General features: G+C 41.6%; 6 protein-coding genes across 10 annotated transcripts; 2 read left to right on the top strand and 4 right to left on the bottom strand.

Annotated features, from left to right (window-relative positions):
• Window positions 1-59708: 59708 nt before the first annotated feature.
• On the bottom strand, window positions 59709-61072 carry LOC146977601 (growth arrest and DNA damage-inducible protein GADD45 gamma-like). Of its 2 annotated transcripts, XR_015037292.1 has the most exons (4): window positions 60890-61072; window positions 60564-60771; window positions 59846-60450; window positions 59709-59770 (listed from the first exon to the last, which is right to left on the bottom strand). XR_015037292.1 is itself a non-coding variant. In XM_085793945.1 (3 exons), the coding sequence occupies exons 1-3, from the start codon at window positions 60988-60990 to the stop codon at window positions 60337-60339; spliced, it is 423 nt and encodes a 140-aa protein (XP_085650071.1). In that variant the 5' UTR covers window positions 60991-61072; the 3' UTR covers window positions 59792-60336. The 2 variants fall into 2 exon arrangements, 1 of the variants encoding a protein (XP_085650071.1); XM_085793945.1 differs by lacking the exon at window positions 59709-59770 and having other exon boundaries at window positions 59792-60450.
• Window positions 61073-65172: 4100 nt separating this feature from the next.
• On the top strand, window positions 65173-66680 carry LOC146977600 (growth arrest and DNA damage-inducible protein GADD45 gamma-like). The gene is made up of 3 exons (XM_085793944.1): window positions 65173-65409; window positions 65528-65735; window positions 65849-66680. Exons 1-3 carry the CDS (start codon window positions 65267-65269, stop codon window positions 65960-65962), a joined length of 465 nt encoding a protein of 154 aa, XP_085650070.1. The 5' UTR covers window positions 65173-65266; the 3' UTR covers window positions 65963-66680.
• Window positions 66681-67978: 1298 nt separating this feature from the next.
• Window positions 67979-74469, bottom strand: nim1kb (NIM1 serine/threonine protein kinase). Its single transcript, XM_085793943.1, has 4 exons — window positions 74217-74469; window positions 73416-73691; window positions 70755-71023; window positions 67979-68938 (listed from the first exon to the last, which is right to left on the bottom strand). Exons 2-4 carry the CDS (start codon window positions 73687-73689, stop codon window positions 68180-68182), a joined length of 1302 nt encoding a protein of 433 aa, XP_085650069.1. The 5' UTR covers window positions 73690-73691; window positions 74217-74469; the 3' UTR covers window positions 67979-68179.
• A 3081-nt stretch (window positions 74470-77550) lies between these two features.
• Window positions 77551-85005, bottom strand: ccdc152 (coiled-coil domain containing 152). Its single transcript, XM_085792445.1, has 8 exons — window positions 84840-85005; window positions 84415-84520; window positions 83865-83933; window positions 83463-83527; window positions 79824-79959; window positions 79444-79571; window positions 78884-78991; window positions 77551-78135 (listed from the first exon to the last, which is right to left on the bottom strand). Exons 1-8 carry the CDS (start codon window positions 84900-84902, stop codon window positions 78007-78009), a joined length of 804 nt encoding a protein of 267 aa, XP_085648571.1. The 5' UTR covers window positions 84903-85005; the 3' UTR covers window positions 77551-78006.
• A 447-nt stretch (window positions 85006-85452) lies between these two features.
• Window positions 85453-106615, bottom strand: ghrb (growth hormone receptor b). 3 transcript variants are annotated; one of them, XR_015037291.1, is made up of 9 exons: window positions 101490-101610; window positions 91773-91908; window positions 90588-90766; window positions 89469-89644; window positions 89180-89324; window positions 88561-88651; window positions 88336-88405; window positions 86537-88005; window positions 85453-86442 (listed from the first exon to the last, which is right to left on the bottom strand). XR_015037291.1 is itself a non-coding variant. In XM_085793942.1 (9 exons), exons 2-9 carry the CDS (start codon window positions 101569-101571, stop codon window positions 87142-87144), a joined length of 1743 nt encoding a protein of 580 aa, XP_085650068.1. In that variant the 5' UTR covers window positions 101572-101580; window positions 106300-106615; the 3' UTR covers window positions 85453-87141. The 3 variants fall into 3 exon arrangements, 2 of the variants coding, with proteins under 2 accessions (XP_085650068.1, XP_085650067.1); XM_085793942.1 differs by adding an exon at window positions 106300-106615 and having other exon boundaries at window positions 85453-88005; window positions 101490-101580; XM_085793941.1 differs by having other exon boundaries at window positions 85453-88005.
• Window positions 106616-132444: 25829 nt separating this feature from the next.
• LOC146977596 (complement component C7-like) lies at window positions 132445-142841 on the top strand. Of its 2 annotated transcripts, none has more exons than XM_085793940.1 (18): window positions 132445-132636; window positions 132724-132785; window positions 132912-132987; window positions 133570-133711; window positions 133804-133948; window positions 134075-134213; window positions 134847-134975; window positions 135099-135349; window positions 135516-135625; window positions 136086-136252; window positions 136947-137175; window positions 139338-139509; window positions 139728-139815; window positions 139928-140060; window positions 140180-140371; window positions 141968-142064; window positions 142172-142353; window positions 142460-142829. In XM_085793940.1, the coding sequence occupies exons 1-18, from the start codon at window positions 132493-132495 to the stop codon at window positions 142636-142638; spliced, it is 2637 nt and encodes an 878-aa protein (XP_085650066.1). In that variant the 5' UTR covers window positions 132445-132492; the 3' UTR covers window positions 142639-142829. The 2 variants fall into 2 exon arrangements, with proteins under 2 accessions (XP_085650066.1, XP_085650065.1); XM_085793939.1 differs by having other exon boundaries at window positions 132446-132636; window positions 135099-135342; window positions 135509-135625; window positions 142460-142841.
• The last annotated feature ends 1338 nt before the right edge of the window (window positions 142842-144179 follow it).

The raw sequence follows: 144179 nt of genomic DNA, 5'->3' as shown, positions 1-144179 counted from the left end.
AGAGAAGTCGATGACCTGCGAAGTCGTTCAAGGGTAAATTGTTGGGAGAGACTCGATCTGTTGGAGGAAGTGGAGCTGTAACGAGGGGAGATGTTAGAAATCACATTTTCAGTCAGGATACACACACGCACAAAAAAAAACATGGCCAGTCACTGTATCTGTGTTATATTTTATAATTCAGTCTCATTCATAAAGCCAGAATCAGTTTGATGTGTGGGGATGAAGATTATCATGTAATTGTCATTTTGAATTTTTCCTCAACTCCTGAAAAGCCAGACGTGACTGCTCCTGTCTCTGCTCTGTGTTCTTCTGTCTTCACTAATAAGAAGCTGAAATGTCAGTTTCCAAAATATTCTGACACAATTTTATTATTTTTCATTCTGGTCCAGCTTGTGTTCACACTGATTTCTTACAAACAAGCCTGCTGGGAAACAGTGGCCGTGGTGATGTCAGTCTGTGTTGCTGAGGAGGAAATTCAACAAACTGTTTCAACTTCTTTTTCACTTGTCGTCACTCCACTCAGTTTACACTGATATATCATTCACATGCAGCAGTCGTGAAATTACATCAGCTATTGAATACTTCTGTGAACTGTAAAAAATGCAATGTTAATACAGTATATAAATTCCGCGCATGTATGATATCAAACTACTAGATCAATCTCTGAGACGAACCATTTTGATGTTAATAGCTTGATTTATGTATTTGAATCCAACATTGTTCTGATTCTACTGGACATGCAGTATTTAGGTAGGTAGCTGATTAGCACAGTAGTTGTCATTGTTTTGACACTTTTATTCAATCATTTGCCAGTGAAGAAATGTGTCTACGAATTTATGTCGAGACAGAATCCCACGTATCCCATTTGGTTTGGGCCTGTTTATTCTGATTGATCTGTTTAAATGGAGCGTTTTCATTCGGTTTGGACATCTAAACCAATTCTAATTGGGAGTATTTGGCTCCATGTAATCCCACCTCGTTTCTGTGGATTCAGTGGATCCTTCCAGGAAGTAGGTTCTTGGTTTGACCCATGTTCTCCCTGTGCCAGTGTGGGTTCCCAGCAGGTTCTCCAGCTTTTTCTCACAGTTCAAACACAAACACTCTTAATTGGTCATTCCCACCATAGTTGTGAACGTGACTCCTTGTTTGTCCCTACATGTCCGCCCGACGACGTGTCGTGAGAGTTGTTGTCTTATATTGTGAAGCACTTAGTGGAGGCGACTCTCCAAAGGCGCTGTGTAAACAAACTCACCCACTTAGTTACTCACATGTTTAGTCTGCAGCAAGGGTTTGATTGACAGCTTTCACTCCAGGCTAAACAAACTGAACCGAAGGAGCGAAGGGAGCCGGGTTAATTACACCGAAGCTGATAAGTTAGGTGTGAAAGCCGCCCAAGTGACCTCTGAAGGCTCAGGAGTAATCATGTTTCCGTCCAACGGGTCTGAGTCACCACGGCGTTATATTTCTCCCAGAAAATAACTGCTGATGTAGAACAGTTTCACATGAATGGAATTCGCAGGAGATGCTGCTGGTATTTTCACCGCTGCTTGTTGGTTTGGATCACAGAGCATGCTTTCAGCTTTCAGACAGATCACTGATATTTTCAGTGAGGTAGGCAGGACTTCCAGCCAACAGCATCAGAGACTCGCTGCCAGATTTGGTGTCAGTCTCAGGTTGCTTTTATCCGGCCACACAGAACAGAGGCAGCGTGTATGAAAACAGGTCTCCCCGGCAGTATCAAAGATGCTGCTGGCTCTTTGTCAAGACAAAGACGTAATGAGATCTTAGCTGCTCTGAGTCGGCCCCTGAGAGTTTCCCGAGCCAAACGTCCGGGGCCAGCCGCGGGTCAAGCCTTTCCTTGTGATTTATGTTCTTCTTTATCAGACATAATGAGTGTTCTCACAATTAGCTGGAGACACGCTATCAGAGTCCAACTCGGTGTCAGCGCTGACCCTCGCACACACAGCTGCCTCATAACGACGGCCGGGGCGAAACCCAGGGTTTCTGTTTTAATGGGCGGAAATCGCAGCTTCGCCCGCTGCAGACGTGTCTCGTTACGCGGGGCCTCGTAAGAGCAGCTCTCACCTCGTCGCCGCGGAGCATCGGCTCGGTTTTTCCATCTCCATCCTGCTGCGACCTTTGAGGTTTTTAAGTGGGCAACATAAATCGTCTTTCTTAGTACCCGGTCGCCGCTCAAAGGTGTCAACAATGGTGATTTGAAAAAGTGGGAGACATATTAGAGGCATCCTGTGCGTATATATTTTCTTTTGAAAGCATTTTTAGCACATATACGAGCATGTATGTGAAAAGTTCAAAGCACATACAGTTACCATGAAACACAGGGGAAACAAAAGCACTTGTAACGTCAGACAGAACCTGACAAGCTCTATCCACAGTTGCACAAATCAGAGTTTTGCCCATCCATTATATATCATAAGGTCTTGAACTCGAGTATAACCGGCTCTAGTGCATGGGTGTGAGGCAAGGAACAGAAATGACCATAGATCTTAATGTTATCAAGTTATCTATAGAGCCCTGTCTCATCTTTGTTGAGAATGTTGATGAGAGCATGAAATGTTCCTCTATTATGCTGCACAAAACATGTGTCCACATGCAACTACATTAGATGAAACTCAAGAATCCCAGCATGGCATGTTGGGCTGCACAATGGAAAACATCATTACACAAGACAATGATCTCTCACTAAACAATAACCATTAATTATTCAGCCAAGCCACAGTATAAACAGCATTTTATACGTGAAGATGGTTCACATGGTTCACGGCTCAGGTGGGAGGATCCTTTGGCAGCATCAGGGCCACGGGGAGACGAGGACCGTCTCTCGCTGGAGATACATGGTCCAGTGATGTATTTCATTATTTGAAGGACAGGTTCACATTTCTTCTCTTAATCATGCCAAGTGCAAAAAAACACACCTTCTTAAAGCAAGTTCAGTACAAGTGATGGCAGACACACTCCAGAGATCTGTGTAAAACATATTTGAGTCCAAGCTGAAGCTAATGTGAGCGTACAGCGGTCTGAGCCAGAAAAATCAAATGAGTGTCTTTCAAACATACGGCCCTTTATTCTCTGCTCCCTGTCTCTGTTTCCAGTCTGTCCTTACCGAGGAAGGATAGCGGATTGCGAAAAAGAAGGAATTTTATGTACTTAGAAAAACTTTAACTTTGAAAGATACCTGCTTAGTTTTGTCTAGCTCAGGCTAATGAAGTCTGACATTTGCCTTGGCTGAACATTCAGTGGATTGGGCTGTGGATTTTGTCTCTGCTCTGTTACAGTGAACAGGCTTTAAGGAGGGATCTGTTTGAGGCCAGTATAGACAGAAGAAACATACCCACTAGGGCTGACCTCCAAAAGTCGACTATTTGACGATTCGATTCGGAGGGGTCTGATTCGACTATGAACCTCGTAGTCGAATCTACTGTAACCAAGACCGTACCATTCTGACTATATGGGGGTGCCCACGGCTGCTGAGCATAAATTGTTACATAGAATGTCTTTTTTCGTTATAAAAAGACTATTTTGATACAAAATCTGCCTACTTTCTGTTAATAAAGAGTTCAAAATTATGTGTGCGTTTAAACGGTAGTCTCAGCTTCTTACTACGTATTAATAAATCACCCACTGCAGTTGCACAATCAAATGAGCGGAGGTTTTGTTTTTTTTTTCAAATGAGCGGAGGTGAGCAGTAGGACCGTCAAAGTCACGGTACTCAGAAGTCACTGCAGAACACTCACAGAGTGGCAAAAAGACGAGAGGCAGAGCCGCCAAAGTTTAAAATCAAGGAAGTCTGACAGTCTAACTTTGTCAGCATTTATCATGCATGATGACCTAACAGCAAAACATTGTGAGGTTACATCTGACTTTGACCGAGTTACATTCAAGAACCTGCTTTCAATCACGGAAAATAAATTAACTCCAGCGGTGATTTTTTTTTTTCAATGGATCAGCTGTGTTTACCGTTTCAAGTGTCAATAGTTGTGATGGTTAGACAGATGAATTAGTCCCTAACACATCCTAAAGTTTGACATGTCAGAGTTTCTCAGAAGAGGAACTTGTTTTTTTTCCGACTTCCGAGTTGTAATGAACGCACCATCAGTGTCGGGAGTCACAGCTGTAATCTCGTCCCTCTGCAGCCTGTCTGTCTCTCTGCCGGTGCCGCGGTCACACTGTGTGTGTTACAGGATTGATTAACGTAATGTACGGATTGTCGAGTCCTTCTGACCTCCGTTTGTTTTGATACTACATGTTTTACCCGGTTTCTCTGTGTCCACGACCACCGCTATCCTTCATCACGTTGAGGGATGAGGGATGACTCACAGTCCGAGCAAAAGGAGCGTTGTCCAGGGCAACGTAACATAAACGCATACCCTGGCTCACAATGGCTACTAAAAATCATCCAAAGTGTGGAAAATAAATAAAAGTATTTGTTTTACACCTACCATATTTTTGGGGTGTTTTAGCTCTTTTGTTTGAAACGGGGAAAAAGTCGCAAATTTGCTGCTATCTAAAAAAAAAAAAAAAAAAGGTTCGACGATCAGTCGACTACGGCAAAATCTGACGAATCAGATTCGACTATGAAAATCCTTAGTCGAAAACAGCCCCTACCCACAGAGCTTTCAATGTAAAAAAAAAATATGTTTGAATGTGTTCTTTTCAGACATAATATAAATGTATTCTTTAATTTAGAAGATGTATGTTAAAATTGAGGCAGGTTTAGTGGTAATAGATGCAGACAGATGTTACCATTGGTGATACAGTAGGCTACTGATCCACAGTTGCTATATGTAATGGTTCCTCTGCTAAAACTTTCTTTTTTCTAAGCTTTTCATTTGAATTTAAAGAGACAACCTTTTCTTTTTGATTAGTTTGCTTACATTTGTATGGCCAACTAGCTGTATATACAAGTTATTGACATACTGTAAGTAATCTGACCCACAGTTTTCATGGCGCCCCAATAGTTAGGTCATTTCCTTGAAAGTTGAAACTTGAAAGTCCTCTGTCAGTCTGTGTGGTATACTGATGCATCACAGGAGGGAGAGGACATGACCTACAGAATAAATGTGACTTAAAAGTTGTTGTATTTGTGTTTGTTTGTTTGTTTGTTTGTTTGTTTGTTTTATTGAATGGCCATGCATCCATCTTGTCCCTTCTGCTCTCTGCTCTGAGGCAGCTGTGGCTCAGGAATCAGAGCAGGTCACCCACTAATGGGAAGCCTGATGGATCAATTGCTGGCCTGGTCCCTTTTGGGGAAAATATTGAACCCCTGTTTACCACCCATGTGGAGTGTATGTGCAGTAGAAAAGCACTTTAAATGCAGAAAAGCAGTTTGAATGCAAATACAAATACAAAGTCAATGTACAGACACGAATGGGCGCAAATTTGTGCCGGCAGCGCGAATGACGCGAATGACGCGAATGGCGCGTCGCGAATGAAGCAAACACACAAAATTCACCTGTTCACATGAGTTCAAAATATTGAACTAACGCGAAATATTTGCGCGAATGCCTCGAGTAAAAACAAATATACCAGTGGGCAAACTCGAGCAAGTAGAGCGAGGCAAATATTTTACTCGCGCCTCTTGTGAATGCACTGTAAGTCTAGAAAAGTCCTACAGGAAGTGCAGTCAATTTGCATACCTACACAAAGCAAATAGCAAATGTGCTTGGACATGTCCAAACAGTCCATGTCAAAACCCACCTCTGCTTCTCATTCTTGTGCGGTTGAAATTCCCTTTCTCTTGTTTCTAAACCCAATGTATTTTCATGTAAGTGGTGCAAAATCTAAAATCTAAAAACAACACCCTTTTCTTAATTGCAATGCTATTGTTTTGACAGTTTATAGAAAAAAGCCTGTTTTGGCTGTAAACTGAACGTCTGAGCTGAGGTTTCAGGAACTATAGGAAAAGGAACAATTACATATTTTCTCTCCACCCCAAAGAAACAAAAAACAGATGGAAGAGTTGTCTTTCATTTAAAAAAACAGAAAAAAAACATACTCTTATTAGGGCCCGAGCGGCGACTGCAAGTCACCAGCGAAAGCCCTATTGAAATCGTTCTGTTTTATTCTTGCCCGCTTTCATGCCCCAATTTTGCCCCTTTCCCAAATTGGAAAAGTTGTCTAACTTTGCACGTTCCTCCGGCCTGATCCAAAATTCGATATTTTTGGGTGGTCGTACATGGTCGATGCAAAATGGCGAAATAGCGCCCCCTACAAGCTTTCAAAATCCCCATAGGGAATTTGGGTGACTTTGGATATCATACCCAGATATGTAAAAAAGCCTCTTGACATCATGACCTCAACCCAACAGGAAGTGGGCCTTTTTTGATTTTAATATTATAATTTGATAACATGTTTCTTGCCGTCACCACAACCACTTGAGAAGATATGCTTCAATCACTCTTGTGTCTGATCTCATCATAAAGCATTATTTATTAAAAATCAAACTCTTTCACTGGTAATTCAGTATGATAATAATGTTCCCATTTTAAACCAAATCCCTGACAGCAGAATTGAAATATTAATGTTACAAAGTGAGGTTAAAAAACTCTAAATACCACAGCAGATGAAACATGATGTGTTTGATTTCACTGCATAAAAGAATTTCAATTAATGTTCACCGCCTGATGGGAAACTAGATGTTGAATGGCACCACCCACTCTGTGATATGTGAGAAAACAATTTAGAAACCTATAATGAAGGCTTGTACTTAGTTTGACAATACATTGCAAGCAAGCCACTTTGTTTGATTAGGATTCTCTGGACAGAGCAGTGATTCCTGCTTTATCATCCCTCATGCATTTCTTGTTAGAAATGCAGCTTTTACTGTGCTCTGAAAATAACAGAAGCATATTATTCATTACAATAGATGAAAATGCTGCTGTTTAAATCATGGTATGTTTGTGAGATATTTCATTTAGCTGGAATGAAAATGGTCCCATTTTAATGTTGCTATTGTGCTCTATTCCCTGTTAGCCAGTCATCTATTGTTTCCTCTGAGCTAATTAATATCTCCCTGCCTCAGGCTCCCAGCATGCATCACTGCATGATGCCCACAGAACCAGACTTCCTGGTAAATTGGGACTGCGCAGGGACAGACGTATTCACAGACAAAAGCTCTCTCTCTCTCTCTCTCTCTCTCTCTCTCTCTCTCTCTCTCTCTCTCTCTCTCTCTCTCTCTCTCTCTCTCTCTCACACACACACACACACACACACACACAGAGTTATTGAAGGCAGACATTTCCCTGTGTGTCCTCTGCAGGTCTGCCAAGAGCTCCGGACTTCAAACAGTGAGAGGAGGTTTTAATATTTCACATTTATGTCAGAAGTTCAGATGCACCGTTCAGATGTAATCAAACCCTGTTCCTTGCACCTCCCTGCTTTGCTTCTATAAAAGAAATAAACTTTCTTGGAAAAAACAACAACATTATAAACCATTTTTGACCTGTGATACCGTAGATATCCTCCTCCTATCCCCAGAGGACAGCTCCAAATGTTTTCAGTGGCTTTCTGGCTTTGAGATCTGCCTCATGTTTACTCTAGAAACCTTCTCTCAACTCAGTCCTGCTCCCCAAAGGATGAACTATTGTCCACTCTGAATACTCAAGGAGCAAAATGTCAAATCCTGTTCATCACCACTCTCAGGACAAACTTTTAACAGTAGCTCAGGCTCAGTATTTGCAAATACTACAACTGCAACTGAAGAGAAATCATGCAAGTAGACAAAACAAGTGACTCACCTGGTAAAGCATGATGATGATGGTGTCCTCCTACGCTGAACATGCATGTCATCCCCTGTCACCATCGGAAAAAAGGCAAAAATACTGACTGAACTGTGTTGAACGTGGGTGGGTACACTTGTTGTTCAGTACTGTCACCTTCAAAAGTCACAAAAGACTGAACAGCAGGTGCCTCTCAGTCACATTCATCACATTTTTGTGTTGTTAAATTGGTGAAAATGTTCTCTGTATTTGTTTTTGTGTTCTTGTCTATTTTCATGTGTTTTTCTTAAAGGGATAGTATAACATTTTGAGAATTTGCCTATTGCCATATTCCCTATAGTTTTAGGAGTAGGTTTGTTAACTTTAATTGTCGGTGCAAGCTATTTACAGTATTAGAACGGCGGAGCAGTGCCGCAAGCTGCTCAGAGCTACGCTACGGAGGCTAATAGGATTTCTTGGTTTCCCTCATCAAACTCATCAAATACACAATCCGACAACTCCAAAACGCTCTCGTGGACAAGTTGTGACCTGCACATACACCATGCTATGAGATAATAACAGAACGTTATGAGACAGAGTTGTTTTCGAGGCAAATGCAGAGACTGCTTGCCGAAAAACTGCCCTCGACGGGAACGCGCATCAGCGGTTTTGCATGAATTTACCCTGAAAACAACTCTGCCTTGTAACGTTCTGTTATTATCTCATAATGTGGTGAATGTGCAGGTCACAACTTGTCCACGAGAGCGTTTCGGAGTTGTTGGATTGTGTATTTGATGAGAAATACTTGGAGCATAACGAGGTTGTGTGGGCTGTTTCTTTTTTCTTTTGAAGCTTCTCCCTTAGCCCAGCACCCCAAGCAAGGGATGTGCCTATACTCTTACATGAGTCTCTTATGAGTTTGATGAGGGAAACCAAGAAATCCCATTAGCCTGCATACTGTAGTGTAGCTCTGAGCAACTCTGCTCCGCCGATCTAAAAACAGCTTGCACCGACAATTAAAGGTAACAAACCTACTGCTAAGAAGACTATAGGGATTATGGCAATGGGCCAATTTGCCAAAATGTTGAATTATTCCTTTAAGCTGCAGTGCTTTAAGCTCTCAGGGCCACTGTACAGTAGTTTTGCCTCTTGAATGTTTCATGTGAGCAGGAATGCTGGGTTGCATACATAGCTACACAGTCATGTGATGCAATTTTGTATCAGAACACAGTGACTGTTCCTGGGGAAACAACATGCTGACCAACATGCTGATCAAAAATTGGGTCTTTGACAATAACAGCCTGTGACACTGCCAAGACGTCTGTTGACTATGTAATGAGCCTGTAAAAAAAGGAGACGTTCAGGTCGACCGTAAAAAAGAAAAGAAAAAAAGAACCTATAATGAGAACTACCTCTCAGTTTGGGTCTTATTAATCTCATTATACGTGGTGCGTTCACATGAGTAACATCACATTACATGGAGCTCAGTAGTGTCTGTTCTGGCTCTCCTGTGGGGAACTTTGTGTGTCCTCCCGTGACTCACTGCCTCCTCTATCTCATATTTCCTCAGTTTCCAGGCCTGCATTAACCACAGCGCAGAAACTGCTCTTTATGGATCGACCCAAGCTTAACCAGAGCCATCAATTACAGGACAGTCAGACATGGCCGATATTTGGTCATAAGTCACTGAAGCAGCCACGCAGGCAGCAAACTCCTCCTGCAGCATTTAGCCGGCTAATAATGATTTAATGGACGGCCTTTCGACAAAGATAAACAGTAACCTCATTCCTGACAAGGGAAGCTACTAATTACATCACAGAGTCGGGGCAGAGAGGCAGGCTGCGTCTACATGAGCAAATAACCGGGTGCATATGTCTTCCATATGGAGGGCCGAGCCCTCGGGCTGCTGCAGGTCTGCCCCTGGAAACAAGATGACGGAGAAACCGCGAATATACGAACACTTCCCCCCGGAGACGCATTTGAGCTGACTTTGATCATTATGAGCAAGAAAAGAAAAAAAAGAAACTGGGTGATGATCAACAAACTCATCATAATGAGCTCTGATTTCATTTATGATCATCAAAGGCAGCTCATCACAGCACGCCCACATGACAATAAACTCAATGTCGCTGCAAAGGAGCAACAGACAAAACATGCCAAGTGTCATTATTTGGAATGTCTTCGTCATGTTTTTATTTAATTTTTTATTATTATTATTATTTATTTATTTATTTTTTTTTTTGTAATGAAGCATTTCAGATTCATAGCAGGGGCAAATGCCTTGGTGTTAAAAGAGATGTGGATATTTGGAATAATTTCCCTCTTGAAATGTAATGATTATACTTCTGGGATGATGGCTGTATTATACAGTTGATATCTACTGGTTAGCTTATCTATTCCATCTCCCGGTGCCCTTGGAGAAACTGTTTTAATTTGCCCAGATGATGATGGCGCAGTTAGTAAAGTGAAGTTTGAATATTGATCGGACAGCCCATAGTTTTGTGCTTCCCTCAAGTTTTTCTCTGAGTCATTGGTTCTTGGCGTGGAGCCCTCCAATAGGTCACATGTTAAATGGATTGGTTGCCAGATAATTATAAATAAATAGAAAAGAGGACGAAGAAACTTTTTTTCTTTTCTTTTTACGATTTTTTTATTATGAAAAAAAAAAGAGAAACGATTTGGAGCCAGTTCTCTAAGTGGAAAGAAGGGAATCTAATAAAAAAGTTGCTGCAGTGCTGCCATTATCGTAGGTCTAAACCCATTGTGTTAATGTGGTTAAATCAATAGAGAAAATTAGACCAACCACCCAGAATTGTCTCTGTGGATATAATATGATGCTTCTTAAGAAAATAAAACTGCACAAATGTTACAGGGGCTGATCCTTTTTATTTAATGACTCTGGTCAGAGATCAGCGCTGAGCAGGCCTGAAGCCCGTGAAAACATGGACCTCAGCGCTGTGGTCTGGAGCTCCAATGGGTCGTTTTCTCTTCATATTTGTCTGGTCTGTAATGTTTTTCACATTCATACCACCCATACTGAGCACTTCTCTGAATATACTCTGGATCTAGTATATTATGAACCTTTGTTTCTGTTGTTTTTGTTACTTTGTTATGTGATTTTTTTTTTCTGTTTTCATTCGGTGAAACTTTGTTCTCCGTGGAGCCCAGCAGGTGTCTGTTTCTTAAATGCTCAATTGTGCTTTCAAATTGTTATCAGTTTCTTCCAATTAATTAATGTGGAGAAATGAGTTTTTCTCTTTGTGTTTTCAAGTTCTGTATTTATGTGTTAACCTGTCAAGCTCTTTAATTTGTTTTCTTTTAACTTCAGTTCAAAGAAACTGTTTTTAGTTTTGGAAACTGTAGCCCCTGAATTTTGAATTTTATACTTCACATTGTTTTGTTTATTTTGTGATGATATATATTTATAGTATGTTTGACTTTGATAACAGTTCTCATATTCATTTCAGAAAAGCTGTTTATCCACCTTCTGGTCTGTTTTGTTTCGCCTTGCACCTTAAGGCTTCCATATTTTTCTGAATGAATCAATCTAAGATTAATTTCACTTCGAAACACTGATTAAATTAGCAGCACTGAAGGCAGCTGCACACTAGATTTTTTACCCAAAATGCATCACTCTGTCCATATTGCCCCATGGAGAGCCATTTATTACATGTGACGTTTGCATTCATCTATGTGGTCAGTGTGGTCAAGGCATAGACCGATCTTACTCATAATTAGTCATTTTTACAGAACATACAGTGAGTGGAGTGAGGAGGCGCCAGCTGCTCTGCCTTCACTCACATTCCTGGTTAATCCTGTCATGTTGCAGTGTTTGCCTAACTAATACGATTTAGCCCGTGTGCACTGGGCCAGAGCCTTCACTCTGCGCTGCAGGAGCCTGAGTGGCATATTAAGTTATAAACAGACCAACACATGGAATTTGCCATTTTCCATTTTTGCCCTTGTGCTTCCCTGGAAATCGTCCCAGACTGTTATGTCTTTCAGCAGGATTACTGAGGACTAAAAACTCCCCGAAACAAGAGAGGAGGCCTGTGCAGGTGAATCAGACTCGCTCCAATATAAGATGGAAAAGGTATTTATTACATCTTTAAGCGGCCTGCAGTGGGGAAAAAGACGAACCAGGGATGTAGGGGATAACACTTTTTGAAATATTACTCTAAGTGGAATTAATTCCTGCCTGCTGAGTGCCTGGACATCCCAGGTGTTACTGTGAAAATACCATCTGGCTCATTAATTGGGAGTTATTCCAGACGATTACTGATACCCCCGAGGACCGCAGTCCACTCTCTGTGCACGCATATTGAATTTCATAAATAAGACACCACCACGCCTCGCCCTGGGGAGTGACTCAACCGGGTTTTTATGGGTGAACATTGATTATCAACAGTTCAAGGTAGTTTACACACATTGAGCAGAATTCACAGGTGGAGGAGAAAATGAAACCTCCAAGTGAAAAATACGAAAGAGAAACAATTTTTTGGAGTCTCCAGACAGTGTATAACCATTATTTTAATTAAGTTCACATTTCACAAAGGTTTCTCCTCTCTGTCTGGAAATGAGTTTTCATGGGCCATCAAACTAGGCAACAAAAAATGAAGTTATTTTTAGGACATGAAATGATCATTAAGAGCCAGATAATTGAAAAGCTTATAGCTACACCAATAGGTACACTCAGAATTTTTGCATTGGGTTTCTTTATATAGCCCAAAAGTTTTCAACAGTCTCTACAACTTATGTTGGACAGACACTGAGTTCAGATATCCACATATCCGATACCCATTTCCTCTTTGATACAGTATAGGTCTATGTTCTGTATTACGTAATACAGTGAAAGTATCAAAACCTCAGTCCAGAGAAATGTACAACCTGTATCCAGAGACTGAGCCTTGGAACAAGCCATCAGTGCCTCCATAACTTTCTGATGTCACAACAAAGCAGTCACTGCTCTGAGCTGTGTCTCAAGTCCCGCCCACTTCAACCCACCATCCAACCATGTAGGATTTAGTTTCTGTAGTGAAAATAAAATAATGATAATAATAATCACATAGTAAACAAACACATTTTGAGTTAAATTACAATAAAGAGAAATTAGGTTGTTTTGGTAGTATATTAGAGCTATTGATAATAATGCAATGAAAAGTTTTAATGAAGATTATTTTCTCCTCTTATTCATAACAGGTTTATTGTTGTTAATCTGACCTGTTGTGTTAAAGGTATTACAAGTTTTTTTTCTTTCTTTTCTAATCAAATTAACTTCAAACATAAACAGCTGAAAACCATGAAATAAACTCCACATGGGGTTAGAGATCATTAGTGTCACTTTTATTCTAAACTCAGTGGATCTAATGAGTCGGTGGTCGTCATGCCCATCGCGAGTCTTTGAAAGCTTGTGTCCATTGATTAGAGCGTCCTGCCCTCGGCCTCTGAAACTCGGGGCAGGGCATCAGTTCTCTGCACCTCTAACCCCATCACTTAACTGTGACCTCTCCAAGGCCAAGGGACAGGCTCAGACTGTGGTGTTTATGCCGAGTTCACAAAATAGATCCATGCCCATCTTCTACTGACAAAGGATGCTATGAAGAGTTTTGGGCATTAGATCATAACTCACTCTGTTCACTTTGTCCCATGAACTTCTCTTGTAACTTTAGCTCAGACTTAGAGATTTGAAAAACTAAATTCAAAAGAGTCCTCACCTGCTTCACTGTTGTTTCTTCCACATGTCTTTTCTCCTTATAGTGCTGGATGGATGGATGGATGCATGGACGGATGGATGAATGGGATTCTCCAAATGAGACTCACTTCAGCATTATATTCAGAGAACAATTATTTCATAATAATTAACTGGTGTTTTGTATGAGAAACAAATGAACCCTGATGACTGCAGCTTTTCTTGTGGTGTCAGTGCTTCACTGAATGTGACTGATGTGACTAATGAGAAAAGATGCACTTGGAATGGGAAGAAAAGAGAGAAAGAAAAGAGAGCCCTTTTGTTAATGATATTTTTTAGAATTATTTCTCAATTAAGGTGATACACAAAACTCTAATTTTAATCTATGATTAACAGAATCATCACTGATGCTGTTATTCCTCTGCCCCCATGGTATTTACCCTGCTGTAAAATCACCATCGCCATTAAAACATGTGGTCCACCTGTGGTTCCTCTGGAGGCCTCCTCTCTCTTCACATTCCTTGTTTTTCCACAGAAAAAGTAAGATCCCTTGGCTCCAATGAAAATTAAGTTATTAACCTTGTTAACATGTCTATGTATTCCTATGATACAAGACATCATGAACAGACTGAGCACTCAACAGTGTGACAAAGCCGTTTTATCAACAGGCAGGTCAGGGGATGAACAAAGAAAACTTAAAACTTTGCCAGTGCGAAGACTGAGAGTTCACATTAAAGGGATAGTTCACCCAAAATTCAAATTTCACTCAAAACAAGTTTAAAACATATACTTATTTAATTTTTTTTCAGAACAATTTCTCATGTTGGGGCTTCAATACAAGAGGGACATTACAGACAAGCACTATTTGGATGGTTTTTGGTGTGTCTTTTTGGACAACACGTTCTCACTCCCAGTGCGTCAACCCCCTGACGAACGGTCACTGTCCCTCCTCGTCACATGCCTGACTCATTAGGTACCCGTTTTTCGTCATGAGGTGACGAGCGGGGATTTCAATTCATTCCAATGCAACCCCCTTCGCGGCGATTCTCGTCATGAGGTGACGAGCGGGGATTTCAATTAATTCCAATGCAACCCCCTTCGCGGCGATATGTGACGCTCAGAGTAAAGTGATCCAGCCGACCGGACGCGGCGCTGAACGACGCACTGAGCTGGAAAACTTTTTTTCCCCTTTGAAGCTTTATTGAACCTGGTGTGTCTGACATAGCTTTCATCCAAGCCGTCATTTTGGTTATTATTTATTTACTGATCTTGGCGTTGGTGCAGAATAATAAATAAACAAACAAACAAACAAATAAATAAATTACATCCTTGTCGGAAGACCAGACGGGGTGGGGGTGTGTAATAAATAAATAAAGAAATAAATATTTTTGTCCCGTGCGTAATTGTCAAGATCCGCATTTCGATTAAACTCGCCTTTCTTCTTTTGTACGAGTTGTTGGACGACTGCATTTTCATTTTATTTACTTATTTCCCTGTCCTAAGTCATGTTTATGGATACACAGTTGAACATATTGTCATTTTACCCTCGGCATTTTCCCCTCACTTTGCTGAATATCTGTTGATTCATGTCATAAACACGTTTTGTTCATTAAAAATATGTGGTGTTTATTAAAAATATGTTGTTCATTCAAATCGGTTGTTGTTCATTGCAGAACAATAGAATATTAATACGGTGATTTATATACAGATATTGATCGCGCAGTGTGACCACAATCACTACGCACGGAGGCGTGAGGGACATTTGAAACAGCTGTATCAATCGTCCCTGCAGCGACTACTGACACTTCAACCTGTTTTGGCTCTAAACTTCAAAACTATGACATTGCATAGTTTAGGACCTGTTTATGTACGAATTCATCTGTTGTTAGGTCATATTATTATTGCATGAAACACACAATACAACTTTTGATCACAAAAAAACTACCGCACGTAACATTTTACTTTCCGTAGTAAAAAAAACAGGTTCGCGCTAATAACTTTTGAATGGCGTGACGTAATTTCACAAGCTTTCCCAGGATTGGTCGGTGTTGAGTGCTGAACTAGAGGATGTGACGTCATTGCAACGGCGCCACCGGTCGCGACCATAGACTGCGACACTGCCATCTACGGCGTCTGGACGGAACTACAACACCTTAACAGTGTGTTTGTGATCATGAGGAGTGGAAATTAAGCCATGTTGATTTAATTCAACAGCATGTGAATAAACAGTGAGGAATCAGAACAGTTAGACAGCTCTTTTTCAACAAAGTCCAAATAATTCAAGTAACTCAAGTCATATAGGCCTTTTTTTTTTTTAATTGCAGAAAACAACATTTCTCCCCCCTTCTCCCTCCTCCCGCCCAGGAACCTTAGTTTATAATATAGTGTAGAATGAACCCGTCCACTGTAGTAATGTTTATGCACAACTGCACCACTTTAGCCAGCTCCTTTATTTCTGGTTTTACATTGGACAAACTGATTAAGGCTCCATTTTCAGGAGACACAGCTATTCTTTAATAACTTCCACATTCGTTGGGTTACGTTCAGAGGTTTATCAGGGCAGGGCCTAGGGTCATCCAGTGTTAGCAATTACAGACCCATCTGACCTTCACAGGGGTCACAGGTCAACTTTTCATGTGAAATTTGACGATTTTTGCTATCAATTCAGGCATAAAACACCAATACTTGGAGCTGGGAAGCTGAAATCTTTAGATTCTAGTCCAGACCTTGGAGCAGATTGACGGTGCCAAATATCAGAGCTCTGCTCCACTCGGAAGTGTCCAAAATGGCCAAAAAGCAGTGTTCATTTCTAATCCCCCATTGTGTACAAGACTAAATTCAACAGATAGTCTTTAATAACTTCCACATGCTTTGAGCTGGAAGTCTGAAAGTTTCAGGGTTTTGTCAGGGGCCTAGGGCCACCCATTATCTGCAATTTCAGACCAATCCCACATTCAGAAGGGGTCAAAGGTCAAGGTTTAGTGTGAAATTTGACGATTTTTGCTATCAATTCAGGCATAAAACACCAATACTTTGAGCTGGGAAGCTGAAATCTTTAGATTCTAGTCCAGACCTTGGAGCAGATTGAAGATCAGAGCTGTGCTCCACTCAGAAGTGTCCAAAATGGCCATGGTAAGTGTCAAAGGTCACAGGGGTCAAACATCAAAGTTAATCCTAACAAAACACACACGCTTTAAGTAATCATCATGAAATTTAGATGAGTTGTATATCAGAGAGTCCTCTATCATTATATTGTATTCCCATTGCTCTGGGGGCCACGGGGGGCCCCTGGGGGCCACTTCGCTTTCCCATGCTCTCACAGATTTGGGTGTCGGGTCAGTGGATAAGGGCCTCACAATGAGTCCACAGGCCAAGTTTCAAGTGATTCGGTTGGTTTCTATGGAAACAGCGGCCTCCTGGAGACAGAGGAATGCGGCTGTTTGAAGCCCCGCCTCTCGAAAAGTAATGGCTCAATCAGGACCGAACGCACACGCACATGCTTTTCAGATTCAGAGCCTCTCAGACTTAATGCCTGAGAGACCTTCTGAGTCAGAAAAGCTGAAATGGATGAAATATATTTCTAAAAGTCGTACAGTTCTGAATTTGATATCAGTGGTTCCGGGGGCCCAAGACGAACGCATTGATGTGCGTTCGGTCCTGATTGAGCCATTACTTTTCGAGAGGCGGGGCTTCAAACAGCCGCATTCCTCTGTCTCCAGGAGGCCACTGTTTCCATAGAAACCAACCGAATCACTTGAAACTTGGCCTGTGGACTCATTGTGAGGCCCTTATCCACTGACCCGACACCCAAATCTGTGAGAGCATGGGAAAGCGAAGTGGCCCCCAGGGGCCCCCCGTGGCCCCCAGAGCAATGGGAATACAATATAATGATAGAGGACTCTCTGATATACAACTCATCTAAATTTCATGATGATTACTTAAAGCGTGTGTGTTTTGTTAGGATTAACTTTGATGTTTGACCCCTGTGACCTTTGACACTTACCATGGCCATTTTGGACACTTCTGAGTGGAGCACAGCTCTGATCTTCAATCTGCTCCAAGGTCTGGACTAGAATCTAAAGATTTCAGCTTCCCAGCTCAAAGTATTGGTGTTTTATGCCTGAATTGATAGCAAAAATCGTCAAATTTCACACTAAACCTTGACCTTTGACCCCTTCTGAATGTGGGATTGGTCTGAAATTGCAGATAATGGGTGGCCCTAGGCCCCTGACAAAACCCTGAAACTTTCAGACTTCCAGCTCAAAGCATGTGGAAGTTATTAAAGACTATCTGTTGAATTTAGTCTTGTACACAATGGGGGATTAGAAATGAACACTGCTTTTTGGCCATTTTGGACACTTCCGAGTGGAGCAGAGCTCTGATATTTGGCACCGTCAATCTGCTCCAAGGTCTGGACTAGAATCTAAAGATTTCAGCTTCCCAGCTCCAAGTATTGGTGTTTTATGCCTGAATTGATAGCAAAAATCGTCAAATTTCACATGAAAAGTTGACCTGTGACCCCTGTGAAGGTCAGATGGGTCTGTAATTGCTAACACTGGATGACCCTAGGCCCTGCCCTGATAAACCTCTGAACGTAACCCAACGAATGTGGAAGTTATTAAAGAATAGCTGTGTCTCCTGAAAATGGAGCCTTAATCAGTTTGTCCAATGTAAAACCAGAAATAAAGGAGCTGGCTAAAGTGGTGCAGTTGTGCATAAACATTACTACAGTGGACGGGTTCATTCTACACTATATTATAAACTAAGGTTCCTGGGCGGGAGGAGGGAGAAGGGGGGAGAAATGTTGTTTTCTGCAATTAAAAAAAAAAAAGGCCTATATGACTTGAGTTACTTGAATTATTTGGACTTTGTTGAAAAAGAGCTGTCTAACTGTTCTGATTCCTCACTGTTTATTCACATGCTGTTGAATTAAATCAACATGGCTTAATTTCCACTCCTCATGATCACAAACACACTGTTAAGGTGTTGTAGTTCCGTCCAGACGCCGTAGATGGCAGTGTCGCAGTCTATGGTCGCGACCGGTGGCGCCGTTGCAATGACGTCACATCCTCTAGTTCAGCACTCAACACCGACCAATCCTGGGAAAGCTTGTGAAATTACGTCACGCCATTCAAAAGTTATTAGCGCGAACCTGTTTTTTTTACTACGGAAAGTAAAATGTTACGTGCGGTAGTTTTTTTGTGATCAAAAGTTGTATTGTGTGTTTCATGCAATAATAATATGACCTAACAACAGATGAATTCGTACATAAACAGGTCCTAAACTATGCAATGTCATAGTTTTGAAGTTTAGAGCCAAAACAGGTTGAAGTGTCAGTAGTCGCTGCAGGGACGATTGATACAGCTGTTTCAAATGTCCCTCACGCCTCCGTGCGTAGTGATTGTGGTCACACTGCGCGATCAATATCTGTATATAAATCACCGTATTAATATTCTATTGTTCTGCAATGAACAACAACCGATTTGAATGAACAACATATTTTTAATAAACACCACATATTTTTAATGAACAAAACGTGTTTATGACATGAATCAACAGATATTCAGCAAAGTGAGGGGAAAATGCCGAGGGTAAAATGACAATATGTTCAACTGTGTATCCATAAACATGACTTAGGACAGGGAAATAAGTAAATAAAATGAAAATGCAGTCGTCCAACAACTCGTACAAAAGAAGAAAGGCGAGTTTAATCGAAATGCGGATCTTGACAATTACGCACGGGACAAAAATATTTATTTCTTTATTTATTTATTACACACCCCCACCCCGTCTGGTCTTCCGACAAGGATGTAATTTATTTATTTGTTTGTTTGTTTGTTTATTTATTATTCTGCACCAACGCCAAGATCAGTAAATAAATAATAACCAAAATGACGGCTTGGATGAAAGCTATGTCAGACAAACCAGGTTCAATAAAGCTTCAAAGGGGAAAAAAAGTTTTCCAGCTCAGTGCGTCGTTCAGCGCCGCGTCCGGTCGGCTGGATCACTTTACTCTGAGCGTCACATATCGCCGCGAAGGGGGTTGCATTGGAATTAATTGAAATCCCCGCTCGTCACCTCATGACGAGAATCGCCGCGAAGGGGGTTGCATTGGAATGAATTGAAATCCCCGCTCGTCACCTCATGACGAAAAACGGGTACCTAATGAGTCAGGCATGTGACGAGGAGGGACAGTGACCGTTCGTCAGGGGGTTGACGCACTGGGAGTGAGAACGTGTTGTTTTGGACGAAGAAAAGTGAGCTCCGTTCGCAACCGTCATATGGACATGCAGTGCTGCACGGAGCCCTGCTGTAACTCAGAGAAGGCACGGAGGACTCTGAAACTTCTCCCAGCCCTTAGTCGACATGAGGGTGAGTAGATAATGAGTGAAATTTGAATTTTGGGTGAACTATCCCTTTAACACAGCTACTGTGTCAGTTACTGTCAGTTACAAGCTACAAACAACGGACTCCTCCTCTGAATCTGGTTCTGAGGATAAGTAAGAAATGTGTGTCCAGTCCCTTTTCAAATATATATAATATAAAAAATCTCCTTTTTTTTGTGGGACAAACAAATACAGTCTTTATGTCTGCCAGGGAACGATTGGAACTGCACCAATGATGGTCAACCTTGATTGATTTCCACATCACAGGCTCGAAGTGGAAGGAGCAAGAATAATAGAAATTATCTCGATGGAAAATAATCATGTCTCAAGCACCTCTTTTCATCTGTGCAGGTGGCCCAAACAAAACCTGTGGTTGCTGGTGCAGCAGCAAGGCAGGACCTAATCCCTCACTGGCTTCCCATCCTTCAAACACCGTCTGTTGCTTTTGTTGGAATACGTGACTATTAGCCCTGTATTTTTTATTGATGGGGCTGCAGAAGCATCACTCCAGCAAGAAGCCATCAGTTCAAGTTTCATTATGATATCTTTTTTCGTACCCAAGGCAAACCACCCCATTTACATCTGGGGAAATTGCTATGTTTTTTGATTGGTTGATCTGTGTGGTTTCCCAAAAATATGCTGTTTTTCAAATCCCACACGAAACTTGAAGACAAATATCTGGGCTCTACATTTAGCATCAAAACTGTCAGGAGTCAGGTCAGAGATAAAATCTCACTTCCCCTCCACAGTTTAAATGTTGCTTTCTGGAGCCTCATTTGGAAGTGACTGATAGAACCTGTTGGATGGAGCGTTTCAGTAATCAATATCATCAGCCCGCAAACAACTGATCAATCGCCCAGATCCCCACATCATCCGCTCCATCCACCACCATGAGTGATGGCGACACCTGTAATTGGATTCACTCTGAGAAACAACGGAACAGGGGGAACGCCCGGGAAAAATGAGACAATTATACACAACAGTAATGCACTGTGCGGCGGATTTAGACAAACTCATATTTATTCTGAGAGGGCGAAGTGAAGCAGAAGGTGCGGTGGGCGCTCTTCAGAGGTGTTTTATTGAATTTGTCAGGCTGTTTCCCTTTCTGTGCCCCAATCCTTTCCTCTGTCTGTTCTATCCATCTATCCACACACACACACACACACACACACACACACAAACGCACACACATACACACAAACAAACAAACTCAAAATGATGGGTTTCTCCCTGCACCCCAGGGCTCGCTCGACCCCTGCACCAGATTAAATCTGACACTCATGACCGAGTCTGACAGGGGGAGAAAATACCGCGGGTGAGGATGGGGGAGGGGGTAGGGGGGGACCTGGGAGAGGGAGCTGAAGTGGGCAGATGAGGTGAAGGGGGAGCGGGGTTGGACGGTGAGTTTGGAGTGACAGACTAATTAGGGTTTTCCTGCGTGAAGCTTTATTTTCATATTTACTCCAGAGGACCAGAAGGCCAAACAGCACTCTGATCGGACCAGGTTGGATTACACTGTACACACACACACACACACACACAGGCTACCTACACACACATACCTTCATACACACACCTACAGTACACACACATACTTCAGCAGCAGAAAAACTGACAGAAGCTGGCAGAGAGAAGATTGACACTTGTGTGTAAACCCACAGAGGGAACTCGATATCATCAAACCAGTAAATAATGTCTCCCTCTGCTGGTGGAGATGGAATAAAAACATCAACACTGTACAGTAACTTCCCTCAAACAAAAGTACCGTGTCCCTAAAAGGGAATAAAAATAAAATGAATATGAGAACTGGAATCATTCAGTATATTCCTGGACATACTAAGTTGGTACATTTCTTACTTTATTGTACATTTCTCATGTGTGCATATGGGGATTACTGTAGGATTTTCTCAGGAGCTTTACGTCAGAGCCTATAGTGATCTGCCCAACACTATTGATTTAAAAAAAATTCAAGGGAAAACCCGGTTAACCAAATATTGGTCTGTGGTTGCTGCTATACTGTACACAGCTTATGCAATTGTGAATCACAACAATCGCAAATCATAAAATCATAGACTACGTTCATCAAAAATATATCATTGAAAAAATTGGCACCATATAAACGTGACTTGATACAATATAGACCACTTTTCAATATTTAAGATATAAAATGAGGTAAACTTGAATTAAATTTAGGAAAGAATAAAACAAATAAGTAAAGTTGTTATTTTTAACAGTGTGCAGTTGCATCATATTTGATGTGTCATTGCACCCCCTGGGGCAGCTGTGACAGGCTCTGGAATCAATCGACTGCAGTCTCCTCAACCTTCTTTTTTCTTTTTATTTCCAGCATCTTCTGAGTGAGAACACACAGACATAGTGAGAATATTTGATTGTACATGCTGAAGCACATGGACTAAAATAATAACACACTGCGCAAAGGAACAACATGTATCCTGCAACACGGTATGTCTCTGCAAACCATGTTTATGTGCTTCATGCAGTGTAGCTGCAGCTGTAGAGGAAACAGTGGTGAGTGCCCAACAGTGCGTGGTCCAAGAAGTGGAATGAGATGAGGTCATTTGAATAGCATATCACTTGAAAAAAAATTTGTATCCCCTTGAGAAGGTATACATATGGGCACAGGCAGATGAAGGTGGTATCACTGTGCAACGTGTAAGATTGAATGTACAACATGTTACTTTACCATGAATCATGATACATCCATTTCCTGTATAGTAGTTTGTGACTGATCTCTCCCTGAGGATAATTACAGCCTCTACAGTTTAGCTTTTCTCCAGTGATTTCCTGCCCCATGAAATTAGGCCTAGCTGAGTCCATTTATCATCCCATTACCACAGCCTTGTTCTCTATATATAGATCCAGGTCTGGAAGAAGTGGAGAATGAGAGCCAATGGTGCCAAAGACAACAACACCAGCAATCACACAACTGGTCACCGCCCCCTGATTAGAGCACGGTGGATATTTGAAAACAAGCTGCATCGACCTTTGTCGTAACTGTTGTTTGACTCACTGCTGTCTTGAAACGGTACAACTAATCATCCTACAAGACCAATTCATCCAGTCTTGTGTCCAAGACTCTGTTAGTTATCAATGAGTTCATTGATGTCTCGTAAATACGTGCCATCTCTCTCAGTTTTCTTGTATGAATAGAGATCTGATTACTGAACATGAAAGCAAGAATAAAATACCAAAAAATGAACAAACAAACCAAAAACACGGTACATTAATGAAGAGGGCAGTAAAATGTTAGTAAGTTAGTTTTACAATACACATAGTAGAAGTAGTTTGGTTTCTCCACAGTGTGGTGCTGGACGAAAGTCCATAGGGTCATTGAAATCTTATTAAAAAGGTTCATCCCATCTACTCAGGAGCAGGAAAATGGAAAGTTCTGAAAATATGTCTTTTACTTGTACAAATATGTGGAATTAGAGGATGGTAGAAGAAGAACAGTGGATGTAAGAAGATCACCACAATCACAATTTCATATCAATTTGGTAGTTGCTACTCTTGACAGCTTCTTTGAAATGATGATATCTCCATGATATACCATGTTATTAAAGCAAGGCAAACAGTTGTCAAATCAAATCAAATCTGGCTCAGTGTTGGCCAAACAGTATCAAAGTGATGTGCCTTAATGTCCACACTCTGAGATCTTTGAGCTATTTGATTTGATTTGATTTGAAAATCTTTGACCAAACACTCTATGTAAGTGATTGCTGTCAGAAGATACAACTATTTAAGACTTATATTAACACAAACATTCCGCTTACTTCTGCTTTAAAATAGACTCAATAAAAGATGAGTAAAAAAGTTTAGTTAACTGTCAGCTCGCTAACATCCTCACAGTGAAAATGCTAACATCTACAGCTGAGGTATGATGGTAATGTCGTTAGTTTTTCACGTATTTCACCATTGACCAGAGGAATAAAAAATTCTTGCCAATGATGGCAAGAGAAAAAAAGTCAAGATCAACAAAGTTACATCCTGTGGAGAACATGAAGAACTCTACAAAATGAGCATCCTTAAAAGTCAGAGGATTATCTAAGTCTCTAGCATTTATCCTCTGGGCAACATGGACGTACTTGTCAAATGATTCTACTAATTGATCCAGTAGTTATTGAGATGTTTTAGTTCAGATTGATCACTGCTGCTGTGTCAGACCAAACATCACCATCTACTGTAGAGCCATGCTGAAAACTGTGTGGAGGGGGATGTATGTTCTAAGTCAACACTGCAGCCATGATATTATGCATGTAAAGAATAAGAACACTTATGATAACATCTACCACCTTTATTTATATCTTTCAACATGACAACACTGTTATGAATAATTCAAAAGGGCAATAAATATTGTCGGGGGTGGAGGGAGTTCTCAGAGTTGGGGTGATAAACCCTGTGGAGAAAGCACATTACTCATAGACGTATGATGGCCTTAAATGCGTATCTGGGGAAATGTTATGTGCATCTCTTGAGCTTTTCTCTCTCTCTTTGCTTTATGGTAAAAGATGAAAATTCCTCGGGCATTTAAATTATACATTGCTTCATTTAAACAAAAGCTCTTATTCAGCCTTTTCTTTCAGGAAATATGTTTCATGAGCAGGTTTCAAAATTCAGCTCCATATATACGACAAACTCTCCAGAGAGCTGCGCGCCGGTAGCATAAAACGTGGTCACGGCGTGTTTGATTTTTGTAGGGAAACAATGGAACAAGTGCGAACACTTAGCATGATGTTTATTTGACAAGGTTGTCACTCCAAAAGGAACCTCTGGACTAACCCATAAACATACTTCACCTTGCACTTTAAACATGTGGACGCTTTAACACTTCATTTTTATCTGAGAACAAGCTTTCCCTTATTCTCATTGTTTCACAAAAAAAAAAAACAGCAGGGAGTTTATTTTGAAAAGGACAAGTAGGAAAACGCTGGTGAAATGACTTTGACCTATGGCTTTCTGTTAACTTTAGATTAAATAAGGTGGCAGCGGTCGTATCAGAACGGCCTCTGAGATCTCTCCTCTGAGATCAGGAGTGCGTCATTATGTCGGTGGGAAAATGTGGAGTGGGAAGTGAGAAGTGATGAGGGTCACAGGGGGGTCGTGACATGAGGAGTGGGGCCGATTGAGTGAGAGGGCCCCGGAGGCTTCTGCTCATGCATGAACCTCCTCAACCAAACAAAATATTTCATCCGAGCACCTTCAGACTCCTGTTCCAAAACACATACATATATCCAATATGTGGACATCCAAACAAGTCAAATCACTCAGCGCGCTGGAAACGTTCAATGCTGCTCTGTGAAAGGCGTTTTCATCTTAAAAGCCAGATGTCTGCGATTCGCCTGAAAACTGAGAGAAATCCATTTTTCAGTCACAACAGCTGTTTAAAGGGACGCACAGCTCTGAACCAAAATATTGGAGTCAGAGCACAGTCAGAGTGGTGAAGCCGGATAAAACCATGAAACTTTACACCGACATCCGTGATCACCAGATGATATCTCCTTATGACTTTGGTGATGCCCTCACTTTGACTCTGGTGCTACCATGAAGTTCACATGTCTAGTTTTTGTGTGAGATACATTGAAATCTACTGAATGCACATTTACATTTACATTTACATCCCATCAGCATGTTTTATATACACTGTTTCCCATTTTGTTTTCAGACACATTCCTTTTTTTAATTCCTATTTATACACATCATCAGTAATCACCTTTGGCCAGGTGCAATGATTACATAATGAGTCCCAGTTACCCAGGTGAAACCAAATCATGCTTGTGGACAGAATGCCACGACGTCTTAATGCATTGATCCATGTCATGGGTATCCATACTCAAGATTAATTAATGAGGGACATTTGAAAGAGCATTGGAAAGTAGGCTACTACAGTATAGCTATAGGCTACTCTTTATCAAGAATAAACCACACTGTCGCAATCATTTCATGAGAACAGGGGAAAAATATTCCAACTTTATGGGCTTCAGTGTATTTAGGGCCAATTAGCAAATGTCAACATATTATGGTGAACATGATAAATATATGGATACATGCTCAGCATCAGTATGTCAGCATTATCACTGTGGCCATGTACTGTAAGCACAATTACATTAACATTTACCTCAACATGGCTGCAGACTCCTGATGCTATTTCACTTGTGACCCTTGAATAATTTTCCAACTAACTACAAAGGTATTATGAAATAAAATAAAGGAATACAATTAGCCAGACAGGCTTTTGGATCCAAAAAAAAAAGAGAAAAAAAAGTTGACTTTAAAAAATTTGTGTGAAAATTACGGTAACACTTTCTATGAGGCCCCTCCTTATAATGCATTATGATGCGATCATAATGCGGTTATAATGAGGTTATAATGATTTATAATAACTGTTATAATGACTTATACATGTTCATGATGTGTTATAATAACAATTATAAGCAGATTATAATGCTTTCTTATAATGTTTTATAAGGGTTCAAGCATCATAATGTATCATAAAGTATTATAACTAATCTCTCATGAACGCATTATAATCACAGTTATAAAACATCATAACATGATTATAATTTATTATAAGTGTTATGTCTGTATGAGATGGTATAATGCTTAAACAGTGATTATAAACCATTATAAGTTGTCACTAGATGCTTTAAGTAAAGTGAGGACACTGATGATACATTATAAGTTGTTTATAAGCAGTCATTGGATGCTCTAAGTAAAGTGAGGACACTCTGGTGGGTTATAGAATGTCATGATACATTATAAGTTGTTTATAAGCAGTCGTTGGATGCTCTAAGTAAAGTGAGGACACTCTGGTGTGTTATAGAAAGTCATGATACATTATTAGCTAGTTAAAAAAAATCAATACAAGTGAAGTGGTCATACTTTGTCTATGGTCCATGTCCCTCTGGCATGCTCTAGAGGGCACTTCTATAGCCACTGTGCAGAAAAACAGACAACCCATTGTTTAAAATGAAATATTTTTATTTTTCACAACTTGGTCAAAAATAGACTAAATTGTCAGGCATATGTTAAAGTGGTGAGATGTTCAAAGAAAACCATAGACCCTGCCCTGCCCTTAAACCAGAGCTCTTCAAGATTCATAAAGGGTCAACAAGTAAACAGAACTATCAAGTGCCCTGGTCAGCAGAAAGTGGGAATATAACATCTGTTGAATTTAAAAAGAATAGTTCACCCCAGAATGATATTTCACTCATCATCTACTCACCCTCATGTCGACTAACGGCTGGGAGGAGTTTCAGAGTCCTCTGTGGCTTCTCTGAGTTACAGGGAGTCTTGGCGTAGCAGTGCATGTCTATATATAATAATAATAAACACACCAGAAAACATCTAAATACCTCCATGCTGCTTGTATGTAATGTCTGTCTTGTATTGAAGCCCTGAAATGCGAAGTTGTCCCGAAAATAATTAAATGAATCCATATTTCAAGCTTCTTTGCAGCGGAAGCTCCTCTTCCTGGTCTGCCTAAGGCTCGCGAGATTTGGACGATCAGGAAGATGATCTTCTGCTGCAAACAAGCTTGAAATATAGACTTATTTAATTTTTTTCTAGGCTTCAATACAAGAGGGATATTATAGACAAGCAACCATTATATGGACATGCACTGCTACCCCCGAGACCCCCTGTAACTCAGAGAAGCCACGGAGGACTCTGAAACTTCTTCCTGTCCTTAGTCGACATGAGGGTGAGTAGATGATGAGTGAAATATCATTCTGGGGTGAACTATTCTTTTTAAATTCAACAGATGTTATATTCCCACTTTCTGCTGACCAGGCACTTGATAGTTCTGTTTACTTGTTGACCCTTTATGAATCTTGAAGAGCTCTGGTTTAAGGGCAGGGCAGGGTCTATGGTTTTCTTTGAACATCTCACCACTTTAACATATGCCTGACAATTTAGTCTATTTTTGACCAAGTTGTGAAAAATAAAAATATTTCATTTTAAACAATGGGTTGTCTGTTTTTCTGCACAGTGGCTATAGAAGTGCCCTCTAGAGCATGCCAGAGGGACATGGACCATAGACAAAGTATGACCACTTCACTTGTATTGATTTTTTTTTAACTAGCTAATAATGTATCATGACTTTCTATAACACACCAGAGTGTCCTCACTTTACTTAGAGCATCCAATGACTGCTTATAAACAACTTATAATGTATCATGACATTCTATAACCCACCAGAGTGTCCTCACTTTACTTAGAGCATCCAATGACTGCTTATAAACAACTTATAATGTATCATCAGTGTCCTCACTTTACTTAAAGCATCTAGTGACAACTTATAATGGTTTATAATCACTGTTTAAGCATTATACCATCTCATACAGACATAACACTTATAATAAATTATAATCATGTTATGATGTTTTATAACTGTGATTATAATGCGTTCATGAGAGATTAGTTATAATACTTTATGATACATTATGATGCTTGAACCCTTATAAAACATTATAAGAAAGCATTATAATCTGCTTATAATTGTTATTATAACACATCATGAACATGTATAAGTCATTATAACAGTGATTATAAATCATTATAACCTCATTATAACCGCATTATGATCGCATCATAATGCATTATAAGGAGGGGCCTCATAGAAAGTGTTACCAAAATTACACATCTAAACTCTCATCAAACACCTCAGGTCATTTCAAGAGACAGAACAACATCATGTGGGCAGAGGCTAAAACTGAATTGTCAAAGTGTCATATTTGGATTAAACAGGCAAGAGAGGCCTAACATCAAAACAGAACAAATATCAGACTATAAAGCAAATTGTGAAGAAACTGTTAGAAGCAGAAAATACAGCTGAAAATAGCTCTGCTCTGCTTGTCTGTCAAGCACAATATCTCTTAGAAACAGATCTACTGTATAACCACGACTTCAAGTTGTTGTTGAACTGCAAAGATGGTCTGGCCTGAGTTGAATAAACTTTTCAACAAGAGAAAACATTTCCTTAAATTATCCACTGGCTTTCAGTCAGGAGAGATTGAAATCTAGAAGCAGGAATGATATTGTGGTGACTTGTGGGCTGAATGTCCTGTGTGGAGCAGTAGCCTATACCGTGAAGGTCTGTAAGTCATCCGTCATCTGACCACTTCCTGCACAGTTATTGTCCACTTGAACGGATCCTGGTGCTCTCAGTTTGGTTCCTCTTCAAACACACACTCTTCCCTTTTGTCTTGACGTGAGCGAGGGCTCCACAGAACCTGCCTCGATGTTCTCCTCCCCCGTAAATGTTATTCCTGCTCTCATCATGTTTCCCCCGGCAGTATCTGTGTCGCCTCTTCCTGCCGTGAACTAACTCAAAACATGTTCGCCTGTGATCTGGCACATCGGGCTGAATCGTTATTTGTTCATTAAATAGAGCATTCGTTTTGGCTGGAAGAAGATCTCGGAGGTTCCTGGACGGGATCAGGTATCGGTCATCCCGGGAGTATGAAGGAGACTCTCCGGGTCGCCGGGAGGGAAGAATTCCTGAGAGGAAAATAATGTATCCATGTGAATGCCAGTCATGTCAGTTGATGAGAAAGCATGTTTTCTGTTAAGTCCAGGCATAATAAACAATGATTAAAGGCGAATATAAACAGTCCGTTAAAAAAAGAAATGAGAAAATATTAAAGCAGAAGTAAGTGGTCCGGTCGTTTTCGCTAATGCTGCGTTCCAGGCAGGCTTTTGAAATCGTAAATTACAGCTTCAAGTCACAACTTACGACTTTGTAGCGTTCCAGGCAACCCACTCGTGTTTTTCCGACCTGTTTTACCGGTGAAAGTCACTATAACGGCCACTCGTAACTTCCGACCGGTGAACTCGTACCAGATCGAACTGGTACCACTTCACGGTCGGAAAAATACGAGTTTCCTTGAATGCACCATAACAGTCCTCGTCCCTACGTCGCCACATTCACGGCGTCCCTTGGCTGCACACACAGCCCTGCATGCCGTTCTCTCTCCTCATTGGATAAAAACTGTAGGATACGATAAATGTTTTCTCTTCGGCTCAGAGCAGAGCAGAGGGACTGAGAGACCCGTGTTTCAGTCCAAACACTCTATGTAAGTGATTGCTGTCGGAAGATATAACTATTTAAGACTTATATTAACACAAATATATCACTTACTTCTGCTTTAAATACTTCACAAACTTTATTGAAACATAGTTGGGACATGAAATACAGGACAAGAAACTTTCAGTCTCCATAAATACACAGACCGACCCTGAAGTAAAACCATGGCAACAAATTACAGCTTCTTCATTAATCAAAGATATTAGTTCAAATGACTTCTCCAGCTGCTTCTTAGTACAAGAAGAGACAGTGTTCACATTATAAACCTCCCACCAAGAGCTGGAAAAACAGAGTTTTAAATGAAATAAATTAGAAGGAAGAACCCATTTCTAACACTTTTTAATGAGCTCTAAATTATATATACTGCATACAGTATAATGTGTGTCTACTGTAGTCTACCATTATGTAACCAAAGAATGACAAAGTTGAACTTGAAACAAAAGAAAGCAAGAAGAATTTTTTGCACTTTTTGAACGCTTTGCTGTGTCACAATAATAAATCAACTGTGATGGAGTCAAATAAAGACCGGCCCAGTGTTTATACAGGACCACAGGCACATGTTTGGGTAAGGACAGTAGGGACATTGTCCTGACCAATGTCAAGATGTTACTGAATTGTCCCCAGTAATATTTTTCAAACAGTCCAGTCCACAAATTGTAACTGATAAGACCTCTGCACAGACGCCAGCTGGTTTGATCTGTTCTCTGCAAAATGTTGGCTAGTACGACAAAGAGTGGCACTGAGATGTAGTAACTCAACTGTGATCTCTCAAACAGTTTAAATTGTGTTACTATATGCACTGTTGAAGAACTCCAGCCTGGCAGTAGCAGTCATGTAGCTGTATAGTTTAAAGGTTTCACATGTTATGAAATTGTAGGAGTTCATTAAGAGGCTCATTAAGATGTGAATATAAGATTAATTCCAGCCACTTTATTTTTTTGTTAACATCAGGCACTATTTTATTTTGAAAATCCTGTCAGCAGCAGCCTGAGTATCACAGCCTATGGAGACAGGCGAGGTGAGGTGAGCCCTGATGTCACAGGTACAGAGGAGAGCTGCAGGCAGCAGGTGAGCTCTGATGTCCTGGTGAAAGATGCTGCCATTATGTCAGGATCTGTATGAAAATAATACAGGAGTTTTTTTTTTTGTTTGTTTGTTTTTTTGACATGACTCAGAGATGGTTGGAGCTTCTGGCTCTCTGATGAAACTCATGAGTCGTGTTGCTTAAATCAACAAGAGAACAGGACAGAGCTACATAATCTACAGAAACAGCATCTTATTGCTACAAGACTTTTAGCCTCGTAAACCAGCCTCTCGCGGAAGTACATTTCATTTCATTCCGAGGGAGAGTCTGGCCTCATCCCCATTCTAAGCGTTTGGACTGAAACCCTCAGAAGGCCGAGCCAATCAGCGTCGCCCGCTGTGTTTGACACAGCACGTTGGCCAATCAGGGACCGACTGGTGCAACGCCCCGTCACTACACCAACTTGCTGATTGGCTGAATGGGGTTGTCTGTCAACGCTACTACCAAAGATATTAAACCGTCTTTGCTACTACTCCCGCCCAGCTCCCACCCACCCCAAACGCTTGCAGGGGGGATGAGGCCAGACTCTCCCGAGAAATGAAATTAAATGCATTTCCGCGAGAGGCTGGTTTACGAGGCTACAAGACTTTATACATACTACACATATATACTGTATAATGTTAATCTAAAATCTTAATCTCTGATCTATATTCATATATTTAAAATCAGTGAAAATCCAAATTCCAGTCTTGTTTCAAGTAGAATAAATAAATAATAATAATAAAAACTGTGTGCATATAAATAAGATAACAGACAAAAAACAAACTGTAAAATGATATTAAAGGTGTACAGAAAAGAAAACTGAATTTGAGCCTACTCTGGATCATAAAATTAATGTGATAACTCATCTTTCAGACGATGTAGGCCAAACTTTGTGCAAAATTCTATTTTTGAGTAAATCCGGGATGAAAGTGTGTATTTTTTTTTCCGCATTGGATAATGCAGGCGCACGGATTATACGTCAGCCTGTACACGATTCATCAGCCACTGATATTGGATCCGTAATCCGTCATTCAAACGTCTGAGACACGCACACACACACGGAGCTTGGTCTCGCCCCAAACTTTGAATATCCCGCCCGCTCGATAACGACCAATCAAATTCGTTTTCCTTACTCGGGTAAACTCATGTTGCAGCTCGTGACAACTCGGCGCGACAAACAGGACAAACGGCCATTTCTGTACACCTTTAAGCTTGTCATCAAACAAACAAAAGTTCAGTATTAGTTTCAGTTTTATCATTTTTATTGACACCTCTCACTTGAGTTGGATGAGTAAAAGTCTCTGGGTGACAGCTGCCTTAGGGTGAGTGTCCAGTTTCATCTTCAATTTTAACACTTCACAGTGTAACATCACCTTGTACTATCGTCTTGTCTATGACTGTCACAGGACCACAGGCCTCTTTGCTTTAGTTTGAGCATCAAACCAATGGCAAGACCAATCCCTCCTCATGTTTGTGCCTGTTGTCTCCTTTCTGTTAAGTATAAATAAAATAAAGAATGAGAGATTTGGTAGATGTATTTTCAGAACACATATACTCATTGTAGCATTACCTTCTCTCACTGCACCTCAAATTGTCTGCAATCATCTGTTTATCAACAGTACAGTAGATCACACAGTCCAACAAAAGCGTCTTGTTTCAGAGAACATTTCACCCCTAATGGAACTACTACTAACACCCACATGTCCTATTAGCTTCACTCACTTAGTCATGACAGTGTCTTGATGCATGTTGACATCTTCCTGCCATCTCACCACTGTCCACATCACTAACCCTTACTCCAAATTAAGAAAAGAGGATAGACATGGTTAATGTACAGTAACTGCAGCTGGAGCGTCCAGTTACATTTTATTGATCTATTGCTTCTCTCCCGGAAAGCAAAGAAACCTTTGTGGGTCCCTTAAAAATCACTTCAGAAAAATAATTCAGAATTAGGCCTACTGTAGGCTATATATACACAAATAAATATGTATAGTGTATATATGACCACTTAATCCTACATTTCCCATAATGACATAATGCAATATGTAATCAATCTTTATTTCCTTCCTCAAAGTTCTTTCAAAGGCTCCACCTTTAGTTTAAAACACATTCTTCCTGTTATTGATTTTGCAAATTGAGCCTAAACTGAGATGACCCCTATGGCATCACGATGACATCACAACCTGCTTCAGCCACAGAGGACCTCATACAAGTGTTTCCAGGGATCGAGTAGCTTCTAATGACAGGTTAGCTGGTTGCTCCTGGTAATCTGATGCATGAATATATCAGCAACAAGTCAAACACTCTGCATCTGTTCTGAAGTGATGACATGAGGACAAAAACACTATTCACTGAGCACAACCAGTAAGTGGATTACAGTGAACATGTGCATGTCGCTGAACACTGACTCCTCACAACTTCATCCTGATAAAGATACAAACATAACGAAGCTCACTGTGAGATTATCAGTTTAAAATCAGATCAGGTGTGGACGCTGATAACTATGATCATAATTTAGGTGATGATCATAATGGCATTGTCACTGATGACTCAGCAGTAATGACCACTATTACTGTAGTGATGAGGACAGCAGAACTGAGAGGCTATATTATCAGTGACGGATGGAGTTGCACAGCAGAGGAATGGGGAAAGGGAAAGTACTTTGCATTTACATATTTAACAGGACTTAATCATCTTTCATGGGAAACACTGCGTGCCGTACTGTCTCCCTGCTGACATCAACCAAGCTGTAGATCAATGAGAAGCCAACGAGAATGAACTTATTAACACTCATTTCAAATTTGACCTGACACAATTGTATATGATCAATAGTAATAAATCCCAGACACACTGTGGCTGCACAGTTTAGCTCATTAAATAGAATAAAAAACACCCACATTGGCCACCCATGCATTCTTCTTTCAAAGGTATTGATGGTAAAATAAATGGTAACATGCAAAATCAAGCTGTTAAGTATTATTTTGTGCATTTACACACAGTCCATCAGCATCATTACTCAGATGTTACTTGAAAGTAAACCACTGTGTTGGTTGAAATTGGAACAGCAGCAGAAGTTTAATTGATAATACAGAGTTCCCACCAAAAACAAAAAAAGGAGCACAGGTCATGGAGACAGGTTGGTCGCCTCATCAGTGTCTGTGTTCAAGGTAAATTGGGAGTAATTGGTGAGACATCCTCCCTGAGTCATTCATTCACTGACATAATTGAAAAACAGTAATGATTTTAATTTAGACCTGTTGGGTTTGTCCAATCACTTACTTACCACAACACTGACTTCTGCAGAACTGGTGAGACATACTGTACATGTTCAGGTCAGGAGGATGACATTAGTGTCGAAGGAGGGATCAAGAATAAGATCACCCTATGCTAATGGAAGCTCATGAAAAGCAATTCACTCAAAAATGTACTCTGCACTCCATTTTACCAAATCCTCAACAACAATATTAGTGATTGTCAGAAAGAAGACACTTGACTAAAACAAGGAGATATGAAGGCTTTGCTGTGTTGGGGAAGCTAGTTGGCTAAAGACGTTGTTATTCTGGAGTGCAACATGTGACTATGGATGAAGATAACAGAACCCTGTGTATTCTGTTATCTTCATCCAGTAGCTTTCAAGTGAGATGGATCTGTGAGGGTCACATGAGTTGCAGGGTGCTGTCTGCATGGCAGTCATGGACATGGGAGTGACAGCTATAAACATCCTTGTGTTGAAGCGGAAACAAAGTGGGCCCAGACCGGTGCCTTGTGGAACTCCTGTTTACAGGCAGCATGGTTCAGTGACTCTCCTGTCCCTGTTAAGTGGTAGACATGATCACTATGACATCCTTTAAGAGTGTGCGGGCAACCCTCTCTCTTTTTCTAAGTGGTAGACATGACCCATCAGGTGGGATCCAAATAGAGCAAGTGCAGATACCTTTAAAGGTGGAGGTACAAAACAGACAGGCAGACAGAGTGCAGAGCCCCTGTCACTCTGAAGAGGGTCATCTCAGTTGAGTGACCTGCCCTGGGTCCACACAGATGAGGTTTGGAGATTCCTCTATTAGAGATGGAAAAAGAGTTGAAGACAAAGTGTTGTTCAGTCTTATTCCAGCCTGTGTTTGTCCTGGATGTCTAATCCTCATTAACAGAATGACAAGCAGCTTCCACAAATCCAATATAGACCTAGACTAAATGACCACATGTGGAGTTGTTTATCCAACTCAAAGATCACTATGAATGCAGCATCTGGAGATTTGTGTTACATTCTGTATGTTTAATCTGTCCCACAGTCTGACACGCTTCAGGAAATCTTATATCCTCCTTATATGCTCCACATACCATGCAGTGTCCTCTGTCCCATGACATCTCCCTACTCGTTGCTGCTGTCTGAATGAATAAATAAACTTTCTCCCAGACTCTTAACTCCTCATAAATATTGCAGAAATACTTGCTATTATCTGAGCTCTGTGGCTGTGACCCTGCAGTCTGGCTCTAGTTTAATCATTGAAGCTTTTTCTTGGAGTCATTGTACTGTAGAGTAAGTCTTCAGAGACTCAGACATCAAGTTAGATTTTTGGCTCTGGTGACGAGTTGTTTTCATAAGTGTGCGTGGCTCATAAAAAGCATAACCACTGTGGAAACTGAAAACAACAACCTTAACCACTTCAGTTCACTGCAAGTTAAAGCCATGGTGTGTGACTTTCTAATATATTTCTGTTGAAATATTCTCCAAAATCATCTTATTGTGGAGAGGTGCTGCCAAGCTCTTGTGTGACTCAAAGTCATTGAACCTCCTAATAGAAGTTCAGAAGTTTCCTCTCTGAAGTTCCTAATTCCTGCATTAGATGAGGCAGTGAACATGTCAAGGATCTAGGTGAGGGGCTGGGCGGAGATGCGTGGAAATGGAAAGGTGGGTGGGGCAGAGGGGTTTGCCTTCAAGTCTCATTCTAGTGCTTGCTTGATTTCCAGAGCTTGCATATTGTAGCATGTACTTACTCTGTCTTTGCAGAGCTGAAGTAGATGCTTGGTGTTTGCGTACAGAATTCATCTTTTCAAAATGCAATGTGTAAACAGTGCTGTGACAGTGAGAGAAAAGAGAGAACCTGAGCCCAACTAAGAAAATACACTTTATTCAGTTTATTTAGAAAGTCAAAACAAGTCATCATACAAAGAAAATGTATTTAGAATAATAAAAACAGTGAAAATGTAACTGAAAATTAAATAGATATTGAAAGATTACTCTTAAAAGTCATGTCACAATCTGGGTAAAAGGTTGTCTTCCCCTTCTTGTAGGGATGGTCGATATGTCACCAGGTGATGATAAACTATTACAAGACCAAAATAAGCGTCTAAATCTGAACGCTAAAAGGCACAGAGAGCCGATGTTAAGATTTTGTTTGTCCTTGTGTTTATTTCCGTGGTAGATGTTCATTAAAGTAATTGTAGTTGACACCAGAGCCTAAATGAGATTCTAGTGTGTCATCAAAGGAGAGCATGCCATGAACCCTGCAGATGTTATGAAGGTGATGAAGAGTTGATTTGTAGACATAATATGTATAAACTATGAGGATGCACTGATTTGGTTCCTAAGGGATCAACAAAACTCAAATGAATGCAAAATGTTGTAAATCACGCTGCAACAGAAATAGATTTACAACAACACAAACCATCTCTCCAAACCTGTGGCAGGCATCTTTACATTTACATTTATATGTTCTCATTTGGCAGAAACTCTTATCCAAAGTGACTTACAAATGAGGGACATAGGCTGAATGACTGGGGTCAAGTAGATAAAGTGGCTGGTGTAGGTCGATGAGTGGTGGAGTGACATGTGGCTTTTGGATAGACAGAAGATCAGATTGGTTGAATTTAAGGTCTCACTGTATGTAAAGGGAGAAACACTGAAACAGCAGTTGTTGACATTTGCATGGTGAGACTTGGACCAAGAGCTGAAGCGTTCTGCAGTAAATCCTGATTTTTCTCATGTTGTGGTGCAGAGCGGCACAATAGTAGACATGCACCATTGATACCTGTCATCAAACACATCAGTGGAGTGTACACACCCTTTCTTTTGTTTTTTTATAGGTAATATCTTTATAACATTTTCATTTGAGACAAAAAGACATATAAAACAACAACAACAACAAAGGGCACCCTAAATGACACAAATGTGTATACATGTGTACATGTATAAAAACATGGCACTATACAGTCCACATATCAAGGGAAGAAGAAAATGGGCAGCACAAAAACATGTTTCCTTTAGTTAAAGACCCAATTTTTGTCACATTACATCTTAATGATTTCTGATGATGTGGATACTGGTGCTTTAGTAAAAGCACATTGGGTTTATGTAGTTTTGAAACTATACAACAGGATTTACAGGATTACCGTAAATATTGTTATATAGGTTATATTGATGTTAAGTATGGAAAGTAGAAACTCCTCAGCTATATTCACCAGTTTTTACCCGCCAGCAACATTTCAGCAAACATGAAGCCAACATGCGGAATATCTTCCAGCCTTCCTTCCTTGTGGCTCTGGAAGTGCCGGTGCCTTGGGGCCGCCACTTGCACTCGCAGAGCCTGATTGATTCTCTAATAAGGAATGAGCAGCAGCGCCTGGTACTTTGGGTAATTGTCATATTTGTCACCCTCAGAAGCGAGCTGAGGCGGTGAGTGTGAGCAGCTTCTGTCATCTAATTGGACAGAGTTATCAGAGGCTGAACAGTGGCAGTGGAGCAGCGTGCGGCGGTGATCCATATCCTGCTCACAGCGAGAATGAGGAGTCGTTAAGAGGGACAGAGAGACATTAAGAGCATCGCGCACATGCATCAATACACACATCCCTGTAAACACACATTCACACACACCAACACATACATATACAGTATGTTGTGGAAAGTGACTTTTCATAGATTTGCATTACTTTCCTAGAGACTTACATTCAACATAACCACAACCTTCTAACCCTGACCAAGCCACTGACCCACAGGACATGGTTGCTGTCCCCAGCCATCGCTAATTAACTGGTCATAACAAACACAGACACAGCGCATCATGTTGGGTTTAGCATCATTATGCTGTATAGCCAAAAGCGGTTTACAGGCCTACACAGAGAGGTTCATCATCTCCTCACACTGAACTCACAGCAGGAGCAACATGTCATTGTAATGAGCACAACAAAGTCAAGTGAAGTAATGAAAAAAAAAAACACAAAAGCAGCTTTTTCAGCACTTTGAGACATTTTCCACAATCAATCCTACCAGAATTTGTAGATTGTTAAATGTAATTATTCTAACTGACGCACATCATAATCCACCGTTGACAAATTCTGATTAAACAGAAGATATGATTTTTCTGTATTAAGATGAAAAAAAAAACCCACTAGAATTGATCATTGCAGGGGGGAAAAAATCAATACCTCGTGTCTGAGTGAGGTGTTGACACACCACACATCAGTAGGACGAACACTGGTCCTTGACATTGATCACATCTGAGCACCATTAGGTGTGGACTGTTGACCACAATCTGAGTCTATTTACTGACATGTATCTCATAGATCTAAATGTGGATTCTTACTGTTTCCTTTGAAAACAATGAATGTGTATAAAATTGATACATGACAGCTTTCTAGAGTTGAGGTTTAAAAACATTTTGATTAACTCCCTTAGATGGTCTCAGTGTGTCACGACACCTGTTCTCTCCACATGAGCGTGTAGAACATGGACATGATTTTTTTTAATTTCAAAGACAGTTTCTGTCATTTAAGGTGTTTTTTCTATCACATTGATCATCACATTGATTAAATCATTGATCAGTAAGTCTCTATGATTCTTTTATTATTCTTGAAAAGAAGCAGAATCAAACTTTCATACATGACTCAGAGCATGACTGGATGTTAATTGATCAGTTTCACCATGCAGTGCAACCACATGAAAGCATCTGCATTTGTTATCTTCACCCATTTGTTCAGGATAATTTGTCACCCGGCTGTAATTAGCACTGTCAGATGATTTACTGTACACTCACTTATGAATCTGAGTTTAACAATATCTCATGAAAATGTTCCTTGTAGAAAAAAAAATGCGAAGACATTACAAAATATGTATAAATGTTTCAATATCATCTGTTCTTATGTGCTTCAATATCACTTGAAGGAAAAGTGATATTGAGTGAGTGTTCATTTAACCTTGTTGATGATATGTCTGTCTGGCAGGAAAGTGTTGTGAGAATCCATCCAGTTTTAGTTTGCAAAGTGGCCTTGAAGATAATGGAGGTATGCAGACGGCTCTGAGAGAGAAAGATTTAAAAACATCTTCCTTGCAACATAAGACATAACACTGACGTTAGCAATATGATGTGTCTTAGGCGTACTGTGATGAATTTCTCCTCTCTCACGACTCTGTTGTGGGAGATTCTGTGCACAACTTGAATAAAGAGACAACTTCAAGATCCTGAGCGTGGTGACTCTTTTTCACCCACACCGTACCAAACATCACATTACAGTGCAGGAATACTCTTCCCTACTGCACATCCATCATGTCTGTAAAACAGTAGAAACACAAGGCAGAGCCTCTTCTGAAGCTGGACAGGTTCTCAGAAGTCCAGGTCATGGGAATGTAAACCAAAGCACACAGGGCTATTGTACTCCAACCTCTTATACAAGACGTATTGTAGCCCTAAAATAAGAGTGCAACAATGAGCCATTATTCACATGGCCACAAGAAAAACTATCACCGTTCCTACTAATGGAGACACACACACATAACCATTCAGGTACAGTGGGTATGAATGAGCCAATGTAAACAGGAAGCAGATTGTCTGCACTGCAGTTAGTTGCTGAAAATGCAGTGAAAGAAGAACAGTAATGACTGTTACTATGAAAAAATACAGAATTTGACTCATTCACACATCAGCGGCTACCAGGGAGACACTGTGGGTGTCTACTGTACGTCCATGTTTCCAAAGGTGTCCATTCATGTCCATCCAGACTATGATAAAACCCCAGTTATCACACAAAAATGGGCCGAGCAGTGTTTCCAAAAGTCCTAGAACCTCTAAAACAAAGCAATAGTGATACGCTTTAAAAGTAAAATATAGTGTGGATTCAGCCTCAGTAAATAACCTGTATTCTGGATGCCTGATGGATGATTAATGGCTGTGAACTGCTCTCAAGTGAAGAAGTACACTGAAAGTGTATTGAATCTACACAAGCAGAACCTTAGACAAAGAGCAAAGCAGAACGTGAGAGAGATCCTCCCCAACAACATGCAGGGGAGGAGGAGGCTACCTTGTTTGAGAACTTGTGATGAAAGACTTGAACTAATGCACGCATGTCCTCGGCAATAATTTATGACCCCCTGCAGCTGTGCAAATACCAGTGTCAAGCAACATTCCTCACTGCAAATGACGGCCCATGAGTTTCAGTATTATAATGACAGATCAGTGCTGGATAATTCATCTGAGGGCCCTAAAATATGCAATTACTCCGCAGTTGCTCCAGATCCATCTATCACGGCGCCCGTTCGCCTGCAAAAAGGCAGCACTTTTATCAACACAACAGCTGAGGAGTAAAACATGATTGTTGTTTCTGTTGTTTGTTAGCTCTCGCCGACTGAGACGTAGATCTGATGCACAACAGGAAAACAACACGGAGGATAAAAACCCATCAGAGGTTAGGATATTTTCCCACAGTGAAGAGCCAAGTGTTCTGTTCCGACCTCTGACCTCGACGATGAGGAATCAGGGAGGGAACGAACAATTTCCAAAACACAATCAATCCATCTGGAAACAAAAACAAAGAAAAAAATCATTCCCCTGAGGAATCTAATGTCCAGGTTTCTTAATGTCTCATTATTCTGTCAACACAGACTCTGGGCTCCTGCCGTCCTCTGACAAACTACCATGATTTGATTTGATTTTTTACTACTATCTGTCATGAGGCCAGCAGCAGGTTTAAGATGCCAAACATCTCAATTTGGAGCAAAATTCAAAGGCTTTGATAAAAAAAGAAAGAGCGGAGATGATTGAAAAAAGATCCTAGCGATGACTCCTGCTGTAATAAGAGGAGATATTAATCAACATGTTTGCCAGAAGAAATGTCTCTTCCTCTCCTCTTCTCCTAGAATTAAGGGTTGGGACGACTTTATGTCTCAGTGGGACCTTCAAAATGTGAAAGATGGAGGAAACTGATTAAACCTAGTCTTGTTAACCAGCTTTCGCGCCAGGATTTCATGGTTTTTAGACACACAATGGAGAAAAGAAAACAAACAGAATGACAAGACACTGTAAGCTTCATCACAGTTTTATCTTTTCTCCCTGACCTGTTCGACTTTATGGAAAGAATCAGTTCAGTTCTGTTAGATCGCATGCAAAGCACATCAAGAGACACGTATCAGGGGATTAATCTCACAGAGAACTTGTCGCAACACCTGTAGCACCTGAGGAAATGTAGACTCTGCTGCTGCTGCTGGAAGCATCCGGGCAGAGAGAAACACCTGGTTTCACAGCGGCAGCACCAAACGGCTGTGGTTGGCTGTAGCAGACCACATTATGGAAGCTCTCCTATCAGCCCTCAAGTGATTCTGTCTGGCAAGCAGGTCTGCTGCCTCAAACCACCACATTAAGACTCAGGTGCAACTTTCAGAGCTGAAGCCTTTAGGATTATGAACTCTTAACTTGCCTCGATGCCAGACAGAGGCTCACACCCGCCCCGGCTCTGCTTCTTCCTCCACTACACAGTCAATCTGTGGTCCAAACTTCAGTGTAAGTCATTACCACAATTACTCCAAAACCTACAGATGCTATGTAACAATGGATGTAACCTCTGTGACGTCACCCACGTGATTCTGAAGGTCAGCGAGCTGCTCCTCCACCTAACTCTCTGCTAATCCAAAAATGAGTAAAGAGGTGTAGCTGTGTGCGTAGCCAAGACTTCTCAGTGCCAAACATATGGTCACCCACCTGTCAGTGGAAACAGTCACGCTCTGGAGTATACATAACTTTAAGTCTTAATAGGATTTTATAAAGGCACTTATATAAAAACTCTTTCCTGATTGTTATACACATAAATTCTTTATTTAATCAAGAAGTCACACTGAGATCAAGATTTCATTAATTGAGACATGGCTGCATAGAAATAAAATAGATTAAAAAAAGAAATTATGATTGCAGTTTACCTTGACAGTATATCAGAGGTGCGTTCATGCAAACAGCTGGACATGTGTTTATAGAAACAATCAGCAATCAGATTGTGCTTTTAAATAGGCATGAAGAGATACAACCAGGTGATGGCTGAAATGCTCATAACTGCAGGTTAGAAAAGAGAGTGAGTAAAACAATCATGTGAAATAATTACACCCCAGGTCAGTGAGAGTTTTTGCATTGTCCTGTTGTTTTCAGTGCGTCGAGGTTCAGTCTGTTCTGTGAGTTCTTCCACACAATTCACCATGTTGTCTGTCCTCCCAAGATTGGTATTCACATCTGGAACACATCAGGTCAGTCAGTGCTGAGAGGGTGGATGTATTGTCATGATGGAGGAAATTATCTGTGGAGACAAACATCACAACTGTAAACAGGTTTATTTCTGCTGGACTGTGGGACATTTAACATGGGAGTCTATGGGGATTGACTCACTCACTCACTAGATTTAAAGCCAGGTTCAGGTGGTCTTTAAAGGAACTGCAGTTTCACTCACCTCCATGTTGAGTTCAAGTTCTACTTGCCCAGAGCTCTGTGTGTGTTCCCTCTAGTGGCCATATAGTATGACAGGAGGAAAGGAAGAAGGGAGGATTATGGGGTTGAGACTAGTGGCATCCGATTGATCCCTAATGTTAAACTCAAGATTAGTGTGACCAGTGTAACCATGACAACAAGAGCCAATTTTTTTTTTTTTTTTTTGGGGGGGGGGGGGGGCATTTATGCCTTTATGGATAGTACAGTTGAGACAGACAGGAAACAGGGAGGCAGAGAGAGGGGGAATGACATGCAGTAAATGGCGCCTGACACGGGACTCGAACCAGGGGGCGCCCGCTCTAACCACTACGCCACGCAACGCCCCGACAAGAGCCAAATTTAACCAAATAAATGGAGGAATTGTAAAGCAGTGTGCTACATCAAATCAGATCTGTGACTATGCTGCTATATATCTGCATATTGTAATACCGTAGTAATATTTTATTCTTCCTACAGGCCATGGATGGAAATTAGTGGCATGTTAACATTATTTTTTTATACTGTCATCCATTAACATGCATTGCTCCTATCAAATAAACAAAGAAAAAAATAGTAAATCATGATCTTTTGCCTTCAACCTTACATGTTTTCGGTTCAACCTAATCAACCATAATCATAATGGTGTCATATCATAAAGCTAACTATTATTTTTCATCAGTGATGTGAAACATCTTTTGAAGAAGAAGAAAATGCCTCTATGTTCAGGAGGTTGTGGACAAAGTGTTTTTTTGTCCTTTATTTGGTTAAAGCAGATAACAGCGGCACGGCCGTTTCGGCTAATGCTGTGTTCAAGGCAGGCTTTTGAAACCGTAAGTTACAGCTTCCAGTCACAACTACGACTTGGTAGCGTTCCAGGTAACCCGTAGCTCGTGTTTTTACCGTCCTGTTGTCTGTGAAAGTTCCCTATAACGGCCACTCGTAACTTCCGACCCGTGAACTCGTACCAGATCGAACTGGTATGACTTCACAGGAAGGAAAAACACAAAGTACGAGTTTCCTTGAACGCACCATGAGTTAGCAGCCCCCGCCCTTGTCAGGCATCAATTGGTCCTCGTGCTACGTCACCACATTCACGCGCATCCCTTGGCTGCACACACAGCCCTTCATGCCGTTCTCTCCCCTCATTGGATAACACTTGTATCCCACAAGGAAAATTTTCTCCTCGGGTTACAGCAGAGCAGAGTGACGGAGAGACTCGTGTTTAGGCTGAAATACTTCATGTAAGTGATTGCTGACGGAAAATAGGACTATTTAGGACTTATATTAACAAAAACATTCCACTGATATCTGCTTTAAGTATGGGAGATTCAACACATGACTGTCAACAAATAGAAGAAGACTCACCTCAGGCTAATATTTCTGGTGTCTTCTTTCCAATTCTCTATATTAAAATAAAGTTTTAGAACAGGGATGGGTTACACAGCTGAGATAATAAGGTAAAGACGGCAGCGTAACTGGGCACAGGAGTGAAATCAGCTCAGGCCTCTAAAGACTGCTGTGTCTCTTTCATCCATCAGTGTGTTTGTTGCTCTGACCTCTGTGGATTCAGAGCAGCGCTGTAGGACAAAAACAGCTCATCAGCAAACACATCAGAGTTTATTTACTCCTGCTAACCCACTCAGCGGCGTCTTTATATGGCAGATGAAGCCTGCTCCTTTGATATCCATTACCGTATTATTTGCCGGTAATATCTCTGCCGGCATTATGACTGTAATTATGACTGTCATTCAAGCCAGGCTTTTAACATAATTGAGTCATAAGAAATTAGCATAAAGGCTAATTTGTTTGATTATGCGTGAATTTGGGGAATTATCGGGCTAAATGATGACGGCTGGGTGGCAGGTTAAAAATGAGCTGTGGGGGAAAATTGTTTAAGGAGCTCCACAGAAGTGCAGCGATGCAGCCGGTGTTCATAATGTGTCCGTCATGCCTGCAGATCACCGCTGTCCTGCCGGAACCTCGTAAATCCAACCTTTGACTTTCATGGTTTAATATCAGCTGAAGGATCACACGCTCCCCCACTGTCTAACTCCAGCTGCCGGCCACATGAACGCCTCTCAAAGGTCAATGGCTGATGTTGTGTGGAAGAACACACATGTTAACAACACCTGAGTGACAAAACAATATGGTCATCTCCCTTGAGTCTGTGCCATCTGCTGTTGAAGGGATAGTTCAACATTTTGGCAAATTGGCCCCTTGCCGTAATCGCTATAGTTTTAGGAGTAGGTTTGTTACCTTTAATTGTTGGTGCAAGCTATTTTTAGAACGGTGGAGCAGAGCCGTGAGCTGAGATAATAACTAATAACTCTGTCTTGTAACGTTCCGTTATTATCTCATAGCGTGGTGAATGTGCAGGTCACAACTTGTCCACGAGAGCGTTTTGGAGTTGTTGGGTTGTGTATTTGATGAGTTTGATGAGGGAAACCAAAAAATCCCATTAGCCTCCGTTTTTGCTCTGTATTCCTACAGTGAGAGGTTTGTGTGCATCCAAAAAGGTTTGCACATCGAAATCAGAGTGCCCTTTTAATTGGGTTTTATTTTTATTTTGTTTGTCATGTCCAGCCGTGGAATTTGACATCAGTTTTATGCCTCTTGATTCTGTTTTGAGTTTAGTGCTTAGTTTTTTCCCTCTACCTTTTTCATCCCCCCAATTTGTCTGACCAAAGACACAACTGGGAATAAGTTTTTTCACTGAGGTTCAGTGAGTCTTGTTGTTACTGAAGACTTTTTACCATTTTTTACTGAGAACTCTGTTGGCACTGGAGTTTAGATCAGTGAACCACTGCTGACACTGCGTTTTGCTTTAGCAAAACATTTATATTCACACTGAGATCAAAGTTCAGCTCCTAAGGATTCTAACTTTAAATTAAATTACTTAAGTAAGAGAGTTTGAAGTTTAACCACTTATCATAATGCTTAGATTAAGCTGACAACATTTTATACGATGGAGAATATTGTACAAAATCATGTATATTGGCTCATACTGTGTCACACAATCAATGCATGGAAGCACTGATCTAGAAAACAGCACGTTGAGCAGTAAAATCAATGTACGCTCTCACAAAAAGTTAGGGAAGTTCGACCTTCAGGTGAAATTTATGGAAAATATAAAAAGTTCATGCTGCAGTGATATTATACCATGGAATCAGGGCATTTAAGTAGAAGTATGGACCGGTCATTTATTCATCTCAAACAATGTAATGAAACAAAAGCTAACAACAGTGGTGGGTGTACCACAACAGAAAATGTCAATGTGTCAATAAGTTGTCATGTGGCCAAAGGGCGTCCACTTTGTCTCTCTGTGACTCTTCCAGTCTCTCTGTGTCTCTGCTCAACCTGCTGATGACACTCTGTGACACAACTTCCCTCTGACAACATCCCGTCTGAAGCCTCGACATGGCCAGGTAGGCTACTGTTGATGAACTGTTAGGCGTCGTCTTGGTGTCATGATGTCAGAATGTGAACAGCATAATGAAGAAGACTGTTTTAATACAAAATATAATTGAACCAAAACATTTAGTGTTGGATTCATGGATCAGACACTGAATGAATCACCCTGAACAGCAGGATATGTTAGAAGTACTGAAACACTGAACAGTTGGACATTCACAAGTTTATAAAAGGTCAAATTAAGTTCATCTGTAAAGGTTATAGTGCATTTTAGGTCCAAAAGCTGAATATCCCTAACATTTTGTGAATATATATATATATTAACACACCATTCAAGAAGACTGAATAAAGCTAAGTGTTAACTTTACTGATACAGTCAATACAAAGTGCAACATTAACAGTAGTTTTCAGAAACTTCTTGACCTCCACCTCATCCACATCTTCTATTATTGCTGTGCTGTGTATCTGTGTCAAACAAACTTAATTAAAGCAGAAGTAAGTGATATATTTGTGTTAATATAAGTCTTAAATAGTTATATCTTCCGACAGCAATCACTTCTATAGAGTGTTTGGACTGAAACACGGGTCTGTCAGTCACTCTGCTCTGCTCTGAGCTGAAGAGAAAACATTTATCGTATCCTACAGTTTTTATCCAATGAGGAGAGAGAACGGCATGCAGGGCTGTGTGTGCAGCCAAGGAACGCCGTGAATGTGGCGACGTAGGGACGAGGACTGTTATGGTGCGTTCAAGGAAACTCGTATTTTTCCGACTGTGAAGTGGTACCAGTTCGATCTGGTACGAGTTCACCGGTCGGAAGTTACGAGTGGCCGTTATAGTGACTTTCACCGGTAAAACAGGTCGGAAAAACACGAGTGGGTTGCCTGAAACGCTACAAAGTCGTAAGTTGTGACTTGAAGCTGTAATTTATGATTTCAAAAGCCTGCCTGGAACGCAGCATTAGCGAAAACGACCGGACCACTTACTTCTGCTTTAAGACTTGTCCTGCGGGGCAACAAAGTAGCTCATGAAACATATTACACCACCACAGCAACATGAGGTGGGAAATGAGGACTGATTCTGGTTTAGATGTAACAAGGTTTTTTTTTGTTTTTGTTTGTTTTGTTTTTTGCCTCAAGGGAGAATTTATAAAAGTTTGTTTAACTCAGCTGAATTGGTAGTTAGAGTTGTCCATTATCCACGTGTCCACGTGCAGCCAGATCTCACAGGAAGTTTGTTAGTCTCGCTCTATTATTCCTATTGGAGGGAACAATTTTTTTGATATATGTGTCCATTGATTGAATTTAGTAGGCTAATAAAAGCACAAAACACAATATTCTATTTAATTATTGTTATTGGTCTGTAACAGCAGCACTGTAACTGTGAATGTTTCTTACTGACTGACCGAGTGATCATATTCATTCTACCACTGTTCGGCCAATGTCATGTGGTTGAGCTCTAGTTTCCCTATTGGCTGTTGTTCTCAAAAAATGAATCAGCACAAACAGTTTCTATTGGAGGAGTGTTTTCAGTAACAGTTGGAGAGGCCCTATTTTAATATGATAATGCCCCAGTTTGCTGTTGAAGAACTAAAGTAATTTACACAAGGTGGAAGATTAAATGTTACACAAGGTGGAAGATTAAATATGATCCGAGTTCAAATATATTTGTTGATACTTGTTAGTCTGAGGAGATGAAGCTGACTATGTGCGATTTACTCAACCGTGTAACAACACAGCTCTGCATGTGAGCTCCTGTACAAACACACCAACACATTTCAGTAGCAATAAATTAATGAGAATAAACAGAGGCAGAGTGCTTCATACATGGTATTTATTTAAATATCAGGATATGAATACATTTTAGTCCTCTGTTTGATTAGATGTGAGTTTTAGATGCATTAGCCACAGTAGAGTCAAGTACAGGTGAGTTGAAGTGGAACCTGAGCTGAGCTGCTGTTCCAGTTGTCAATGATCCTCTGGTCTCTGGTCCGGCTCACATTTGTTTTATAAAACTTGTGGTCGTAGTTGTAGTTGGAATGTTGCGAGACAGAGTTGTTTTCAAGGTAAATGCAGAGACTGCTTCCCAAAAAACTGCACCCGATGGGAACGCTCATCAGCGGTTTTGCATGAATTTACCTCTAAAACAACTCTGTCTCCTAACGTTCCGTTATTATCTCATAGCGTAGTGAATGTGCAGGTCACAACTTGTCCACCAGAGCATTTTGGAGTTGTTGGATTGTGTATTTTTTGAGTTTGATGAGGGAAACCAAGAAATCCCATTAGCCTCCATTGTAGCTCTGAGCAGCTCGCGGCTCTGCTCCACCATTCTATAAATAGCTTGCACCGACAATTAAAGGCATTAAACAAACCTACTTCTATGACTATAGGGATTATGGCAATGGGCCAATTTGCCAAAATGTTGAACTATCCCTTTAAGATGTTTACAGTTAATGAACTATCCTTTTACAAAACATATTATGAACAACCTGAAATTTCTTGATAAAAATATGTGAAATCCATAGACTGTAAAAAGAATGGACGTAGCGTCCGTGACGTCACCCATTGGTTTTGGGGAGTCGTTTTTGTGACTCAAATATGGCGGCCTGAACAGCGCCATGTTGGATTGGCCGGCCGAGAACCCACCCACTGGCCTCAAAGCAGCTGTCCACGGAGCTGCTCGGACCTGTCACTCAACGTTTCCGCGCCCTAATTGGCCAGAGTTTTAACCTAATAACAGTAAAACGGTAGAGTTAAAAAAAAATTCACCCCCCTCAGAGTGTGTGCGGGGGTAGAAACTATCGATTGAGACGAAAAAACGTTCTGACACCAGGCTTTTAACATGTTTAGTGAGGATGTAAAGTCGGCGATTTTAACATGGGGGTCTATGGAGAATGCTCCCTTCTGACACCAGCCCCCAGAGGAATCCGAGGGGATTGCAGCTTTTTGAATGCGGAAGTGAGCTTCACTTCTCAGACCGACAACTGCCCCCTTGGTGAAATCTCAACAATATTATGCCTCTTCTGTCTTCTATGTAATTTTCACACATGGCAGAGTCATCCTGAGGGCCGGATTGAACCCTTTGCCGCGGGCCACACATTTGATACCCCCATAAGCGGCTCTTGGAACCAGTTTTCCCAACTTGGGGCCAGGAGAAAAAAATACTGGTTCCAACTTAGGCTCTGAACCAGCCCAAGAACTGCCTTGGTGGAAAATGGGTAACAGAGTCCTGAGCTCAGTCCATCCGGCACATTTGGAACATGAACTGTGAACCAGACCTTATCACCAAGATTCACTGTTGAAAGATGGAAGAATAAGATGTTTGACAATCATACACTGTACAGGCGCAACGTTCAGGCATCCACATACTTTTGTAAGTTCATATACAACAACAGGTAACAGTCTCAACGTGCACTGTCTCAGTCTGAGAGGCTGCAGCATCTCCCCCTGACTCTGGCTTGCTGCAGGAGACTTTGTGTCCTGCAACACACTGATACTCAGAGGCAGTGAAGCGCACGAATCCAATTTGCTGTGTGGGAGCATTAGAGTATTAGACTCCTGTGTTAATTTCTTTCTGAAATGACTTCCAGTCTGTTCTGTGTGCTCCCCGGGAAGCAGCAGAGGGAGAGAGAGAGGTTAAAAGAGGGTGATGAAGGGAAAAACAGACAGAATCAGAGAAAACCAGATAATATCAGAGGAGTGGATGGGCACAACTCCAGCTGTTTACTTAAGTAGCATTACATAAGTATCAATTCTAGTGCCAATACAGATTAGCACAAAATCGGCTTTAATAAAAAAAGATGTATGTTTAATTTCAAAAGTCAAGCTGCTATAATGAGGAGTGTTCATCAACCAAAGCAAAGACATAACATAAAATCTACCAAATAAAACACATGACACCAAATTATAGATTTGTTGTCAAGTAAAGCATTACAAATAATCTGTAAACTGCTGCATTATAATCTCATTTAGTTTTATTAATTATGGTGTTTGTATTATGTATATAAAGTGTTTGCAGTCTGGCCACAGCCTCACAGCTGAAGAGGGCTCACAAAGTGCTCGCTGCTGCTAATAAAGCTTTCTAATGTGAGCACAGTAACAAGTGAAGGTGATTTAGATGAACATATTAAACTTTTTTATCAGTTCAGAGCTTCTGTCATCTGGATTTCAGCAGCTGGGCAATAACTGTGTCTCCATCAACCTGATTTTATGAACATATTCAGTTTGCACATAAAAAAAACAAACTTAAATGGAACTTTGATGAACTGAAACAGTGAAACACTGAGGAAAAGTTTTCGGTTGAGGGATAAAAGTTGGTGTGTCGTTAAAAACAAAATGCAAACAGAAAAAGTGCAATGGAAAACAGACTTTGTGAATATAATACTGGTCACATGATGATTTGGAAGTGGATCATGCTTTCAGACAGAAACATCTGTGTGCAGGCAGCAGTGAGAGGGAAATCACAGAGGAATACATGACACAAACAGCAATGATCATCCACAGTGAACGCACACAAGCGGACATTTACAGTTTGTCTTAATATTCTCATAACAATAAAAATGAACATTAGTAATTGATGTTTGCTTTGGCTGAAATTGAATATATCAGGACTGTAGAAATGTATCACTTTGATCAGTTTGAAGTGGAGGCTGCAGGAGAACAAGGCTGTAAGTCTGACTGGGTCAGTTGTACTTGCAGGTTATTGGACATGGTGGAGATCCGTCCTGAGGTCCTTAGCTACTTGGTTTCACATCAGTGAGTAGGTCAGTTCCACATCCCATCTTATCAAATGACCCATGTTCATATAGGTTCTCCAGTTTGTCACTTACTTTACTGCTGGGTTTCATTTTTTTTTAAATGTTTATCAGGACTAGCTAAGCTAACAGGTATTGCATCAGCATCAAGCTGTTTTTTGTTAAGTGCGCGTCTGGTTTCCTGCTGCTGGGATTGTGTTTCTTCAGTGGAGTGAGACGTGGCTGGAAGTCTCGCTGCTTTCAACCCTCATCTGTCTGTCCTCAGTTTAATGGAGTGTGTGTGTGAACGTCAGAGCTGAAACATGTTAATGCCTGGTTTGTTGCCATACTCCACGCAGAGCTGCAGAGCTGTCAGGGGGGAAACATGGATGAATATCTAACGCACCGCTCCGACCACACACACAGATCCTCTCCTGACTGAGTCAACAGCTCACTGTGAGCTGAAACCATGAACAGCCTGTTGAGATGTATGTTTGATCGCCTCTTGTGAAATATGTGCTGATGCCGCGGCTTCTTTTTTTTTTTTCTTGATTCAAAGCACAATTTTATTGCTTTCTCATTGAAACTTGGCTCAGACAACTGAGGACTCACAAAGAGGACACACACACACCCAACACACAAATACAAAATTTCATTGTTGGTGCTCTGGTCAGTGCATGTCCACATGGAAACTGTTTCACTTTTATATCATTTTCTTTTTGTGTCTTTGTCTTCATCCTCATCAGTGGAAATTGAAAGGACAGTTAGTGAAAAATAAGTGTTTCTGTTAGTGTGCTTGTTTGCAGCTGGAAAACATCTGGAGATCATGTGTGAGTGAGGAGATGGAGGTGCATATATGTTATAGATGAGGAGGGAAAAAAGATGAAGTAGGTAATGTATTCAACACAGACAAAAGGAAACCGGGTCTACAGGGACTCATTTATCATGTTACTCATCATGCTAATGAAAACAGAAGCACTACGTCTTCAGTGGCTGTGACAGACGTGTCATTGCTGTCATTATGATGTCATCATGGTTATCTTAATTTGGGATTGGAAACTACAACTTTTGACTGAAATAAAGTTTTTTTTTTTAAAGATTCTCTAAAAAAGTAAATGTGTTTTTTCTTCTTCCCAGTTCAATTTAAAAACAGAAATGAAAAATTAAGAACAGATTTTAAATATGTAATTCAAATGCATTTTTATTGTCAAATAAGCAAATAAAAAACCATTATGAATCACAAGAGGAAAATAAAATAAAGACAACTTCAGTGCTGTAACTTAAATATAATAAATAAAATGGCTTTAGAAAAAGAAGTATCCCAGGCCATAATTCATGGTTTTTGTATGTGTTTGAAATAATTTATTGGGGAAAAACTTGATTCTTCATCTGAATTTGATTTACATGGCTGTTGTGATTCTAATCAGAAGCAGACTATTATCAGCTGAGAAGCTGTAGTGCAGCAGCGACTCTTCACCACTAGGTAGAGCTGTTGTGCTGTTTTCATCAGGCTCAGCGCTGCAGCGTGCTGATGGGTGAGGACTGGCCTTTATGACCTGTAGTGACACTGTTACACCACCAGACAGCACGACAACATAAAGTTCATACACTAACCGTGGGACTTATCCCCTCTCAAACGGGTGGGCACTCTGTACAAGATAAATGTGAGGCGACAGTAGCTGATCCATGGTTCCTGTCAAATAAATCTAAAAATCTAATGGAGTTTCACCTCTTAAGGTAACTTGTGCCTTTCACAATAACTTTTTCTAAAGGTTTGTTTAAGTCACACAGCTATCCATCACACTGAATGAAAACATGCTGAACCAACTGGTTCTCTTTGTCTTGCTTAGAACTCTGTAATAGCAGAGCAGTTATTGGCCTTAAAAAAAAAAAAAGGAAATAAACACAGTGCAGATTTAAGAGCAGCATCATGTTCTTGCAAAGAGTGTCCTGCTAAGTCATCATATTTTACAATAAAAAAACAGATTAACTCAGAGAAAACGTCATTTTAAACTATAAAAAAGTCAAAAATGAAGGGGGTCATGTGCTCAAAGTGGATATAATAAAAATAGAAATAATAAATAAATACTAATGGCTGGTTAGACAAGAAAATTCAGTGTTCAATGATAAATTCTTCCAATTAGGGTTAGGGTTAGGGGAGAGAGAACATATTGTGCAGTTTCCTTCATGTGGGTGTAGGGGGCGCTGTACCACTCCATCCTATCAGAGGATCACTCTCCTGCTGTCACTGATACAGTATTTGTGCTTCACTAAATGTTTATCTTTGTCTCATTATATCACAGAATCACTCCGCTGTGTGATTTATACTTTTTTTCCCATTAGATCAGATGCATATTGAGAACATTCATAACTATAAATTAAGGTTTAAGGTGTAATGTTTGTTATCTGTCTATTTATCTATTTCTATGCATTATCTATCACGTTAGAATGACAATAAACTGAACTGTACTGTAGTGACGGTGAGTGCAGGGTGAGATTGAATGAAAATTATTTTTGCAAACCGGCTGCATGCTTTTAATTTGAAAGGAAGAGACTGAACATTTGTTATTAATCTTGGAATTTATGTGGGCATTAATTTTGCAAAAATTATTTTATTCATCATTCCATTGTATCAATTATTAATTCTTTTCAGTGGATGCTAAAAGTGATATCATCTGAGCAGAATGTCCTGTATTGATTGAGAAAAAAAAAGATGAATGTCTTCAAAACAAACTTTTAATTTCAGTGATGCAAAAATGATTCTTGGAAAGTCACACGATTTTCAGGAAACTTGTAGATGACATATTGGAGAATGACAGAAACAAGTTGCAGAGAGAGGAAATATTTAACACAAATCCTTAATTTTCCTCTTTTTTCATCAGCACTAATCAATCAGACACACACTGATCATCCTGAAGAGCCCTCCTATGTGTCTGGCTAATTGAGACACTGTGCTAATGACACCTCAGCAGCCAATCGGAGAGCAGCGCTGTGTTGTCTCTAGGTAGAGCAGAGCCTCATCCTGCACTGCTGTTGGCTGGATTTCCCTTAGTGGTTCCTGAGCAGATGAAGTGCCTGCTCCATATGGCAGACCTCTGGGACTCCTTTGTGCTGTGACTGATGTGACTTACGTCAACTTTAAAGGCTTCCTCCTTCACTCTAACCCCCCCAACACCACCACCACTCCTCCCTCTGCTGCTGCTGCTGCTGCTGATCTGCAGGATGAATGGGGAGTCAGCCCCACGTTGATCTGGCAAAGTGTGCCTTTCGTTTTGTATACAACCCCCCCCACACACCTCTCCTCACCCCTGCAGCCCTGCAGCCTGCACCACTCACAGCTCCAGACTTTGTTTTTGGTGAAAGGGACCGTCTCAAATGTCCCGTGCAGCCAGCAGCAGCTGCTCCTGGACCTCGCCATTCTTCTGCACAAAAGAGGAGAGAGGGCCGGGGTCTCGCTGCACCTTTGTGCGGGGCCCCTCCTGTCGTTTTTCTGCTCTTTGTGCCCATTGATAAGGGTGTAGAAGTGTTGGCTGTAGCTTTTGTCCGACTTTTTGTTTCGGTGAGGGTGTGCAGTGGACAGGGGAGGGGGAGAGGAGGGGGCGCAGTACAAGCACATTAAGCCATCTGATCTGTGTCTACAACACACACACACACACAGAGACATACAAGTGTCATGCAAACTAGTCTCAAGTCTTGTCTGGTCATTTTTACATTTTTAGTTCTTTTGTCATCAGTGTCAGTTCAACCGTTTACTTGAAGGTCTCATCTATAATCCAAAGATAGCAGCATCTATCTGTGACTTCAAGGTGCATTTATCAAGAGCTTCTGTCAAACTACAATTTTCAAGAGTGAATCTTTGTGCTAAAGATTCATAGCTCAGCATATTGGATGATTCAAACACAACACACACACACACACACACACACACAGAGTTGCTGCAGTGTCTGAATAAGGCCCTTGAGGGCTCCTGCACTGAATAGAGAAGCAGAGTGGTGTTGTGGCAACAGCTGTCATCTGTGCATGCGTGTGCGTGCGTGTGTGTGTGTGTGTGTGTGTGTGTGTGTGTGTGTGTGTGTGTGTGTGTGTGTGTGTGTGTGTGTGTGTGTGTGTGTGTGAGTGTGGACTGTCAACTCTGCTTTGTCTTTACAAGCTGCAACACTGAATGTAAACAGATAAAAATAGGTTATCATCACACAGAATCTATTTATTTACAGTGTAGTGACTTTTGAAGATAAAATCTGATGCAAAGAAACAACTTCACATCTGCTTCACTTCTAACATCTAATGAGCTTCTAATAAACACAGGTTTTTATATTGAAGTTCTGAACTCGTGCTCATGGTGACAAAGTGAAATGACTGCATGAATGTTTTGACTTATGTTAATGCTAAGGATGCTAATGTTGTATCCACCAATCAGAGAGCAGCAGCCTGCAGGAGGGCTTCGGGTTTGTTAATGTAATTAGTGATTCAATTTATCATGATGGAGATCAGTCGCAGAAATTAACATTAACAGCTGATGATTAAGGGAATGGTTGTTTGTGTGTGTGTGTGTGTGTGTGTGTGTGTGCGCATATAGGCAACACAGATCTAACTGAATGCACACACACACACGGGGCTACACATTGACCCTGCGCCTGCTCTGACCTGCAGCAGCAGCAGGCTTATGGTAATCATGGAGGACGATATTAGCATAGTTAAAAAATACATTAGCATAGTTATCAGACAGAGCAAGTCAGCTGATGTTGAGACACACTCAAACACTGTGATCCATCTTAACACACTCACACTGTCACTGCCAAAGGTTTTTTCCAAAATATAAATTAGAGCAGAGCAGCCGACATGGAACGAAGTGGTGGATCCACAACTGGACATCTAACACTCATGTGTCATGGTTAGATATAATGAAATAAATAATATAATTATATAAAATATGCCACTTTTACACAATGGCAATAAAGTGTCCATTTAAACTACAAATGAATAAACAAAATATAATCTTGATGTGTGTTTTTAGACTCTATCCAAGGCAACATGCCCAACCAAAACATCAACTTAGAGCACATAAAAACACACGCGCACACACACACACACACACACACACACATGGACACGCATTCAGCCTGCAGCCCGTCATTACCATCTGCTGCGGCTCTCCAGCACACAGAAAAGATTTTGGGAGGAGGAGGAGGAGGAGGAGGCTTTCATATTGAAGGGACACTTGAGAAGCAGCATGTGGCTGCACCAGCAGAGCTCTTTATGACCGGGGTTGAGGCAGAGGGCAGCCAGAGTTACTGAGGGTGACTGAGTTCAGGGAGAGAGAGAGAGCGTTCATGGGTTTTTGAGTTTTCTTATTTGTGTCGACGTAAAACCAACCTCATAGATCATGTATAGTTGTAACTTTAGAGGTTGGATTTCAAACTCTGGGCAGCCATTTGCTTTATGCCAAGTTAGTTAAAGGGATAGTTCAACATTTTGGCAATTTGGCCCATTGCCTTAATCCCTATAGTTTTAGGAGTAGGTTAATTACCTTTAATTGCAAATGCAGAGACTGCTTGCCGAAAAACTGCCCCCGACAGGAACGCGCACCAGCGGTTTTGCATGAATTTACCTCTAAAACAACTCTGTCTCGCAACGTTCCGTGTGGTGTATGTGCAGGTCACAACTTGTCCACGAGAGTGTTTTGGAGTTGTTGGATTGTGTATTTGATGAGTTTGATGAGGGAAACCAAGAAATCCCATTAGCCTCCGTAGCGTAGCGCTGAGCAGCTCACGGCTCTGCTCCACCGTTCTAAAAATAGCTTGCACTGACAATTAAAGGTAACGAACCTACTCCTAAGACTGTAGGGAAAATGGTAATAGGCCAATTTGCCAAAATGTTGAACTATCCCTTTAATTTAAGTGTGTCCTAACTCCAGCTGATGCCATAACATGTTGGCTGATTCCTTTAAAGCCCATTCTTACAGTTTGTCTCATGTTTGTTTCTGTTTGGTGACGTAGCAGTCAGTGATTCAGCTCCGTCCTGCTGCTGTGTTGTGACTGTGTTTCTGCTAACTGCTGGGATGGGGGATGTTGTTGTTAGTCAGGATTTGCCTCTGAATGGATGAATGGCAGCCGGCTTGTGCCAGGCACAGGACTACCTCCTCCTCCTCCTCCTCCTCCTCCACCTCCACCTCTCAATCCACTCCTCCCTCTCTCTCTCTCCCTTTCTCCTCATCATTAAATTGGACAGCAGATGTAGTGAGTGCTGGGATGGTTGCCGTGGAGATTTAAAGGGCTGATTGCGTTTCAGCTGGTACTACTTTTTTTGATAGGGATGGATTGTGTGTATTTGTGTTTGTGCACATGTGAGTGTACAACAAAGTGAAACAGTGCAGACACATGATCAGACTCTCTATATTTAAACTTTGCTCTGTTTGGGTATAAACATAAACGGTGAAAATGTCACAATCTGTGTCTAAGCATCATATAAAGTTGTGATAAGCACTTCAAGAGAGTTTTAAAAAAAGAAAAGAAAAGAAGTGTGTGTATGTGTGTGTGTGTGTGTGTGTGTGTGTCACAGTGGGGCATGGGGGCTGCAGCAGCTGTTGACTTCACAATAGATGGCAGTGACATGCAACATGCAGGTCAGAGCGACTTTAGAGTTCGACTCCACCGACACAAAAGCCTCTTAAAGCTTCTGAATCACAAATGAGAGAAAGAGAAGAAAAAGCAGCGTGTGCCAGGAGCAAGAGATCACCTTCATTAAGCTGCACACTCTCTGTTTCTCAACTTTTCAAGGAGAAGGAGCAGTCCGCTGCAGTCAAACTCGCGCTGCTGTTAGTGACTGTAGTCAAAGTCAGTGTGACATTTTTTTTTTGCTGATGAATCGCTGAATCACTGAGCAGCACGAAGTCAGAGAACGTGACACCAGCTCAGAGTCACTGTGACATTTAAGTCTTGAAAAAGCTTCCTGTGAATCTGTTGAGTGTGAGCAGGAAGCTGACAGACAATACCAGCGTGCAGAACAGAGGGTGAGCAGAGAGGATGAAATATGACCCAAAAGAAAAGACCTATCAGATTTCAAGATGCTGCAGCCGTTTATCGCAAGATTTCATGAGTTTGAACTCTTATTTTGGAGGGAAAGTTTTGCTTTCTGGGGAATGTAGGAGAATTAGCATAATGCTACAGTATGCAGTACTTTGTCCTTGTTGCGTGCATGCAACGTTCAATTTTTTTTTGTGGAAGCAGATTAGCACCTACTGTATATCTCAGTCCCCAAACCCTTTGAACAAGCAGGGGAATACGTGTATTTACTTTCTTGTTACTACCACTGTCATGTGTACATCAAATTAACAGCAAATTGGTAGCTTAGCATATTTGCAGTTTCCCCTTTTCTTTTCTTTTTTTTCAACTCTCTTTACTGATTTTTCTCATTTTAAACATAATGACAGAGTGTAATACAAACATCATACACATTTACACGTACACGTTCACACACTGGGTTAAATTACGTATCTCAAAATAAACATAAACAGGTCACAAGGGGATATGATAACAGAGATTAATTCGAAAGAGAATTAGGTATATATTTCTATATACAAAAAAATACCGAAACAAAGCAAGTTTCTTTACTTCAATTAATAAATGCCTGCCAGATTCTATAGAACTTTCTTTCCTGATTTTTCAGTAAAAATATTATTTTCTCCAGCTCTAAATGTCTCATAACATCTGTCATAAGATTTGAATGAGTTGGGGCTGCTTTTCATTTCCAATCGAGTAAAATCAATCTTCATGTAAGTAGGCTGACAAGCAAAACCATACTATGTTCCATGTTGCTTTTCGTGATACTCGAGTCGATAATTCCTAGAACTGCCACCAATGGATCTACGTTAATAGGACTGTGTAAAATATTTGATAGAGTCTGAAAGATATTGTCCCAGTAATTGGATAGCTTTGGGCAACTCCAGAACATATGACCCAGTGAAGCTGCGGTCCGGGTCCACATCTGTCACACGAAGGATCTACTGAGGGAAATATTTGATGAAGCTTTTGTTTTGACCAATCTAAGTGGTAGTTTCGCATTTTCTTACAGACATGAGAGCAATATTCTAAACTCTTGGCAAGAAAGTGACTTTGTCATCAAGTATCAAGGAAGGCTTCATTCTGAATGACTCAGCAAACGGTTTTCACAACCTCCTCAACCTGTGAGGTGCAGGGTCTGCAGAGATCCTGATGAAGGTCACAGGGTGATGATGTAAAGATGCATGAAGGTCAGACCTGTCAATCACCTCATCTTACAGCCTTGGGATGACATCTGCTTCAATACAAAAGTACCATATTGAGGCTGAGCAGAATGAAAAGTGTCGATCAACACAGGCCCTGCCTCACCACTCACACAGCCAGTGCATTGATCATCTACCAAGAAAATCACACGTGTTTTAATACCAGTGTTGTTTTTTCTCTTCACAAAGTGCTAACATTGTTTTTCAGTATCTCATGTTTGAAAGTAAATAAAGTAGCTAATGTGAATGTGTACACAAACAGATATGTAAAGATATGACATTCAGATTTGAAAGAGACAAACTATTCATGTTCTAAAGAAAGAGCTCAAGAAAGTTTCGAAAATAAAAAGTAGACAGAGAAGGTTTAATTTCTTGTTTCAGAAAACTTTGATCTGAAATGGAAATTGTGAAAAATTAAAAAAGAAAAACAGTCAGAGAGCAAAACTAGATTTCAATATTTTATTTCAAGGTTTCATCCTACACAAACATCAGATGTGCAGTAAACAAGAGATTTCATTTGACAAAAAAAATAGAGCTGAAGTGAAACCTTCAGTAAGTACTTTATCTTCATTTTTAGTTTTTTTTTTTTCAGTTTTCAAATTTCAAACAAAGCTCAGTTTCACACAATTGTATTTTTTTCCTTTAAAGATTTTTGTATTTTTTTTATCTCAAAGTTAAATATCTAAAGTGAAACCTTTAGAATTTCTTCTTCAAATTGTTTTTTCAAGGATATTTTGTTTTTGTCATCGTTAAATTTCTAAAGTGAAACCTTTAGAGAATTAAGACAATTCTGGAAAGTGGGAAACATTTCTGCTGACTGCAACTGATGTGGTGTTGCTCAGCAAAGAGGACACCTTTAAAAAGTCCCTTTTTAACAAGGCCTCTTTCTCAGCACCGCTTCTTCTCCTGCTGCGCGTGCTTCAACGTGCGACATTTGCTCTGTGTGGACCACAGGACGCAGAACGCGCTTCTCCTTCCTCTCCAAACCTCATCCGCACAAAGAATGAGGGTCGACGTGTCACTCTTGTGGCATACCTGACCTCATTCACATAAAGAATGAGAGTCATCTTGGCATGGACGGGACAAGAGGCGACGGTTCACGGGGGCCCTCCTCGGGCCGGCGCCGTGCTGCCTGGACGGGAATCCTCCTCAGGAGTATCCAGGGATGAGCAGAAACAGGGTCATCCTGTTCATCAGGATGAGTATTTCCAGATAAGAAGCTTTACAGCATCTGAGCAGACAGAGGAGCCGAGGCCGGGATCAACGCTCGGGCAGGCTGATCTCAGGAACCCAGTCGTTCAGACGCCGGCTCTCCTCACAGAACAGGTGCAGCTTCTCCAGAGCAGGGTCCTCCCAAGACCCATCAGCTGGGTTCTGTTCAGACAGAAGGAGGAGAGGGGGTTTAGTCACGTGCATCTTTCATAACACCACATGGAAACATCTGAAACATAAAGTCAAAGATCCTGATGTCACTGAGGCCAACGTACCGTGATGAGGACGCAGTGAGCATCTTCAAGCTGCTCCGCTTTGTCACCGACGATCTCAGCCAGACGCTGCATGTCGCTCACTCTGACGATGCTGATGTCGTTGTCGAAGCAGAAGGACTGGATGAGGGTGAAGTGGATCTGCAGAGCGATGTCACACTCAAACTCCTCATCCACGGCCAGGACGCAGAAAGACACGCTGTCCGGGTCACTGTGGACAAGAAAAAGACAGGTCCTGTTAGTTACAGCTCTCAAATACTGATCAAGATGAGTCATCAGAGAATAAAGCAGAGTGATAGTGAAGTCATGTTTTAGTTTAGTGTACTTACTCAGTCATGATTTTAGCACTCTCATACACTCCAACAGTGAGTCGCTCCTCATTCTGAGCACAGAGCAGAGCTTCCTTCAGAGATTTTCCAGGAGACTGCATGGTCACACTTGTATCTCACAGTTCAGCTGATGTGGTTAGAAAGTCCAGAAAGGAGAGTGTTTGTGCTGCTTCCTTGGGTCTGCCAGCATTTATACTGCACACACGGCACACGCTCACTCCCTGATTGGCTGTCGGGGGCACAATGGCTACAACAGGCCTGCAGCCCCCGCCCCACCCTCAGGGGCGCGTGCCTATAGAAAGTCTTAGAAAGTCGGGGGCAGCTTTGGTTGAAAGGATCAGATGTAGAAACTCTCTGACCTTTAAATGATTCTTTGAGCTTACAGGAATAATGAAACCACACAGGAAGAGCAGACTGCTGCCGTCCAAGTCTTTAAAGTTGAAGCAACCAATAACTCCCATTCAAACTATTACAGGATTTGCATGTGAACATCTACAGTATTTTATATCGCAGCTGCAGATCTTGTAAACCACCTCTGTGCAACAGGGTTATGATGTAATTTTGTAGCACTATTACCGGTCATTGACTTCCATTCATCTCCTTGTCCAATTAAAATCTATCACAAACTCTCTGAAAATGTTTCCTTGTATTGAATGCTCCAGTTCATCACGGTGCATTCATTTATGTCAAATCACATTATTGTTACAAGTTGATTCAGTCCAGATTTCAAAAACAAGTCTGTGCTTGAACTATTAGCAATCAGTGATCAATAACTCTTAATTATGATACTTTAACAATCAATGGTTTCTATATGGAAAATTAGATTTTAACTTTAGTGGATTAGTGGTGTTTTGCAGACTGTACAGAAAATGGAAACCAGTGGTGGAAATAAGCAAGTGCAACATGTTCTACTTTGTTATTGTCCCTCTATATTGTTTCATTTCTCATGATTTAGCTAATTTCAAAATGTTTGAAATTGTAAAATTTTAAATCAGACTCTCAAAGTTCGTCTCGAGTCACAGTGGACACCGTATCTGTTGTCATGTCAACATTGAACTGATGATTAGAGAGCTCAGCATCGCTTGACTGAGCTTGCTTGAACACAGAGTTGGAGTGAGTCTGCTGATTTTTGTATTGTGCAGAAATGAATGGAGGTCAACAGCTGAATGCAGCTGAAACTCTGGCCTTGAATCTTGAACATGCAAATAATCCAAAACACAAAATGTAACACTTCTTAGGGTTCACTTCAGCAGGTATTCATGTATTATTCATGCAAAAAAAAAAGAATGATCATGGTCATTGCATTTTCCTGTTTCCTGTAAAATTCAATAGTTTCCAATGACCAAGATTACAGTTAGTCAGACTGAGTCATGTGACATTTTCTTCTCAAACCAGGACACATGACATATAGATTATTATTAACAGACACATTTTAACTTTTAACTAACTGTATGTCTATGTAAGGATGAAAATCATAACATTTAAAACTGCGGAGAATCGACAGGATGTTAGACCTGTGTTTGTAGCATCATCAAATGTCTCTGATGAAGTTACATAGTTTTTGAAGCCTTATCTTCCAGATCCTGCATCAGAAATACTAAAACAAAAAAAGAAGAAGAAAAAAGATCACGTTCTTTATTGATGCAAAGCCGATCAACAGCCTGCACTCTGATTATTCAACTTCTGATATCCTATGGTTTCCTCTGATTTTCTATGGATGTCAGACAGACTTTTATAACTTTTTTTTTTTTTGTACTTTGGGCAGTGGCACGCGCCGCTGCTTTGCATGCGTAAAGCCGGGCCACACTCGAGGCGCGTGGCATCTGGAGATGCCTGCATGCTTTATCTCTCTGTCTGCATCATTCTCCATAGCAACCGAGAGATACCATCTGTCCCGAGGGGAAGGTGAAGGGAGAGTGGACAAAGGAAGTCAGGCAGCACCTGCTGGGCGTGATGGCTGCAGTTTTTATTTTCTCCAGCAAATCTGATATTTTTTAATCTTCTGTTTGAACAAATGGAGAAACGTCTCGCACTTATGTAAAACTTTTTAAACATAGCCTATATATTTTTTATGTATCTATTCCTTTTTTTTTTTTTTTGTTAAACCCAGAATCATCTTTTTGATAGAAAAAAAAAGCCAATGGGGTTAATTGTTGCACCTTCTGCTATACCTACTAAAATATTCACCCATTTTCCTAAAGCCCAGGTTTTATTAGTACACATTGGAAACCAAATATAAACAACTTTGACTTATCCTGCAGCTTTAGACACTTCCATCCTTACAAAGAGGTTTAGGGCTTTGCAGAGTCGCCGCAGGTCACCAGAAGAGAGCTTTGACCACCAACACCTGTCGCGCGCTGCTGGGGAGGCCTCCGTCTGGCAGATGTGCTTCAGCAACAATGGGCTGGTATCGATTTGCACGCGCCTGCCCTGTGGCCACGCAAGCTGATCCTTTCCTAAAATAGTCCACTGTTTGATTCTCTATCAGCTGGATCCAAATCAAACTTAAGGTCCCCAAATGTCTCCGCCAGCTGACGTACTGATGAGTCTGCAGGACACAGAAACAGAAAGTAGAAATAATCAGGATTCTGTTGCTGCAATAATGTGCAGACAAACGATTTGTTGTTTAGCAAAACACACTTTCAGCATTCTTGCGCGTGTTTACAGATCAAACTGAGGGTGATTTTTATCTGCCATACTTTGGAGATAACACAAATCATTGTGAAAGTTTAGACCATAAGCTCTGCGCTCTTTGCCATTCAAATTTAATCAAAACTCAGACAACAGACTGGCGAATGTGGAGACTTGCTGACAAAAGATCGGCGCGCCCTGGGGTCGAGGTTGACCTGGGTTTAGGAGAGAAAAGGGGGGGTGTCCCTCATAGCGACAGTCCTCCATCTGCCGCTCTGCCTTCCGCAGAACAATAGCGCTGAATCAATCACCGCCAACCTGTGTCTGCTCCTGCACCGCCTCTCGACTCCAGCCCCCCTCTTCCAATATTTACGCAGCAGTGACAGCAGGCCTGACCTGATGCAATAAGTGTTTTGAATTATCATGCAGCTTATTAGTAAAAAAGCACGGGCTGTAGGGGAGAAACTGCTCTATCAGTGTGGGAGAGATAAAATACACCCGTGCGTTAACGTTTTGTTGTGCGTAAAAGTGCCAAGGAATAAATAGAAAGTTGTCAAATAACGGTTTGTTCAAGTTTAGAGATAAATGCGTATGATGCATCCACATAAAATGCTGAACAGAATAAAATATTGTGGAGAAATGATTGGACATGATGTGTGCGTAAAAGTTTAGTCGTGCGTAAAAGTGATGGCAGAAAGTTGCCAGAAACTGTTTCAAAAGAAATCACAGATGAAAACACCCAGGCAACAAATACTACACAACACTGCAATAAACTTCAGAGTTTGTCCTATAGAATTCAGTCCGTGTGGCCCCTGAACTCCCCAGAGTAAATAAATAAAAACCAGGCAGGGTTTTCTGGACAGCTGATGGCCACGTGGTCCGCATGGGCCAGCAATGCAGATTGCGCAGCACGCACTGCGTTCTGGCACGCGCTGTTCATTTGCATTTGTATGGGGCACCGTGATAATAGAGGGCTTCTGCGCGCACAATGAGGCCGTTTTATGGCCAGCCTCTAGTCCACAGATGGCATCATCCACCTGCCCTTTCTCTCTGCTGCTCGGGGAGAGAGGACAGCGGGGGGAGGGGCCCTCACACTTTCTCCATGTTGTTACTGAAATACTATCAGCAAAAATCTAATAAGCAAGAAAACTTTATTTTTTTTCTTTCTTTTCTTCCAAAGTTTGTATTTGGGTTGATATACTTTAGGTTTTGTGCATATTGGGTTTAAAATGGTCTGAACTTTGTTTTTGCGTTACCAAAAAGAACAATAAGAAGCTTCTGTGCACTTTTACAGCTCGTATCACTGCAGGTATATTTTGAAATAACTTTTACAGTTCATATAAATGCATGGATGAATGCAGTTGGTGTTCAGCGTGCAACTCTGCAAGGAGAGTCAATCGCTGCGATTTCTTTCATTTGCATCAACAAAGTGTTCAAACTTTGTTTTTAAAGAATCTATTTTTAGTTTCGGGGGCCAGGATGCAGCGCTCAGAGGGGGAGCATGCGTGGCTCGATGACCCCCATCAATCTGCCACGAGCCGGGGTGTGACAATGGCATTATCATACCAATACACCATTCAGCTTGAGCCAATCAGAGCGCAGCGCTTTCACTGCGCCGCACGAGCTGGAGAGTATAAAAAAGGGAGGCTGCAAGTTTGAAAGCACTCTGCTCTCACTGCGGATTTACTCCCTGATCAAACTCTCTTAAACGCTTTTCCTTTTCGGAATACCTTCACCATCATCATCATGACTCTTGAGGAGGTTCTCATCCAGAAACCCACCGAGCGTGCTCAGTGCACCGGCCAAGCCCTGGAGGAGGTCCTGGTGTCCGCTAAAGACAACGACTCCCTCACTGTTGGTGTCTACGAGAGCGCAAAAGTTATGAATCTGTAAGTATGAAACTCAGCTGTAGAGATAAAACTTAACATTTTCAGACATAATCAGATACTTTGGCTTCTGTACTGGATGAAAGCTAACGAACTTTTCTTCTTTATTGTGTTTCTACAGTGACCCGGACAGCGTGTCTTTCTGCGTCCTGGCCGTGGATGAGGAGTTTGAGTGTGACATCGCTCTGCAGATCCACTTTACCCTCATCCAGTCCTTCTGCTTCGACAACGACATCAGCATCGTCAGAGTGAGCGACATGCAGCGTCTGGCTGAGATCGTCGGTGACAAAGCGGAGCAGCTTGAAGATGCTCACTGCGTCCTCATCACGGTACGCTGGCCTCAGTGACATCAGGATCTTTGACTTTATGTTTCAGATGTTTACATGTGGTGTTATGAAAGATGCACGTGACTAAACCCCCTCTCCTCCTTCTGTCTGAACAGAACCCAGCTGATGGGTCTTGGGAGGACCCTGCTCTGGAGAAGCTGCACCTGTTCTGTGAGGAGAGCCGGCGTCTGAACGACTGGGTTCCTGAGATCAGCCTGCCCGAGCGTTGATCCCGGCCTCGGCTCCTCTGTCTGCTCAGATGCTGTAAAGCTTCTTATCTGGAAATACTCATCCTGATGAACAGGATGACCCTGTTTCTGCTCATCCCTGGATACTCCTGAGGAGGATTCCCGTCCAGGCAGCACGGCGCCGGCCCGAGGAGGGCCCCCGTGAACCGTCGCCTCTTGTCCCGTCCATGCCAAGATGACTCTCATTCTTTATGTGAATGAGGTCAGGTATGCCACAAGAGCGACACATCGACCCTCATTCTTTGTGCGGATGAGGTTTGGAGAGGAAGGAGAAGCGCGTTCTGCGTCCTGTGGTCCACACAGAGCAAATGTCGCACGTTGAAGCACGCGCAGCAGGAGAAGAAGCGGTGCTGAGAAAGAGGCCTTGTTAAAAAGGGACTTTTTAAAGGTGTCCTCTTTGCTGAGCAACACCACATCAGTTGCAGTCAGCGGAAATGTTTCCCACTTTCCAGAATTGTCTTAATTCTCTAAAGGTTTCACTTTAGAAATTTAACGATGACAAAAATATTCTTAAACAAAAAAAAAAGTTTATAAAAAAAATAATAATAAAGAAAATGGCTTCTCTCTAAAGGTTTCACTTTAGAAAATGGCTAAATTAAATTAATGTTTAAAAAAATATGAGAAGAAAATGAAATGATCCTAAAGCCAATTATCCTGTTAAACTGTTCACTATGTTATGAAGAGTGAAATGTTAAAGAATGGAGATTGATCCTGTTCGGAACTAACTAATTTATAGCAGTTTCACATTAGAAATTGTAAGTGGAAAATGTTCAATAAAAAACTAAAGATGATATCTCTGGTGTCCCGTTTTCACTTTTTCCTGGCAAACCTGAACTTTATGTTTTGCAAGTGTGTGTGTGTGTGTGTGTGTGTGTGTGTGTGTTTGGGTGTGTTTTGGTGGAGGAGGAGGGGAGGGAGTTGTTGGAACTAACAAAAGTTTATACTCAGCAAAATTTGCATGGAAGGCGCTAAGGCCTGTCATCTGCTCACTGTTGTCCCCGTAGTAAAAAAAAAAAAGGGGGGGAAAAAAGGCTGGTCCCTCCCCCTGCAGACCTCATCTGCATGTGTATGGCGCCTCGCACAATAGCGGAGCTCCGGGCCTGTCAGCTCCAGCGGTCCGCACAGAGCGCCTATTGTCTGTCCTGCAGATGTCTCTGCAGCCACGCCGCGCCATCTGCCGCTTCCTGCAGGTGGGGGTCGAGCAGGGCAGAGCTGGGAGGAGCCAGGGGGGTGGGGAGGGGGGTTAGTCGGTTTCCATTGCCGGAGGGGGCAGTTGGGTTGGGTCTGACTGGTTGGGGCCGGTTTCGGGGGTCCTGAGTATCATCTGGTGACCTGCCAGCTGCTGTCGGGACTATTATTTACTCGCAGGCACTTAATGAAACTTTGGTAAACAGGCCACAAAGACGACAGATCAGCTCTGTCTGGCTGCTGCTGCAGCACCTGCTCTGCATCCCAAACAATGAAACCTGCGTGACACGTCAACTTCTTTAATCACTTTATTTCTCTTTTCATAAACAATACAAGACAGAACTGGTTTAGAGAATGTATCTTTAAAAGACTTACACATTCATTTGTAGATTTCCCCCAAACTTCACTGTGCAATCAAAAGGAAAGGCCAAAATCTTACACAAGAGCATTATTATTCTTATTCTTTATTATTATTATTATTATAAAGTAGTTCTCATCTCATTATAGGGGCTGGTATCCAACACTAACCCTTTAGGATCCTATAGAAAAGGAATAAACGTTCACCTCTTCAGGCCTGAGATGGAAAATCAGTCTTTAGTTCATTTGTTGACAACTCATGTCCACACTCAGCAGCACTGCTTCATTTCAATGGAACACAAGTCAAAAAGGCTTGAAAACACTGGGCCAAATGAGTCAGTCAACCAGATAATCAGAGTGAGCAGACAAACAGCTGCAGAAACTGCATGATACTTGCCTTTCTGCTATTTAACACAATGAATCTAAATGCACTGTTTCTGGAAGCATCAACAGCTATTACTTTTGTTTCTTTAATCAGGCACTTCCACTTATAAGTTATGGCTACGTTGATATGCTGCATTGAAAGAGTAAAATAAATATATCAAAAAGAATTTGTCAAAAACTATACAATGTAAATAAATAAAAAAAAACACAACAGCTGTTAATCTGTGTTGGTATAAAAGTCTGTATAAAAACTGTACTCAAACGTCTGTGTTATGAAAGCACACAGAACTTGGATGTGTGTCTGAGGCCCCTGTAGGCCCGGAGCCCCTCTCTCTTGGGGTCCCTCACCATCCCTCGGACCACAGGCGGGCAGTCGCAGCCCCTCCTCTTCTGAGCTTCGTGCAGCAGGATTCGGTAAACCCCGGTGAGGGGGTTGCGGCTGTCTTTGGGCTGATTGTTGCGTAGGTGCTCCGTGGTAAAGCCAAGCTCCTCCAGCGAGCCCCTGACCTCCTCCACCACCTCCTCCAGATCTCCGTCCTCTGAGTCCAGGAGGCTCTGCAGAGGGCTGACTGGCTCAGGGGGCAAAAAAGACCAGGGGAACTCCACAGCTAAGAGCCAGTCACAGCCCATCATCTGGTCGACGGCGTAGCGTTCGGCGGGGACCGTTTTCAGGATGCCCCTGATGAGCTTCTGGCAGGGCCCGGGCACCCAGGGGGGGATGGCGTAGGCGCCCTCTATGATGGAGCGCCGCAGCTTGCCCATGGTTTCGGCGCGGAACGGCATGGTGCCGGTCACCATGAAGAAAAGCAGGACCCCCATGGCCCACACGTCCACCTGGGGCCCCAGGTAGGACTCGTCCCTGAAGAGCTCCGGGGCGGCGTAGGGCGGGGAGCCGCAGAAGGTGTCGAGGGCGTCGTTGCGGTTTGAGACCTGCGTGCTGAAGCCAAAGTCGGCCACCTTCACACAGCCGCCGCAGGTGAACAGGACGTTCTCGGCCTTCAGGTCGCGGTGGATGATGTTGACGTTGTGCTGCAAAGCAGAGCACATGTTCAGTTTAAAGGTGGTTCATGTTGAAGTCACATTTCAAACTGTAACTGAGCAACATGTGTGTGTTTGCCAGGACTTCACTGTCCTATAATTTTGATGTACTGAAGTGAATAATAATTGCTGATGCAAATTAAATTGATGTCACACATCAGCACTCCTCTGCACTATAACTATAACTGAATAGCCACCCTATGAGAAAAGAACATATTACAGTTAAAGCAGAAGTAAGTGGTCCGGTCGTTTTCGCTAATGCTGCGTTCCAGGCAGGCTTTTGAAATCGTAAATTACAGCTTCAAGTCACAACTTACGACTTTGTAGCGTTCCAGGCAACCCACTCGTGTTTTTCCGACCTGTTTTACCTGTGAAAGTCACTATAACGGCCACTCGTAACTTCCGACCGGTGAACTCGTACCAGATCGACCTGGTACCACTTCACGGTCGGAAAAATACGAGTTTCCTTGAACGCACCATAACAGTCCTCGTCCCTACGTCACCACATTCACGGCGTTCCTTGGCTGCACACACAGCCCTGCATGCCGTTCTCTCTCCTCATTGGATAAAAACTGTAGGATACGATAAATGTTTTCTCCTCGGCTCAGAGCAGAGCAGAGGGACTGAGAGACCTGTGTTTCAGACCAAACACTCTATGTAAGTGATTGCTGTCGGAAGATATAACTATTTAAGACTTATATTAACACAAATATATCACTTACTTCTGCTTTAAGTGATTTTAGATAAATAAAATAATTTTTTTTTTTTTTTTTTTAAATGGGAACAGTACATATTAATGAACACTCGTGTAAATATGTGGGATTGTAGCCAAGTGGCTAATTTCCATCCCCAGTCCCATTGGCAGGTTGATGTTAAACATAAAAACAATGAAGATAAAAGCACAAGAGGCAGGACTACAATACACAATGCATCATGATAACACCTTGATATCTTACACAACATACAGTGTATAACATGAACAACATACGTATATTAATTGGCCAAAAAGTATTAAGGGGACCAAGAGATTACAGAACAGTAATAAAGTGCTACAGTGCTAATTAAAGTGCTATGTGCTAAAGTGCTATTTGCTAAAGTGATGAATGCAAGATTAACTTTAATCTGATTGCACAATGCCCCAATAAAGTGCAGGATTGATTTAAATTGCCCATGGCACACGATTGCACATGCAGATGTGTGTCTAATATTGCACTAAATGTGTATACATAAATGTATTATGTACACTATTGTAAGAAATTGAAATACATACGTATATGTATACAATGTACAGAAAAAAAAGAAATACAAATACAGAGTGGTGCCCCATACAATTAACACTCCTAGACAGGATTATGATCACATATCTGATTTTCCAATAGCCATGTCTTGAGATGTTTAGTGAACTAGGTAAGAGTTGGGAGTTCATGTATAGTGCTAGGTATTTGGTTCCAGGTCTGGGATGCACGGAAAGAGATTACAGCTTGACCAAATGCACTTTTCCTCAGCGGTACAACACAATCGCCTCTGGAGCTCGCTCTGGTTGATCTGTTTGAGTGTTTTTTTTAACAAATTCACCAAGTGGAGGTGGAGCTTGACCATGACATTTTGTAGATCAACACAGCATCAGCATATTTTATTGTGTTGTCCAAATTTAATCGCTCAAGTTTCTTCAGTATCATACAGTGATAGTGCAAGTTGGTGCGGTGGTGATGGTGCGACTTCTGTCGCAGTTTTACATCCATGATTTATACTTTTTTTTTTAACCCTAGTGAAATTTAAAATAACTCCATGATGGAAAATCACTGACCATGTATTTGATGGCAGAGAGGATCTGGGCGAAGATGATCTTGCTGTCGATGTCAGAAAACTTTCCCTCGTTGCAGATCCTGTTGTGCAGGTCTCCTCCTCCTGCGTACTCTAGCACCAGGTAGAGGCGGCTCGGAGTCTCCACCACCTCATACAGGCGGACCACGTTAGTGTGCTGCAGGGACTCCATGCTGCTGATCTCCCTGGAGATCAGACGTTGGGCCTGTATGTCCAGCCTCGTCTTGTCCAGGATCTTCAGGGCAACTTTGTCTACGAGGGGGAGAGATGATTAGTCAACAATGGGTTGTGGTAAAAAAAAACAAAAAAACATCCCAACAGAAGAAGCTGTACACGACCTGTGCACATCAGAAGCTGTGAGTGGAGCAGATACTGAATCACTCAGTACGTTTACATGACACTTGAAAAAACCGAATTATTGCCTTAATCCGACTATAACTGGACAACTGAAGTGCATGTAAACACCTTAGTCCGACTGAAATCGGAGTTGAGAACTCCGATTAAGACACCCAGATAATGCGATTGGAATTCTCCGTCATGTATACACCTTAGTCGGAGTATAACTGGACAATGCATGAGCGCATTCTCCACAACCGTAGAGACGGCACCAAGTGGAGCAGAGAAGCCGCCCGAACCCGGCAAAGTAAAGAAAAAAACCCAACATCAGCGCCGATTCAATGCATTTCACACAGCGCGACCAGCAAGAGTGTTTTATTTATAAAAAAAAAAAAGAGAGAGAGAGAGAGAGAGCATCCTATTCTCAGCGCGCATCCAGCCCAGACTGTCGCGTCTGGTCGGGAACTGCAGTTGAGAATTTATTATTAAGCTTATAAGTTGTTTATATTCAGTTTTTTAGGAGGTGACAGAGAAGTCAACAGGCCAGGGGGCGTATTAACCCGCTGAAACAACGGGTGACGCCGCATGAGGGGGCGGACCCCGTCAGTTATTCGATTTTCTCAGTTGCATGTAAATTGAGACAAGGACAGAAGTCCGACTTGACACCAAAATCGAATTTTGAGCATAGCTCGATTAAGCTCTGCATGTAAACGTACTGAATGACAATCAGCTGGTTCATGTTTCTGAGGTTGAGTACAATGATTTAAAAAAATAATTATTTCAGTTTACTGTCAACTGAACACTACACGTGTTTGACAGTTAAAATAGTATTTAGGACAAATGACTTCCAGCTTCTGTCATTACTTCAGTGTTTAAGTAGCACTATAATTAAAAACACCAATATAAAAACACCAGAAATACACAAATATTTGTTCTTGGACTGAATATCGTTACTGTGAGTCACTGTAGGTTCAAATTACAGGTATTGGCATGATTTTTTGGGAAAGAAATTTCTGGGAAAAAAATGTGGTAACATTTTGAGAAAAAGTTGGGGACCCCCTTGAACCCTTTCAAGGACCCCTGGGGGTCCCCGGACCCCACTTGAGGACCACTGCTCCAGCCCACATTAGAAAGCATCCTTGTAACACTGATGTGTCACTAGTGAGTGCATATGTGAATGTTTCCATTAAAAAGTGCTGAGGTGAGAGGTTGATTGATATGACAAAATCAGAGCCTAAAAAGTGCGTTCCTTTTACCGAATAGATTCTAAAGGTGTGATGGACAGATGGTCAGAGGTGTTTAGCTACTAGATGAGTTTACTTCCCTAGTACAGTCACATACAGTGTTGCCAAGTCCGCTTATTATAAGCGACTTTGGGCTTCTTTTTCTGTGAAGTCGCTTCTAAATATTGGTCGTCACGGGTTGCGGTTTCTTTGGGCTTGTTGTGAAAGTGTAGGTGCTTATTTATGCTTGTTTCCAGCTCCATGAGTTGTCCTGCAGATATTTTCGATATGTTATTTAAACGCAGGATAGTTTGTCCTCTTGTTGGATCTGTCACCCCCGTTCCCTGCGCCCCTCTCTTTCCCCCGTACACACACATTGCCACAGTGATAGCGGAGGTGTTTTTTTCCCCCCACCTATACCCCGAGACTGCTGGCTTTCACCACACTCTCCTCCACTGATCAAGAGAATTAACGTTACCGTAAATTCTCAAATTAAATGAAATTCAATTTCTATTTTATGCAAGTTCTTGTGAACAAAATCTTTCAAAGCCCACAATCACCGTGGTTGTTGAACCTCAGACCCGACGCACGAGCACCATAGCCCAAAAAAAAAAAAAAAAAAAAGGGAAGCCCAGGCCATGGTCCGACCTGACCATAATTTCCACCCAAACACAGCAAGATGAGAACCGACTGACCAAAGGTAAGAGAAGGAGCAGTCTGGTCTGACCCTTGTCTCTAATTAAAACTGGGTCAGTTCGGCAGTTGAAGCAAAGGTGGTTTTATAGAGTAGGCTATCTTTGGTTTAAGTAAATAAAAGCCAGGGGTTCTACATGGAGAATTTACTCTACATTTCCGTTTTCCACATGTTTTTTTTTATTTCTCTTTTGGAACCAAAACAAACAAACCAAAAAAAAAAACATTTGTGGATTTAGGGTGATAGGTATGTGTGCGTTTTTTTTTGTTTTTTTTTGGCGTCCAGGGGGGGGGTTCGCTTGTTTTGGGCTTGTTTTCATAGTTCCAGTTGCTTGTTTCCCTCGCGAGATCTTGCAAAACTGGTCACATAGTGTGAACGTCTACTCATGTACCTTTAGTCAGAGCGTGGAAGGCCAGTTTGACCCTGGAGAAGGTCCCATAACCGATCTCCCCCCGGACCTTGTAGAAGCCCACCCTGCGTCCTATGATCAGGTCCTTGATGGTCTTCTCGTCCTTGCACATGTCGGTGGTGAGCTTCTGCAGAGGGGTGAGGCGCGGTGGGCCCTCAGCCTCCTCATCCTCAGGGCCGGCGTCGGAGCTGTCCGTCAGGCTGTAGAGGCTGTGGCGGAGCCTGATGCTTGTGACCTGATACTGGCCTCCTGGCATTTCTGTCAGCGGGTCAGAAATGAGAGCATCCTCAGGAACATTGACAGTGGCTTTGTTTCAGTACAAGCTTGTGGTGTAAACACAGAGGTGAACCAGCTGTGCAGGAAATACTTTCCAGTAAACACATGAAAACAGAATTTTAAAGTGATTCAGAAAAGTTTGATTGTGGCATCAGATATAGCTCCCAGTTCTTGTCAAAAGCACCTGCAAACACATTATCAGTATCCATTAAATGAGGATGAAAGAGTTCAAGTAAAGCAAAGAGTTTACACGTGACAGATACTCACTACTACCTCAATTATTTGGTGCACAAAAGTTATCATTGCTATCTTTTCAACAGTTATCTATCTATCTATCTATCTATCTATCTATCTATCTATCTATCTATCTATCTATCTATCTATCTATCTATCTATCTATCTATCTATCTATCTATCTATCTATCTATCTATCTATCTATCTAATTCAGAGATGGTTGGATAACTCAGGAGAAATCTAAATAGGAAACAAGATTCTCATCTTCTTACCTAGTTTCCAGATTGGTGTGCTGCATCAACATCCAACCACAGAATCCATTGTAAAAAAAAGAAGAAAAAAGCAGCTTTCTTTGACCCAACAGGAGCCGTTAAAATTAATTTCCTTCACACATGCTGAAGTCTGATTCAGTTTGTGGTGAAACATCATCCCAAGTTCTTAGTCCACTGTGCAGAACACTGCCATCCCTCCCTCTCCTCTGTGGCAGACTACTGTACACTGATGGCCAGAGACACAGGAGGGGAAGGGGCATGTGCGTTTGAGCTATAACTTAAATGAACAGCCAGTCCGGGCTTCCCTGGCCACGCCCCTCACCTCCCACCTCTGTCGGTTTCAATGAAGGACGAAGGATTAAGGTGGTGTCATGAACTCTAATCCTGTTTTGCTTTAGATCTACCCCAATCCCTTCAAATGGTTAACAACAGTTCAGGGAAGCAAAAATGAGGCTACACCATAGCGGACAAATGTGTGCATGCACTGCTGCACTGCAGCAGGCCTACAATATATGTGATAAGGATGCATTAGGTTGCATGTTTACTGCACGCATACCTGTGTGAGAGAAATGACTGTGTTGTGCAGCCAAGGTTGATCTCCTAGCCTTTGTGAAGATGAAATGTTATGCAAGAGCATTACCCAATGTTCCTATAGAGATTAGCTCTCTGTCCCCGCTGGCTGACCAGAACAGATAAAGGGATTACAGAGCATGAGGTCAGTGCTTCAGCAGGCGGAGCGTCTTCATTCAGGTGTGCTGTCCCTGTGAGCAGCAGTGAAGGGAACAGCAGGGAGACAATGTGAGAGATAAACACACCAAGACATTACCACAGCACCACTGGACCTACTGTCTTTTACGTAATGCAGATGCAGTTTGTGTTACAGCCTCACTAATACATCAGTATAATTTATATTTATAGTTTCATTTTATCACAGGTGATTTGAAATGTCTATTTCTGTATAGTCGACCACATGTTTATGTATTCTTTGACAGACTCCAGGAAGAGACTGCACCAAGTCAAAAAATTAGTCTAGTACATAAACCCCTATCAAATCTAATGTTTGTTTTTTATGCATTTCTTTCTTCGTCAAAATTAAATAAGATACAACATTAGAGAATTAATGAGCAGGGGTGCATGTAGTACGTGGATTTACAGTAGCTGACTTTGGCGGGAGTCAGTCTCACTCTTTATGCTAGGCTAAGCTATCAACTGCTGACAACAGCTTCATATTCAGCATGACATCAACCCTCTGCTTAACAATGGAAACAGAGCCAGGAATGGTGATTCCTAATGCCAAATGTGAGCCTTAAAGTGAAATTCCGGCGTAAGTGTAAACCATGGTCAAACACACCATAACACCGAGTTAGACCCCCCCTCGAGAGATCAATTTGCCCGACCGCTACATTCACGAGATCCACCAACTTCAGCAAATACCGCATTATCGCCACACACGGCGCTGTCCGGATCCACTGTCTGACCGCAACCAAAACGCCACCATTTGCCCAAAATAATGCTCAGAACTGCACCAAATGTCATCAATAGTACACACAGGGTCCCAGCACGTAGTACGAGTTGTCAAACATCTGCTAGCTTTGCCTGTTTTCTTTAGCAAGGAGATGCAACTCAACTCACCTACTTCTCCTCCGGGAGCCGCTCGTTGGTGAGGAAGCCCTGACGAGTCGATCACCGAGTGCACCGGAGTTCCGCAGCTCTTAAAAATGCTCATTTGCGCCTATATCGTGGCCAGCACTCGATAATAATAGTTATAAAGTGATATGCAAGATAAAAAAAAAAAAAACTCTGATTGTATTTCCATGAGGTAATTGTTGATTGAGCTGCGGAACTCCGGTGCACTCGGTGATCGACTCGTCAGGGCTTCCTCACCAACGAGCGGCTCCCGGAGGAGAAGTAGGTGAGTTGAGTTGCATCTCCTTGCTAAAGAAAACAGGCAAAGCTAGCAGATGTTTGACAACTCGTACTACGTGCTGGGACCCTGTGTGTACTATTGATGACATTTGGTGCAGTTCTGAGCATTATTTTGGGCAAATGGTGGCGTTTTGGTTGCGGTCAGACAGTGGATCCGGACAGCGCCGTGTGTGGCGATAATGCGGTATTTGCTGAAGTTGGTGGATCTCGTGAATGTAGCGGTCGGGCAAATTGATCTCTCGAGGGGGGGTCTAACTCGGTGTTACGGTGTGTTTGACCATGGTTTACACTTACGCCGGAATTTCACTTTAAAAGGGACTACTTTTATAACCAAAAGCAAACTCCTCTGGGTCTCTTTAAAAGGATAGTTCACCCAAAATTCAAATTTCACTCATTATCTATTCACCCTCATGTCGACTAAAGGCTGGGAGAAGTTTCCGAGTCCTCCGTGCCTTCTCTGAGTTACAGCGGGGCTCCGTGCAGCACTGCATGTCCATATGACGGTTGCGAACGGAGCTCACTTTTCTTTGTCCAAAAAGACACACCAAAAAACATCCAAATACCTCCATAGTGCTCGTCTGTAATGTCCCTCTTGTATTGAAGCCCCAACATGAGAAATTGTTCCGAAAAAAATTAAATAAGTATATGTTTTAAGCTTGTTTGTAGCGGAAGCTCCCAGTGTTGCTCTGCCAGAATCTCGCGCCATTTGCGGAGCCGTGAACTGGGTGTGAATGCAAATCGCGCGAGATTTGGACGGACTGGAAGAGCAGTGCTGGGAGCTTCCGCTACAAACAAGCTTAAAACATACTTAATTTTTTTCGGAACAATTTCTCATGTTGGGGCTTCAATATAAGAGGGACATTACAGACGAGCACTATGGAGGTATTTGGATGTTTTTTGGTGTGTCTTTTTGGACAAAGAAAAGTGAGGCCCATTCGCAACCATCATATGGACATGCAGTGCTGCACGGAGCCTCGCTGTAACTCAGAGAAGGCACGGAGGACTCGGAAACTTCTCCCAGCCCTTAGTCGACATGAGGGTGAACTATCCCTTTAAAAGTTTTAAACTCTCACTCGGGGTTACTTGGGTTCTTGTGCACAAGCCTATATGTCAACATAAACATATGCTGACCTGTCTAAGGTGTGCCCCCACCCTGGCCCTATGTCAGCTGGGACTGCCTCCACCCCCCATGACCCTGTGCTGCAGAAAAGCAGAATAGACAGATGGATGGATGAATAAATGCCAACATCCTAAATAGTGTTGTATTGAGAATAATCATGTTCTATCCAGAATTTACTTTACATTTTTTCATTGAATACACATACAAACAAATTCTTCTTATTACTTACTTACTTACTATTATGTTGTTATCAAAATATCTATGCAACGGAAACAAAAAACATTCAAAACATTAAGATTAATAGAAGAAGTCTGACTAAAGATAACCTGAGGGGTTGGTGAGTCAGACCCGAATGATTTATTTTATCTCTGAATGAAAGGAGATAAACAGGCTTAATTCCTTGAATGAGACCTTCTTCTACGTCGACACCTCCGCCTCCCCACCTCCCCCTCCCTGCAGGCGTCTGATTGGATTAAAGCCTTAGACAGGAATACGGCCTGTGTTTAAATGTACTCTCTGCACACCGGTCACCTGTGTGGTGGGGAGTGAAACTGCTAATCTAGTCTGGCGTGACAGTGCACAAGAGGCAAGTGAGTGAACAGTGACAACTTTTGCTTTGAAATGAGACAGAAATACAGACCTATACATTTTAAAAACCCTATAGATCCGGGTGCTACCTCGGGGTCAGGAGCCTGGTGCGCCTGCAGAGCTGACAGGTCAACAGCTCGTTAGCCTCGACACAAACTAGATCTTCCTCCTCTTCAGGCGGTTGTCACTGAAACCGCCGGCACGCTGGTTCTCTTCCAGCTCTCTGATTCTCTGACGCAGGGCCCCAATCTCCTTGTTCTTTTCCTCCTGGAAGAACTGCAGCTTCTGAGGACACACGCACGCACAAACTTAATTTAGAGGGAGGCGATATAAACAAGGCATGCACTGAATTTCTCAGAACAAAGCATGGTGATGACCTATAAAAACACCACCCTCTGATTTTCAATATGCTATTTCAGTGATTGTTGTGATAGACAGCACGGCCAGTAAATACTTTCCTGTAAGCACAGACTCTTCTAAGGTGATGTGCTTTCTATGTAATAACTGCTATTCAAATTTCCCCTGCAGCTGGAGCTAATTATTTTCATTTTTTTGATTACACAATACAAAATGTAGAAAAACACACACAAGACATATTTTCTCCAAACACAAAGGTGATGTATTGAAACTGGAATTGAATTCACAGATATGACTGATATGTCTGTTTATATCTGAATATTTATTTTGTTCACACTTATCTCTTACAGACAAATGAAAACCCTGAGGCAGGGAGCATGTTAGGAAGTAGCCTGATATTACTCTGAAGAATGGGACTAACAGGATGAAGTCAATCCTAATGGGAGTTTTATCACCTCTCAGATGAATTTTTCATCCAAAACACACATATTTACAAAAGACAAAGCATAATGCAGGATCAAATATCAGACAGTTACACTCAAGATGTTGTCATCACTCCTGCAGAAACTGGCACTGATGCGTTGTTTCTACACAGTAAGACTTAAGAGATTAGTTACCACTTCATTGTGTTTTGTTACTGAGTGAGGACACTGAGGATTGTGTGTGGCCTGCTCACCCTCTTGAAGACGCTCTGGGGAAGAAGGCTGGAGCTCTGCTGTTGTTGCTGTTGCTGCTGCAGACTCCACTGAGCTGTGTTCTCAACTCTGGTTAACTTCGCACCAAACTGCCAAAACATACAGAGCAAAGCACCAATAAACTTTTGTTAAGCCGAAACCGGCCACTCGCAACAAAAGCAGAGCTGGGTTCATGCTGAGAGCATTCCCCTGGAGGACTTCTGCTAATTTCATGGAGCTTTTCTGATAATACTTAAGACTGGTGTGGATTAGTGATGCCTTCCATACATGAAACCTGCAAACAGATTCCGGGCCTCTTTAACCCTGCAGATTATCTAAGTTATTATATTTAATGCATTAGGAAGATGAAAAAACAGTTACACTTCAAACTCTCAGAAACTCTTGTGTTTTCATGAGGAAGTAATTAAATAATTCCTCAACTGAAATGTTTTTGCACAAAAAACAAATATTTAACAGAGTCATTTTAGTATTTTATACATGAAAATGTAACTCGCAGTTACGTAGATTATAATCTTCAAGAGGTAAAATGAGTTTCATTTACCTCCATCTGTAACTTGAGGAGCTCGCTCTGCCTCTCTCTCTCCTGATCCTTCAGCCTCTTCTTCATCTCCTCTACTTCCACATCCTTTCCCTCCAGCAGCTTCTTTACTTCAGCATCTTTGGCTTCCACTGTCAGGAAAAGATAAAACAACAGGCACCAGCTAAATACAAGCTCGTCTTAAACATTTGTTTTACTTTTCTCAACTTGGGCTTATTCTCTGTCCTGCAGCTCTGATGTTGGAAGACTGTGGTTAAATTCACAGTTTAAAAAAAAGACAACAACAACAACAAACAGAGAAGGAAGTTTTGTTTTTAACCACTATCAGACATGTCGTTGACAACATGTCTGAGGTCCGTGAGTGGATGCACCGTGTGTCGTACACTGATTGAAACGCTCCCTCTGAGCCTGCTCCACCTCTCTCCTGCACTGCTGTCTCACAGCCTCTAGCTCCCTCTTGTGTCTCTCCTCCTCTGCTTTCACCTCACGGATCAGCTGCTGCACCTCGGCCTCTCTGTCCTGACAACGACACACAGCACAACACAACTGACTGATGCTGGTGCTGGGAAAACACTGAACAATTATACCTATTTAAATATGAAAGGAAGTCATTAAAGTTGTTTGAAAATATTGGTAATAATGGAAACAGTCGAATGACTTCTTACTGTAAATTTCTTACTGCAGCTGTAGCTGTACATGTAAAACCAGACGAAGCTGCGTACATCTATTACTTTATCCCAGCCTGGCAAAACAAATATGTGAGTGCTGTGTATTTTCATATATCAACCAAGTCAATCATCCTTAAAAAATACTTTTAGTCCTCAAGAAGTAATTGCTGGCAGACTTTTCTTTGTTGCCTCAGCTTTGACAGATTCTAAGTTGTATCAAATTGACTTCTAAAGTATAAAAAGTAATGAATGAAATACTATAATCGTATTTTCTATTTTTTAATTTAAAAAAAATAGTGAAGCATTGTGTAGGAACTGCAGAGCCACCTGTCAGCCCCACCAGCTTCCACCACTCAGAAGGTTGTGGCAGCCTGTCAGCTGAAAATCCCACAGCCATAAGGGTTTCTCATTAAGCTTTATGTTACTGGGTACATGGTAATATAGATGGGGGGGGGGGCACAGCAGCAGCAGCTCTGCTTTAAGGACAGTGAGGAGAGTGAACCTGTCCAGTCCCAGCACCTGCTGCTGTCCTTTCACAGCTGCTTTGTTGAAATAATCCTCTTCTGTAACATCCTGGTGTGGTTCACTAGCTGCACAGCAGACTACAGTCATCACACCTTCACAGGAGATTACTAACACACAGCTACCATCTGTCACTGATATATACAGTGCTACAAACAAAACGCAAGACTCATCTCACCTGGATAACCACCAGTTCACTCTGATATCCTCTGGGAGGCGCTATAGGTCCACTAAGACCTGCACCACTAGACCCCTGAACTACACTGTGCAATATCTTTTTTTTATTTTTTTTTTATACTGTTGTTACCATTTTTTGTTGTATAAACAGTATGAGTTGTCGGGTTAATCATTTTTCTGTATTTTTTTTATCTTGCACTTTTTCACTATTATATACACACTATTTATGCTGCCTGGTTCCGGCCTTCGCTCTCTCTCTCTCCCTCATCCCCAACCAAGGCCTGATGTGTGAACTAGTGTCTTTGCAACCTTTTGTTAACCTTGTATTAAAGTAGCCTGTAGGAATGAGAAGCCCTTTACTTTAAAGGAGTCATCACCCGGAAATCGCATTTTTCCTTGTTAAAACATGTATACTGGTGTTGGACCTCAGTGGAAACTTGCCTGAAAACCTGGGGTTTGAAAGTGGCTGAGTTTTTTTGGTTTGGGCTCTTTGTTTAAGCCAGAGCAGCTCATGAGGCTGCACACCACAAAATTACGAGATTTCGATTCTGCGCCTACGGTGACGTCACCGCGGCGCCTGCTTTCATAAACACACCTCTCTTCCACCACCCCGACTTCTGCCCTTCTGCCGCGCCGCCATTACGGGTTGTTTTATTTCCCACTGTAGCGCTGTTATTTCGTCACTTTATTAAGTTTTAATAATTTTTCATGCGAGAAAGCAAGGGTTTAGATCCCCAATGTGCGGTTAGTTTATCCAAATGACGGCTGTTTAAAGTTTTCTCCGCGTTGGGAGAAGTGAGGTGCAGCCAGCACCAGAGGAGCGGAGGAGTGACTCCTCAACCCGCCTGCAGCGCTCGTTTACCTGGCCGAACGACATCGTCATGCCGCCGAAAGAAACTATCGTTAATTTATTAAGTTTTAATATTTTTTCATGCGAGAAAGTAAGGGTTTAGATCCCCAATGTGCGGTTAGTTTATCCGGATGACGGCTGTTTAGAAGTTAGCTCCGCGTTGGGAGAAGTGAGGTGCAGCCAGCTGCAGTGAGCACCAGAGGAGCGGAGGAGTACTCCTCCTCAACCCGCCTGCAGTGCTCGTTTAGCCGGCCGATAACAACGTCGTCGTGCCGCCGGAGGAAAGGGTCGTTAATTTATTAAGTTTTAATATTTGTTCATGCGAGAAAGTAAGGGTTTAGATCCCCAATGTGCGGTTAGTTTATCCAAATGACGGCTTAGAAGTTTGCTTCGCGTTGGGAGAAGTGAAGCCCCAGCGAGGCAGAGGAGCGGAGAGTGACTCGTCAGCAACCCGCCTGCAGCTGCTCGTTAACCGGTCAAACTACGTTGTCATGCCCACGGAGGAAACGGTCGTTAATTAACTTACCCGCAGGTTTGTAGAGGTTTACCGCCGACTGGTTCAATTCTTTTAAGGAGATAAATGTTTGTCTCATTGATGAAATCTAACAATTGTGGCAGTCGTATTAGTTTGTTTGAATGAAAAGTGAAGCTTCACGCAGAGCAGCAGCAGCTTTGCACCGGGGCTCTGTAGCCTACGTACAGAAATCACCACATTTGCATCAATAAATACATGTTTTACAATGAACCGATACAATTTTGTTTTATTTTATTAAGTTATAACATGGTTACGGTACACGACAGAGCAGCATAGTATGCGGTTTCCAATACAGCCTGCATGTAGACCACAGGGCCAGCCACCATTCCGGCTCTGTCCTCCCTGCGTCCAATCAACGCGCGCCTCATTACATATTAATACAATGAACATCCGGACTAGTCAAAACCTCGCGCCTACTCTCACGAGAGAAAGTTGCCATATGAAAAAGTGTCAGAACAAGCTCTATGTTTGAATTTTTAAAAAAAAAATGTTTCCAATAAGTTTTAAGAACTGATTCAAAGCAATTTAAGGGGGATTGGATACATAAAAAACCAGGTGATGACTCCTTTAACCCTTTTTCTCCTGTTTTGCATCTGAGTTAGGTTAGATACCTGTATTTTGGTTTTATCTGTTTGAGTAGGACAGATTAGGGATAACTGAGATTTTGTTTGTTGTTTTGGGCAGAGTTCTCATGTCTGAGCAAATAAAGGCTACTGTTTAAATTGAAAACCCTGCTTTTGGCCACTTTCCTTGGGGATGGGAGGAGCGAGGGGGCTCAGGTCATGTTGCGCATCCAGTTCCCCTAGGCTGGGACGTAACATGATGATTTCTGTATCGTACAGAGGAGTTGCATTGTACAGCTGTTACAATGACAATAAAGCCACTCTGATTCTGATTAATTCTGATTATATCCTACAATATTGTAGATAAATATGTCAGTACATAATCAACATCTATATCATGTCATACTGACAATATAACCTTGCCCCCAGCTCAAAGGAAATAGCGAACACACAACTTTCCACAAAAAGTCTTGACTTATGAAAACACACAGAAGACCTTTTGACATGTCACAGCTGGAGAAGTAGATGCATAAACAATTACATGAATGACGGTTAAAACCTGTTGATCATATAGAGGAATGCTACTCATGCTGACACACTGCCATTATTTACTGGTACTAGTGAATTAGTCATACGCTTTTACTAGTACAAGTCAAATGTCACTTGTTACGACACATTTCACATATTGTTTCTGTACTGCCACTTACCTCTGCGGCTCTATCTTTCTGTCGTTTCAGATCATCCATATTGTTCTTCAATCTCTTGTTCTCCACTACATGCAACATGAACACAGTTACAATTGTGAAACATGAAAACTCTTTATGTCCTTAACAAAATGTACTTTATGTCAAAATACAAAGATCATCTTCATCATTTTATCTATTAACAATAGATTATTGTGGGCTTAATTCTCTTGTAACTTTTGTAAAAACTCAATTTAGCGTAGCTCTGAGCAGCTCGCGGCTCTGCTCCGCCATTCTAAAAACAGTTTGCACCGACAATTAAAGGTAACAAACCTACACCTAAAAATAATGGTATTATGGCAATGGGCCAATTTGCCAAAATGTTTAACTATCCCTTTAATATAGTGTATGTGTTCAGCCGGTTACCTCTGAGGTTGCACTGCTCCTGTATAGTCTGCTGCAGTCTGTTCACTGTGACAAGAAGGCTGTCTCTCTCTGCAACAGGTTGAATTAGAATAGTGTGTGGGTTATTTTTAGGCACCAACAATTCAGTGAGGGAAAGGGAGTCTATACATCCATTTAAATGTATTTTTTCAATGTAGCCTATTGCTTAATTTGCTATTGTTAAAACCTTCTGTAAGAGTAGCTGAAAATAAAAGTCACCCAATGACAAAAAAGTCTGTTTCTGTGAATACAATTGAACCCTCATCTGCATCATATCTCTGCTGCTGCTATTAAGTTAATCTGTCTTTTCATGCTGACATAAATGATAATGTATGAGAATTTAGATTCCCTGGTGTAATTAGTGAAGTTCTGCTTCAACTCCCTGCTGTGCCGTCCCAGCAGAGGGAGCCAAACAAACACCACATCTGCCCTCAGATGATGGCCTGTGCATCTTGAAAAGCAAACAAACAAACAAAAAAAAGACAAATGTAAACTTTTACTGTAGCTTTTAAACATAAAGACAAAAACTCACCCTCCGTCAGACTTTTCTCCTTGGTCAGATAGAATTTAATGAGTGTGTTGGCATCTTCCAGCATGATCCCCAACGAGTTGTTTATGCCATTAACCTCTGTAATTTTCTGTTGGATATAATAAAAAGAAAAATAAATGAAGGTGAGTGGAAATGCCCCAAGCTTGCTTATCCAAAGCAAACAATGTAAAGAAATCAATACAGAGAAAAAATAAATGACATTATGTTTAATGGTGCCAACACCTTTAAACTTGTCTCATCATGATACTAAACATTCCTCAGGACACCCTGTAATTACCTCACTGTATACTTTACATTTTGTTTGGTTTTCCCTCCTCAGACTATGGACTCCTCCTTCTGCCTCACCTGTCTAGATCACAATTAGCTAGCTGGGAGCTAGCTACCTTAGCTAGGCATCTCAATCTCACCTGCTCCAGTAGAGAAAACTCCGCCATAAACTTCTCAAGATTTACACAGTTAAACTTTTTCATGGTTCAGGTTCGAAAGAGAGGGAAAAAAATCTTGAAGAGAAAAGAAGAGTAAATGAACTGTCGTATTGCTGCTTCTGTTTCTTCCAAAAAAAGCTACAGAAGCATTTAGCTCGATAAACATTAGCTGCGTGCTAGCTACAGTAACAACCGTTCAGATAAGTTTGGCTGCTGCACGAGCGGTCGCGAACCTTCTTTTTTACAGTCTATGGTGCGAACCGGTGCGAACTGTTGCACCTGCGCAGAAACGGACTGATTGAAAAAAAGAGAGAGCAGAGGTTATAAATAGGAGTTTAAGACTTTTTTTTATTTTTTTTACTTAAACTCTCTGATTTCCTGTGTAACTAAAGGATATATTGTTCATATTGTTTATATTGTACATTTTGTTTATATGTAGCATATTATCTTCTAATTTGTTTTTGTTTGTTTTTTTTGTTTTTCACCTTTTAGTGTGAATGTTCTTGTTACACACATCACATTTAGTCCCGTCTGTGGTGTTGTGAAAAATTAATTATAACCAAACTCATATAAATAGCAGGACACAGAAGAGCAAAAATATGAAAAATGTTTTATTTGTAACAAACACATACAAACAGTTAAATTGTGGTAACTGCAAAATGTTACATCAATGACCATGTACCCAAACCTTTCAATACACATCGTGTACTGTTAAGACACCAAATAAAAAAAAAACCTCAACAGCTCACATACTGACTCAACTTAGTGATATGACTTGCAGAACAGGCAATCAAATGCTTTTTGCAGTCAGCTTAGAAAACATTTCACAGTTTAGACAACAGAACACAACAACGGCATTGTAAGGTAAGCAGGTATCTTTTTGCTCCAGTCGATCATTTTATATACAACCAATGCTTTATTATGCTAAGGGTTCCTCTGTTGGTAACAGATGATACTATATGACCCCCAATAAGACAGATTATTTTTTACTATTGGTTAACATTGGTTAACATTTTCATTGAGGCAACAATGAAAGACTGAAAATAAATGAAAGCGAAAAGCAGTATATTTGATTAATGAAAGCAGAATGCATATATTTCACATGTGAATGCACATTACATGATTCCATCACATAAGAAAGTTTTGATATGTACAAAATGTCAGGAATAAGAGAACAAGTAAATATTACACTCTCATTTAAAGATACATTTTTGCATCCAAACATAATTACCGTAATGACTTTTAACGTAGGCTAATATGTGTCTCTGATAGTGATAACACAATGGAAAAAATAACAGCAACTCTGCAGGTGTACAGAGCTTTTTACTCTCCTTCTGTTCATAGTGGCAAATATCAGACAGAGATTACAGAGTAGCTGGTGATGATAATGGAAAATTTAGCAGCTAAAGAGACAGATAGTTTTCAAAGTAAATTGATGATGACCCAACCAGAGCTAAAGATATTGGATTTATATTTATTAGTTGGACAGTTGGCAAGTCCTCATAGATGAAATGGGGGGCGGCAGTGGCTCAGGCAGTAGAGCGGGTCGTCCAATGATCAGAGGGTCGGCGGTTCGAATCCCGCTCTCTCCCAGTCTCTGTCGTAGTGTCCTTGGGCAAGATACCTAACCCACCTTGCCTCGTGGTCGGAGGGGCCGTTTGGCGCACATTGGCAGCCACGCTTCCGTCAGTCTGCCCCAGGGCAGCTGTGGCTACACACGTAGTTTACCACCACCGGTGTGAATGTGGTATGAATGAATAATGGTTGCTGTACGCGCTTTGGGTATTGGGTAACAATAGAAAAGCGCTATATAAATGTAATCCATTATTATTATTATTAAATAATTGATCTTTATCTGCTGGATGTGTAAAACTACTGGGCCTCTTAGTCTGTTTGGAGAATATCCTAAATTGATGATGCAGGCTTACAAATATATTTGTTTAATAAACTGTGTTGTAAACCTGTTTGGGTCTGAGAGTACTGAACCATTTAGGCAATGTCCAGCCCCAGCTTGTGTTGTTTCCCTGCTTTGGTTCCTTTTCCACAACTGCAGTTAAAACACACTCCTGTGCCCTCAACGTTCATACCCATTGTCTTTACAGGGTGGAGCAGAAGGTCAGAAGAGGTAGAGCTGGTAGCAGGACAGGCACAGATGGCCCCCCAACTATTTTAGGCAAGCTCACATTGAAACGCAACCTTGGGAAAATCAATCCCCGGGACTGTGCTGAAGCATATCTCTGCCTTTGATTGAATAGTCTTAATTTTGCACAGCCCCGCTGCTGATCTACGGCGTGACGCTTCCCAAAAGTTCAGGGGTCAGGTAGCCGTCTGGTGTGGGCGCGGCCTTTGGGATTATCAGTTGTGGAGCGGGTGTCGAGTTTGGTGTCAGTAAGAGGCTGTTCTGTCTGTCGACACCCTCGACCATGGTGTAGACAGGAGCAGGGGCTAATGGGGACAAGGTGGTGGTATCTGATTTGTAACAAGGCGTTGGGGACGGTGAAGACGCCAAGCCGCCACCTGCCAGGAAGGGCTCGCTCGAATCCCCTATGGACAATCTTGGGCTTGTTTTCCCTGCGCTGAGTTCTGAGGTGTAACCTCCGAGATCTGCATTCATCATAAAGAGCTGAAATTCCTTCTTCTCTTTCTCTTTTTCCTCCACGTCTTTCTGAGTGGTTTTCTCCACCTCCGTCTGTTCCTCAGGTGACAGCAGCACTGTGCCAGATGCCTTCACCTCGCTCACCTGGGTGTACAAACTTTCCTTGCCTGGAGCTGCAGAAGGAGACTCATCAGCAGCCGGGCTCTGGACCGGGGAGTTTGGCTCTGAGGCTGCGGGGCATGACGGTTCTTTACTGAGGCTTTGGTTTGGGACGAGAGGATGAAAAGGTGAGATTTCTGGATCGATGGGGAGATCTGGGTCGCAGCAGCTGGCGCGGCCTGAGTCGTCGTCTCTGAAGCCGATGGACAGGGGAGAGCAGTTGGAGGACAGGGAGCGCTCCATGAGACAGTCTGTGTCCAGCTCCGTCAGTCTCTCGCTCTGCTCCTCTATGTCCAGCTCGATGAACTCCACCCAGGGGTCGCTGTTGTACAGCTCTGGCCTCAGATCCGGAGGACTACCCAGGATGGAGGTCAACTCTCTCAGCTTCCCTTTCTGTGAGAGAAAGAAAACACGCCCATGACCAACAACATTTAGTCCAGTTACTGGTTTAAATGGGGCCGAACTATGACTAACGCACATTGAAACAGAGAACACCTGTTGCTGTAGTTTGGGGCACTAAATGCATCACATTTACCTTTTTTGAGAAATAAACTACAACCTCTCATTAGAAAGACATCCACATACATAGATCTCAATGTGGAGTAACAATGTGTTTGAAATATGAGAGAACTGATTCTTAATGTTCTATGGGTCTGATAAGGTTAAGTATTTTTTAAAGACCTGGGCAAACCAAACCTTAATGTAGGTAAGCAAGTTGTTTACCTTAAGTAGTTCAGGGTCAATTCCTTTTATCTTAGGTCCAGGTACAGGAGGCAACAGAATAACCATCAACCTTGGGGAAGAAATAAAGGAAAATGTTAATTTGACACACATGAAATAAGAAATACTCCGTGACACCTCTAATGACAGTTTTCCAGGTCAAACAGCCAACACAAGCTTCCTGCACCTCTTCATTTCTATGAGCTTTGACTTTAATGATGTACTCACCTTTGCTGTTGAGATATGATGACCAACATCAGGATGGCCAATAAACACAGGGCACCGAAGATGAGCAAAGCCACCACAGGAAATCTTGACACTGGGGAAGGAAAAACACACCAATCCACATACATATTTAATGTAATCATGTAATGCAATCATACTAAACGTAATTGACATTAAAGGCTATGTTTAAGTGTACACAAGACCTACTGTCACCCCTTTCCAGACATTAAATACTAAATAATTTTATCTAAATCAATTTCAAATGATCGAATATTATAAAATGATCAAATATTAGATCTAAGCTACAGAATTCCCATAAAATGTTGTTCTGCACAAGACAAGTAAAACTTTCAGACACAAGTACAATGACTCATTTCTATGGCTTGTCAATGCCGTATTCTTTATTCTGTTTTCATTATATCATCTGCTCAAGTAGGTCAAACAAATAATTGCAGAGCTGTTCCTTTTTTCTGTATTGAGCTAATGATGCTCAGCCCAGAGAGCTGGGGGGGTGAACTGTCAGCTACAATGTTAAAAGGTTTATTCATATGACAAACATATTTAGCTGCACTTGTAACATTTATGTTCCAGCTGCCTTCTAAACATAGCAGTGAGTGTTTACCTTTAGATGGGAAGTAGACGAATACCGAGTCACTGAATTCTCCAAAGTCTTTCGAACCGAGCATTTTGCACCGCACCCGGACCTCATAGTTGACGTTAGTTTGAAGGCCGAAGAGGGAGCGATGTGTGCTTTTAACAAGGTCGGCCTGTGGTGGAGAAAATGAGGTTCAAACACTAGTCAGAGTCAGGGAGTTGCTGTGCACATGAAAGTATGTAAACGAAACGCTGAAATTCAAATTGACTGAAAATGGGCATTTAGCACAATGGAATAAAACTTAGAGGACACTCACCGCTTCCCAGTGGTCGGACTTTACGTCGCGGTAGTGGACTTCGTATTGCAGTGTCATCCATCCCATCTCCACGTCTGCGGACTGAGGGGGTTTCCAGCTCAGCATGATGTCATAGTAATTGCCTGTCATGCTCACATTCAGCGTCCAGTTCAGGTTCACTGGTGGATCTGGTTGCACTGCAGAAAACAGAACAATTTGGGGGTTCATCCATTAGCAGAAATAAGATATTTACAGTGATCAGAGCTGCAAAGATTCACACGTCTGACTGACAGACTGAGTTGAGTGACCAGAAGTCCACCACTGGTCTGTGGAATACCACATGACTCGGCTGGAGTATCCCACTGGCCGTAGCTATTTCTGAATTGGCGTCAACACATTCTATTGTGGGACCATTTCCAGGCTGCAGTATTTACAAACCTCATGCATTTGTACCTAGAATTTGAGTGGTGTATGAAAATCTTGGATACTTGGAGGAGGTATTTGTAATTGCCTTGCTTCTTTCTTGTGTCAGCACTGTGAGAGACTAAATAACAAAGATAATATGTTGCTCCTAACTTTCGAGTATTAATGTGACAGTAAATATAGTTGAATTCACAGTTTCAGTTTGTGTGTTTTGTGCCTTTGTTAGACCGCACTGTGGTTATGAAACACAATGACATGGTGTTGCATTGATGTGCTGTGTTTCGGTCACTATTTCAAACTGAAACAGATGTCAATGACAACTTTTTTTATTTGGTATATTATATTAAGCAATATTCAAACACTGTACATGTGAGGACAGAGAGGAGGAGATAAGCCAATGGAGAAAATGGCTGAAAGCCACTGACATTAGGTGGAATATGACAGATATAGTGTCAAAAGGTGTTTACAGTGGTTTCACAACAATTCTAAACTATGTCTATGTATCTCAATTGACCATACGTCAGGTTTTGATTCAGATTTTTAATTGTTACTCTACGTTCTGGACTATGATGGCTGAGCAGTAAGGCCGTTAACCATGTATGCTGTGTCTGCTTCATCTGCTTAAATGCTTTCATTTTCCATTCAGGAGCTTTGTACCAAAAGAATTCCCCCTCCTGGGATCAATAAAGTAAATTCTAATCCTGACTCTAAACTCACCAATGTCTTGAACGTAGAAGACGCTCTCATCATAGAGGGTGGCCTCATCCCTCGAGCGGAGTTGGACCCTGTAACAGGTCCAGACCACAGTGTGGTTCTCATTGAAGAAGCACTCGTGTGGCTGATTGGTGCTGTAGTGAGGACACTCCCTCCACTCAATGGAAGAGGCCTGAGTGGGTCTGTGTCGTGGGGGACAAACAACAAGCAGTCAAGAAGGAGGCAACAGGAAGCAGGTCTTTATCCTGATCTATCTAATCTACTCAACAAATCCAAATATTTTGGACACAACAAGAACTCCCTGTGGTATTTTTTTTATAGCTGTAGATATATAACTGGATAAACATTTGAATAACTGCTGGTTTGATGAAGGTTGGTGAAGACACCAAAATGACCAGTGGATTGAGTCTATAATAACCTTTGTGAATCTTATTCATCTGTTCATCTGGATCATAAATTAAGAACTCATGAGTGAGTCACACTGATGTAAGTGACATTTGTTCTTGTCGCAGGATATGTTGAAATAAAAACACTGAATGATTCCAGCGATGGAAACTTTCTTATCAGACTGTGCTGTGCATTTTCAAGAATTTAGTGTTGACCATTCAGAGAATAAAACCTCACTATGACCCAAATTATACACTTGCAGCCGACTTTTGCCTTATCAGCAGTGTGGACAGCTGTGCCAGGAGTGAGCAAAGTCTAAGACACACCAATGTACACAATTAGTTTCTAAAAGCAGTGACCCACTACCACAAGACCTCGAACACCACTTGACAGAGTAAAAATTAAGAGATGTGTGTTTTTTAAAACTATACTGTAATAGTTTTCTTCAAAGTGTGTTTTAACATCTGATGCTTCTTTTTCTTTCCTTGTTATACACATCTCTACGAACAAACTTATATAACAGATATAAGCCACTTTTTTGTGTGGAGACAACTGGAAACTCAAAAAGGGAAAAGATGAAAAGTTGGATCACACTTATTCATTACACATTCCCCACTTTTCATTCTATAAAGTCAGGTTTTTTTTTTGTTTTTGTTTTTTTTTACATTATTACATTTTTCTCTTATTGGAGTTATTATCCTGCACACATTTTTAAAGAAAACCTGCTGGGCCTGATTTCCTTGAAAGTACAGAGAGACCACATATTTCTGAGTGACGACAGTGTTTTCACCCCTCCCTCACTTTTTGTTCATGTAGAATAAGCGCAGGTCTCCGGGCTTGGAAAGGTTTTGGAAAGAGCCCACATTCCATCTGCAGCGGAAAGTGTCCATGTTGGTGGAGACACAGCCGGTGAGGTGTGGGTGTCTCTGGGGGGCGACTGCAGGGAGACACAGAGGGACAATAATTACACATCTAATCCTTGTTTATTGCGTTAAAAAAAAAATTGGCTTTTCTTTCTTCTGTGTTGCAGCTGTTATGAGTCAGGTTGCTATTGAGTGATGACTGAGCTGCGCCCGAGGGCAGAATAATAACTGTGAACTAACTCCAACGAGCAGCTCAGCCACAAGGCAAACATCGGCTTTTTCCTGGAAGTCGTTTTGCTTCATGTGAAAAGCTGCAGCCAACGAGTTCACTGCGGCGGCTGTCGTGGAATAACTGTGCATGGAAAAGACAGCATGGATCCTGTTTTACTGGCTCCATAAACTCAAACAATGTGTGCACACAGCTTCTCTATATAGCTCCCTTCCAGCTGACGTGACTTCAGTTCCTTCAACTTCTGCAAAACTGAACACACTGCAAGCAGTCAGTAAGCAAAATTAAAAATGACTTCATGATCCAATGTGTTGGTGATAGATGGCTTTTCTCTTCTCTGTTCAAATATTGCTTTTATTTGCCAAGGTTTTACAATATCCCTCTGGTAAGACAGAGGTCTTTACAGTTTCTTTTGTGAAGGTCACGGCACTGAAAAATACATCACTCTTGCGAAACACTGTTCTGGTTATTCTGGGTTATTCAGAGAAAACACTGGGGATTATCTCTGTGGGATTTGAGTGTATTTCCAATAAAAAACGGTGGATTAATTGACCAAATCAAATTTACACACTGCATGTTAACTTAAAATCCATCATCTATGGCTATGTTGTACATACATAACATATCCATAGTGTTTTCAGCGTTTATGGTTTCAGTGTCAAATACTTATCTCAAAACCAGGTCAAAACTTAACACAGAAAATAACATTTACTGATAATATTAGTAAAATAACTTTTTTCTGGAGCCCTGAATCACAGACCCGAGGTAGGTTTGTGTGGATTAATGCACTTGGCCCTTTTAACGAGGAGACGGGGAGTTTTTTTTTTCAGCGTTTGCTTAACATTTTGTTAAGTAAACATTGTGTTTGCATGAGGCTCCGTGTTCAGCGGCAGCGGCGCTCTACTGAGGACATCGGCACTTCAGGGAGCAACAACAACACAAGCCCGGGCTGGCTGAGTACCGAGAAGTGTCAGGACAAGATGGCTCCTTCACAGCTGAGAGGCAGCACCGGGAGCGGATGATGAATACCTCTGGCCTGCTTAGGGTGCTTCAGGGAAGGGGGAGTCACAGGTTAAAAATAACCTGTTTACCAGATCCCCGACTCCTCCTCAGAACTGTGCTGAGCTCAGGATTACGAGTAAAATCAATTTGACGCTCAGTTATGCCGAGTATTTTTGCGGCTCACTTTATCATGATGAATGAGGATGCGTGGGTAGTTTTTAAACAGTGTGTGAGTGTAAGACGGAGACAATATGTTAAAAAGGACGAGTCTGTTTGAGTAATGTGAGAGTGTTGGGCTGGATTTCACTTTTTTTTATCAATCAACCTGTGTGAGACATCACTGGTGTTGCAGACCAGTGTGGGCCAAGCAGGGCTGATTTACTGCCATGCTGGATTTACAGGACTGTTGCATCAAAGTAATGAAAACAGCTTGAGGATGGAAATTAATCCCTAACCTTGGAGGGAGCAGCCACTGAAGTGGAATCATTTTACCTCGAGAGTCCGCTACCTCTGAGTTATAAAAATGACTTTATTGGATTAGCCAAATACAGACTTTCACATCTGGGTAATTCAGTTTCTAAAATGAATTTCCAGAAAATTCACTGTATTAGATAATAGAGCAAAAGTAGGACATAAAATCACACATGCTGTTAAAGAAGATTTCATCTATCTACCTTACTGTAGCTTCCACTACAATTATATACAACTGACTATTTGATTACAGATTTAACCCTTTAAACAGCACTGTTAGGCATACACTGGCAAATCAAACAGCGTATAAAAGAGTCATAATTAGTTTCCCACTGCATATTCAATGCAAGATTTTTACTTGTCAGTACTTGTTTAAAAATACTGCTGCTAAACAAATCTCCCAGTGTGGGTGGGTGGAAAAGAACAATTCAAGAATCAAGAAGAGGAAAGTGATGTCCAATTCTCACATACATGTAGTGCCTATTAACATATTCACTGTGTGTTGTGCAAACTGACAGACTTCGTTTTTGTGCTTATACGTCAAAGTGAGTGCGGCTGCGTTTGCTCAGCAGCTGCCAGGCCGGGTTCACGTCTGGTCTAAGTAAACAATGTGAGCAGCGGATGGAGAGTGCTTTCTGAACACAAAGCACACAGACAATATTACCCACATGGTAATATCAATTTACAACATATTCTCATTACAGCGCTCCTCCTTCTGGGCCAAACTATCACAGCTCTGCGGCGTAAACATGTTGACAGTGTGATTTCTGTCTGCGCGCTGCCGACACCGTCTATTTCAGGGCGAAAGAAAAACATCCTCGCTCAATCTGTTTTTATAAGCCCAGATGCGTTTCCTTTTAACCCCCCTCCCCTCCCTTTTTTTTGGTAGAAAAGCAGGAAATAGCAGTTTGTGTTAATTTCCTTTAAAGGATTAACTCACAGCACAGCAGATTGCTTAAACTAGTAGGTACTCAGCGTATTGTTTTGTTTTGTTTATGCAACCTCTTGATGATAATGAATCTGTGTCTTTCCTTTTATAGCATCTATTAACATCTGTACAATGTGTTGGTGGGAAGCTATTGTTGATGTCTTGCGGATGAGCACAGAGGGCAAATGGTTATTTACAGAGTCACATGCTCAGACATCAATCACTGCTCTCTCAGGGGAAAACACCTCATCCTGTGCATTTAGAAAAGCCATTTCCTCCTCTGGCTGAGGGCCACGATGCTCTCATCACTGATTGCAGTTCTTTACTAACCTAACAAGCCTTATTGGCAAAATGTGGTTAGAAAAAAAAAGAAAAGGTTTATCCAGTGTAGAAACCTAATCACATTAAGAACCAATGTCCTGATCCCTGGGGGACATTAACGGTGCTGCTCCAGAGAGCAGGTGGTGTACAGTGGGTTTTTAGAGCATCTTCTCTGAAAACAGCTGCTGCTGAAGTGACGATATGAGAACAGATTTTTGAAGTTGTGGTCTGCACGGATACAAACCTGAGGGATTCAGGTATGAATTCTCTGCCGTTTCATCATGGGATGGGTTGAAGAAAAGATCAAATCTTCATTTGAATCATCCGACTTCATTAATTAAAGCCTGAGGTCGGGCTTATGCTAAGTACAGGTCATCAGGACTGTGATACAACCCATAAGGGCGTCTCCTGAACCAACGCCCCTGCAGCAGCAGGTGAACCTCAGTTGTCATGGTCACAATAACATGGGAATAGAGAGCCTAAGCAGAAGCGGAAGACAAGTTCGCCATGGGACCTCAACTTGGAAAAAAATCTCCATATAATTGAATGGGAGTAAAAATTGTATTTCATAATACGATTGAATCGTGTAATGAGAAGAATATATGACCTTAACCTATTTAAAACATTGCATTTCATGCCAAAAAATCCGCAGTTTGTCATAAAACGACAACGGAATAATTTATTTTGTGTGAAGACCGCTCTGCAGACTACAGTAACAGGCAGTGGAGTAGCTGACACGGGAAAGGGCGGCATGTGGTGTGTGACGTCTAGGGATGTCCCGATCCGATATTGATATCAGATTTATGTCCGATATCAGCCAAAAAAACGAATATCGGATGATACCAATATTTTCTGTTCTGGGAGTAACTTGATCCAACTCGTGGAAACGGTTAACCACGAAATGGCCAAGCTCCATGTGTGGTTTAACATAAACAAACTATCACTAAATTTAGAGAAAACAAAATACATGCTATTTGGGAAAAAAGGCCTCAGCAACAGTATTAACATCCAAGTAAATGGAGTGAATATTGAAAGGGTTAGTGAGAATAAAGTACTGGGTGTGACTATTGATAATATGTTAAGCTGGAAGCCACACATAAGAACTTTAAAAAGCAAGTTGGCCAGAAGTGCATCCATAATATGGAAAGCACAAAAAATAATAAATCAAACAGCCCTCCATATGTTGTACTATGCACTAGTCTCTCCACACCTACAGTACTGTGCAGAGGTGTGGGGTCACACATACAAAGGCTCCACCCATCCATTGTTAATACTCCAAAAAAGAGCACTGAGGATCTTACATTATGCCAATTATAGGGCACATACAAATCAGTTATTTATTAAATCTAATATTCTCAAACTATATGATTTAATAAACTATCGCACCATGCAAATGATGTACAAAGCTGCTAACAACAGCCTCCCCCTCAACCTGCAAAAGCTATTCATGAACAGAGAAGGGAGACACAATCTTAGAGGGGAAAACATCTTTAAGCTGAGGAGGGTACGAACCACACTAAGATCCTTTTCCTTATCGGTCGCAGGCGTCAAACTATGGAATGTGCTAGAGGATGAAGTCAAAAAATTACCAACATTTAACGTCTTCAAGAAAAAGTATGTAAACTCAACGATTGACCGGTACAGAATGATACATGAGAGCTGATAAAGGTCAGAGAGGCTAACGGCAGACACAGTATCGAGACTACAAGGGGAAATAACAAAAAACATTGTGTTCCCAAAACAATTTGATGAACCAGAGAAACTTGTGTGGCCAGAGGCCAATGTCAGTTTGTACGTAGTATGTTATTATAGTACGTAGTATGTTATTATAATGAGTATCAACAGGGTGATGATAAATTGGGGCACAAATGCAACTGTGATTTAATTGTGAGAAATCAGTCAAGTGAAGAACTCAACTAACTGCTAATCGACACACCAACGCCAATCAACTGGTCCACGATGGAGTTGCTGAGCTGGTCACTGAATGCGATTGACAGAGTGTTCTCAACAAGGCGTGCGGCCTCTGGTGAGCCAAGATGCCCGGACAGAACCTTCATGTCCGGCTACATGCTGGATGGATGGGAGAAGTGGAGAGTCCTTTGCCTTGCCCCACTGGATGTGGAGGATGTCGAGGACGTGTACATCTTCACGTTCATGACAATTGGAATGATCGCCCTGGGTTTTGGCGCCTACATGCAGTATCGGAAAATGAGAAAGATCGCCACCGAGCAGACCGACGCGAGGGAGGATAACGCAACAACTCGGAGTGCTGTGGTCGGGATACGGTCCGACATATCCGCAATCCGAGAGTATGTGTCACTGATGCGAGCTGACATAGCCAAAACTCGGGAGGAAATCGAGAGAAATGGCGACGAAAACCGCAGAGAATGAGTAAAAAGAAGAATTGGCACGAAAAGGGCTCCCACACCATCCCACCATCCCAACAAATAATCAGTACACTGGACTTTTGCTCTCTGTCAATTGGACCACACCAGACTTTGCTCTCTGTCAATTGGACCATCTTGTGACTTTGTGACTTTTGTGACATGCCTGGCAATAAGAAGAGACTGTTGTTCGCTCATGACGGAAAAAAAAATTTTTGGACACATGTGCAGACACACACGTAATCCTTATGCTCTATCTAGAGCTGGACTTCAATTTCTTCAACTCTACATACTGCCTAACGCTGCAACACATTATGTCAAAATGTCAAATGTTGAAAAAAGAAAAAAGTGAGAAATGTCATGTTAAAAAAAACAAAACAAAACAAAACAAAAAATGTTATGTCAAATTGTTAAATTTTGAAAATACTGGAAGAATATTATGTCAAAAATGTAACATGCAGAAAAAATGAATATGTGAGTATTGGGGGCGGGACTAGATAAGCTTTTGCTTCTCCCGCTTTCCCTTTCGGTCATGTGTATTGTATTAATTGGATTGAGATGATGTGTGATGATGATGACTAATTGACATGCCCGAAATGAACCAAATAAATAAATAAAAAAATAAAAAAATATCGGACTGCATCTAAAATCTTCGATATAAACGCTCCGATAAAAGCAGTCTATTATTCCGCTCCAGCACTTCTGTCCCATGTGAATAGGTGACTCTCGTTCACACTCCAACACAGTAGGTGGTGGTAATGCACCTTAATGTTGGTGCGCCGCCTGCCAGAGAAGAAGAGCGCCCGGCTCCAGCTAGAGTGCCTAGAGAGAGATAGATAGATCTCTCTATAGGCACTCTAGCTCCAGCATGCAGAGATCACATGATCACAACAACGACAGCGTGTGTGCGACACACACACACAGACACAGGTGCATGGACAGGTCGCGCTTGCCCGCTAATAAACGGTAAATGCGCTATATTGCTCTAAAGGTCGGTGGTCAGATTCTTCTGGAGGAAGACCAGCTGGTCCACATGTTGTGCCGTGTTACGGTCAGGTTACGGTGCGTTCACACCGGGCGCGAGTAACAGTGCTAAAGCCAGCATTAAATTAACGATGCTAATTTCTGTTAGCCTGTCTATGGCGTTTTACATTATACGTTAGCATTAAGTTAGCGGGCTTTATGCTTAGTTGTGACACTGGCTGTGTGTTTTGAACGTTGTTTCAAACTATGTGGGTATGATTAAACATCTTTGATGCTTAAATATTGCTGCTTAGTATATTGCTTTACTCCTCTTTTTATTTTATGTATGCCATTTTTACTGTAAGGCAGGCTATAATCTTCAATTTGGAGTGACAAATAAAACCTTGAAGCAAGAAGAGTTTGCCTTTTGTTTGACATTGATGTACATACAGTAATTCAATAACAGTTGTAAATAAGGTTTATTTTTTAATATTTTACAGTTTAAAAGTAAGCTCACTACTGTCTGTCCCATAGAAGAACATGACAGTGGCAGCCTGTCAGTCAGCAACAGGAGGATCTCCTTGGTATTAGAATTTGAAATATATAAATAATCGTTTTTTTTCACCACCCCTAATATCGGATCAATATCGGTATCGGGCCAATATTGAAGGCTGCAATATCAGTATCGTATCGGAAGTGAAAAAGTGGTATCGGGACATCCCTAGTGACGTCACCTATGCGACCTGTAGTCTTTCTGGTTACGGATTTTCGGAATTTTTTTTGACAATAGTTTTACAACAAACTGCTGATTTCTTGGCATGAAACATGGTGTTTTAAATAGGTAGAGGTCATATATTTTTCTCATGGCACAATTAAATCAGATCACAAAATTTTGACTCCCATTCACTTACACAGAGATTTTTTCCAAATTGAGGTCCATACTTCCTGCTTCCAATTAGGCTCTACCAACAATGGAGGATTTATCTTCATCGCCATAGTAACCGTGATAACAGCTATAGCTTAGTTAGGTTAAAGGGATAGTTAAACATCTTGGCAAATTCGCCTATCACCATAATCCCTATAGTCATAAGGGTAGGTTCATTACCTTTAATTGTCGGTGCATGTTGTTTTGAGATCCGTGGGGCAGAGACGGAACATTACGAGTTGTTTTCGAGGCAAATGCGCAAGTATTTGCTTTGTGTGTCGTAATGTTACATAATTGTACATGATAATTACACACCGTGGTGAATGTGCAGGTCACAACTTGTCCATGAGAGCGTTTTGGAGATGTTGGATTGTGTATTTGATGATATCTGAGGGACAGGGGAACTGTAACGTTCACCTACATTGTGTTCGCTGAGCAGCTCATGTCTCTGCCCTGCCAATCTCAAAACAACATGCACCAATAATTAAAATGGATTATGGCAATAGGCGAATTTGCCAAAATATTTAACTATCCCTTTAAGGCAAGTACTTGGTTAGATTTTTTTTTAAATGTATGTGTAGCCTAGTTGATCTTTGTTGGCATGGCTACAAGAATAAAAACATAGTTAACTTTATTGAGAACACTCTCACTTTTTATAGTATCCCATGTTTGTGTGAAACTTGTGTGTGTGCTCGTTTTTCTGATTTAAAAACTTTTAAGTCATTGAAGAGTGGGACAATGGACTTCTGACATGTGTAAGAGAAGAGCAAGAAGGAGCCGTGCTCACTGGAGTACATTAGCAACACATTAATTATCTGAATTGGTACCTACATAACATAATGTATAACATACATTATACAGTAGTAGCTGCTTTGGGCTCCATTCATGATGCAAACATTAACATTTTCAATAGCCTAAGCAAAATTCGTAATAAACAGCTCTCAAACTGAATCAGTATTGAACTGAATGGCATCGAATCAGGACCTTGTAGATTCAAATAGAATATATTTGGGAAATAGTATCAATACCGAGCTTTGGTTTCATCACTGCAGAAAACCACATTCACAACGTCACTCTTTTTTTCTTTTTCTTTTTTTTTTTTTACAACTATGTACACATTCTTGTCATAAACACAGTACAAGTAAAGCCACTATAAAGATTAGGTAATATAATTACATGTTGTTATTGTGGTGTATCTAGGTAGCACATAATAGCAAAGTTCAGCGGCCTGTCTACTAAAACCTGTTGTTGCACGGTCTGCATAAAGTCGGCCACATCTATTAGAAAACACAGAGATCCTGCACGGGTTTAATTAATATTTGTTTTTCAGTTACATGCAGTTGTTTCTCCAAGCTGCCAATCACCACGGTGACACCAGAGCGATCCGAATCACTCAACAAAATTTGAGATGCAGGCAGCGATTCAGAAATCTGCAGGACATTAAAAGTTGGCGAAGCAGCTGGAGAGATTACACTTCACCGAGGCACGACTGATTTCTAAGAACGCGCTGCTGGCATATTTTGCTCCGGGGAGGAAAACACACCTGCTTTGCTCAATTCCTAATGTCCTAATGACACGAAACAAGAAGGAGAATAAAATTAAGAAGCAGGAGAGCGGGAGCAGAGAGGGAACATGTCCTCTGTCCACTCCCCCGCTAAACTTACTGACAGTGTTATGTAACAGGACAAAGCACAGGATGTCCGTGCGTGACTTAAATGGTGAATGCAGACCCCTGTTTATATCTGTGGATAAAACACGGCTCATGTATGCAAATACATAGGCTTTCCACTGGCACCGGGGCACAGTTGATAGACAAGGAGAGGGGGCTCTGCACATAAACAGCTTCTCATTGTTCTGCTGTGGAGTGCACTCTGCTCTCCTGAATTCCTGGGAAGCCACTTCACTAGAAATCTGCTGGATGTTCCCTGTGGCTCTCAGTGGAGGGCTTCGCTGTTGTGTAGCACATGTTATATTTGTTTGAAGGCCAAAGCTGCACAGTGACTACGCAACTAGACAACTATTAATGTCTTCTTTTATTCCAGGCTGTCATTGTCCTGTGGCCCATTAAAAAGGAGGTTTATGACAAAAATAAATTGTTCCATCTGGTCATTTTTTATTCCAAACCAAACAGATCAACAGGAGTTGAGAATCTGGCCATCAAAAGAAAATTGACCTTTTAAAAGAAAGCATCATTGCTGATACTCTATGACTAATAATTGAAATGGGTGTGCATGTCACATTTGTTGCAGAATGTCAATTAAAAGGTAAATTAAAAAAAAATAAAATAAAATAAAGCATCATTAATGCCAAGGGAAATTATAATCATCACATCACATAATAACTTACCGTATGTCGTATAATGAACATCTCAACTCTCAAAACTGTCTTCAAATGATGCAACAGTGGTTACCTTTAGATATTCTTGAACTTACCTTGCTTTGACGTCGACTCCAGTGCCAAAGCCGTGAAGATTTGGAGGAAGATGAAGAAGGCCATGGTGAGAGCGGCAGGCATGGTGTTGAGCTGTGGGTGAAACATGTGGTGAGTGTTAGTTTCTTGGTGCAGTCCACCCAGTTCAGCTCCACAACCCATAGAGGCCCTGCCCACCACCACAATTAAACAGGGAGACTTTTCCCACTCCTTAACTTTTTTTAGGAGGAGGAGGAGGAGGAGAGCTTGGACACACCCATGATCAAACTGTACAGAGTCAGAGAACTGTGAAGTGCTGTAGATTAAAAAAAAAAAAACAACGTCAACGTCAACGTCTTTACTTTATAAGCACTTCTCAGTGCATAAAGCAGTTTCTGTTTTAAGGGTCTTAATTCTAACCTTGATGAGTGATAATCCCACTACTTGAACTCTGATGGGACGGGAAACTCTTCTAGAAAATGAAAGACCCTTTGACTTCTAAACATTTTGTTTTCTCGATAACACAGATTTTTTGATGTTTTCATTCAAGTGATTTCAGTATATTAAAACTGATGTCTTTGGGTTTAGACTTAAACTGAGATCAACTCATCACTAATTAAAACTCAGCATGTTGACTTAAAAGTGAAACCTTCACTCTTTTCTTTTCTTTTTTAAACTGGAACTACTTTTAGTACCTGTCTTTTATTCTTCAAACTTTAATGAACACAGATTCTTATCATTACTCTACCAGCTCCTGTTGTCTGTCTCCACTCCCTTTCATTACTTAGTCATTTTAACAAACATTTCAACACCTTTCACCACTTTCACTTGAATTAATTTTGTACTTTAGCTTCACACGACGTACATTTAAACTGATACTTCGATTCCTTTTACCACTTCGACTGCGACTGCAATTCAAATTTCTTCCAGGAATCTGGACTCTCAATTTCACTTTCCAGGAACTTCATTTCAGCGAAAAAATAAAACTTCCAATTGCATCCAGCTGTTTTCCTTCATCTCCATCTTTTGATGTGTGGCCTACACTTAAACTGAAACTCAAGCTCCTTTTCCTTCCAGGAATTGACAATAAAGTCGACTCCGACTTGACTTCAGTTCTTCCACATAATAAAAATTCCCTTCCCTTCACCTTCTTCTATCTTCAGATTTCAAATCTTTTCAGCACCTGGACTTCAACTGATACTTATTTTAAGTTCACCCAGTTGTTGCACTTATACCTACAAATTCAGTTTCATCCAGCAAGCACACTTTAAACTTAAACTGACACAACTTCTTTAACTTCTTCTTTACTTTCACTTCAACCGATCCTTCAGCCTTTAGCTCTGAACATTTGAAATGAATTCATTTCTCATGCATTTCAGTGATTGGCACTTGCATTTTAAACCACCACTTTAATCTTTCTCAATAACACTTCAACTTGTTTGAGTGCTTCAATTCAAGATGCTAAGGTATTAAAAGGATTTCAGCTGAAATTTTCAGCACATTTGCTCCAGAAATTTTAGACTTATCTAGTGTTTATATATTTTTCATGTAATCTGACAAGCTGAAGTTATAAATCACGGTGCAGCACATTTATTGGACAGCAGGGAGGAGCAGCAGGTCTAAATCACAGCACCAGCATGTTTTATTCATTAGCTTCTTCGTGGTATTCACACTCTTTATCCTTCCTGGAGAGGCACGTTTTGAAACAGTAAACAGTTTTGTTCTGAACATGACATGCATCTCTTGCCAGCACTGTTGGGTTTCTGTCAACACTTGTGAAATCCATCCCTTCTCAGCTCTGGGCCTCATTTAGACCTTGTTTACTTATCCTTGTATGGAATTTATATTCATTTACCCTCTAATGCAGAATTTTTCAATCCAGACCAGGCCTCATGTGACATCTCTAGGCCTGATAAACTATAATACACAATGTCTTTGTGATATATTTGTAGCTGCTCTGTGAGTAAAATAGCAATGTTGTTTTCCAGATTTCTATGGCAACTTACCAGCTACGCATCCTGAAAATTTCATGAGTTAGAAATTTGCCAAAGTCCAGTAGGAAATGAAAAGGGGCGTGGCCAGATTACCAACATCTGCTAATTGTTGTGATGACTGCATCCACCACAGAAGCAGTTGTAGCATTTAGATCAAAGCTGATGAGAGCACGAAATGACTGAGGGGGAAAGTCCTATCTGGCAATGACCATGTGCCAGGGATTTGGGGGAAATAAAAATCATGCAGTTTTTTTTTCTTACAAAATTACTGTGTTTCTGTGTTTCCATTACTTGTTTTATTAGTTTACAATAGGGGTGGGCGATATGGCGATATTAGATCGTGAAGGATTAGAGTGTGTAGACGATCTGCCAAAGTGCAGAGATCGTAGGATCGTCTGGGGCTCATTCTATAAATTGCAGTTCTATGCTGCAAAGCGCAAACAAAGGACATTTGCAAAGTTTGCTAAAAGAGATAACAACAGTTACTTTGGTTTGTATTTTTATTTGACCCTTTTCAATCAGCTATTTAGTGTTTTGATATACTTAAAATCCTGTTAAAATGACTGTGTTGAATAAAACAAACAGTAATGTCTTCATTAATATTTTACTTTCATGTTTACTGAAAGCTACCTTTTATGTTGCAAGATTCCACTTTATCAGAGTGTTGTTGTTTACCTTTTACTATGTTTACGTTGTTTGCACATGTTGGCAAAACTGCAACTATTTAGATTAAAATCTATTCAGAAAGGTTCTTTGGCCTAAATTGTCTGTTTTTCTTTTTTCGATTTAAGATCGTGATGAAATCGAAATCGTGACTTCATTTTTAAAAAACCGTGATATGATATTTTTGCCATATCGCCCACCCCTAGTTTACAATGTCAAACTGCACAAAACATTGGTTCATGAATCTGTTTTGTTAAAGAGGGAGTATCCCAAAGCATAGAGAAATGATTAGTTCAGATGTGAAATGCATTTGATCCTACCTTATAAACAATTCTCATAAAGCAACAGACAGAATTCTTGAAATCATTAGCAAATAAATTGATTGGAAAGAGAGAGAATTACTAAAAAGTTAATTAATCAATTTTTTGGGTTGCTTAAATGTGAGGATATGTTGTTGCTTTTCTCAATTTTACATGATTGTAAATTAAATGTCTTGGAGGTTTGGAGAAAGACTCCACATTCTGTGGCAAAGACATTTTATGGTCAAAATATTTATCTTTAAAAAGTGGTCAACAAATGAACAAAAATGAAAAGAAGCCAATGCTAAACCCAAGGTCTTATGAGGCTGTTAATGTTCTATAATGAAAACCTCTTGAACTTGATGCACCCAGTCACATTATCTCCTCTTACTCCTTCTGATGCTGACTCATGGTCTGAGGCTTTGTCCTGCTTGTTTAGAATCGTCCCTCTTAGAATCAGATAAGTGTCAGCGCTGAAGGTGGACGACGTGCATCACCACATCTTACATGAGATTTCTTACTCTTGTTTAATTTGGTTTAACCCAGTATTTGTAATTTGTCTCACTGGCATTAACTTGTTCTCCAATGAACAATCTTAAAATAGACTTTAAGAGGAAACATTGATCCTCCATGACGTGTTCCTGTGACCGACATTAATTTCCAAATACTAAGGCAACTTGATGAAAATTATTTATTGGCTGACAATGTGTTCTTTGTGTTCTCACAGCATGATGCATAATGTATTCTGATGTATTTAAGTGGAGACTACAGTAAAAACACTTTGAGTTTGCGGTGATTACGTGTAGGCTATTGTAGAGGGTATGGCTGTGCATGAGATGAGAGTGACTCATGGCTGCTTTATTACTGTCTGTTCACCACTGACAGTCTACAGCACACACAGCTGGAAGCACACACACTTATTCTCATGTCGATAAGACACACTGACAGACTAAACTACCCTCTTAGCTGCAAATAACACATCTCCTAAAGAGAACAGCTGTGGGCTCTGATGCATTTAAGGTCAGGAGAGAAAGTTGGGGAGAGCATTATCTAAGATTTTCCCAACCTCTGAACCGGGAACCCCTTCTACACTTGGCAGGACTCAAATGATTCATCCTGTGATTGTTTGCTTCTATATCCGTGTCTCTGTATTATTACACTATAGGGTCAGTCAGTTATTTTCAACATTAATTTTTCTCACTTATCTGATCAGTTCTTGTCAAAAACATGAGGAGAGAGCCCTGTTTGCTGTCTAAACTCAGAGATATTCATGTTCATGTTGTTCTACAAAAGAAGGGACATATCCTCACCATACTGTACAGAAGCTGATACAGGGGAATATTTCACACTATTGTTTGGAAAATTTAATACAATTGTATAAAATAGCAGCTTAATTGTCTACTTGAATAGTGAAGCTCCAGCAAAGTATCTGAAGGTGTTTCACAACTGAACATCACATGTCACTGGCTGTTTTCCACCTTTTACCACCTCTAGCCTACCACACTGAGCAGACCTTTCTGTCAACATGTTAATCCCAGCTTCATTCTTAACTAACCCCACCGTTCAGAGTTTTCCCTCCTCGCTGAGTGTTGTGTTATGCTTTTCAGGATTATTGTGCAAGAACGGTGGGAGAAAAATGTAAACACCCAACTCTGTTACTGTAGGACATATAACAAGTGCGAGTCAGTGTGTGTGTGTGTGTGTGTGTGTGTGTGTGTGTGTGTGTGTGTGTGTGTGTGTGTGTGTGTGTGTGTGTGTGTGTGTGTGTAAGCGTTGAGTTTAGGTGTTTGAGTTAAACCTGTCGCTCTCGGTAACACATGGTTAGTTTACATGGAACAACGTCAACACGGACTGAACATGACTGAGAAGTAACTCACCGCTGTGGAGCAGTGGACAGCCCGAGCTCCCTCCAACCTGCTCCTCGGTTAATGCAAAGTAACACGGTTGAACCCTCCGCCGGACACAGGTCTTCTAATAACCCGCCAGGAATGCGTACAGCTGAGTGCCGAGCCGAGCCGAGCCGTGCCGAGCTGCTGACGCTGTCGAAGAAACGCTGTCCGACTGGCTGACGGTGTGGGAGCGCGCGCCCCGGGGCAGCGGCGGCACAGCTGCAGCCTCCTCTCTCATCATGGAGCTGCTGCACCGTGTTGTTGTAGTGAGGCTCAGAGGAGGCGCCACCTGCCGGCGGGAACAGCCAGCACAGCTCAAACAACACAGACTGATATATCCCCATATTGTCCAAAGTCTATGGATTTATATGGTCATTCCATGAAATCGGTAACTTTACAACTTTGAAAAGTTAAAATTAAACTATATTTAATTGCTATTTTTTAAGTAGCCAGTAATCAAAGAAAGTTTAAAATGACAAGAAATTATGTTGTGCCATCTCAGGCTGTTGAATTTCATATTTTATTACAGTTTTAAGTTTTCCTAATCTTGTCAACCCTGTTACCGACATAAACTTTACAATATACAATATTTCTAATTAGAGATTATTGAGATTATTTTCTATATATATATGAGGGTGAGGTTTTTGGCCTGTCCCTCACTGTTGTTGTTGTACATCAACAGGACTTTCAATTTGTAAAATGTTGGCAAAATGTTAAAATGTTCACATTTACATAGGCTATTGTTTCAAGTATGGTCTTATTGTAAAACAGTGTATATATGATATATATACACTGTTTTACAATAAGATATATTATGGTCTTATTGTAAAACAGTATATATATACACACACTGTTTTACAATAAGACCATACTTGAAACAATAGCCATGTAAATGTGAACATTTTAACATTTTGCCAACATTTTACAAATTAAAAGTCCTGTTGATGTACAACAACAACAACAACAGTGAGGGACAGGCCAAAAACATCACCCTCATCAGCATAAAAGTCATTTTAATTATATTTAATTGACTTTAATTTCATGTTACAGTAAGGAGAGAAGACATGGTAATGAGCAGATGATGTGTTTACAGTAAATGCATTGTCTGTTGGTTTATTTTGTTACTTTTAGTCGACCTACTGTACATTCAGTATCCCAGTTAACCGCAGACTGCACTTTTAGCTGAATTTGGTGCCATTTCAGAATAAAAACCAAAGATGGGTAAAAACCCTGCCAGGATATGATGATTCATAATGACAGATTAGAAAAATTAAATAGTAGCCTATTATTGGCAGTAATAGAGGGCACCAAAATATAGGGCCCCATGATAAATAATTTAAGTTGTTTTGGAGGAATGGGCTGTTTGGACTCTTTGACTTTAACAAAAATAAGGAAAAGCCCTGCAAAATATAATTATCAACATACTGATGGCAAATTTTCATAAATATAAGTTTACACAGAGAAAGCACTCTTTTGTTTGTTTTCACAATGAGCTCAAGCAATAGACATCGATTCCATTAGATTTTTCTCAAAACCAAAAAGCAATCAAAACTGTTAATATAAAAAATAAGGTATACAAAAAGAAGAAGAAAAAAGACAGACTGACATCATAAGACCTGAGGCACAACCCACAAATAATAAAAAATGTCTTAAATATATTACATATTTGTTTTTGTTTTGGCTATTTTCTCTGGTGTAAAGGTATCTGACCCACTGCCACAGTATGGAAAAAGTAGGCAAATTCAGAATATAAAGATATAATTACAATTTGTAGAAAAATACAATCTATTTATAGAATAATCATCATATGTGAGTTTTTTTTTAATCTTTTTTTTTTAATGTAACCCTCTTCACAAATGAAAGCTCAAACACCACAATATACGTATGTTGTAAAGAAGCATTCAAAAATCCTGACATGAACAAACTGCAATGTGATAATAAATGATCATCTTTACAAGGAAAAGTAAACATTTCACTCAATGAGCAAATATCTCCCAGTGAAATACACTGGAGGACCTAATTTTTTAATTATAAATTGTATTAGGCTGCTGCAGGTCTATTACAGTAAGTGTCAGTAGCAGGTTAACCTTTTTTTTTGGTTTGTTTGTTTTGTTGTTATGCCACAGTGCTGACCTCACAGGGACTGAAAATCATGCTTGAAGTCACAAAAAAAATCAGTTCAGCTTGTGTATTTATTTCCCCAGTTGCGAAACTATATATCATTACTCCACATGTGACCAATGACACTGCTGCTCCACTCTCAGAGCGCTCGGCCTAGTTCCCAGTCTGTGGGCTCACATTTCAGTACGTGTTCAGTCATTGCTACATGTGAGTGTCACCCACTCACATGTCAGCAACAAGTTGTTTTTGGCCACACAGGCTCTGAGGACCACTCACACTTGCCACATACTCTGCATAGTATACACACACACACACACACACACACACACACACACACACACATAGTCATGCCTCAGTGATTTCCTATTACTCTAATCTTAGTCATAAAGGCCACTTGGCTCACTCTAACCCCACCTTTTTAATCTATAGTAACCTATAATCATTCACAACTTGATGAATGTAGCTCCATTCACTTTAGCTCTGTTTTGGTCCCCACCAACACAGTCTCACCCCTTTGCGTCAAACGGTTGACGCTTGGTCAAGGCCCCTTACGTCAATATACTGACGTGGAGGGGGTACCCTCGAGGTCGTTTCTCGACGAATAGGGCCACTCATAGACTTGAATGCAAATCCCTCATCGTCGGATTTTGACGAAGGGGGGCGGGACCGTTTTTCCCTCACTCCCAGTGCGTCAACAGCCTGACGAACGGTCACTGTCCCTCCTCGTCACATGCCTGACTCATTAGGTGCCCGTTTTTCGTCAGGTTTTGACGCGCTCGGCTTTCAGTTGATTCCAATGCAGTTCCCTTCGCGGCGATATGTGACGCTCAGAGCAAGTGATCCAGCCGACCGGCTGCGGCACTGACAGACGCTGTGAGCAGAGGAAAACTTTTTTTTTTTTTTTAACTTTTCCTTAAATCTTTATTGAACCTGATGCTGCTGTGTCTGACGTAACTTTCGGCAAGGACGTCCTTTCGGTTATTTATTTATTTATTTAGTGATCATGGTGTTTGGTGCAGAATAATCAATCAATAAATAAATAAATAAATTACGTCCTTGTCGGAAGCTGCGTCAGACCAGGAGGGGGGGGGGGGGGGTTGTGGATTCTACAGGTGAAGACCACTTCCGCGTTCAAAAAGCTGCTCTGTTTAATCAATATTCTGAAGAAAGATCTGATTATTAGCCATAACGCTGTAACCATCCAAGGAAGACTGTGTAACAATATTATGTGCTTCTGCTGAGTCCAAAAGCCCTTTGTAATATCAACTTTATTTTAAGAAAACACGCTTTGTTTCCAATGTCATATCACGGAGAAGCACTACATTACCCATAATCCTCATATTTATCAGCGACGTGTCTGATTGGTTGAGCTTGCTGTTGCCAGCAAATGAAAAAATAAAACAAATTGAGCTTATATTATTTTCTTAGTAACTAAAAGGTCTTAACATCTTTTTTGTTTTCAACATTGAATAAAAAAAGGGTGCTATATTGTTAAAATTCAACAATAAAGTGCATAAAAGTTGGCTTGACTTCTTTCTTTTTTTCATAATTTTCACCAGCATCTTTCTGGTCCACATCACATCATATTTATTGTAATTTTTAATTCAATGAGTGACATTTTATTTTTTATCTGAAAAACATTATTATGAATTCAAGGGTCAGAGGTCACTGATTAGTGTTAAATTTAACCTTTTTGACCCTGTTTCCTTGAATAAATCACTAAGACTTTGATGCGGGAAGCTGAGATTTTGATTTGATTTTGTTCAGAGCACTAGGGACAAAGTTTCTGTAGAATTTCAGACCTGTCGGACGTCCAGAAGGGTCACAGCTGACTGTCCAGGCTCGTTTCTCGGCCTTCAAAGCCTAGATTTAGAAGCCTTTTGTCTAATAACGTCTACATCCTTGGGGTTATAAGGCTGAAAGTTTCATGTATTTGTCCGGGGGCCTAAGGCCATCCACCATGTGCAATTTCAAACCCGTGCGACCTTCACAAGTGTCAAAGGTCACTGATTTGTGACCTTTTTGACCCTGTTTCCTTGAATAAAACACCCTGAGACTTTGATGCGGGAAGCTGAGATTTTGACAGGTTGTCCAGAATGTCTAGTAGATTGTGTGTGCAAAAGATTCAGAGCTCTGTGACATTCAGAAGGGTCACAAATAGCCAAAAAGCAATGCTCCTTTCTCTGACCTCATATTAAAGGAGAAATGCAATTCTTTAATAGCTTCCAGATGCTTTGGCCTATCAGGCTGAATTTTTAGCTAAAGGAGCTGGTGTACGATCAGGAAGTAGGGGAGCTGTGCATAAAGCCAATTGGTAAGTGTCAAAGGTCACAGGGGTCAAACATCAAAGTGAATCCAGCCATTCCTGCTTTTTCTCAACAAAACATACACGCTTTAAGTTATCATCATGAAATATTAATAGGTTGTATATCAGAGAGTCCTCTATCAGAATATTTTGGTCCCGTTGCTCTAGGGGCCCCGGGGGGCCACTTGGCTTTCCCATGCTCCCACAGAGTTGGGTCTCGGGGTGATGGATAAGGGCCTCACCATGAGTCCACAGGCCAAGTTTCAAGTGATTTGGTCGGTTTCTATGGAAACGGCGGCCTCAAGGATACAGAGGAATGCGACTGTTTGAAGCCCCGCCTCTCGAAAAGTAATGGCTCGATCAGGACCAAACACACATCTACGCGTTCGTCTTGGGCCCCCGAACCATATATTACGAAATCAGAACTGTACGACTTTTGGAAATGTGTTTTGTCTATTTCAGCTTTTCTGACTCAGAGTCTGTCAGACTTAAAGCTTGAGAGACCCTCTTAGTCAGAAAAGCCGAAATAGACAAAACACATTTCCAAAAGTCGTGCAGTTCTGATTTCGTAATATATGGTTCGGGGGCCCAAGACGAACGCGTAGATGTGTGTTTGGTCCTGATCGAGCCATTACTTTTCGAGAGGCGGGGCTTCAAACAGTCGCATTCCTCTGTATCCTTGAGGCCGCCGTTTCCATAGAAACCGACCAAATCACTTGAAACTTGGCCTGTGGACTCATGGTGAGGCCCTTATCCATCACCCCGAGACCCAACTCTGTGGGAGCATGGGAAAGCCAAGTGGCCCCCCGGGGCCCCCTGGGGCCCCTAGAGCAACGGGACCAAAATATTCTGATAGAGGACTCTCTGATATACAACCTATTAATATTTCATGATGATAACTTAAAGCGTGTATGTTTTGTTGAGAAAAAGCAGGAATGGCTGGATTCACTTTGATGTTTGACCCCTGTGACCTTTGACACTTACCAATTGGCTTTATGCACAGCTCCCCTACTTCCTGATCGTACACCAGCTCCTTTAGCTAAAAATTCAGCCTGATAGGCCAAAGCATCTGGAAGCTATTAAAGAATTGCATTTCTCCTTTAATATGAGGCCAGAGAAAGGAGCATTGCTTTTTGGCTATTTGTGACCCTTCTGAATGTCACAGAGCTCTGAATCTTTTGCACACACAATCTACTAGACATTCTGGACAACCTATCAAAATCTCAGCTTCCCGCATCAAAGTCTTGGTGTTTTATTCAAGGAAACAGGGTCAAAAAGGTCACAAATCAGTTACCTTTGACACTTGTGAAGGTCGCACGGGTTTGAAATTGCACATGGTGGATGGCCTTAGGCCCCCGGACAAATACATGAAACTTTCAGCCTTATAACCCCAAGGATGTAGACGTTATTAGACAAAAGGCTTCTAATTCTAGGCTTTGAAGGCCGAGAAACGAGCCTGGACAGTCAGCTGTGACCCTTCTGGACGTCCGACAGGTCTGAAATTCTACAGAAACTTTGTCCCTAGTGCTCTGAACAAAATCAAATCAAAATCTCAGCTTCCCGCATCAAAGTCTTAGTGATTTATTCAAGGAAACAGGGTCAAAAAGGTTAAATTTAACACTAATCAGTGACCTCTGACCCTTGAATTCATAATAATGTTTTTCAGATAAAAAATAAAATGTCACTCATTGAATTAAAAATTACAATAAATATGATGTGATGTGGACCAGAAAGATGCTGGTGAAAATTATGAAAAAAAGAAAGAAGTCAAGCCAACTTTTATGCACTTTATTGTTGAATTTTAACAATATAGCACCCTTTTTTTATTCAATGTTGAAAACAAAAAAGATGTTAAGACCTTTTAGTTACTAAGAAAATAATATAAGCTCAATTTGTTTTATTTTTTCATTTGCTGGCAACAGCAAGCTCAACCAATCAGACACGTTGCTGATAAATATGAGGATTATGGGTAATGTAGTGCTTCTCCGTGATATGACATTGGAAACAAAGCGTGTTTTCTTAAAATAAAGTTGATATTACAAAGGGCTTTTGGACTCAGCAGAAGCACATAATATTGTTACACAGTCTTCCTTGGATGGTTACAGCGTTATGGCTAATAATCAGATCTTTCTTCAGAATATTGATTAAACAGAGCAGCTTTTTGAACGCGGAAGTGGTCTTCACCTGTAGAATCCACAACCCCCCCCCCTCCTGGTCTGACGCAGCTCCCGACAAGGACGTAATTTATTTATTTATTTATTGATTGATTATTCTGCACCAAACACCATGATCACTAAATAAATAAATAAATAACCGAAAGGACGTCCTTGCCGAAAGTTACGTCAGACACAGCAGCATCAGGTTCAATAAAGATTTAAGGAAAAGTTAAAAAAAAAAAAAAAAAAAAAGTTATTCTCTGCTCACAGCGTCCGTCAGTGCCGCAGCCGGGTCGGCTGGATCACTTGCTCTGAGCGTCACATATCGCCGCGAAGGGAACTGCATTGGAATCAACTGAAAGCCGAGCGCGTCAAAACCTGACGAAAAACGGGCACCTACAGTAATGAGTCAGGCATGTGACGAGGAGGGACAGTGACCGTTCGTCAGGCTGTTGACGCACTGGGAGTGAGGGAGAAACGGTCCCGCCCCCCTTCGTCAAAATCCGACGATGAGGGATTTGCATTCAAGTCTATGAGTGGCCCTATTCGTCGAGAAACGACCTCGAGGGTACCCCCTCCACGTCAGTATATTGACGTAAGGGGCCTTGACCAAGCGTCAACCGTTTGACGCAAAGGGGTGAGACTGTGTTGGACCATCAGCGTCTGTAATAAGAAGGCTACATCGATCATCTGGACAGTGTCATTGAGAAAGTTATAGAACTGAAGGGAGGAGCGACTGGCATGTGACCGTAATCGATATCCTGTCCTGGGGATGCTGTTTGTGTGCCTGCTGGTGACTGTAGCCTAATATAAAGCTGCTGTATATTTTAAATAAAGCTAGAGAAAAAAAAACAAACTGGGACGGATCCAGGGGGAAACATGAACTGCCACAAAATGTGAAGAACTTTGTAGTGCAGTCACTGAGAACGGAGTTTCCAGGCATGGACAGAAAGGACTTGAAAGACTGCATAGATAAGATCAACGAGTTCTTGCGAACTCCGAGAAGATCATCTGAGGGTCCTATCCTCACCCTACTGTAGCCTACAGTACAGCACCTCCACCCCGACAGCCCCCCTCCCTCCCCCTGCAGCATTGTCCAAGGTGCTGGAGTCTGTGAAACGTGCGCTGCTCAGAGACTGGGCAGAACGGTCCCACTTGCTTTCTCCGTTGGTGGAGATCTCCCACACAGTAAAAGATTTAGGCAACACATTCTTCCAGCTGGCTGTTTTTCTTCCAGTTACAGAAAGTAGCTGTGCAAAGTACCTTATGAGACACATTAACATCTCTATTCATTTAACGCCCATCGAAACAGCTGATTTACATGTCGGCCGTTAACACATGGCGATTGGCCATTCACGCGGCTTTGTTCTTGGTTTCGGCCAATCAGCTTATAAGCACATGGCTAATTATCAGCTTTCAACCAATCGCACTGTTTTAATGTGTGTGTGAAAGTTATTTTCTTTAGTTCATTTTCGTTTCTTTTGGATTTTTTTTACAACAGTGTATCAATATAATATTGTTTTCGTTTCATTTCGTTATAAAAATCAATCCCTTTTCTTTGAAACAATGAGATTGAGCAGCTAAAAACCAGACCAGTTCAACTGTAGCGATTTTCATAACACTATCGCTCCGGATCAGAGGTACTAAGATGCTGATTATTAACTAAATAAACTCAACCATGGCTTGTCTTATTGTTAATCTGAACGCACATGTATAAAGGGCAGAGTCAAGGCAGCAGATAAATCACAAAACATCAACGCGTCCGTGAGCGCAGCGCACCTCATTTTCTCTTGTGAAGAAGAAGAGAAAAAAAAACCCCATGGTCCGACCTGACCCAGTTATTGAATGTTAAGGTTTATTTAGAAGAAGTCTGATTATGACTGCTGCTCTGGATCAGATTATTTGCTCATAATTCGGGTTATTTTCAAACAGTGGCCAAACAACAGATCAATTAATTATTATAGACTATATTTTCCATTTTTGCTAAGCGGTTTGTTCTGAATTAAATAAAAGCCTGTCCCATACAGCCGCGTGTGTTACGCCGTGTTTTGTTGATGCTATCATCTTTGCCTTGCGCAGATGATCCTTCATAATTAAAAATAAAAAGTCCAGGCCGGCTGCATGGCTGACGGTGTCACCACTCTCATTATCACTGGCTGTTTGTGTTGTCTGTCAAAAAATGGATGAATGAAACGAATGAAATCGACTTTGTATCGGCCGCGTCTTCTATCGAGGGAAAGTTATTTATCCTATGTTTTATCGCCCAGCCCCAAAGTGACACAGACCCGTTCATTCACAAGAAATCATCCAGTTGCACTCTCAAACAAGGTGCGGAGTGAGAAATCTGCGGCACTACTGCACAGTACTGTAGTTGGCTCATTTTAAAAACACATTTTGGAGATGACGAGACAGATGACCGAAAAAAGAGAGTGAGACGTGGGCTATAGTCTACTGTAGCTGCCGTCGTTACATTTTGTCATTGAAAAACTAGGCTACTATATTATTTACTGTCTGCAGCTAGTTCTCCTTTCATCCTCTTGTATTCTGTATCATGAACAGCGCCACTCCTAATCGCGGCTACATTGTGTGACGTGTCATCACTGTCCCCAAAACGTCTGAGCAGTATTTAGTACGGTGCTGCCACCTAGAGGAAAACAGTTGTGGTGAAAAGACACGCGTTCACACGATCCTGCAGTGCAGGAAAAACCGCGCAATTTTGAACCAGTAACATCTGTACAGTTGTCTGCTGGGCACCAACATGTGAGGTAAGTGGAACATAATGGTCACTACTGGGATGGTGCTCAGGTGTTGTAATTTTTGCAGTGGCCCCATACAACAGTGTGCTAATATCTCTGTCAATATTCCTTGTATCAGCTGGAGTGGTTTGAACATTTACACCTGAGTGCGTATGTGCTCCTGTAAACACTGCCTCATCATCAACCGTTTCAACATTAGCGGTAGGCATTGCAATAATTTCATCGATGAAATCTTTCAAACTAAGTAGCTGGGACAATCCCTGGTCCTCTAAGTCCATTAGAGATGTGGAGGACATGTAGGAGCATACGTTATCAAAACATTTTTCTTCATCCTGCATGTCCAACTTATCTGGATCCAGCTGTTGTTGTGGTGGGATGTTCTCTGCCACGTTGATGATCTGCTCAGCAGAAAGGCGGAGTAGTCTTTTTTTTATAGACCAAACTAGGTCTTTTCTCTCGCTCGAAGCCATAGTCCACGCTTGTCCAACGCTGGGAATGCGGCGCTCCCACTCTGGCTACACACAGACGTCCTGGGCCCGCGAAGTCCCTCTGCTCCGACAGCGAAGTCCCTCTGCTCCGACAATGTGGTTTCTGGCGGTCCACCGGTTCAATAATCACTGGATTGATGGCCCCTGTCGCTCCGGTGCCGTCAATCCCAGACGAGCCCCCATAAATTGTTGCAGGTCCCACGCACAGGACCCATCTATTTAAAGAAAAACCAGGACCAGAACATGTCAGGTTGTTGCTCTGTTTATCTCCTGTCGCAGAGTAACACTTTATTAACAACTTTTCCAGTGTTACCTATCATGAAAATATGCAAGTGTACAGAACGCCAGTCTCTTGGTTTCCATTTTACATGAGGGAAGTCACACATACAAACTACAAGGCCCCCAATCTACTATAACGGGACAATTCACCAGGGGTGGAAAGTAACTAGTTACATTTACTCAAGTTACTGTAATTAAGTAGCTTTTTTGTGTACTTGTACTTTGAGTAATTTTTAAAATCAGTACTTTTACTTTTACTTGAGTACATATTGTTGGAAGAAATTTACTTAGTTACATTTTAAATAGCTTAAGTTACAAAGTAAAAAATATATAACTCTGTGTGGGTTGTCAAAAGTAGCTACGCCGCTGCCGCCTCGATTTCTCCCCCTTCACAGACGCACACAGCAGCAGGCAGGTCATCTATGCAGGCAGGTACACACCTCTTTCCCCCTCACCGCTACGTGAGTTTGTGCATAACAGGGCTCGTCGCTATGTTGTCGTCTTATATTAGCCATTAGCCACAGCTAGCGGTTAAAAGCTGACGTTAATGATTAAAGACAACGTTATCAGGCATGTCCATCTATTCGGCTACGTTTATGGTGACCGTGCCAGACACACCGGGGCTGAAGGCCGGACCGGCAGTTCGTTGAGTTAAATGTAGGAGCCCAGTCAGATCCATGGCCATGCTCAGAGGAACAGACAAGCAGCTGTTGAGATCCGCTCGTGTGGATCTCCCCCGGGTCGGGAGGCAAGACACAAAGTGGAGGAGGCGAAGGTTGAATCAAAGAAGTATTTAATCGCAGTCTGCAGAGAGCGGAGATCATACAGTAAACACAGACAGTGTTACCAGGAAGAGCTGAGCATGATCTGATCTGTGTATGTTTCTGTTCAGTCTTACACACTGTGGGTTTGGTCCCTCCCAGCGTGCAAGGCCTGTACTACTGTGATTGGTCTATGTGAGCTCTGACGTGTGCTGATGTGCAGGCCTATGGTCACATGATCTATGTCTAGTGAGATTCTGTGTGTAGCTATCTTAAGGTCATGGTGACTCTCAGTTCTGCTCTTTCTGGTACATTCTGTTATGCACATGTCATTTTGTAACATAGCTATTATTATTCACAATCCCCCTTTTGATCTCTGAACAGAGATCACACAAACGAATAGAAAAACATCTCAAACAACCTCAAAACCAACACCACATATAAGGCACTCTGTGAAACTGAGCTGCAAGCAAAAAATCAACACTCATTCACTTTATTATTCCATTCAGATATATCACAGACCCCTTGGTAGAGCTGCACATGCTATCTGTGAGGGTGGCTAGCACCAACATAATTATCATGAATGAAATAAGGCAGTGCGGCTACATGTACGTCTAATTACTTTGGCACAATAGCAAAAAACAGTGTGGAAGACTTGAGTGAGGAGTCACACGTCCTTCTCAAACGTGAAACATGGAAAGGTCAGTATATGCAGTTTGATGGGTGCGTTCACACGAGTTATCATTGGAGATGCTGCGTTTGTGGGGAAAGGAAACATTGTGTCCCCCTTTTTGAGTGGAGTGCAGTGATGTAGACCATTCGCATAAGGCAAATATCAGCGTAACTGTGGCTAATGAGAAAATACTGAGTCCCAACAGAAGTTTATATTTCCCATACAGTAACATTGTGGCAAGCTTTTAATACTTTCTGTGATCTGAGAATCTCTACAAGATCTCTGGTGGGTTTACCCCAGAGACAGCTTCAAACCTGCTGTTCAACACCATAAAGTGTATCACACAACTCTTTAGCAATATGCCTAGAACTTTTAAAACATAGTAAGGTAAAATATGACAAGAAGATAAAATGTACCCATCAAGATGTAATGCTATAAGTATTATAATGTAGTTGTTCCTGTGGTGTACAGGTGGTGGAGACCCCAAGCAAAAACCAACATTACCACAAACCAACAGATGATGAAGAAGGTGAGCGGCATGTTCTCCTGGGCGCCTCGACGATCCTGGTTGGTGGTTTGGCACACCACTTGTTGGAGAGGAACGCTATTTCACTTCCTCCCTAGGGGTATTGGTTAGACTACCTCACCCTTTTGCCACCAGGGGATTATTCTGCCCCTTGTTGATCGGTGGACTTTGCTCCTTTGTTCTGCTCGCGCAGCGTTTCTTGGATTTCCCCCAGGGTTCTGGCGGGGGCTTCAGCTGTTGCACATTGGCTCCAGTGGAACCACGTGTCTCCTTTGCCGTTCAGCCGAACGGCGTGTGAGGTGCGCTCCTTTACCTGGAACGGACCTGTCCAGCGTGGCTCTGTCCACTTTCTCTTGGTCACTTTCAGCAGTACCCACTCGGAGTCGGGAATTGTTGTTGTTTCTCCTCCAGTGTTTTCACCAACCTGCTTTGCGTATTCTGAAACAAGAGTCTGCAGAGCATGAAAGTACTGTTTTGGGGTTAGAGACTGATCATTCAAAGTTAACCCCACGAGCTTTGTTTGTGGCCCTGGAAACATTCTTCCAGTAGATAACTCGAATGGGGTGAACCTTGTACTCTGATTCACTGAGCTACGTACCAACATAAGTGCCAGTGGGAGTGCATCCAGCCAGTTCATCTTGGTCTGGGCACAGATTTTAGCTATTTTACTTTTAAGGGTCTGATTCATCCTTTCAACCTTTCCCTGAGACTGGGGATGATATACAGACCCAAATTTGTGTTTGAGTCCCAGTACCTCCTCCACATTCCGTAGATCATGGTTTTTAAAGTGTGTGCCATTGTCAGACCTAATTCGTTCCGGAAAACCATGTCTTGGAATGTACTGATTAATGAGGAACTTTATCACCGTCTTACTGTCTTCCCTCCTTGTGGGAAGAACCTCTGGCCAACCTGTATATGCATCAACACATACCAACATATATCTACAACCTTGAACCGAGTTTACCATATCTGTGTAATCTATGATAATTTCTCTTCCTGCTTTTGTTTCCAGAGGGTAACGTCCAGGGTGGGGTCTGACCGTTGGTCTGGCGTTGTACATCATACATTCAGGACAAGTATTTACATGATATTTACACATTTGCTTCATAAAAGGATGCCACCAATTTTCCAAATTTCTCACCATCTGTGCTGCTCCGACATGCCCCACCCCATGTGCCTCTTTTAGTGCTATTTCTCTGATTCCTGGCGGTAAAATGATCCTTCCATCAGGACCTCGCCACAAACCTTCTGTTTCTGTGCAACCCCTACTTTTCCACATAGATTTCTCTTGTGGTGAGGCTTTTCTTTGCTCAGTTTTTATATGTTCGATTTCAGCATGTTTATTTGTGTCTGTGTCAATGTCTTTCTCTGGACAGATCATCATCATACTATGTACATTAATACTTTCCTCTCTCCCCCTTTTTTCTGGAACAACACCCCGTTAACACAGTGTGGTGTTCCAGAAACATCAAGGTAGAAAGTGCTGGAGTAGTGGGGCATACGCGAGTACGTCAGCTGTCTACCGCGATAGGTGAATGAGAAGATGTCTCTGCAATCTTCAGCTAGAGGAAGACAGAAAAAAGCATTAGCCAGGTCAATGCAGGTGAACCACTGGTGCCGGGGGTCAAGATTGGTGAGAGCAACGTAGGGGTTTGGGACAGGTGTCGTAGCGGTACGTAATGCACTATTAATGGAACGCAGGTCGTGAACCATCCGATATTTGCCGGTACCTTTCTTTTCCGTAGGTAAGATGGGTGTGTTCCATTGAGAATGTGAGTCAATCAACACCCCCTTTTTGTACAACCCCTCAATGGTGTCTGCAATACCGAGTTCGGCCTGTAATTTATGCGGATATTGAGGAAGCCAGATGGGATCCGTGGCGTTCAAAGAAAATGTGACAGGTGGGCAGTCTACCAAACCCACATCAGTGGGACCAGTGGCCCACAGAGAGTTTGGGAGAGAGTCCAACATGGCGGCGGAATCTGGGTGATCTGTCTTTTCGCGGCCGTGATGGCGGGAGATCTGAACATGTTCCATGAGTGCCTGATCTGTGCAAGAAACCTGTATTTTATATGTTTTAGCAGTAGAGGAATACATTATTTGTGGCGTCAGCTGTTTCCAATCTGTTTGTTGTTTTGCAGTTTTTACAATAGAACCTAATTCTTTAGCTTGGTGGTCAGGATGGAGAGCGAGGAAGACGTGTGGTGCTGCCTCATCCTCCATCATGTACCATTGTGACTGTGCAAGTAGTAGGTTAACACCGGCTACTACACCTATGGGAGCAACATAGATGCTGTCTGTGGCTATACTCCAATCAGTACCTTCTATCTGACTGCTAAACTGTTCTTCATACCACTCTGTGTTTTGTCTATCATAAAACAATGTAACATGCGGAGGATCAGGAGGGGCCACGTAGGGGTGTAGCTGGGCTATCCAGGGCTTCCATTGTAGGTAGGCCGACAGGATCCCGCCATGCTCTCGTGTTTCACTATGTAGTAAGCCCCAGTAGATGTCTGCCGCCATGTCCACTACTGGAGACATGAGATATTGTCCAGACAGAGCAGTGTTGGTGCTGTTGCAGTTCATCTGGGTACCATCAGGGAACGAGACAGTTAGACCATCAGGGGAGCATAGAATGTTAGCTCCCAGTCTGGTCAACAAATCTCGGCCCAGTAGGTTTGAAGGGACATTAGGAGAGACCACGAAGGGGTGCAGCACAGTCTGGTTCCCCAGCTGCGTGGTGAGAGGCTTGGTATATGGCAGAGTAGTAGGAACCCCAGAGAAACCCATGACTGTGATGACTTCAGATGAGAGCAAGTTCTTTTGTACAGTCTGTATAGTGGAGACAGTAGCACCTGTATCCACTAAAAATGGCAGCGTGTCGTGGTTGACCGCCACTGGCAACACTGGTTCTGCCGTTAAGTGTTGGTCAGGACTTCTCTGTGGGGTGTGTCACTCTTCAAATAGCTGGGGGAACTGCCCAGTAGCTCCCCCTGTGGTGGGTTGGGGATCATGTCTACCCCTGCCTCCTCTGTTTTGAAAGCCTCCCCTCTGCTGACGGCCGCCCCTTTGCTGGTTGTCATTGTTTTGTGGACATTCCCTCGCCCAGTGGGACGGATCTCCACATAGGAAACAAGCAAGGCCTCTTCTCTGTGACCTCCCCCTGTAAGCTCCTCTCAGGCCCCCACCCCGTGAGCCTCCCCTTCCCCTACGCATGTTATTACCTCATCCCTGGCCTTGGCTAGTTGCAGTTTAAGTAGCTGAGCTTGGAGGTCAGAATGTTCTTCTTTGTCTTTCTGTGTCTTATCTTGTGCGATAGTGAGGTGGTGTATGAGATGCTTCCCCCACTTACAGGAGTCGCAGCCTAGCATGTCAGGGTTATTTTTCATGGTGTTTTGCACAGACTCAGGGAGGCCGTTCAATACAGCCTGTTGGTACCACTCATACTGTCTATCTGTGGGTGATGGCTCTGCTCCTAGTCTGCGGCTAAGAGGAAAGTACTGTCTGGGTCGTCCTTCTGCTTTATTCCAAAACAACTGGGGATGAACAGCCCACAAACAACAGTTACACATGTACCGTATCTAAACTACACATGTACATCCTGAACGCCCAATTCGTCTTGGGGCACTCTGTTTTTTTTTTTTACTCAACTTCTGAACAGACTCGGAGGTTCAACTCCTCTTACCATTAGGGGATAGTTCCTCGACTGGTCTGCGGACTGAGGGGGAGCACTGGCTAGCTAACTGCCCTGAAGCTGCTCCTGAAAGGGTCCTTAGCCTAGCTCCCTCAACCTCTCTGTCTAACAGCTCTGAAGCCGTAGCCTGTAGCTTAGCTGCGTGTTCCATCAGCATTTCATAGTGTTCTGTCTGTTCTGCCTCCAATAGCACCTTCTGCTCTCGTTCTACTTCTGCTCTGTCTACCCTATCTTGAAACGGTAGGGGCTGTGAACCGGCTGATGACGCCTGGGAGGGTGCAATCGATGATGGGTAGACGGCGGTGGGTGCAGCCGACGCGGTGATGGACGGTGGAGACGAGTTAAAGGCGGAGGTAAAGACGGAGGGCGGAGCCGACTGTGTGTGTAATGGCGCAGCCGGTGGATGGGCGGACGTGAAGGGGTTAGTGTGTACGGCCTGGTGTGCATGCAACTCAGCAGTGGGGTATAACTGGGCCGTCCCCGTGCGTTGTTGGTCGGCGTCATCTAACTCGTCTTCTAATGTGGGCCCACCTACGGGCATAATATGCATGGTGCCTTTACCAATCCTATATGTGGGAAACATGCCAGGTGGGTTTAGTGCATATGGGGGTGGACATGTGGGCGAGCATGAGAGGGTGTCAGGTGCAGTTACCATTTTGGAGGGAGTTGGACTCCTGTGTTTGTGTTTCATCCCTTGCCAGCAGATAGCCAACTCAGACCAACCTCGACACTCCTCCTCCCACTCGTCCTCCTCCTTTTTCCACCCATTCCTGTGAAACCAATTTGCTGTCTTTCCCTGCTCTACAGCCTCTTTCTTTTTTGCTGTTGCTGCTTTTACTTTAGCTACTAAGAGAGTATGTAAAGGTTCTTCATGTTGCAATGTTTTCCCCATATCAGTGATTAATGTATGCATCTTTTGTTTGGCTTTTTCAACCTTCTTTTCTCTACTGCCCTGTTCTGTGAGGGCGCCTAGGGCGTCTGCAGTGGTGTCTACTTGGACTAAGAGGGTCTGCCAGGGACCCCAACCACTGTCATTCATTTCTGTATCAAATTCTCCATCCATATTTTATCTAGACTCTGAGCTCCACAGCTGGTACGTTTGCAGGGAATGAAGTGATAGCTGCGTTAGCCCCTTGCAAATCCTCAGGAGACAAGCTTCTAGATCACTCTATAGTGACCCGGTCTCACTCTGGGTGTTCTAATCACAAGGATTTTGCAAAGTTTACACTCGTACCCCACACCGTTTATCAACTGGGTGTTTTAGCCTCCAAGGCGCACAGCTGGGCTGAGCGGCTTTTACGCACTCGCTGCCCTAAACAACAGTGAACTGGTGGCGTTTGTTAACACCGCTAGGTTACCCCGCCACTGAGACCATACACTGCTGACGCTGAGCGAAATGGATATTCACACAACGAGTTTTCTCAGAGTCTTATTCTTCCCCACCCATATATTGCTCACAATAACTCCAACAACACAGACAAGTTAGAACTTTTTACACACAACATTTATACATTTTAATATTTACACGAGCTCATTTCAGACTTTGCCTGTTTCAAAAGTGCTTGTAAGAAATTATTTGATATTCCTTACGGGCCTCTCACCCTTTAATTTTAGACAGACAGACGTGCTTGGTTTGGAAGCCTGTTCTTCCTCCCCGGGCCTTTCACCCTGTACCGTAGTATTAGCCAAATGGATAATTTAAGTATCTTCCCATAAGATACTAAGGCCTTCAACCTAGTTTAAATGTTAAATGTACTCTCAGGAGACAGTATTTAACAAGTAGTATTTAGGGACCTCACCCCCGGGACTCCAACCCAGCCGCGGTATCAACCGCTCCTGGACCCCGTCGGGCCGTCAGGTGGAGTTACGCCACTCTCAAGGTTTTATCGTCTGCTGTTTTATGTCTCTATTTTCTTTACCTTTGTCTTTAAGTTTTAAAATACTTTTCTGATTCTTTTGCTACTTTACTTACATGTACATTGGACAGGACACAGTTCTAGTGATAGTCAATATGCAGAATTCGTTATAACAGGTTTTCTGCGTACCTTTTATGTGCCGGCTTGTGTCCTTATCCTCTGTCCATGAAGAAAAGCTTTTTTAGGTCGAATGGTCCATCCACTTGTTCTTTTCTCCCTTTATCCCGGGACGAGCCCCCATTTGTTGAGATCCGCTCGTGTGGATCTCCCCCGGGTTGGGAGGCAAGACACAAAGTGGAGGAGGCGAAGGTTGAATCAAAGAAGTATTTAATCGCAGTCTGCAGAGAGCGGAGATCATACAGTAAACACAGACAGTGTTACCAGGAAGAGCTGAGCATGATCTGATCTGTGTATGTTTCTGTTCAGTCTTACACACTGTGGGTTTGGTCCCTCCCAGCGTGCAAGGCCTGTACTACTGTGATTGGTCTATGTGAGCTCTGACGTGTGCTGATGTGCAGGCCTATGGTCACATGATCTATGTCTAGTGAGATTCTGTGTGTAGCTATCTTAAGGTCATGGTGACTCTCAGTTCTGCTCTTTCTGGTACATTCTGTTATGCACATGTCATTTTGTAACATAGCTATTATTATTCACACAGCCCACTGCTTCAGAGCAGTTACAGTAAAGAGGCAAGAGAGAGAGAACCTACAGTAACCCCCCCCCCCTCCTCCTCCTCCTCCTCCTCCTCCTCCTCCTCCTTGAGAGCAGACAGGAAAGACAGTAAAAAAACAGGTGTGTGTGAGTGAAAGAGGGAGAGAGAGATTTTTCTTTTCTTTTTTTATCCGTATTGAAAATGGTATTGAGTATCGAATATTTTCCTTAATATCGATATTGAGTTGAAAATTTTAGTATCATGATCATGATCGTGACAACCTTAGTGCCAGTAACTGTAACTGTCCATCTGATTGGCTCTGGACAACTGCAGTGTCAGAAGGTCAGAATCAAGTTGGTGCCACAGGAGCTAAAAGATGATGGAGACCAGTGTATCGATGGAGAAGGGACAAATTTGAAACACAGAGACATGCACGGAGAATGTGAGGCCAATCTCTGGCCATTATACCCCCCCCCCCCCAAAAAAAAAATAAAAAAGTAACTAAGTAACTTTTACTCTGAGTAAATTTTAAATGAACTACTTTTTACTTTTACTTGAGTAGATTTTTACACCAGTACTTTTACTTTTACTTGAGTAAAATTTCATCAAGGTAACTGTACTTTTACTTGAGTAGATTTTTTTGGTACTCTTTCCACCCCTGCAATTCACCGATAGATATTCTCAAATCACACTCAGACTTCATCATAATACAATAAAACACAATTTCACAACTCTTGTGTATGTGGTTTTGCACAATACTAACCTATTTAAAGAAAAACCAGGACCAGAACATGTCAGGTTGTTGCTCTGTTTATCTCCTGTCGCAGAGTAACCCGGAAGCCGACAAGAGCAACAAGGAAGGTCCCGAGTGGCTACATGTTGCTCTACTGCCTCCTACTGGCACTGTCTGGTCAAGCAGTGAATCTCCACTGACTAATTATAGTTCTTTTTAAACTTGAACTTAATTTTACAGCATGAGCTGGATTACAGTGTTCTCCTGAACATATATAAACCACAACCATGTGACCACATATTTGTGTGTGTCACATAAGTGATTGCTGTCGGAAGATATAACTATTTAAGACTTATATTAACACAAATATATCACTTACTTCTGCTTTAATGTTTATTTCATAAAACACTTTTATTTTGGTGAATTTGGTGATTTCGGAATCCGCTACAGACAGGAACCAGACGAATTCGGAGGTAACAGACACCAGGCTCTTCGCTTGTCCGAAGAGCCTGGTTACGCGAGGCAAGGAGGTGAGAGAGAGCCGGCATGATACCTGTCAGCCAACGATGAGGGCGAGTAGTGAGCAACACACGAGAAAACAAACATACAGATGGTGGGGGAGGGAGGAAGGGTAGAGGGGTTTGTGGAGCCTGCAGGCATGGGGATAAGAAAAGGCAGAAATTACCTGATGGGAGGTGAGAGGGAGCCGGCACGATACCTGTCAGCCTACGATGAGGGCAGCAGAGGCCCAGTGATGTCACGCGTGGCGTGGCCGCCGCCTGAGCGGAGTGAGCAACACACGAGAAAACAAACATTCAGGTGTCGGGGGGGGGTGGGGGTGAACATAGATGGTGAAGGGTAGAGGGGATGGGATGAGATGTGCACGGGAGGTTTGTGGAGCCTGCAGACACGGGGATGAGAAGAAGGCAGAAGATGCCCGATAGAGGTGAGAGAGGGGATGCACGGGGAGATACGACCTGAAGCTGCCGGGGGTATGGCGAGTTTATTGTGCCAAATCATGGATTACCAGGAGTATGAGGGGTGGATAGTGCCACGGTTACCCAGCCAAAGGAGACTGTCGTGTGGAATTGACGTCTGAACTACGTCGCCTCACCTACGTGTTGATAAGTACGTCGCCTCACCTACGCCGCCGCCCCCACCCCCCATCCCTCCTCCCATCCCTCCTCCCCACCACACACACACACCTGCAGTTTGTAAAAAGTAGCTACTACTGCCTAAGCTGCACAAAGCACCGTCAGTGCATATAAAACACAGCTTAGGCCTAAGAAAAACAAAAAGTGAATCCAATATTGAAAGACTGGAATTCACTCAATTACTGTAAATTGGGGAAAGTGACAATGAGGGGATCGACGTAGCCTACTTTTTTTTCTTCCAACTTTATTGAACAACAGACAATTCAGACATTCCAGGTGTCAGTACAATAGCTAGATTTACACATGACAGCATAAGAGTTAACTAAAGAGAGAACAATAGAATTAACAATAAAAAAAAATACATTTCTTGGTGACAGAGCTTGTAATCAATAATGTTCTTGTTATGATGTTTAAGTTCTATGATTTCAGCCCAGAGGAGTGCAATTGTTTTAATGGAGAGAGTATGAGCGATATAAAAAAAAAAGCACGATCGCAGCCTGAAGCAACAGTGTTGCTGCGAGAGGAGGCTGCTTTTAATTTTTCTGACAGCTCTTGCGCTACTTTTAAATATGAAGCTTTATCCATTTAAACTAGGAGCAACATCAACTGTCATTTTAAATTGTGTTTTATATTGTTAAATATTTCACTGATCGCAATTATAACACGAGTGTGTGTTTTATTGGAAGCGAGGCTGGATAGGTTACAGTGAGTTTTTTTTTAGGTGCTGCAGCTACAAGCAAATCTCATAAACAAAGACCTTTTTAAATGTGAAAACAGCGGAAACTTATTCAAGATTTGAGTTTGGGCAACACTGAAATATAACAGGCGACACATCGGAATTAATTTATTCACGGCCACATTAAGTGAAATTATTAACTTTACCGATTATCCATCTGATTATCCGTCCTGCTGCCAGCGAACAACTTCTATCAGTGGTGACTGTATATAAAAGTAAAATAGGCTATAGGCTATAGCTAATGACCTCCTGACGCTCAGCTCAACGGGTGAGGAGAACATCTGTAGGCGGAGACAACTCTCGGCGGAGACGCTCAGAGAGAAAGTCAACAGCAGCGGATCAGCTGATCTCTCCCTCCGTACAAACGCTCCGTTCTGATCCAGCTCCACTGGACTTTCAAAGTAAAGGTGACGCAGCTGTAAATGAGTTAAATGGTGAAACAGCGGCGCCCTTATATCCGATTTTATGATTAAACTCTGAACATAACAGGTTATGAGCTAAGCATAAGTTACCTGTGGACCTGTAGTTTATAGTCACACAGTAGGTTATGTTAATAGACAAGCATCTATGGGACGCTTTTAGCTATTTCATTTAAAACAAATCAGCTCAGCAAAGATGGGAAATAATATCTAATCATAATTAATTCGAGAATGGACGAGAATTAATGCACGTGAGTCTGGCCGCAATAGCGGATCAGATCGGACCATCAGGTCTTTAAGAACTGTAGCAGGAATTAAGCACTTTCAGAGGTTTTGTTCATTCACTAGAACTTGTAACAGACCCGGCTTCTAATTGAGACCGGCTTTTATTTGCTGAAACCTGGAGACAGACCTGACCCAGTGCAACCGGCATCTCCCTTTTCGCCTTTTTTTTTTCCTCCTTTTTGAGAATTTACAGTAGGCTACATGGTCTGGGAGACGCTGTGCGCTAGGCTACTGTAGGGGGATGAGAAGGCTCGTGGTTCAAATGATACTTGATCTAAAGAAGCTCTGTCTGACCAGATGGGGGGGGGGTTACAATAGCCTATCCTCCAGTCTTTAGCCGGTCGCTGCGGAACATCATTAAAAAAAAAAGGAGAAAAAAAAGCGCTGGTCAGTGGTCACGGTGGAGCTGAGAAGAGCGGAGTTGCACTGCTGCAGCTGATCAGCTGACATGTGGTCAAGACACAGACTTGTCCAGGACTTCAAACTCAGAGCTTTCTGTCTTCGGACTGTCCTGACCTGTCCCTCGACATCACACAGGGACAAATCACTTTATGCTGTGATTTAAGTAGGCTATTAAATACAGTAGCCTAGGCTTTAATCATAATAGTGTAGGCTACTGGCACGAAAAACCATTTCTATTCTCACTGTTCTCAGGTCAAATATGCTTAATTTCCATTAATTAGCCTAATTACAAAGCCTCTAATTAATTAGATTAAATCGAATCCAGGCCCTATAATATTGTCCTATAATTCTTACTGACGACGACTGCAGTGAAGTTAGTTTGAAGTTGGATATTCGCTCACTCACTCGCTTCTCAATACATTAAAAATCCATATAAAATATAAGATGTGTTCAAATGCAATAAAAACAGGTGTGTGTCATAGAGGAGGCTTAGCTCTACCCTCCTGTGTTGATTTTGAGTCAACAGGTCACATGACCTGGAGTTATTGAGCTCTAATGCTCATATTTACAGTAGGCCTATAAAATAAATCAAAAATCCATATAAAAATTACACTTGTTTAAATGCAATAAAAACAGGTATGTGTCATAGAGGAGGCTTAGCTCTACCATCCTGTGTTGATTTTGAGCCAACAGGTCACATAACCTGGGAGTTATTGAGCTATAATGCTCATATTTACTGTATAAAATATATTAAAAATTAATTTAAAATAGTAAATGTGTTTAAATGCAATAAAAACAGGTGTGTGTCATAGAGGAGGCTCACCTCTGCCATTCTGTGTTGATTTTGAGCCAACAGGTCACATGAATTTTTTATATATTTTATACAGTAAATATGGGCGTTAGAGCTCAATAACTCCTACTGTAGGTCATGTGACCTGTTGACTCAAAATCAACACAGGACAGAAGATCCAAGTCTCCTCTATGACACTCACCTGTTTTAATAGCATTTAAACACAAATAATATTTTATATGAATTTTGTATGTATTTTATACAGTAAATATGAGCATTATAGCACAATAACTCCTAGGTCATGTGACCTGTTGACTCAAAATCAACACAGGAGGGTAGAGCTAAGCCTCCTCTATGACACAAACCTGTTTTTATTGTATTTGAACACATCTTATATTTTCTATGAATTTTTAATGTAGCCTATTGAGAAGGAGCGAATGTCTGTCAAATATCCAACTTAAAACTAACTTCACTGCAGTCTGACGACGGCGTAGTAGCGACGACGTGTGTTTCACACGTCAATGGTGGCGACGTTAGTTTCACACGTTTGTGGTGACGACGTACTTAGTTCAGACGTCCAGAGCAGGCGTAAATTTGTTGGTAATTCTAACATACGCCGCCGTCACGTCGCCGCCGTCACACGTTCCTTCAGTGCACTCGCCGTGACGTCGCCGCCGGTCTCTCATCTGCTGTCCCATCCACTCCCATTCAAAAATCCACACGTTCAGACGGCGACGGGAGGGGAGGTTGCTCCTTCTCCTACTCCTGGTAATCCATGATTTGGCACAATAAACTCGCCATAGGCGGTGGCGGCGTGGAGCGACGAGGAAGCGCGTCGTGTCCCCTCGAGAAATCGAGGCAACTGAGGAAGGAAGGGGTTGACCCGGGTATTTGTAGGCTTGACCGGTGATTAGAGGTGTGGTTGAGGCGTGGCCCTGCTCCTGAACTTAAGTTAACTTTCATTTTTTCAAAAGCAATGAAACAAAATACAGGTCATACTGTAAATTGATGCCAATATCTGTGCTCCTCATCATATTGTTCTCTCCTCTTGTTACGGGGGGGCAATAAGGTCATAGCCTGGATTTTAATAAGATCCAATCTAGAATTTCCCGACAAGGACTGCTCAGCAACTGTGTTGAAAAAAAGAAGAAAAAAAATTCCTGTAACTAAATGAAGTCTGGGTATGTAATTCTGGTGGGTATGTGTCAGTATGAGAATGAAGAAATACATAAATAGGTCGAGGCAAATGAAAAGTGAAGAAGGAGATTATAGAAATTATACAGCTTTTCTAACCACACACGTCACACACACACATTGCCTAAAACATGCTGACACTGGGAAACCGCAGTAGGGGGGGACCGGGGATGGTTGTAACAGCATCGCTTTCACCAATAATGTGATAAATATCATGTGTACCACTCACTCAGTGACATTGCATATGAATTTGCATGGCTGTGTCAATAAGTGTGTAGGTTTTACAGAAACTGATATTTTGGACCAAGCTTAAATTTTGACTAGTTATTGATACCGTTGGAGTTTGAATTAACTTGTATAAGATGAAAGAGCAGGTTCTTAGGTAAAATATGAGTCATTTCATCAATGTTTATTTCAAACCACCATGCTGGTACAGCTAAACAATGACTGACAGGGGTGGGGATGGTTGTAACACCTTTTATCTTTGTTGTCTTATGTGTCACCATCTTTCCTGGAATTATACACGGACTATGAGCTGCTTCTGACCTCCTGCTGAAGGTTTCCATTCATTCATGTACAACATTCACTGGTATTATCAGAATACCGTAAGATAGCTTTCTAATGTTAGGATCCACACCACTGATACAATGAGGTATTTTTGTTCACAGATAGCCTAGATGCTTTAGTGTTGTAACATGCATAATAAACTTACATAGATGCATGTTTTTTTGGTTTGTTCTCAGTTTTTAGTTTTTAATCTCACTGTTCCAATTGACCCCAGGTTGTGTTACAATATGGGGTTGGTTGTAACAGTGGCACTCCTTGCATTTGACATCAAATAGTGAATTATGTTATATAGTTTGAGAGGTTTAGGGCATTGCTATTTGTAGAGAACAAATGAGGGGACTCTGGATCAACATTTGGGAGCCCTACCACGAACACTCTGCAAGTTATGGGAGCTGAGACAAAAAGTGTTACCGGTCTCCCCTACATCAGTGTTGTTGTGCAGGAGGAATGCAGTCACCACTAGATGGCAGCCACCATAGGGCCACTGAGGACACAAGTCATTTACTGTAAACCAATTACTGTAAACCTCCTCATTCATCAGGTGTTGGTTCTCTGACAGCACCCAGGACGAGCTCCAGATCTGGTGAGGAGGCTTTTCTTTAATTTCATCCTTTGGAATTTATCTGTCCTCTTTTCTTTTGTTGTGTTTTATTGGATTTCCCTCTCAATAAAATTAGACACATGAAGGGCTGACAGCAATTAGACACTCGTCATGGATTACAGAAGACAAATTGGTATTTGGTACTGTATTTTGTCTCGAGTTCTTCCTACTTGATCAACAACTTTTTTTTTTTCACTTGAGTTATTTCTGCACTCTTTAAAGGCAGTTTGTGCAAAATGTGAGATACATTTGTACTGTATTATTATTGCCAAATTTGTGCTGCATCTCCTCCACCAGATTGAAAATTGATGAGAGGCCTTTGCAGAGCTGGATGAGAAATAATATTAACTGTGTTTGAAGATCAATATTGTAAAAAGACATTTTAAAACAGATTTTATTCATTACAGTAAAGACAAGACTGAGATAGAATAAAATGGTAAATAGCTAGAAACAATGGGGTGAGAGGTAAGGGAATATCTATCTACACTCTGACTGAACATATTTGATTTATCCATAAGGATTTGAGTTGTTTTTTTCAAATGTGAAAAAACAACAACAACAAAAAAACATGTTAAATTAAGAATGAAATGTGGATTACTGTAAATTATAAGGTTTTGTACAGATGACGATGTGCTTCTGTGTGTATTTCATGTTTGCACAACGAGAGTCAAACACATTTAAATGTGGGTAAATGTGGATTTTTATGACCTTTGACTATGCAGACTGAGCTTCTGCCTCACTGAAGACAAACAGCTGTGTCGCAATTTATCCCGTCAGGCTTCAGGAGCGTGTGTGTGTGTGTGTGTGTGTGCGTGTGCGTGTGTGTGTGTGTGTGTGTGTGTGTGTGTGTGTGTGCGTGCGTGCGTGCGTGCGTGCGTGCGACAAGCATGATTGGACTTGTTGTTCTGAACAGGGACTCTCTGTTGTTGACTCATTGTGTGAACAGAGGCAGCACAAATCTGATTCGGATTTGATGAATAAGAGTTTCTCCATTGTGGGAATTCCTGAACTTGGGGTTCAGTTGTGCAATGTCCCTCAGCTAACTGGATATAAGACGCTGAGTGTTTGGGTGCAGGTCCAGAAGAGAAGCCTGGACTCTGTGGAGCACATCATGAAGGTGCTCTAATATCAACAACTAGATATAGTTTGGTTTGATCATAAATATTCTTATCTTTTAATTACTTTACTTGATTTTTGTTCACAGCTGGATGTAGCAGTTTCCCTGCCGTCTTTGGTGTTCCTGCTCAGCTGTGTGTCTACAGCTAGGTAGGTATTATAGATTATAGTGAATAGATAGATGAAGGCTACATCACTTGTGCTGTATGGTACATGCACTCAAGAGAAGAAGATGACACAAATGTTTTTAATGATGTTAATGTGTATTTGTCTCAGTGGTCAGCAGCGTGTGAACTGCAGATGGGCGGCTTACGGAGACTGGTCTGAGTGTGATGGCTGCACCAGGACAAAGGTACTTTAAAGGATCACATACTAATATTTTACTCATGAGAAAAATGTGCATTGGTTGCTTGAAAATGTGGCCAAAACTTAATCCTACATGTTCACTTCCCTTATTAAATGGTCTGCACTGTAAGATACTAACTAACTCGGTTGGGACCAAAGTTATGTCCGCAGACGTGAGTCCCCACAATGCAAGTGTGTGAACTGTTCTGTTTCCTCCACACTGCAGTAGAGTAAACAGAATACAGCTGATATTTCACAATTATAGTGAGTTTTCCAATGATTGTTGGTCAGACTTTTTAGATAAATCCACAAAGCAGATCATGAATCATGCTGGATGTATTGTGGGGTCCTTCATATACATCCAGGCTCACTAGAGACTTTTGGAGTAAATGTCTTTGTTGCTTTTGTGAAAATCAAGTGAAATTAGTTGTAATTTGGGATACTTTAATTCATCTCTCCAATATCTACTGTAGTAGCATTTGCCTGCATTTGTAAAAGTAAAAGTCAAGGGGGGTTCTTATCATCATTGTGTTTGGCCTGCGTTATTTAATTCATTCGTGTACATACATTTGTGCTGTTTCCCTTTCAGGTGCGTACTCGCCACGTTGAAGTGTATGCCCAGTTTGGTGGAGCACCATGTTCAGGACAAGCAACACAAACACAACCATGCGTCCCACAGAAAGCATGTCCACTGCAAACAGGATGTGGAGACAGGTTCCGCTGCACCTCAGGTGAGATACATTATATACCCCCCAAAAAAGAAGATTTCTAAATTGTGTCTGTTTTATGTGAATTTATGTGATTATTGAAACCCTGATCTCAGGTCAGTGTATCAGCCAGACTTTGGTGTGTAACGGAGACCAGGACTGTGTAGATGGACTGGATGAGAGAGGCTGTGACCAAGACAACAGCCCGTACGTATGTGACCTCGACAAGACGCCTCCCAACTCTGACTTCACAGGCCAAGGGTGAGTCACTCCACCTCCATGATATTGGGGACAAGGACAAACTATAGGACAATTGGATAACCATATTTAAAACTCAGTATGTTGCCAGCTGTTGGATACACAATCCTGCTGTATCATGTTTTACAGGTATGACGTGTTAACAGGGAAACTGAGAGGAAGTGTGATCAACACTAAGAGCTTTGGAGGCCAGTGCAGGAAGGTGTTCAGTGGTACCGACAGAGTCTATTACAGACTGCCACAGAGCGTCCTCAGGTACAGCTTTGAGGTGAGTCAATCACTGTACAGTTGGTTTTCATGTTAGTCACAGCCCTGACTTCTCTGACTACGGTGAATCTGATCTGAATTAACATATAGAATGACAGCATTCCATGTACTAGTCAAGTTAGTTGCTGCATCACAGCGACGATTCACTGAGTCACCAAATAAACAGTGTACATGCTTAAATAAAGCAATACCTATTTATACCACCAATTATTTTATTTAGCATTACTGGGATTCATCTATTTAAAAAAAAAGTTTTAGAAAGATCTTTCCTGTAATTAAAAAACAATAAATGAAAAACAGTAAGAGTCTAGAGCCATGCTAATATGTAGCTCTGTAAGGCTAATGTCAACATGCTAACATTAGCAAAATGACAATGCTGGTATTGTGTTGAACACAATGTCCAGCTGTGATGAGAAGATCACTTTTGCATGTGGCCTATTTTGTCTTAAACTAGGTATTGGACAAATTAACAGTTTTGAAATGATGATGTTGGTAGTTTGACTCCAGAGAGCACAACTGTTAAGAGTTCATCCTGAGGAGAAAATGATGCCTCTTCCATTGTACAGTTGTTGAACCTACTGATGTGGACTGAAACTAAATGTGTTTAACACAGCTTTGGTTGTTTGTGCTGCAGGTGACAGTGAACAATGATGAGAGCGATGAATCCTATGACAACTCCTGGGCCTACATGCAACACATCCAATCCAACGCCTTATTCGAACATGACCGCCGCACCTTCCACAAAGACCTCACCAAAACTACGGTAATGATATGACCTCACGCATCTTAATGGTTTGTGTCTGACAGTCTTAAAGAGTGACTTGCTGTCGTTTGGTCTCTGTCACTGGTTGGGTTAAAGGAAAATGACATGGTCTCTTTTGTCCAGGCCCACAGGTTGATAATCCTGAAGAACAGAGTGGAACTGGCCCAGTTCCAAAACTCTGCCCCTCGGTATCTTACACTGGCCGAAGGTTTCTGGAAGGCCCTGTCCTCTCTGCCGCTCACGTACGACTACTCTGCCTACCGCCAGCTGCTGGAGGTGTACGGCACACACTACCTCTCTGAGGGCTCACTCGGAGGCGAATACCAAGCCTTGCTGGAATTTGACCGAAAGGCACTTGTTGCATCTGGTAAGAGCTTTAGATTTGTTGATTAACTTGAAAGAACAAAAGTTTTTAAATATGTAGGCTAATTATAGCTCACTCATAATAAACATTTTTATTGGCCAAAATGTGGTGTCAATTTGAGCATTTTGAACTGTTTTAAATCTGTTGTCCCTGTGTTGCTTGTGTAAAGAAATAACAGATATCGAGTACCAGAGGTGTTGGAGAAAGGTGAAACGCCGTTTTTTTTTCTGGAAGAAAGTGACAGTCACCTGTGAAAAACTGACACGATCCATGTCCTCCGGCGAGAGTGAGTGAAAACCTTTGCATTTAGACTTTCTGACCGTACAGTTTGTAGGATCAAAGAAATTATTCATTTCAATTTTATTTGAATAGATGATATCAACAGTGACAACCATGCACACTAGATTCTCTGCTCAGAGTACATGGAACATTTTGCAGTCAGAGCTCAAACTCCAAAGTCTGGTATCTCTGAATGTATTCAAATCCATGATAAATTCCGTTACATCCAGGCTTCAGGAGTGCAAATGTTTAACTAATTTTTGTAAATTATTTTAACTAATTTTGAAAATTCAATTGTTATTGTATTCTATTTGTTTGTTTCTTCTTGTGACTATGTGTTGAAACTTTATGTGCTGCCATTCTTGGCCAGGTCTCTCTTGCAAAAGAGATCTTGGATCTCAATGGGACAAACCTGATTAAATAAAGGTTATAATAATAATAAAAATTCTGTTGTCATTTGTCCACAGGATACGATAGGAGCAAGAAGCCAATTAAGGTCAACGTTATTGGCGGAAGTGGAGCCTTCATAAGCGCTTTGTCTGTTCTGGATCTGGAAAACCCAGAAGCTAATGCAGAGGTCTATGAGAACTGGGCGTCATCCGTCAGAGACTTCCCTCAAGTCATAGACCAGAAGGTGTGTGAGAGCTGATACATCAGATTATTCCTTATGCGACACGTGTTGATATAGATCATCCAACCTCCTTGTTTTCAGACAAGAAGCAGACAAACGGTTTTGAAGAAATAACATGTAAAGCTGACAGACCTTAATAGCTTTTGATTACTGGTTAATCATCTTAACACTGACTTTGTGAAGTGGTTGAAAACACTCTTAACTTGGTCAAAAGTGACACTTGAAATATGCCAATATAGCAATTTAATCACAGTCTGTTGTCACTGTAAATTCTCAACTGTCAGTATTTTGTGTATTGTCAGTTGGAGACGTCAGTTTTTTTTGTTGTCGATAGCGGCCAATCCATGGTGCTCATCATTTTTGATGTGCATTGCATATCAGACACATACATGGCTGACATGTTGTTATGTGTGGTGGTCTGTTGTGCACCAGCATACTTAACAAGCCAGGATGTGGGGCTACAGCACACAGGAGCATCACCTCTAATTGGCTCTCCAATATTATGCTCTTAGAGATTTAAAAATACATTAAAAAGAGTTTTGGGTCTTAAAACGACAAATATATCTTCTTATGGATCAACATTATAAAATATGAGGACGTAAATAGGACCTTTAAATTTCTTGTTTACAGTAATATTATGTGTATTTCTTTGTTTTCTGCTAATTTCTAAGTTGTACACTGTCATTTGTTTTTCCAGCTGCGTCCTCTCTATGAGCTGGTGAAGGAAGTCCAGTGTGCAGGTTTGAAAAAGCTCCTCCTGAAAAGAGCAACAGAGGAATACCTGGCAGAGGAGCATCCCTGTCACTGCCAGCCCTGCCAGAACAACGGCCAGCCACTGCTGACGGGCTCCGAGTGTAGCTGCGTTTGCCGCCCGGGAACCTCAGGACAAGCCTGTGAGAATGGAGCTGTGATTGGAGAGCAACCAGGTAAACAGCACTTTTATTTAGTCTCTTATTTATTACTGTAATAAGTTAAAGGTCCAGTGTGTAATATTTGTCAAGGTTTATTGGCAAAATCTGAATATACCAATGAATATATTCGTATGAGTGTATAATCACTATAAAATAAAATCTGTTTGGTTTTCATAGCCTTATAATTCTTCTTTTATATAGCTTATATAGCTTGCTTGGAGAGTGTCGCCATTTTCGCTGCCATGTTTGTACAGAATGGAAAATCCAGCCAACCAGAGAACACGTTTCAAGAGTTTCACATTCATTATACAATAGAATTATTTAGTAATAGATAGATAATAGAATTTGTATGCTAGATGTCACTGTTTTCCCCTCATTTTACACACTGAACTGATTGGCTTTTACATTGATGTTAGAATGTTTAAAAATAATTAAAGAAAAGGTTCTAAAAAAGCCTGTATTGTTTCAACACTGTAACAGTATATCCACATGAGCCAACATTCAATCCATTCTTAGTTTAGGTAGGTAGATTACGGAAGCCGAGAACGGCCAGGTCCGTATAAATTTTTTTTATTACCGTTTTCTCGTGATAACGACTTATTATTTCGTTATCTCGAGATAACAAGGTCCGTTTTCTCGTGATAACGAATTAATTTATTTCGTTATCTCGAGATAACAAAGACCGTTTTCTCGTGATAACGAAATAATCATAGAATGTGTCGTTGACATGGTTGCCATGGTTGCCAGCAACAGGAGGATACTGTTCAGCTCGAGCATGGGGCAGTTAACTTTTCTACTCTAGCCTACTCACTGGTGTGATTATTGTCCACACCAGCTGTCAACAATAACTTACCAGTAAGTTACACTTAACGTTAGTTTGTATAACGTCACTGTGCTGGGTTTATTTAAGGGGCTACCCGGCCGGTGGTCCCATCTATCCTGTTTCAGCTAAGCTAACGTTAGCTACTGGCTGCTGCTGCTGTCAGAAATCACAACCTTATCTCGAACCATCCAACCATGTCAACCACACATTCTATGATTATTTCATTATCACGAGAAAACGGTCTTTGTTATCTCGAGATAACGAAATAAATTAATTCGTTATCACGATAAAACAGACTTTGTTATCTCGAGATAACGAAATAATAAGTCGTTATCACGAGAAAACGATAATAAAAAAATTTATACGGACTTGGCCCTTTAGGGCTTCCGTAGTTCATGAGCTTTATCTGAGCAGCAACTAGCTAACATTACCTTAGCTGAAGCTGCCATAACGTAGTCTACTCTCATGTGTTTATGCTAACCTGTAGCCCCTTAAATAAACCCAGCTCAGTAAACAAATTAACGTTAAGTGTAACTTACCGGTACTTCATTGTTGACAGCTCCTCAGAGCAGACTAACGTTAGTGGCAGCTCTTGAAGGCTGAAATCAGGATGATGTGATCACATTAATCAGCTCACTGATTTGAGTTCTACACATGGTTTTGGGCAATTATCCCACGAAAAACATCTCTTCTGTTACGTTAGATCTGTAGATGTGTAGTGTTTCCAACAGACTCGCTTTAGTAGCCTCCTGCTACGAACATACAGCGGCTAACCAGCTGCTACCATGGATGTATTATATAAACCGTCTTTGATTATATTAACCCCGTAAACAGAAGCGATTGCACCGGGGAAACATGTTGCTAGGCAACCATGTCAACGACACATTGTATGATTATTTCGTTATCACGAGAAAACAGTCTTTGTTATCTCGAGATAACGAAATAAATTAATTCGTTATCACGAGAAAACGGACTTTGTTATCTCGAGATAACGAAATAATAAGTCGTTATCACGAGAAAACGATAATAAAAAAAAATATTATGGACGTGGCCGTTCTCGGCTTCCGTAGTAGATAGACAGACAGATAGATAGATAGATAGATAGATAGATAGATAGATAGATAGATAGATAGATAGATAGATAGATAGATAGATAGATAGATAGATAGATAGATAGATAGATAGATAGATAGATAGATAGATAGATAGATGGACTTATGCCAAGTTATGGCGTAAGTTACATTTATTCATGGTGCAACAAAACTTAACATTTTATGTCATGATGTTAGCATGATAAATTCCCTCACAAACAATGGGCGAAGCAAGTAAGAGAATCTTTGTTTGTTTGTGTCAGGGGTGATCCATGGCAGCTGGAGCTGCTGGTCGTCCTGGGGGTCTTGTACTGATGGCCAGAAGAGGAGGACACGGAGCTGTAACAACCCTGCTCCCAGGAGAGGAGGCCTCTCCTGCATAGGACCACCAGAGGATCACAGTCCTTGTGAGGAGCCGGAGATCCAGTATTTAAAGTACGGAAACAAACACACACTCATCTGTCATGCAGTCGCAGGACACACTTACACACACTTTCAGTAACCCTACACTTATTTATAGCAAAATACATATGCATGTTTCTGAACACATCCTGATGACAGTTGTGAAATCCTTAATGATCTGATCATTGTGACTCTAATCTAATCCAAACACTTTATTTTCACTTTTCTCATTGTAAAATGTTTGTGTACAGGACGATGGAGCCTCAGTGCTTCGGTCTTTCTGTGACTCCACCACAGAAATGTGGTTCTCCTCCAAACCTCCACAACGGATATGTTGAGGTGAGTCTGCAACATGATATTTCTTTTATTTTTCATTGTGCAGACTTTTGGGCTTTTCTATTTCTGTGACCACAAGTGATTAAAGGCTGCACTGCTGTTGTTGTTTTCTCAGGATCCTAAAGATTATTACCTGGTTGGAAACAGGGTGCAGTATGCCTGCATAAGTGGCTATTACCTCACTGGAAATGCTGTAGCTCAGTGCACCGGAAACCAGAGGTGGACAACAGAAACTAGAGTTTGTAGACGTAAGTGTTGTGTTCTTTTTATCATTGTTTCAGTATGCATTAGCAGGACATGTCACTATAACACATAAACAGGTGATAAGATATTACTTTTGCTCATAATCCCTCTCTTCATGTCCTAGGGGCCACATGTGGGGATCCCCCTCTCAACAGAGACGTCATTGCCACGCCCACCAAAGCAGCCTATCAGATTGGAGACAGATTGTCCCTCTCCTGTCCTGCGCATTCGGTGCTAGATGGAGAGGAGTCGGAGATCATGTGCAATCCCAGCCTGATATGGTCTCCCTCTCCAGAAAGCATTCACTGTAAAGCAGGTACATTTATTCTCAGAATCAGCCACATATTTTACTTTTTTTTCAGAGAACAGGAACATACAAAACATAACAAAATCTCTTTTAGTCTCCTGATTATAAAAAAAATATATACACTGCCCATTCAAAAAAGAAAAGTCACTACTTGGATTTAACTAAACTAATAGTTCAGAGCCTCCCATTGGATAATTAATGCATGGATGATGTTTTAGCTGGCAACAACTTATCTAACCCTAACTAATGCAGTCAGTACAGTAGCTTCTCATTTCTTGTCAGAAGACACATACTGTGGGTCGTGGAGAAGATGTTAATCTGTTTGAGAAGGGTCAAATTATTGACATGCATCAAGCAAATAAAACATCCAATGAGATTGCTGAGACTAAAATTGGGTTAAGAACTGTTCATCACATTATTAAAATCTGGAAGGAGAGTGGGGAACCATCTAGCCAGGCTAGCGCCGCCTACTGGTTCCGGCAAATTTCATTTGCCTCAACCATGTAGTCAGGAAACTAGCAATGCGTTCCGGTTTGCTCCGTCCGCCAGAGCGGACGGAGCAATCAGCGAACAGACGGGTAAGTGAAGGCGATGACGTTGAACTCAAGCGCTCAAGATTAACCTATGAGCTTAGCCGGTGTATAGCACACGTGACCACCAAGCAGCAGCGATTAGTTGAAGCAAATGTAAGCAACCGCCTCCCGGAAGCAAACAAATCCCTATGGCTCGTGTTCAGACGCTACATGAAATGTAATGAAATAAGCGGCTGATGCATCAGGCTAGGAACCATCATCTTCAAGGAAGAAATGTGGTCCAATGTGACCACAGAGTCCAGACCTTAACCACATTGAGAATCTTTGAAAATGAATGCAACTCTGAACGGAAATAAATGTTGTGACATTGCAGAAGCTTACTGATGCCACAGCAAATGCATGTCGAAATCAAAGCTAAAGGCGGTCCAACGAAATTTGGACAGGCAGTGTATATAGTGTACCACAGCTTCAGTGAAAAGACCTTTACTGTACCTAATTGTTACTCCACCCCGAGAGGAGAGGAGAGGAGAGGAGAGGAGAGGAGAGGAGGAGAAGGGAGGAGAGGAGAGGAGAGGAGAGGAGAGGAGAGGAGAGGAGAGGAGAGGAGAGGAGGGGAGGAAAGGAGAGGAGAGGAGGGGAAAGGAGAGGGCTCTGAGGTAACTGTGGTAACATATAATTATATTTAAAGTTAACGTGGTGTTTTGGGAAAGAGTTGTCTTCTGCACATTCAGCAGATACCTAGAGGTATTTAGCATTTATTTGGTGTTATTATCTCTATCTTTTACTGTGCATCTTCTGAGAGTAACTCCACTACTCACTTCTCTTTTAGTTCAGTTTTACCTTCTGCTGCAGGAAATATCTGACTCTTTAGCTGCTAAGTGATGCTCTTTGTTATACTCTTAGTTAATTGCTAGCTCTGTCTGTCTTTTGGTGCTGAGCAACTGCAGTATTAGTTGATGACCTTTTATTAAAAGCTAACCCTTTCACATCTAATGGGTCAAATGATTTTCATGTTCCTGGGGGGTACACACACACACACACCAATTATGCTGTCTTTATTCATTATTCTCAGCTCCTACATCACCTTCTCCTCCATCTGGCATCAACTGCAAATTATGGGAGAAATTAGGAAAGACTGGGTGTGTGTGCAAAATGCCATTTGAGTGCTCGTGAGTATGACATTTGAAAATTATTCCAACATTATAAAGATGGAAGTGACTGGTCTAAAAGCACAGCAAATGAGATACTGATTTTGTTATGTATTGTCTTCATGCAGGACTTCTCTGCAGCTGTGCGCCAGACTTCGCTTGCCACAACCTCGTCTAACTAGCGTCTGTCAGCTTGGAGCTCTGCGTTGTATCGGACGCTCCTTCACGTTGGTCGGTGACAGTGACTGTAACCAGCCAGAGGAGACGTTCACATCCTGTGCAGCCTGCAGTCCAGGGACAGTCTGTCAGGGTGAGTCTGATGGGTGTAATTCAAACTTTTTTATTGTAATTAATGATTATTTTAACATGGGTATGTATATGTCACTGCATCTGTATCATTATTCTTTCTTTTCTAGAGTCAGCAAGAAAATGCATATGCCAGAATCCATCAGAGTGCCCTACAGACTCCACACCCCTGTGCGTTCGCTCTGCTGATGGCAGCGTTGCCACGATGATGACCGAATGCGAGGTGGGGGCCAAGCGGTGTGCTGGGGAGCAGCTGAACGTGATCAGTATTGAGGATTGTCCAGTATAAAGATGGCGGTTGTAAATTCACTTTGAAGTATCACTCTCAGGTTTTTACTTTATTAATTCATATCTTTTCTTACTCTTGAATGATGTAAATAGACTCTGTCGACCTGCTGGACCCACTGCCCAGAAACCACACGTTGTCAGCTAAATGGTTTATTAACACATGTGATCTGGATTTAAATGTACATAAAAACTGAACCCAGTAACGGATCAAAGATTTATAGAAAGTAATCCTCTGTGTTTTCGGATCAGTAAGTCTGCCAGTGGTGCTGTCCTTTTCTTTGATTTCACATTTAACTGTAAAATACTGATCCAGTGATGCATCAGTATTAAAGCAGAAGTAAGCGATCCGGTCGTTTTGGCTAATGCTGCGTTCGAGGCAGGCTTTTGAAACCGTAAGTTACAGCTTCAAGTCACAACTTACGACTTTGTAGCGTTCCAGGCAACCCACTCGTGTTTTTCTGACCTGTTTTACCTGTGAAAGTCACTATAACGGCCACTCGTAACTTCCGACCCGTGAACTCGTACCAGATCGAACTGGTATGACTTCACAGGTCGGAAATACACGAGTTACGGGTTGCCTTGAACGCACCATAACGTCTTGTCAGCCGATGGAGTTAGCAGCCTCCGCCCTCGTCATGGATCTATTGGTCCTCGTCCCTACGTCGCCACATTCACGTGCATCCCTTGGCTGCACACACAGCCCTTTATGCCGTTCTCTCTCTTCATTGGATAAAACTTGTAGGATACGAGAAAAGTTTTCTCCTCGGCTCAGGGCAGAGCAGAGTGACTGAGAGACCCGTGTTTCAGACCAAACACTCTATGTAAGTGATTGCTGTCGGAAGATATAACTATTTAAGACTTATATTAACACAAAAATATCGCTTACTTCTGCTTTAATCTCAAAACGTAAGGCTAGTGGTGTTAGGTAATTTAGGCATTTAATAGATTAGATTGTTTGTTTCCTATTACTTCCTGTGGAAAGTGAAACGTTTTTGACTTGACTGAATTTTTTTGGTGGAATGATATAAAGTAATAATGTTCTGTTCTATACGTTTATTAGAATAAATGCCTTTGCTTTGGCTGATGGAAGTGAATGAAATACTCCCTTTGTTCTCTTGGTTTGTTAAAAATTATTTGAAAGAGTTTTTTTCTTCTACTTAATCACCCTTTTAATTTATGCCCTGGGTAATTAAGCTCATCACCAGTAATGAGTCCAATTTCTATTTTTAAAATAAAAAACTACTGGGAAGTCAATGCATTTGAGGACGCATTAAGCAATACGCCAAAAAATAATTCTATAACAATATTAGTCACTATGTCATTGTTTTCACATTTAACCCTCATGTTGTGTTCATTTCATGTTAAACCATTTTGTGTTCCCCATCAAAAATGGCCGTTCCGTTAAGACTCATAAAGAAAAAACCCAACTTGTAATAATACGAGTATTATCACTACTTGTTGTGTTACATGTTTTCATCAACTTCTTATGAGCACCACAACTTTTACATTTTGATTTATTATTTATGGCCGTTATGCCTCATA

This window comes from Trachurus japonicus, chromosome 12 (assembly GCF_045865225.1).
Source record: "Trachurus japonicus isolate A0001 chromosome 12, Traja_1.0".
Taxonomy (NCBI): Eukaryota; Metazoa; Chordata; class Actinopteri; order Carangiformes; family Carangidae; genus Trachurus; species Trachurus japonicus.
This window is presented reverse-complemented; position numbering and strand designations above follow the sequence as displayed.

Excerpts from the sequence above, each read along its gene's own strand:
- LOC146977601 (XM_085793945.1), bottom strand. The coding sequence starts at position 60,990 with ATGCAGTCTCCTGGAAAATCTCTGAAGGAAGCTCTGCTCTGTGCTCAG. Across the intron at positions 60,772-60,889 it reads AGTGCTAAAATCATGACTGA|TGACCCGGACAGCGTGTCTT; the intron begins GTAAGTACACTA and ends TCTTGTCCACAG. Across the intron at positions 60,451-60,563 it reads CTCACTGCGTCCTCATCACG|AACCCAGCTGATGGGTCTTG; the intron begins GTACGTTGGCCT and ends CTGTCTGAACAG.
- LOC146977600 (XM_085793944.1), top strand. The coding sequence starts at position 65,267 with ATGACTCTTGAGGAGGTTCTCATCCAGAAACCCACCGAGCGTGCTCAG. Across the intron at positions 65,410-65,527 it reads AGCGCAAAAGTTATGAATCT|TGACCCGGACAGCGTGTCTT; the intron begins GTAAGTATGAAA and ends GTGTTTCTACAG. Across the intron at positions 65,736-65,848 it reads CTCACTGCGTCCTCATCACG|AACCCAGCTGATGGGTCTTG; the intron begins GTACGCTGGCCT and ends CTGTCTGAACAG.
- nim1kb (XM_085793943.1), bottom strand. The coding sequence starts at position 73,689 with ATGCCAGGAGGCCAGTATCAGGTCACAAGCATCAGGCTCCGCCACAGC. Across the intron at positions 71,024-73,415 it reads CTTCCACGCTCTGACTAAAG|ACAAAGTTGCCCTGAAGATC; the intron begins GTACATGAGTAG and ends TCCCCCTCGTAG. Across the intron at positions 68,939-70,754 it reads TCTCTGCCATCAAATACATG|CACAACGTCAACATCATCCA; the intron begins GTCAGTGATTTT and ends TCTGCTTTGCAG.
- ccdc152 (XM_085792445.1), bottom strand. The coding sequence starts at position 84,902 with ATGAAAAAGTTTAACTGTGTAAATCTTGAGAAGTTTATGGCGGAGTTT. Across the intron at positions 79,572-79,823 it reads GAGGGAGCGTTTCAATCAGT|TGGAAGCCAAAGATGCTGAA; the intron begins GTACGACACACG and ends TTTTCCTGACAG. Across the intron at positions 78,992-79,443 it reads TCCTCAAGTTACAGATGGAG|TTTGGTGCGAAGTTAACCAG; the intron begins GTAAATGAAACT and ends ATGTTTTGGCAG.
- ghrb (XM_085793941.1), bottom strand. The coding sequence starts at position 101,595 with ATGTTTCACCCACAGCTCAACACCATGCCTGCCGCTCTCACCATGGCC. Across the intron at positions 91,909-101,489 it reads GGAGTCGACGTCAAAGCAAG|TCGCCCCCCAGAGACACCCA; the intron begins GTAAGTTCAAGA and ends GTCTCCCTGCAG. Across the intron at positions 88,006-88,335 it reads TTGACCCTGAACTACTTAAG|AAAGGGAAGCTGAGAGAGTT; the intron begins GTAAACAACTTG and ends TTTCTCTCACAG.
- LOC146977596 (XM_085793939.1), top strand. The coding sequence starts at position 132,493 with ATGAATAAGAGTTTCTCCATTGTGGGAATTCCTGAACTTGGGGTTCAG. Across the intron at positions 134,214-134,846 it reads TCCTCAGGTACAGCTTTGAG|GTGACAGTGAACAATGATGA; the intron begins GTGAGTCAATCA and ends TTTGTGCTGCAG. Across the intron at positions 134,976-135,098 it reads AAGACCTCACCAAAACTACG|GCCCACAGGTTGATAATCCT; the intron begins GTAATGATATGA and ends TCTTTTGTCCAG.